The sequence below is a fragment of the Nomascus leucogenys genome, chromosome 17 (genome assembly GCF_006542625.1).
Source record: "Nomascus leucogenys isolate Asia chromosome 17, Asia_NLE_v1, whole genome shotgun sequence".
NCBI lineage: Eukaryota > Metazoa > Chordata > Mammalia > Primates > Hylobatidae > Nomascus > Nomascus leucogenys.
Window position 1 is genome coordinate 82042692 of NC_044397.1, and position 144179 is coordinate 82186870.

The 144179-nt window shown below is 42.2% G+C and overlaps 3 protein-coding genes and 1 pseudogene across 13 annotated transcripts; all 4 read right to left on the reverse strand.

The window, feature by feature from the left end:
• Positions 1 to 1826: 1826 nt before the first annotated feature.
• Positions 1827 to 73409, reverse strand: KLHL7 (kelch like family member 7). Of its 7 annotated transcripts, none has more exons than XM_030795698.1 (12): positions 72996 to 73409; positions 55298 to 55400; positions 54396 to 54489; positions 54003 to 54127; positions 53388 to 53426; positions 37591 to 37766; positions 34509 to 34683; positions 26372 to 26514; positions 12318 to 12558; positions 10217 to 10418; positions 4545 to 4642; positions 1827 to 3238 (listed from the first exon to the last, which is right to left on the reverse strand). In XM_030795698.1, exons 1-12 carry the CDS (start codon positions 73113 to 73115, stop codon positions 2955 to 2957), a joined length of 1800 nt encoding a protein of 599 aa, XP_030651558.1. In that variant the 5' UTR covers positions 73116 to 73409; the 3' UTR covers positions 1827 to 2954. The 7 variants fall into 7 exon arrangements, with proteins under 7 accessions (XP_030651558.1, XP_003270437.1, XP_003270439.1 ...); XM_030795702.1 differs by lacking the exon at positions 72996 to 73409 and adding an exon at positions 72348 to 72671 and having other exon boundaries at positions 2740 to 3238; XM_030795699.1 differs by lacking the exon at positions 72996 to 73409 and adding an exon at positions 61525 to 62100 and having other exon boundaries at positions 2740 to 3238.
• Positions 47733 to 50566, reverse strand: LOC115830844 (annotated as a pseudogene). Its single transcript, XR_004026345.1, has one exon. The product of XR_004026345.1 is annotated as a GTP:AMP phosphotransferase AK3, mitochondrial pseudogene (transcript).
• LOC101176488 (delta(3,5)-Delta(2,4)-dienoyl-CoA isomerase, mitochondrial) lies at positions 73303 to 120137 on the reverse strand. Its single transcript, XM_030795624.1, has 3 exons — positions 120017 to 120137; positions 119472 to 119811; positions 73303 to 73405 (listed from the first exon to the last, which is right to left on the reverse strand). The coding sequence occupies exons 1-3, from the start codon at positions 120066 to 120068 to the stop codon at positions 73303 to 73305; spliced, it is 495 nt and encodes a 164-aa protein (XP_030651484.1). The 5' UTR covers positions 120069 to 120137.
• A 4670-nt stretch (positions 120138 to 124807) lies between these two features.
• HNRNPL (heterogeneous nuclear ribonucleoprotein L) lies at positions 124808 to 141470 on the reverse strand. 4 transcript variants are annotated; one of them, XM_030796222.1, is made up of 13 exons: positions 141419 to 141464; positions 136388 to 136506; positions 134616 to 134853; positions 134416 to 134501; positions 132735 to 132831; positions 132574 to 132646; positions 129229 to 129300; positions 128837 to 129117; positions 127628 to 127749; positions 127129 to 127330; positions 126022 to 126079; positions 125812 to 125907; positions 124808 to 125208 (listed from the first exon to the last, which is right to left on the reverse strand). In XM_030796222.1, exons 3-13 carry the CDS (start codon positions 134838 to 134840, stop codon positions 125150 to 125152), a joined length of 1371 nt encoding a protein of 456 aa, XP_030652082.1. In that variant the 5' UTR covers positions 134841 to 134853; positions 136388 to 136506; positions 141419 to 141464; the 3' UTR covers positions 124808 to 125149. The 4 variants fall into 4 exon arrangements, with proteins under 4 accessions (XP_030652082.1, XP_004093177.1, XP_030652083.1 ...); XM_004093129.3 differs by lacking the exon at positions 141419 to 141464 and adding an exon at positions 138782 to 139051; XM_030796223.1 differs by having other exon boundaries at positions 128837 to 129300; positions 141419 to 141470.
• Between the last annotated feature and the right edge of the window lie 2709 nt (positions 141471 to 144179).

Sequence of the window (144179 nt, forward strand, 5' to 3'; positions counted from 1 at the left end):
ACATTTTTCAATAGAGTGCAAAATTGAAAACCCTACTAAAAATGTTCAGAATAATCAAATCTAGAGACAGAAAGATTAGTGGTTGCCTAGGGCTGTGGTGTTTGGGAGGTTTTCTGTGTTGAACAGCGTCTCCCCAAATTCACATCTACCCAGAAGCTCAGAATGTGACCTCGTTTGGAAATGGGGTCTTTACAGGTGTAATTAAAATAAGGTCATACTGGATTGGGGGCCCTATGTTGTCCTTTTTTTGTTTGTATTTTGCTTTTTTTGAGGAGTCTCGCTCTGTCACCCAGGCTGGAATGAAGTGGCGCAATCTCAGTTCACTGCAACCTCTGCCTCCCAGGTTCAAGCAATTCTCCTGCCGCAGCCTCCTGAGTAGCTGGGACTGCAGGTGCACACCACCATACCTGGCTAATTTTTGTATTTTTAGTAGAGACGGGGTTTTGGCATGTTGTCCAGGCTGGTCTCAAACTCCTGACCTCAGGTAACCCACCCGCCTCGGCCTCCCAAAGTTCTGGGATTACAGGCGTGAGCCACAGTGCCCAGCCTTTTTTTTTTTTTTTTTTTTTTTTTTTTTAATGAGACAGGGTCTCAGTCTGTCACCCAGGCTGGAGTGCAGTGGCGCAATCATAGCTCACTACATCCTTGAACTCCTGGGCTCAAGTGATCCTCCCACATCAGCCTTCTGAGTAGCTAGAACTGCAGGTATATACCACACCTGCTTTTTATTTTTTTGTAGAGACAGGGTCTTGAACTCCTAGCCTCAAGTGATCCTACTGCCTTCACCTCCCAAAGTGTTTAAATTACTGACCTGAGCCGCTGTGTCTGGCTCCTATGTTGTCCTTATAAGAAGACCATGTGAAGATACAGAGACACACAGGGAAAAAGCCCATGCGAAGACAGAGACAGAGATTGAAGTGCTGCAGCTACAAGCCAAAGAATGCTGAGGATTGCTGGCAACCACCAGAAGCTAGGGGAGAGGCACGTGTAGTTTCTGCTGCAGACCCTCCAGAAGGAACTAACCCTGCTGACACCTTGATTTAGGAGTGCTGGCTTCCTGAATTGTGAGAGAATAAATTTCTGTTCTTTAAAGCCACCAAGTTGGCAGTAGTTTGTTATGGTAGCCCTAGGAAATACAGGGGCATTGGGGGAAATAGGGAACCATTGCTAATCAGTACAAGATTTCTTTTTGGGGTGATGAAAATGTTCTAAAATTGTGGTGATGGTTGCATAACTCTGTGGGTATACTAAAAACCACTGAATAATACATTTATTTATTTATTTATTTTTAGTCTTGCTCTGTAGCCCAGGCTGGGGTGCAGTGGCTCGATCTCGGCTCACTGCAACCTCTGCCTGTCAGGTGCAAGCAATCCTCCTGCCTCAGTCTCCTGAATAGCTGGGATTACAAATGCACACCACCAGGCCTGGCTAATTTTTGTACTTTTAGTAGAGATGGGGTCTCATCATGTTGGCCAGGGTGATCTTGAACTGCTGACCTCAAATTATCTACCCACCTTGGCCTCCCAAAGTGCTAGGATTACAGGCTTGAGCCACTGTGCCTTGCTTGAATAGTATACTTTAAGTGGTGAATTGTATGGTACATAGATTATATCTCAATAAAGCTGTACATTAAAAAACCCTACACAAATAGAAATATACCTATCATTATGTTTTTCCTAATTCCTTTTTGATTTAAACATTTTTAGGGTTTAAGACTATTATAACCTCTATATAAAGAAAACCGAAAATTAAGAGACACTGCTTCACAAATTCTAAAAACAACCATTACCTAACATACCTGAAGAACAAATAAACTGAGTTGCCTATTTTAAGTTAAAAAATATTTAATATTATCAGATAAAAACAGTGATGGTGACAGCTTTACATGGTTCATTCCATACACAGTAAAAAAGGCAAAGTATTACTAGGAAGGAAATGAGTAGTTGGGTTTGTAAAAGATTTATTGATCACATAAAAGCAATGAATAGGAGATGACATATATTTAACTCATGATTACAAAACTTTTAGAGACAACTAGGTTAAATATCTCATGTTTTGGCTAAGGGAAAAGAATTCATGATCTCTTTACAGAAGTTCAAAGTCAACACTGATATTGTACAACTACCAGTGCTTTTCTAATGATCTAGAAATTTGCTATAAATAGCTTTACTTTTTGCTAGTTAATCACTTACTATGATTGGATTTTATTTAACAGTGAGGACTAAAGAGGCAGAACCCTTTTCTAACCGCTGGATAAAACAGAGACATAAATTAATGATGGGTGCTAAGCTTTACATTTTATGTTAAAAAGATGGAATACATTTAAGTGGATTGAATATATTTCATGAGGAGTTGGACACATTAAACCCCCAAATCTGTTTAGGAAGTTTTGTGAGAAAGTGTGTATATGCCTTGACTCACTCTGGCTTACTTTTAAAATGGAATACATTTGGCACTAAATAAAATAAATAAAGACAAGCAAACTATGTGAGACTAAGCTGCTCCATCTGAGTTGCCCATCTTGACTTACAATTCATACTATTTCTTAGTTCTTGACTGAGCACAAACAGACCTAACCACATAGCACTTCTGTGATGCATGAAAATAGAATCTAGAGCTAAGATAACTGTGCTTCACTGATGAGCCAATCTTCCATTCTGCCAAAATCATAGTTACAAATATGAAATTCATTCAAGAAATTCATATTTTTAACAAATGCTTATACTTTTTCAAGTTTTCTTGCTAGATATGTTCTTGATCTTGTGGCCAGCTAAAATATGATCTTTGAATTAAGGAAATCCATATAAAAGAAACATCTATTTTATAGGAACCTTATTTCCCTTGAGACTTTCTTTACCAAAACACCAAACCAAAACTTTGTCACCAAACTCCTGGAACAAAGCACTGGTGGCTATATTTTAGAGTCTCTGATGAGTCTGAAGTCCACTTATTTTTCATGTTTCAAGGGTCTCTTCATTTGCTCCACAAGTATCGACAACACAAATTAAACAACTTGTGACTGGAAAAGCACGAACTTTGGAGTTGGCAACCCATTTGTCTGTTTCGGTATTATATTCGAGAATGTGTCCTAATCGACCAACACCCTGAAAACCAGCCAAGACATAAACTATAGAGCCAACTGCTGCACACTTCACTGTTACACCCTTCCATGGCATTGGTGAGACCATCTTCCATTCGTTCAACTTAATATCGTAATACTCCACATTGTCCAGACCACCTTCAAAAGAATAAAACATGAACAACATGAAAAACTATATGGACAATTCTAAGGTTTCTTAAAGTAATAACTTTTTGTATTTTTCCAATATTTTATTGTGAAAAATTTCAAACACACAGAAAAATTGTAATAATTTTACAGTGAATGTCCACATAGCCACCACCTAAATTCTTATTTTAACACAATAGAAATTTAATATTTCTTTTCAAATATTGATTTTTTTCTACAAAATTAAATATGTTTTATTTATTCTGGAAAAATGCAAAATAAACCGATCAGTGATTTCCCCTCTGATTAACTTTGATTATAATTATTCAAATGTCTTTCTTTTTCCTCCTATCTTTTAGCACTTTATGGAAAATAGCAATGGACAGAGACAGAAGAAGGAAAATAAGTTATCTATTACACTTAAGTGATGCTTAAATGTACTGACTAAATTGAAGCTTGTGTCTAGATTCAGTTCCGATTCCCTTTCATTTAAGACAATTATTCAAGATTCTTTAGTACATTATTATTTATGAAAACAAAATGCCAAATTTAGTCATTTAAAAATGCAATATTGATATTTGCATGCAATGTTTCATGCAATGATATTTTCATGCAATATTTAGGAAACTTTACCATTTAGGACCTGGATACAAGCCTTAAAACTTGTATTTAAAAAGTTTTTAAAGGTTTTTTAAAGTTCAAATATTTCTATTGCTCAATAGTTCTTTTTTTTTTTTTTTTTTTGAGACGGAGTCTCGCTGTCGCCCAGGCTGGAGTGCAGTGGTGGGATCTCGGCTCACTGCAGGCTCCGCCCCCCGGGGTTCACGCCATTCTCCTGCCTCAGCCTCCCGAGTAGCTGGGACTACAGGCGCCCGCCACCTCGCCTGGCTAATTTTCTGTATTTTTAGTAGAGACAGGGTTTCACCGTGTTAGCCAGGATGGTCTCGATTTCCTGACCTTGTGATCCGCCCGCCTCGGCCTCCCAAAGTGCTGGGATTACAGGCGTGAGCCACCGCGCCCGGCCTACTCAATAGTTCTTAAGCTGGTGCGACATCATTCCCCAGGAGGTATCTGGGAATGTATAGGAGCCATCTAAAATTGTCACAATGACTGGTGACCACTGCGACATTTCATAAACTAGAATGTTTAACATCCTGAGATATTTTATCAAGTATGTTAATTCCCAGAAACTATAAAAATAGATATAATAATATACATGGTAAATGCTTCTATCTAGATTTTTAAAAATGCTTCAATAACTTAAGGAAGTATCAGCAAACTCATCAGGAAAGTGGAACAGTGAATTAACATCACATACCTAAACCATTCTGACCACCCACAGCAAATATCTTGTCTTTTACAAATACCAGCCCATGATTCTTCCTGGCTTCAATCATTGGACACAGCTCAGTCCATCTGAAAAAATTAAAGTTTTTAGTGTGCTTGTTTACAGGAAGTAAAAGAACTCATACTAATGAGAAAGGTCTATTATTCTAATTAAGTGCTCATTTACTACTCACATATGTGTACATACACACACAAAATGCCTAGAAGGGTAGAAAACAAAAGTTTAACAATGATTATGGGTAATTTATTAATACATGGGGAAAACAGGGATTTTATTCCTTTCAATTCTCATAGGATATAAGAAAATGAGGATATCTATTAAAAAACATGTTTTTAGAGGAAATCCATTTCCTAAGGTTCATAAAAACTTGTAATATGGGAACAAAAAAGAAGAGGAAGATACTTAGAAGATAAAGAAATAATTCTTTTTTCTTTCTTCACACCTCTGCTGGCAGGAAATATGAACTAGTTCTATCACACATAGCTTTAATTATTATTTATATATGCGTAAGTAAAACACAAACTTATAATGGGCCTCAGGCAATCAGGAAATTAATAGTATCTGTTACTATTCACATGTCCATCTTTAAATCTACACTAAGAACTTTATGCTGCTCTGGTAACAAAGAAGTACTATCATTCTGTCAAGTTTAATACCTCATGTTGCTCTGTTCACAGCCACTATTATATAAATAATGAAACTGAGAATATAAATGTGGACCCAAGTGTTAAAGGATATTAATTCACAGGTTGCAGCATTATACATATATACACAGACAATCGAGTTTAGTTATTTTTTTCTGAGATTTAATACCTTCTTCTGCATACACTCCCAAGTCTGACGTTTGTGATTGTGAAGGTGGTACTGGCACACAGGCTTGTGCTTTTAGCAGCTAACTTAAACCAAGAGACGCCAAACAACAGTAAGGACAACAACAAAAGGAAAACTTGGCATAAGTGTAACTCTCTATAATTATTGTTTATATCTCTTCTTTAAAATAATCTGATGGCCGGACGGGCGCGGTGGCTCACGCCTGTAATCCCACTATGTTGGGAGGCCGAGGCGGGCAGATCATGAGGTCAGGCAATCGAGACCACCCTGGCTAACGCGGTGAAACCCCGTCTCTACTAAAAATACAAAAAATTAGCCAGGCCTGGCGGCGGGCGCCTGTAGTCCCAGCTACTCGGGAGGCTGAGGCAGGAGAATGGCGTGAACCCGGGAGGCGGAGCTTACAGTGAGCCGAGATCGCGCCACTGCACTCCAGCCTGGGCGACAGAGGGAGACTCCGTCTCAAGAAACAAACAAACAAAAAACAATTTGATGAATTTAACTTTATAAATTAACTTTATAATTAAGGCACAATGATTAACTCTGAAATATTAACAATTCTTTTGTCTTACATTTATGTATTGTTTTAAAAATGGTTTGACAGTCACCACTCTCATTTTCAAAGGACTCTATTAAGGTGAGGTGGACCGCATGGCTCCTGTTTTTAGGAAAAACACACACGCTCATCCAGGTGAAATGACCGGCATACAGCTTGGAAGTGGGAGAGCAGTAAAAACTAGTTATTCACTGCCCTGCACGTAGTGAGATTCATAGACTCAGCTATCATCATGCATTAAACATAGTATTTGACTTGGAAAAATTCCATTTACACACCACTTTCTTCTCCAAATATAATGTTAATGATATAAAAAGAGAGCATGTCTTTTTTTTTTTTTTTTTTTTTTTTTTGAGATGGAGTCTTGCTCTTTCTCCCAGGCCAGAGTGCAGTGGCGTGATCTAGGCTCACTGCAAGTTCCACCTCCCGGGTTCACGCCATTCTCCTGCCTCAGCCTCCCGAGTAGCTGGGACTACAGGCGCCCGCCACCGCGCCCAGCTAATTTTTTGTGTTTTTAGTAGAGACGGGGTTTCACCGTGTTAGCCAGGATGGTCTCGATCTCCTGACCTCATGATCCGCCCGCCTCGGCCTCCCAAAGTGCTAGGATTACAGGCGTGAGCCACCGCGCCCAGCGAGAGCATGTCTTTATGTATATCTAAATCTCCTGAAGGTTTAGAAAAAAATTTTCACAAATTCCCCTTCCTCCTATAATTCTCATGCAAAGTACATACTAGGTCCCTGCTATCTGCAATCTGAAGTTTAATGTTTAGAAGCGTTTTTTCACCTGTAATCCCAGCACTTTGGGAGGCCGAGGCGGGCAGATCACGAGGTCAAGAGATGGAGACCATCCTGGCCAACGTGGTGAAACCCTGTCTCTACTAAAAATACAAAATTATCCCGTGTGCTGGCATGCGCCTGTAATCCCAGCTACTCAGGAGGCTGAGGCAGGAGAATCGCTTGAACCTGGGAGGCAGAAGTTGCAGTGAGCCGAGATTGTGACACTGCATTCCAGCATGGTGACAGAGCGAGACTCCGTCTCAAAAAGAAAAAAAAAAGAAAAAAGCATTTCTTAAAATTCTGACTGCTCGGCCGGGCGCGGTGGCTCACGCTTGTAATCCCAGCACTTTGGGAGGCCGAGGCGGGCGGATCACGAGGTCAGGAGATCGAGACCACGGTGAAACCCCGTCTCTACTAAAACTACAAAAAAAAAAATTAGCCGGGCGTGGTGGCGGGCGCCTGTAGTCCCAGCTACTCGGAGAGGCTGAGGCAGGAGAATGGCGTGAACCTGGGAGGCGGAGCCTGCAGTGAGCCGAGATCGCGCCACTGCACTCCAGCCTGGGCGACAGCGAGACTCCGTCTCAAAAAAAAAAAAAAAAAAAAAAAAATTCTGACTGCTCAAACTGTGTCACATTGTCTCCACAGACATAATTTATTTCTTTCTTCAGTTTGTTACTTTATTATGAGCTTCTGCTCCTCTCCATCTTTTTAAAAATTGATTTTAAAAATGTGATACATAATACATGTACATATTTTTATGGTACCTGTGATATTTTGACACGTGTATACAATGTGTACTGATCAAGTCAGAGTAACTGGGATATCCAGCACCTGAAACATTTATCTTTCCTTTAGTTTCTTTTTGGGCTAGGGAGGGAACCCAGGCCTCCCATGTGGCTGCAGAGGAATATCTTTTCTTTGTGTTGGAAACATTTCAATTCTTATCTAGCTATTTTGAAATATACAATAAATTATTGTTAACTATAGTCTCCCTACTGTACTACTGAATATTAGAACTTATCCTATCTACTGTATTTCTGTACTTGTTAACCAACCTCTGGTAACCATCATTCTACCCTCTATCTCCATGAGATCAACGTTTTTAGCTCCCACATGAGTGACAACATGTGTTATTTGTGTTTCTATGGTCCATAAGGCTTAGTTTTTCAGCTTCCAATTAAACATATTCTAATTATAAAACACTTAAAATGTCAAAATTGGGAAGAAATTCTTATAAAAAATAACTTGGCTGGCTAGATAACTTTTTGTTTTTGTTTTTGTTTTTGAGACAGAGTTTCGCTCTTGTTGCCCTGGCTGCAGTGCAATGGCGTGATCTCAGCTCACTACAACCTCCACCTCCCAGGTTCACACGATTCTCCTGCCTCAGCCTCCTGAATAGCTGGGATTACAGGCACGCGCCATTCCCGGCTAATTTTTTTTGGTATTTTTAGACGAGACGGAGTTTCACCATGTTGGTCAGGCTGGTCTCGAACTCCTGACCTCAGATGATCCACCAGCCTCGGCCTCCCAAAGTGCTGGGATTACAGGTGTGAACCACCACACCTGGACTAGGTAACATTTTTAAAAGGAAATAATATAACATTTATTTTGAGAGTTGGATAATTATATTCACACTAGCTTCTCATTTGTGAAAATTTAAGGGCATTGAAGGGAACATAGAGAATTCAAATTTAAGCTCAATATATATAAAATGAAAGAAATGCTAGGTCTTGTAAGTTTTTAAATATTCCTGAAACTGAATATTCACCTAGTTTTAAAAAATACAGAAGCTGCAGAACTCCTTTATATTTTTACTTTGAACAAAAGTAAGTAAAAAATCAATATTAATTTACATTGATAGTGCCTGAATAAAGATGTAAAAATTTAGAAACCTGGAGTTTTTATGGTTATGGCTTCTCTTTTAAGAGATTTTTTAGAAATAAAAAATAATTAGACAGCAGAATGAATCAGTTTTCCAACTAGTATGCTGTAACACTTTTTGAGCCTAGGGTTTATGGGAAGTAAGGTAGAGGTTCACATAAAAGGGAGCAAAGTTGATAAACATCTTTAGCAAAAGACAAATTTCAAGACAACTTGCTTTTCTATTATTTGCATTGGAAAGAAGTTATTGATTATGCTTCCTTAAATCTTTTAAAATATGTGGGAATCATAGATAAATGCACATAATTAATCATATTTTATAATTAAGCTCTTATTTCTTAATTATTATTATTTTTTTTGAGATGGAGTCTTGCTCTGTCACCCAGGCTGGAGTGCTGTGGCACAATCTTGCCTCACCGCAACCTCCGCCTCCCAGGTTCAAGCAATTTTCCTGCTTCAGCCTCCCCAGTAGTGGAGTACAGGCACGTGCCACAACACCCAGCTAGTTTTTGTATTTTTAGTAGAGACGGGGTTTTGCCATGTTGGCCAGGCTGATCTCATACTCCCGACCTCAAGTGATCCGCCTGCCTCCGCCTCCCAAAGTGCTGGGATTATAGGCGTGAGCCACCATGCCTGGCCTCTTATTTCTTAATTTTAAAAAAAGCAGTAGCTGGAGTTGAAGGCTTCCATGTTTTCTGGTTTGGCAATATTTCCTAAATATAAAACTTCAAGCACGAGAGTTTTGATGCAACTCTGGCATAACATTTTAGTGAACGTATTTACCCAGTAACTTGTTCTAGTGAGGGAAGAACAATGGGCAATCCAGCCATATGATCAAGTGACTTTTCTTATCAAAGCTCTTTGGATGTTTCCATAAAAGGTACGACTAGGGTATCATCTGTTTTATGTCCTCATCAGCTTTAATGTCACTACTCACAACCCATGCCCTCGTCCCCTCTCCATTATTCAATGATTAGCACATTTCCTTTGGCCTCATTGAATGTGTTCCATCATTAATTACACTGAATGTGTTCCATCATTAACTACAAGAAAAACTGGCTAACCAGTTATTTCTTTAGCATTTTACCTTTTTGACACACTTTGCCTTTTTAAAAGCAGTTGATTTAAGAGTAATTTTATTTAATAAACATGAATCTAAGCATACTTAGGAAGTTTACACCTAAAAAGAACTAGGGAGGCATGATTTATTAATGCCATGAGCCAATATCTAATATTTCTACTTAAGGACAAATTTATTGCTGATCATAAATTCCCCCCTCCTGCTCTACATTTCCTGACCGCTCAAACAAAAACATTTTATGAGTTGATGAATCAATCAGATGTACGTCATTCATAGGCATTTATTGCACGCAGAACCAGAAAGAAAGAGGTTCCCATGGGGTGTAAGTTCAAGCCATTTCTGGTATAAGGAAAGGTCCACGTCATAAACATGCCACTGACCCTCGCACTCTCAAAAGTTTATATACACTCTTCCCTCAAGGACAAAATTCTTCTGTTGGGTTCCTCTGGTCTTTTGACATCTCCTACAGAGCTTATAGGATACAATTAACTATAAAATAAGTTTTAAATAGATACATACGTTTCTGTGGCAGGATCATAAACTTCACAGGAATTAAGCACTCTCCCAGAAACATTGTTTCCTAAACTTCCACCACAAACATAGATCAGGCCATTGGCTTCCACCATCCCATGGCTGCAGCGCTGGGTCAGCATGCTGGGCTTTGTGTGCCAGCTTTCAGTTCTCGTATCATAGCACTCAAATAAATACAGAGCTGAGTTTCCTGTAAAAGAAAAAAGGCCCCATCATGCTTAACTTTAGTGTGTGTGGGGGTTTGGAGAGAACTGACTGTAGATCTTATTAGTTAAGGAAGGAAGAATTTAGAGTCATACGGCCATTTTCATACTCAATCAACAACAACAACGCAGTGTAGGAATAGTTTAAGAAAATGCTAATAATCCTGTTTGTATGGACCCTGGAAAACATCCTTAGAAGGATCTGTTGGAAATACTTATTTATTGGTAATTAAACTCTAGAAAAAGAAATTTGATTTCAAAAGAAAAATTAAAGGAGAAGCCTTATATATGTCTTCAAGCCCCATTATGCATGACGGGAATTATCCATACTTCAAATGTTTATATAAAGTGGAAAAGCATAATAGTTCCTTACAGATGGTAGACCCACACCTTAAAATATGAAAACTACTTTCTGATCATATTCTTATTTAATATTCTGGAATAGCTACAGCACTATTAACAAAACTATACTTACTAACTATTCTCAGTTAGTGTGGTATATCCTGAAATCACACTGGTCCCTGCTTGAGTATATTCTCACAATATTGATGTATATTTCTGATGTATTTTCATTACACAATTTAAAGGCAAAACATACATTCATCATGTTTTGAAACTTCTACACACTGTAGGAGTTCAATAAAAATTTTTAGAAATGATATTATTAAAGATTAAGTGCTTTTTTTTCCTTCCCAAGGACAAAAAATTTTAGAAGTTACCAAACTATTTCTCATCTCCCACCATTCTGGGCTAATATCAAATGATTTAAAAACAACAACACCTTTATAATTCTCCGTTGCAACTAAGGTCTGTGAAAAGTAAAGATTAGAAAATAACAACTAGAAGAAGCAATGGTCATGACCAAAAATAACTTATTTTTAACTTTTTAAACATTCGTGATTTGGTAGGTTCAAGGGTGGACACTATGGGAAAATATATAGTATATAGTAGATTAAAAAAAACTACTATTCAAGCTAAAAACACACTTAGCAAAGTCTGAAGAAATGAAGTTATCTGCAGTACCACGGAACAGTTACCCTCTATCATCTTTAGGATTTATTGTATTTGAAATATTCTACATTATAACAGTCTGTGAAGAATGCTTTTAAAGAGAGGAAATGGTTACATTTAGGAAATAATGATTTTTCTTGTTTTCATTTGACATATAGTTGGGGGTAAAAACATAAGTATGCAGACCAAAAGTATAACCGTTTACTTGGTCTTCCTAGTTTTCTTTATTAGCCCATTATTTAAGCTAAAGAAATTACTTGAAAATGAAAGCATATAAAAGCTATTATGTGTCTAGTCTGCACCTAGAATATTCATTTAGAAAAATTATTCATTTAGAAAAAGAGCACTACTGGACACTAACACACTATCCAATAAGAAAGGTTTTTATATCCACACCCACAACCCATTCTGCTCAATAAGCATAAATACCACTACAGTCATTAAAAACTTAAAGAATAAAACAATGAAGAAGAGCATTTTTTTCTAATAAAAAGCAAAACTAATACAAATTTTAAAAGCCTGAATATAGTAATGAGTTCTTAAAGAGTCTATAAGTTGAACTCTGAAATCTTTAAGACAAATAATATTATGTAGCCCAAATAATTTAGAACTATAATTCAGATAATGTCAATTAATGCTCCATTATGATAAAAAATGGGCCATTAATCTAGGAAGCTAAAGTTCTGTAATTTAATGGTTTGTAAAGCAATGACATAAACCTTCAGAGAGATGAGCTCTAAAATGTGACAAACACATATTTAAATTACCAAGAAAGTATCTGGACAAATAATACCACCTGTTTATTTAAATATGAAAGCCAAGATACTTGGCTTTAAAGCATTTGCCCCAAACCAAAATACTTAAGAAGTCCTTACCTACTTCTGAACCTCCAGATGTATAAATTTTGCCTTCTGCAGCACATGCAGCGAGGCTGTCTCGAGGCGTCGGAGGACCCAGTTTCGAATACCAGCTATCTTTCACTACATTATAGCAGTCCATTCGCTTTATTGGGAAAAGCTGAGAGCCTCCCAAAATGTATACTACATTGTCCCAAAACACGCATGCTGCATCTCTTCGTTTTTCAAAGGGGCAGCGGATGTCTGTCCAGCTATAATCCTGTAGCAGAAAAGGACAGGAAGCTTTCAGTAAGGAAAAAAACATAACTGAAAAGGACAATGCAAAGACATAGTTAAAAAAAATATAAGAATATGTTAATTTATTAGACTACACATACAAATGTTTGGCTTGAGACTATTACCAGTTTAATCTTGTGTGGTTTCTGCAGAATGTTGATTAGATGGGGCGGAGGGCAGAAGGCAGGCACATGACTGCTTTGGGTCCTTTCTGGCTCTAACATAAACTTAAATATATTTGGATATACCATCACCACCCTGTCTTCCATTCCTTCTGTTATTGAAGATAATACAAGAAGATTCTAAAATAAGTTGTTTTACTATTTTTAAAAAGCTTCTTTTCAAATGTAAAGGTCTCCATCCCTTCCCTGCCAGGGATATAAGTGATATAAGTAATCAATGGATAATATAAAGCTCAAATTGCCATTATCCTACTGATAATCTAAAGCCAGAAGGTATTTTGTGGACTTATTAATTTTCTATATTGAGTTGAGCCAATGTAGTCAGCTGGACTTTAAAACTGTTGATGTTTATAAGGAAATACTTGAGTAATCTCTTTTGAGTACTCTAGATACTCACTTTTCACCCCAATAATTTGAAATATACACCTATCAGTACTTGACAGTAAGGGCTGTTCACAGCATCTGTTTCTTCACTATGTTTGATAGCATCAAAGAATGCTTGTGCCGCCCTTCCATGTATGTGCAGGGGGGGATGCCCCTAAAGTTACAGTATCTCGGACCCTCCCCTTTTTTGAGATAGGAAGCTACAGCGTTCCTATTTTCTGAAAATAATCAGAGTCAGATGGAATTCATACCATTCCCAATATCACCAAGGAAAGCAGTATGTGTGATTATTGAGTTTCCTTTGAGAAAATAAGACTCACAACCTGTGATCGTATCTAGTGTTTCAGGCATTCATTAAAGTATCACAGAACATCAGGAATGGTCTCTTAGGAAAGCAAGAGCCCCTAATGTAGAACACTTTGACTCCTGACAAAGATGAACATTCTGCTTTTTAGGTGACCAGGAAAATGGAGCCTTAATAGCTTAGGATTTTATTCTCAAATTAGGATCAATATCCCCCTAGGTTACTCAGTGGTGGGCACACCAAAACAATGTGATAAACATAACATGTTGGTGAAACTTCAATTCCATTCAATAAACACTTGAAAAACTGGGGGAAAATATTTTCACTTGTTCTCTTAGAGAAACTGTATACCACAGAATGAAATAAAGAGATAAAATAATGATCATATTGTACAGGTAACAATCCCTCAAAGATAAACTAAATCATTCTCTTAAATGTTCTTCATATCTATTCATAATTCCTATCTAATCAGGTTTATGTAGCAGAGAAATACAATTTCATGAACTGCATTAACTCAGTGAATCTCAAATCTTGTCACTCTTACCCCTAATTTATTTGACATTTATTACTTGAGAGCTATATGGGAAACTTTTTTTTTTTTTTTTTTGCCGATTATAGTACCTAGATACTGTATGTAGTTGGGGGCGGGGGGTGGTGCGGGAAGAATAGAAGGGAAGTCAGTCTTGTCAGCTCAGTGGGTATGACTGTTGGGCATTACCCTAGTGATGAAACTAGTTCCAACCTGGGCTTGCAGCTGAAGGCAGTGCTATTTCTTGCTCCCTGCAATAGGGAAATCTAGAGGAATATGCAGTTCCCATGTTAGCAAGAAGATGGAAAAATAACATTAGAGTCACAGATGGGAAGGTGTATGTGTGTGGGCAGGGTCAGGGAGCTGTTACCCTAAAAATATGATGTGATTCAGTTAAGTTTTACTGAGTATCTATTCCATGCAAGTTCTTAGGTGCTGAGATGTGAAATTCGGAAAATTGGAAAGCCTGGAAAAGATATGGGTAGAAAGATTTCTTAAATTTTGATATATCTCTCATCATACACATGTATACATGTAGACACATCCATGTATAAAGTCCTGTCTTCCTTGGTCCTAGTCAGCCTTTCTTGCCTCTGCTGTGATATGCCATGCTATACTTTTTTCTAAGATCAGGACTGCTTTCCTTTTTGTAGGTTTTCCTGATTTCTTTCTTCTGAATCCTTACCACTTGAAGTCCAGGCTTGATGACTGAGCACTCCATTGTATCTTGCCCTGTGTGATTTTCTAGCTGTAATACAATAGTTCTCATTGCTCCTACAAGAGTAAAAGCTTTGGGCTGGATGGGGTGGCTCATGGCTGTAATCCCAGCATTTTTGGAGGGAGAGGCGGGCAGATCACCTGAGGTCAGGTGTTCAAGACCAGCCTGGCCAACATGGTGAAACCCTATCTCTACTAAAAATACAAAAAATTAGCCGGGCATGGTGGCAGGCACCTGTAATCCCTGCTACTCGGGAGGCTGAGGCAGGAGAGTTGCTTGAACCTGGAAAGCAGAAGTTGCAGTGAGCCGAGATCATGCCATCACACTCCAGCCTGAGCAACAAGAGCGAAACTCCGTCTCCAAACAAACAAACAAACAAAAAGAGTAAAAGCTTCTTGGGGGTGATAAGTTGTAAATATTTTCTCTAAATGCCTCAAGGCAAAAGATCAGTGTGATGTTTTCCTTCAAAGTAAGGACTGATTTTATATAATGTATTCTGAAAACACACAGATCCTCAAATAATAGAAATGTTGTAGTAAAAAGGCAACCACAATCCAAAATGAAATACTTTTCATTTTTAATACCTGAGAAAGTTATTTTGGGTCATTCTGAGAGAAAATCGAGGGATTTTCTCGATTTTAGGGAAGGCAGGGTCTTAGGGAAAAAAGGAGCAAAATTACCAAAACTTTAAGATTTCTTAGAGAAACCACAGGGAATCAACCCAACTTGAGTTTAAGATGACTAAATTACAAGTACTTTCTCTTAAGCCATTATTTGATATATCTTAGTTTCTAAGGGCTTTAAAAAAGGTCATACACCTATGGTGACAATCTACATGAAAAGCAGGTTTATGCCAGATGCCAGAACATTCCTAGAAGTAATTTCATGAGAAACACATAGAAACAGTTCTGGCTTCATTCATCTTAGGAGGACACAAAGAATGTAGTTCAAAGGAACTGGGAAACTTGGGTATGAAGCCAGGCTCTGTATGGAGGAGCTATGGATCTCAATTAGGGTCACTTAACTTCTAAGGGACTTTATCTGTACAACAAAATGACTGAACTAGATGACCAAAGGTCTCTTCCCTTTCAGTCCTAACATCCAATGATCTTAGAATCCAAATGATTTAGGATGTATCCCTAACCAAATAGCTACTATTAATTTATTAGTTATTAAGTACTTACCTTTCCAGGAACTATGCTGAAATATTTTAAAACATCATCTTGTTTAATTTCCTTAATAACTCTATAAGGTAATATACTCATTTACAGATAAGAAAACTAAGAGATATTAAGTAACTTATCAAAGGTCACATAGAAAATGGTGAACCCAAGATCTTAATCTAAATCCATCTGACTCCAAAGCTGTGTCTTTAGCCCCTGCGCTGCTTCTCTAAAAGTCTTTCATGGCCTACTAGAAAGAACAAAGGACTGGGAGTAGAGTGATCGGGGTTCCTCTTGTCACTGTTGTGTTTCTAGCAAAGTGATTCTGCGCACTTGAATTGTCATTGTTGGATCTCAACAGCCTCATCTATAAAATCAGGAGGTTAGCAGGATGGCTGCTGAGGTCCTGCACAATCTCCATATCTTTTCACTTATAAGCACAATGCTCAACCACCAAAAGCACAGCTGCTGTGAAACTAGTTTTTCTCCATGTGTTTGTATAGTATTTGGCCCAGGGCTCAGCATACTGAGGGAATGTTTTCATTGAGTGATAGTTCACATTTGTAGAAAAGTATATATCATACAGTTGGGCCACCCTCATTTTTGACTTTGCTAATGTCAGAGACTGTAGATGCTGTACTCTGCTCCTGGTTTGTACCAGTTCTTCATTGCAGCACTATCTTTATGTTACACTGGCTCCAGCTGGCATCTTATCACTATGGCTCCTGGTTCTGTGGTGGCTGCACCACTGAAAACCAGAGGGACCTGTAACCAACCAACCGGCAGCTCCTGGGGTGAGGGCCAGGCTTTCATCTCCTGTTTTTGTAAATCCAAATAGTTTCCACTTTCATCCTTTGCTAGAGCAATTTTTCTCCTAGGAATTTATCCTAAAGAAAAAACTGGACAGTGTACAAAGCTGGCAGATATAAAGGTGATTCACTGCAGGAGTATTTTAACAGGAAAAAACTGTAAATCGACCAAATTTGTTTGATGAAGACAGCTATTAAATTATGGTGTATCCTTGTGATGGAATATTCTACAGCCCTTCAAAAGGGTGATAGTCTCACTGATGTGAAAATATCTCCATAATAAAATGGTGAGAGTAAAATACATTTTGTAAAATTGCATGTAGGCATGATCCCATATTTGTAAAATGTAAAGACTGAAATGATGTTCACTAACTACTGATAACTGTCTTTGGACGCTGGGGGCGCTTTGGCTTTCTCCTTTATATCTTGCTATATTTGAATTTTCTACAAAGAATATGTATTTTTTTAAAAAAATAACAAAAATACAATGAATGGTACCAAAAATATGGTACCAAGAAAACAACTACTTTTCTCAGCAGAAGCCTATATTAGTGCTAAATGTTTTAACAGGAATTTAATTCAAACTAATTTAAAGGCTTTAAGAATTGAGAAACACAAATAGCTATTATATTATGAGACTAAATTTCAACTATAGGACAGATTAGAGGCAGTCTTTGCTTTCCTTCCAAATAGCACGTTCTTAAGGGCACTCTGGTTTTCCAGAAGCGAACACTTGATCATGTCAAGTAATTTCACAGGATGTATCCATATTTTGAAATATGCTCATTTTCAGTAGAGTCACACAAATATTACTGGAAACATATTAACCTCCTTAAGTCCAGAAAGAAATTTAGTAATTAGCCATTATGAAAAATACTCTTGTAACTCAAATTCTTCAACAACAGTAACATTGTAGCTCAATAGCTTCCACAGTTGGGGAGGAGGAGGGAGATTTTGCTATTGCAGGCTGCTAGATAAAATCAGGCTTAATTAGCAACAAACAATATACAAATGGGCATTTCTTAGCTGTTAATGATTAGCTAAAATTGGCAAAGAGTCCAAAGTGAGGCCAGTGGCAAGCTGAAAGGGAATTATTGAGAATCACTGCTGCTTTATAAAGTCACAAAATGTCCTTCCCGTCTCCACTCTCAAATTAAAACCACACCACCAAAAACCAAAAATCAAACCTAAGCTACTCAGAAACTCAATCATTAAATAAAACTCAGTCTGAAGGTGAATGAAGCATGACATGGATATTATGCTTGATAACAGTACTTTCCTTTAAGTAGAAATAACATATTAAGAGAAGTATATAGTATCCCTGTGCTAGCACCTTGCGAGTTATCTAAACAGAAGATTGCCTTTAAGTGAACTTTGCCATGCAATTTTTAATCTTGGCGCAGCAAGGTATACTACGCTTTAAATTATCTCAAATCCCAGAAAGCAATCATATACTCATTTATAAAAACGTTCTCACCAATGAAACAAACATCTACTCTTTGTACAGAGTACAGGAGATGTCCCAGGTGTCTAGAAGAGTTCAGAAGATGAAGGGAAAAACAAAGTGGGGAAGATGGTAAGCATTTTTATATTTAAATATGGGAAGATTAGAAAACCCAAGGGTGACAGGGAGAATTTGACAGAGGAGTGAAGGAGAGCAAAGAAATGAAAAAAGAGCCAAATGAACATAATTGACACTCACACAAATCCTGAGAAGATTTAAACTTTTTGGCTTTAGACCAGAAAACTGGCTTAGAAAGGCTAACTGATGGTGGAGTATGGTGGTGCAAGGCTGTAATCCTAGCACTTTGGGAGGTTGAGGGAGGCAGATTGCTTGAGCTCAGTAGTTGAGACCAGACTGGGCAACATGGTAAAACCCTGTCTCTATAAAAAATCTAAAAATTAGCAGGTGTAGTGGCATGTGCCTGTAGTTCCAACTACTCAGGAGGCTGAGGTGAGGACTGCTTGAGTCTGGGAGGTTGAGACTGCAGTGAACCGAGATTATGCCACTGTACTCCAGCCTGGGCAACAGAGTGAGACCTTGTTTCAAAGAAGAAGAAGAAGAAAATCCTAACTGACTTGCCTAAGGTCATATCTAGAAAAAAGAAAAAAGGAAAAAAAGATCTCAGCCAGGCTTGGTGGTTAATGTACTTTTATCCCAGTGCTTTGGGAGGCCAAGGCAGGAGGATGGCTTTAGGCTGGGAGTTCAAGACCAGCCTGGGCAACATAGTGAGACCCTTGTCTCCACACACAAAAAAATTTTTTTAAATGGCCATGCAGATGATGCACGCCTGTAGTCTCTGCTACTTGGGAGGCTGAGGTGGGAGAATCACTCAAGCCCAGGAGGTTGAGGCTGCAGTGATCACCATTATACTCCACCCTATGTGATAGAGGAAGACCCTGCTTTAAAAAAACAACAAAAAGATCTCACAAAAGACAAAAGACCAATGACCTAGTCCTTCAGCTCTTCCGGAACCTATGTCTAATTTCTTTTTATTTTAAAGTGCAGTCCAGTTAGATTCCATTCAGTTATACAATACTTTTGGGGGCTTTTATGAAAAATTTTAATAATCATACTTACCAAGTCAAGATGCATTCATACCCAGGATTCAATATACTTTTAAGTCTTTTCTCTTTCTTCCTACCCAAACCCTACGAGTAAGTCTCCCTCAAGAAAACTTCCATGAAGGTTTCACAGAGGCTTCCTGGTTGACAAATCCAACCCAGGGAGCTCTCTTCTTTCCATGCCACCAACACAGTCATTGTCTATCACATATCAGGACAATTAACTGTTAAGTTCAGCTGAGGTGTTGACAGCCACCTCTGTGCTAACTGCTGTGTGTTTACGTATACACCTCATGCACTCTGTGAGGACAGGGTCCTGTTGTATGTGTCTTTCATATTCCCGGCTGGTGTCCAACCCACAAATTCAAAATCCTATATGAACCATGAATATATGCTAAAATATTACTTATTTAAACATACTTTTACAACCAGCTAGCCATACAACACACTCTGTTGTTAGTAACAGGTAAGGATAATTATCTTTTATACCTGGATCACCAAATTTTCAAAGAAAATAATCCATACCAAATCTAACCGAATATGATTCAATACTTTTGAGATGACGGCTCTTAATGCAGCTCTGGGTCAAAATATGAACAATTACCAAAGGTAACCAATATTAATTATTGGTGACATGGTCTAGTAAAGAGTGTGAATTCCCTGTTAGTTAACCTCAGCTTGACTTATCCCTTCAGCCCTGTGCTCATGGACCCACTGCTCTCTAGCTACCTCCCAAAGGCTACAGTCCCTTAAAACCCCACCCCAGGCCGGCTGTGGTGGCTCACACCTATAATCCCAGAAGTTTGGGAGGCTGAGGCAGGAGGACTGCTTGAGTCCAGAAGTTCAAGACCAGCCCTGGCAACATAGAGAGACCACTGTTGCTACAAAAAATGAAAAAAATTAGTGGGGTGTGGTGGCAAGTGCCCAAAGTCCCAACTACTGGAGAGGCTGAGGTGGGGGATCACTTGAGCCTGGGAGGTCAAGGCTGCAGTGAGTCATGGCCATGCCACTGCACTCCAGCCTGGGTGACACAGCAAGACCCTGTCTCAAAAACACAACACAACACAACTTCACGGAGATAACATTCCCATTTTCCTCATTTCTTCCCATTTACAGCCTTCAATCGAATATATGCAGCTGTTTCCACTCTCCCTGACCCTTTTTAGAGTGATCTGTTAATTTATGATAATTAAGGCCAGCTGTGGCTATGGAGAATGAGTTTGATGTCATGACTCCCAGCACCAGTCATATTTTCACTGGGGGTTTCTTGGAGATGCAGTGACATAACACAAAGAGAAACAAATCTTTGAAGGTGGGAACTTCAGGCACTATACCAAGGTGGGGTGGAAGGGGCTGTGAAGTTGATTTTAGAACAAAACTACCAACCAGTGTATTATGGAGGTACTTGAAAAGAAATTCAGACTCCCAATATTTCTATTTTGGAAGACGTTCTAGGAAACCAGAGCATATAACTTGAGAACTTACCTCAGGATGTGATCTAATCTCTTCTTTACATGAACATGAAGACCACCTGTCTAACAAACTGCCTTCAAAGAATCAGGGAGAATACCTTTCATGCACAAACTGCAGAGAACACTGTTTACCCCTGGCTGCCCATGATGCTGACAACTAAGGAAGCTTAAGGGATACTCACGATGACCCAAACTTGCATCTCAGCAACGTCAGTTGCTGGGGCTTGCCGCTAGAGGTCCACCTCATCTGGGATGATTGTTGCCTATTTTAGATATTTTGTTGCTGTAGGTGCTTCTGATCATCGTAGCAGTGTTCACATTTTTACTTATGTGTAGTACTTCTAGAGCTCTTTGCTGGTGACAAACGCTACTGATATACTGTTATAAAACTCTCAATTTTTTTGATGTAACACTATTTTCCTTTAAGGTTTATACTTCGTTTATGCACATGATGTTTTAAAATCGTACACAATTTATAACTGCTGATTTCCACCATGATCACAGGGTGGGACTGTTTCCTCCTTAGGGAGGGCCTGTTTAAGAGGGAAGGTGGCTGGCCGGGCGCAGTGGATCACGCCTGTAATCCCAGCACTTTGGGAGGCCGAGACGGGCAGATCACGAGGTCAGGAGATCGAGACCATCCTGGCTAACACGGTGAAATCTCGTCTCTACTAAAAATACAAAAAATTAGCCGGGCGCGGTAGCGGGCGCCTGTAGTCCCAGCTACTTGGGAGGCTGAGGCAGGAGAATGGCGTGAACCCGGGAGGCAGAGCTTGCAGTGAGCCAAGGTTGGGCCACTGCACTCCAGCCTGGGCGACAGAGCGAGACTCCATCTCAAAAAAAAAAAAAATAAAAAAAATTAATAAAAGAGGGAAGGTGGCTATGACACAGGCACTGCAATATCTTTAATATAAAATATTTCTGACAGGAAAATGTGTCCCAAATTACAGATAACTTCTTTTTCTCTTATTTAGAGCCTCCTATATTTAGATCCAGTCTTATAAAACCAACTGAGAAAATTATGTAAAGTTATATTGGTTCATTCATCCTTATAAACTTGAGTACTCACCCTGTGCCAGACACTAAGCTCAGTAATGAGTCTACCTTAGAGTTTTGAATATGAAAATGCACCCAGGGTAAACCTTCTGAACCTGGTGGTTCCATGAATAGGGTGCCACATGGTTTTCTGCCTTAGTAATTTACAGGCTCTGGCCCTTGCCCTGCTAGTCTTACTACTAGTTTATTGTTGGTAGGGAATATGCAGAGTCCCCTTTTCTCCAGGGCATAGTCTCCCGTTTCTCCACCGTATGAAGCCAAGATCCTTACAAAGCCCCAGCTCAGCATTTCACTGGGAGGAGGAATCCAAATAAAAACTGATCAGTTAAGTCAACTTTTATTTAGGTATCAATATCGTAAGACATTACCATGTTACAGATTGAGAACACCAATACTAGGATAAATAGAACACTGAATACATAACTCTTTTAGAAATCACTAAGCACTTGATGATTTAAAAACAGATACAAGATGGGAAGAGGCAGCTCAACAGGCTTTATAAAAGCATGATAACAAGAAAAATATCATTTCAATTCAAAATAGCAACCCAAGACTTCTTTTTCTGTCAATATTCAGAAAAAAGATTTTTCTTTGCTATAACTTTTTAGTCATCAATAAATACAAATATTTGCCTCCTGTCATCAATGAAATACAAGAACTATAATTGATGGAATGAAAATGTTTTTATTGGTAGTTCATTCCTCAATTATTTGAATTTTCCCATAAATTTTCAAAGTGCAATTAGGAATGAGTCATTTATAAGAGCAAGGCAAGACAACAAATGAGAATTCTGAAGTTACAGTCTCACTTCCAGGCTTGTGTAGAAGAATATGCATCTCTTTTCAACTGTCCAATAAAAAAAAAAATCAAGGAAAGAATTAGAACTACAGACTAAAAATAAAGTGCTAAGAGTCCTCCCACATTTGCCTTATTCTAGGAACAGTGCTCCCTGCCTCCTAAGTGAACTCAGAATTCTTCTTGCCCATCTGTACACCAAAATAGCCATCTACTTTATTTTAAAATAAAATATTTTCCACCAACACTTGGCTTAATTCCTTTTTAACTGCCAAAATGAACACCATAGTTATGGTTTGGGAAACAAATTGGGTGTAATTATTATTAATCTATGGTTTTTAGAATTACAATTTTTGTTTTGTTTTGTTTTGTTTTGGTTGCTGTTCTCTTGTTGCCCAGGCCGGAGTGCAGGGGCGTGATCTCAGCTCACTGCAACCTCCACCTCTCAGGTTCAAGAGATTCTCCTGCCTCAGCCTCCCCAGTAGCTGGGATTACAGGCACCTGCCATGACGCCTGGCTAATTTTTTGTAGTTTTAGTAGAGATGGGGTTTCACCATGTTGCCCAGGCTGGTCTCAAACTCCTGACCTCAGGTGATCCACCCACCTTGGGCTCCCAAGGTACTGGGATTACAGGTGTGAGCAACCATGCCTGGCCTAGAATTACAATTTAAACTATCATTTCAGTTTTTGTTTGGGGAAAAAAAAGTTTATAATTTTCCTGTTCTTCACTCAAAAGGATCCTGAAAAATTAAAAAACACAAATAGCCATTGCCAGTGTCCTCACAGTGAGGACACTGTGCTTACTGGATAGTACACAGGCCATGAATTCTCACGGCACCTGCTACTCACTCAGTCTTCTATTGAGAAAGCCAGATTTCTGTAGGTAAAAAATCAGCCTATATTCTGGAGATTAAGGAATAGAACAGAAATTGATGTCTAAGCCAAGAGCGGGCCAATAGGGACAGTCCAAATATGATGGTGATTACCAAATCTAACCTGATCCTTCCCTCTTTGGGGAGGTGTTTTTGCTATCTGGTGGCATATTTGCTCTATGGGTTATGGTGTTAAGTGTTATGGTAAGAAAGAGAAGCTGATGGAAGTTTCTTTCTCTACCAAAATATAAGAGGAACTGCTTGCCTTGGAGGAACTGCTGAGACTGGTAACTTTGTTACAAGAGGGCCAGATGTGGTCTTCTTACTGGATCAGATTAATATAACCAGGAAAACTTGCCATATAGCTAACACTTTGGCTAATGCATATTTCTGTTTCTATCTACCCAGATCATTAGATTGAATTCCTTTTCAGCTGGCAGGGAAAATTTTTAAATGTCATGGTCTGACTTCAAGGATCCTTTGACTCTTTAGCTCTATGCCATAATCTAAGCTGCAGGCATCCTGGACCATCTCACCTTCCCAAGGTTACATACTGGTCTCCTGTGTTGATGCGCATAATACTAACCATTTCTGGAGACCAGAAAATGGAAAGGATCCTGTATGTCTTGGTAAGAAATGTTGCTTGACAGGACAGAAGATAAGTTAGCCTAGAATACAGTGCTGATTGCTTCAGAGTCCCTAGATGTTCTTAGGTCTAGAGCAGAGGTTGGCAAACTATGGCCTGAAGGCCAAATCCACCCCCTTAGCTGGTTTTGTAAATAGTCTTTTTTTGTTTGTTTGTTTGTTTTGAGACACAGGCTCACTCTGTTGCCCAGGCTGGAGTGCCGTGGCATGATCTCAGCTCACTGCAACCTTCACCTCCTGGGTTCAAGTGATTCTCCTGCCTCAGCCTCTCGAGTAGCCGAGATTTCAGACATGCACTGCCATGCCCAGCTAATTTTTTGTATTTTTAGTAGAGACGGAGTTTCACCATGTTGGCCAGGCTGGTCTCGAACTCCTGACCTCAGGTGATCCACCCACCTTGGACTCCCAAAGTGCAGGGATTACAGGCATGAGCCACTGCACCTGGCCTGTAAATAAAGTCTTATTGGAACACAGCCATGACCATTTGCTTATGTATTGTTTATGGCTGTTTTCCTGCTACTGGGTCAGAGAATAGATGGCATGCAAAGCTGAAAACACTTACTCTGGCCCTTTATAGAAAAGTCTGTGAAGCCCTGATCTACATCATGTTGGAAGAACCCCTTGAAAATGAAGGGCAGCTTGCTGACCCCTAGCACCTCCTACATATTAGAGATGGCATATGGTTATTACACTTCTGGGTAAACTGCAAAGCTATCAGTTACAAGTAAAATCTAGAGTAGGAGAAATCTCTCTAAGTGGGACAGGCTACAGTAGTATGGCTCAACTGTCTGTGATCCTGGGGCATTAGGATGCTGCATATAGCTTGAGGCATGTCTCTATACAATCAGAGCATGCCCCAAATTCTGGAGCAAGGCCAGCCTCCTTTATGCAGGTATCATTCTTTCAGTAGACAATTCCCAGCTGGCCATGAGGTTCTGACAGATGGCAAATGTCTGACACCAAGGGAAACCAGGTGACCATGTCATTAACCCATCTTGAACAATTTTACCTGACCTTCCCAGCCACAAATACAGCATGCCTTCAACCAATAATGTAGCATGTAAATGCAAGACTGGGCTTACGGAGGTTCCAAAGGCACAAAATACCCAGATAGGCTAATGACAGTCCTTATCCAGTAGCCCTTCACTTAATTCACTATCTTCCTCCCTCACCCAGGACTATGCCTTCACGGAGGGGTGTCACTAATATATCAGCTAACAGATTTGAGAGGCCTGGGCTTGGTTCACTTTTGATAGTAATAGCCAATAATGAGCTGCAAAAGCATTGTAGTCCCCCCTCAGGGATTATTTTGAAGGATAATATGAAGGAAAGTGTTCTGACTTGACAGAATTCCAAGCAGTTCATTTTATTGTCCATTATACCTTTTAGGAGAGAAAGCCTAAGTTCAGTTTTTATCAAGTCTTGGGCAGTTGCTAGTGGTTTATCCAGATGGATGTAGGCTTGAAATAACGCTCTGGTCTCATCAAGTATCTATCCAACCAAAAATGGGTTTGCAAAATGATGAAAGAGATCATTATGTGTTTGGATTCAGCACCACTTATGGATATCACCTTGCAAGTTTGGGGTGTTATCCTTTAGGATTGTGGTATTTGCTCTTCCCCAGCAATACATGTAGTACCAGAAAAATATGGTATTCTTTCTCCCACAGCCAAAACACACAAGTCTATGAAACAAGGAGTAGAAATGTGAGTGGACTGTCTTAAGGTTATAAGTAATGATCCATTAAAATTTTTTTTATTCCTATACCTATACTCAAGCTCTCCTGACCCAGTTGGTTGGTATGATACGTAACGAAAAGTTCACTAAACTTGGTGATCATTTCTAGATGGTTCAAATAAAGGTCATTTAATCTTTTTTCTTTGTGGTTTTCTAGGGTTTCCAAATATTCTAGAATGACTATGTATTATTTCATATTAAAATTACTAAGGGGAAAAAAACAAACAAATTTGGCCCAGAAGCAGATTTTCATTGAAAATGGGACATAAGGAAGAAATTGTAATGAATGCAAGGAGCTGCTGACATAAAGGGGTGAGGAAGAACTAGTTTCCCTTTTTCTTTAACAGTGGTTACCATGCAACATTCCAGAACAATGAAGGAAACATTTGGAATCTAAGCCTGATTTCCTTATCTGTAAAATGATCTATGTATCTCATAACGTATGTGAAAGTACACCATAAACTATCATCTCTAAAGGTATGAGTTATTACTACTTCTGGTTGGTGTCTTATGTGTTCAGTGATTTCAAAGACAACAACAAAAAACAAGAACAAAAATTAGTTACCTTTGGGTTAAAATATCTACAAGACTGTGGTTGAGAGCCTCCAAACAGGGCTATGCGGTAGTCATGTTTCTTTCTTCTAGGTCTTGTGCCATCTACAAGTTCTTCTCGGTCCTCTGGAGACAGTAGATGGTACCTCATTCCACCTGTAGTAAAATACATGGCAACTCTTCAAGAACTTCAGGCACTAACCAGTGCTTTGAAAAGGAAATACCCAGACATAATAGGGCCTTTATTTCAGTAACTTACTTTTATGATATCTCTGTAGCATTTGAGGAAAGTGAGGGGGAAGAGGCAGGAGAAATGCATAAGGATCCGAGTACTAACCAATTCATTATTCTCAGAAATCACCATTATTCTAAGACTGCCCCACCCAGTAAGCAACTACTATGTACCAGTGAATTATCTGGCTCCTCAAGCAACAGCTGCCAAAATAATAATTATGGAAATCCAGATCTCCTAACCCAGTGGTTCTTGATCTTTACATTAGAATCACCTAGAAAAATCTCTGAAACTGTTTATACCTGGGACCTACCACAGACTAATTAAATAAAAATCTCTAGGTAGTGTCTAGAAATTGGTATTTTAAAGGGCTTCTTAAATCTTGCCACTTAAAATGTGGTTCAAAGACCAGCTGCTTCAGCATTTGGGAGTTTGTTAGAAATGCTGAATCCCAGGCCCTATCCCAGACCTACTGAATCAGCATCTGCATATTTAACACCCCACGGTAATTAGGATGTACATAAAACTTTGAGAAGCACTGTCTTAGATGACTCTAAAATGCAATAAGGTCAGAACTACTGTGATCTATCATGATCCTTTTCCTTCAGCAATTCCTTAATTTTGTCAGTGCCACTTAGCAATCAAAAACTGTTAAAGTATCATTTGAAATCAGTGTGGGAAAGAAGAATTGTCTATGTCAGACAACAATATGAAGAAAGAAATTATACCCCTACCCCATATTTCACTCTCAATTTCAAATCAATAAAAATCTGAATATATAAACTCATAAATGCACTAAAATCTTAAAAAAAAAAAAGAACAAAACAAAACAAAACAGGCCCAGAATGGAGAAGCCTAAGAATGACCAAAAACATAGGAGCCAGAAAAAAATGTTCAGACTTAACTATATGAAATTTTGTTTAAAGTTAAAATAGTGCACGGCAAAAAGAAAAGGCAGAATTAAAAGATGACAAACTAGGAAAATATTTACAAATAATAAAAAATACTATTAAAAGACTTTATTAATTTATAAGAATTATCAGCAACTTAACCAAAAATTGGTGAAGTATCTGAATATAGTTCACAGAAAAAGAACTATAACTCTTAAACATATGAAAAGATGCTTGAGTGCTCTAGTTAGAAAAATACAAATTAAAATCATACTTTTTTCACTTATCAGATTGGCCGAAATCAAACTGCCTGGACCACAGGGTATAATATGGTTGTATCAGAGGAAGCAGCACTCTCTTCCATTGATGGTGGGGATGTGGATGGGTATAACCATGGGAAGGGGTGATATAGCTCAGTCTACAAAAATTATAAATATATACACCCTTTAACCCAGGAATTCCCCTTTCTAGGAGTTTATCAATCTAAAGTTCACTGTTAGGGAAGTGGTTAAAAAATTATGCTATGTCTATACAATAGAACATTATATATGGCTGTTAAGATGAGAAAGATTAGTATGTATGCATGGAATGATCTCCAATAAATAATATGGAATGAAAAAAAGCAAGATGTAGAACAGTACACAGAGTGCAATACTGTTTGTGTTAAAAATGTATATTTTAATGCAAATATACACATTTTATACATGTAATTTATACATGGATATATAAGTAAATGACTGTATGCACAATCTCAAGACTACCTCTGGAAGGGTATATACAAGATAATAATGTTAATCTCCAGGGTAAGAGAATGAGAGAGTAGGGAAAAGGGGTATCAGGGAGACTTACTTTTCACTATGCATCCTTTTAATACCTTTTGAATTGGATAATATTATCAATCTAAAAATAAAATAAGGCCATTTTATTTTATTTTTTTCTAGAGCCAAGGCCTTGCTCTGTCACTTGGGCTGGAGTGCAGTAGGGCCATAACAACTCACTATAACCTCGAACTCTTAGGCTCAGCAGTCCTCTCACATCAGCCTCCCAAAGCACTGGGATTGCAGGCCTGAGCCAGCAAGCCTGGCCCAAAAATTCCTAACACATGCAAAACATTTCTATAAATGAGGCTATGTTGGGTCTTTATTAAAAGGATAGAGAAAGGAAACTCATTTGGAGAATAGTTGGTGAATTAATGAACATCTTTATCAATATTTATCATTTCTTCCATTTCAGAGTTTGAGTAGAAGCTCTTTTGCATTCAAACAGCTGGGTATTTCAGAGGCCAAGGCATGCTGATGCAAGCTCTAGATCAGGGGTCTGAAAACTTTTTCTGTAAAGGGACAGATAGACTTTGCAGGCCACATATGGTTTCTGTGGAATATTCTTTATTTTATAATCCTTTACAATTGTAAAAATCACATTAGCTCAAGTCTGCATTTAGCCTGTGGGTAGTTCTTGAAGTGTGCTTCCATAACCAGCAGCATCAGTATCATCTGGAAGTGTGCTGAAAATCCTAATTATTGAACACTAACCCAGACCTTCTGAATCAGAAACGCTAGGGAGGGGTTTGACAGCCACTGCTCTAGGATGGTTCCACACAGGCTGAAAGTGGACTGTGTAGTCTATGAACGCAATATTCCCAGTAAGAGAAAGGTAGGGGGGAAGGAGAGAGACAAGAGGGAACTGTTTCCGCCGATAGGCCATGGGGTAAAAGTGGCTGACCGTGGCCAACTGTGCTGACACACTGGAGGAGGCATACCTTTGGCTCCTTCACTGATGGGCCTTTTTTTTCCTCCCCAAGAATAGGGCTGGGGGACACTTTGGTATCTCTCTCTGAGGAGCTAGTTGTTGCTTAGGCTTATTCCTTTGGGAGTTATTCTTTCCAGATTTAGGTATAATCATTTGTAAATTTTCAGTAAGAAGTTGGCCTGGCCCTTTGTGGTGGCTTTGACTGTGCACTTCATTTGTATTTTGTAATTCATTTTCTTTTAGATGTAAATTTTTTAGCTTAGTTTTATTCTATTTTTCAACCGTCTTTTCTGTTTTTCTTCTACTCTGGAAAGGCAACAAAGTCAGGAGGTAGGAAGACAACTGATGATCTGAAAAAGAGAGGCTGGAAGCCTTTCCCCAATTTAGCTCTGCCCAGGCCCCAAAGCTTGGAAGCATCTCAGCTGCTTGTGCTTAGTCAAGGAGTAATAGAACAATCCACTATTGTTTATTTTAAAAAAGGAAAAGAAAAAAAGGTAATAAGCCTAGTAAGTTAAACTAAACAACAAAGCATCCTGCTCAAGTGTCTAATCCTCACACTTGGTTGAATTTCTGAAATAATGCTGCTATCCTGTTTCTTAATCAGTTCAGAATCCATGTAAGAACTAAACACTAGATTCTGAGACTGGCTGTTTTCAACAGCCCAGACCATGTATGAAGAAATAGAAATTCTAAGGCCACAAAAATAACACACAGTTTGGGAATTGGGCTAGCAAAAAACCTGATACTAGCATGCCCAAAATCTAAGAGACAAAAGTCCTAATGTAAAGGCATCTTCTTGGTCCTGATTTTCTTTCCTCTGCATTTAAAGAGACAAGTGGCCATGTATGTTCTACCTTCTAAACACTCTCTTACACCATGGTTTTCCAAGACACCAGCCTTTGGTTCATGTAGCTTTGGGGTTGCTGTTTTTTGTTGTTTTTTTTTTTTTTAATTTTCTTATACCTCTTAAATATAGGTATTTGTAAGGATGTGTCCTTGACACACACCTCTTCTCCTTTTCCTTTGACAACCTCGACTAGGTTCAAACACACTTAGTCTTTTTCAGTTTTGTTTTCATTTAATTAAAAAATATGTCTTTGGCACTTATGAAAATTTTCATTATTCATGTAAAATATTTTTAGTAACTATAGAACATTACATTGTATGGATATATTTTTTTCCAATCTAGGGACAACATTGGGTCTACTTACCTAAAACCCCATCATACTAGTAAGCAAGCAGTAGCTATGTGATAAGTCTAATGAAAATACTGGAAACCTAGAGATTGTTTTTATTGGCTGTATGAGGCAGAGAAGATAAAGTCTTGGATCTGCTCAAGATAAGGAATTGTAACAGAGATAAAGCTGAATCACTAGGATTGGTGGTTATACTTTTAGTGAAACGATAGGCTAAGAAAAATACCTGCCCAATGGCAGAAGCAGCAGCAATAATTTGTCTGTTTCAACTTCAGCTTCAGGTAGAGGTAAAGTCTCCCTCTTTTGAGAATTTATATCGACAGTCCTACCCTCATGCAGGTTCAAGGTTTGAATTTACCCTACCTGCAAGTCTAGGAAACCATAAGCCAAAGAAAACTCAAAGTAGTCCTGGATTGTTGTGCCCTATAGAACTTGGCAAAAGCAAACACCATTCTCCCATTGAGGAGAAGAGAGAAGACCTGCCAGAGAACAAAGAAGACACAACCTGAGCCTCCCAATATTCCTGGTGATTAAGGTCAATCAAATATAAGCATACCATTCAAAATTACAAAACATATACGGAATTAAGCCACCAGAAATAAGTCAATAGAACCAACAAATAGGAGCACTGTTCCTCAGGGACTTCAGATACTGATATTATCTAACATAGAACATAAAATGACATTTGAAGAGTTTAAGGTAGAGCAAGAACCGAAAACACAAGCAAGGAAAAAAGACCATAAACAATGACCAGGGTAGGCCAGCCTTGGTGGTTCACACCTGTAATCCCAGCACTTTGAGAGGCAGAGGTGGGCGGATCTCTTGAGGCCAGGAGTTTGAGACTAGCCTGACCAACATGGCGAAACCCTGTCTCTGCTAAAAATACAAAAATTATCTGGGTGTGGTGGCGCACGCCCGTAATCCCAGCTACTTGGGAGGCTGAGGCACAAGAATCACTTGAACTCAGGAGGTGGAGGTTGCAGTGAGCCGAGATCGTGCCACTGCACTCCAGCCTGGAAGCCAGCGAGACTCTGTCTAAAAAAAAAGGCCAGGCTAATAAATAATACATAAAAGGAAAAAGATACAATTTACAGTGACAACAGAAATATCTGAAATAAATTAAGAATGCAGAACTCATAAGAAAATTACAAATTCTCCAGAGACACATGGCAATTTAAATGAAATACAACAATAATTAAAAGGTATTAGAATGAAGCAGAAGAGAAACTGTGTGTATGTGTACCTACACTACATACACTTGATCTTAGCCAAAAGACTGAGAAGTGATGTGTGTACATATAGATATATGGAAATTTAGTTTAATGTGTTTCAAATCAGTGGGAAACAATAAATTATTCAATAATGGCATTGAGCCATCTTATCAGATATATTAGGAAAAATATTTATTTCACACCCAATAGATTTCAGTAAGATACAGGCTTCAAATTAAAAAAAAAAAAAGAACTCTATAAGTGATAAATGCACAAGAGGAAAATTTCCTTAATTTTAAAAAATCACCTTGGAACAGGAAAGACCTTTCCAACCACATCACAAAGGAAAAGACTAGTTCAGACTTAACAATATAAAAACAACATGAGATCAGATTTGGCCATTTTAAGATCTTTTTTCTCCTCTTCTCTTGAAAGCTATCCCAAACAACAAAGAAACAAGAAACAAACACAAACTCTATCTTTGATAATACTAAGAGACTTGCAACCCCAAAACACAATTAATGAAGACAGCTAGCAGATGGAGTGTCTGTTAAACCTAAATGGTTGTGCCAGGAGACACCAATGAAAAGCAAGCTAAATTACCCTGCAGAACCCTGAAAAGGCTCATAATTGGAGATACTAAGTACCTAGAAGTGCAGGTAGGGCTGAAAACAAGATAACTCTAAAATACCGAACAAACGACAATTGAACTTCCAGTTCTCCTTCCCCGTTGCACAGTCAGGTACCCACTGTACCTGTACTACGGTAGGAGACAGGATTCGTCTTTGGAAATACTGAATGAGAAATGTTCCAGACTCAGGGAACAGCACAGAAAAGGATGGGAGTCTGAAAACATGGATTAAGGCCAGGCACTGTGGTTCACGCCTATAATCCCAGCATCTTGGGAGGCCTCGGCAGGAGGGTTGCTCAAGCCCAGAAGTTTGAGACCAGCTTGAACAAGATAGTGAGACATCATCTTGACAAAAAAATACAAAATTAGCTGGGCATAGTGGCGTGCACCTGTAGTCCCAGCTACTTGGGAGGCTGAGGTGAAAGGATCACTTGTGCTGGAGAGGTCAAGGCTGCAGTGAGTTGTGATTTTACCACTGTACTCCAGCCTGGGAGACTCTGTCTCAAAAAAATAAAGTAAAATAAAACAAATAAAAATATGGATTAAGTGAAAGTCTGCATAGCAAAATATTACCTTATCCAGTTCCCAAATGCCTACACCCAGCTTACAGTTCCCTGAGACAATATCTACAAATATTGACATCTGGGGGTCCCCAATTTAAAAAATGACCAGCTACTCTGATTATGCTACAGTTTAGCCCAAGAACTGAGATGCCCACTCATACATACAGCCCGATCTATCAGTTTTGTAATAACTCACTCTCATATGATATAAAACCAAGTATTTAAGAAAAGCTTCCAGTAAAAAAAAGGAAAAGAAAATTCAATATAGAAAATACAGACAACATAAGAAAACTTCAAAAGCACTACAAAGACTACTTTAGAGTGATAAGATATTGCAGCCATGAAATAATAGAGAATAAAAACTCCAGAAATTAAAAATTATAGCTGAAATAAGAGGGTTGAAAAAAATCAAGCTGTCTCTCAGAAAAAGGCCAAGACAGAGATGGATAATTAAAAAAAAAAAAAGGAAAGAAAAGGATCAGATTGGCACTAGACTTCTCAAAATAACACTGGAAGCTAGAAGATAAATTCTAACTGAAAACGATTTTCAGCATAATTCTGTCTTCAGTTTAACTATCTTTCTTTCTTTTTTTTTTTTTTTAAATAGACAAGGTCTTACTCTGTTGCCCAGGCTGGAGTAGTGCAGTGGCAGGATCAGAGCTCACTGTAACCTCAAACTCCTGGGCTCAAGCAATCCTCCTGCCTCAGCTACTGGAGTAGTTGGGACCACAGGCACATGCCTCCATGCCCGGCTAGGTTTTTTTTTTTTTTGTAGAGTTGGAATCTCGCTATGTTGCCCAGTTGAATCTCAAACTCCTGACCTCAAGCGATCTTCCTGTCTTGACCTACCAAAGTGCTATGATTACAGTTGTGGGCTACTGTGCCCAGCCTCCTTCAATATTTTATGATAAAATAAACATATGAGATTTGTCAAGCCTCCAAATATTTACTGATAATATACTCTATCAGGAACCTTTTAGAGGATATGTTGCATCAAACAAAAAGAATTAAGATAGAGGACAGCCAGGATCCAAGAAGACAACAGATCTAACAGGAGAGGAGTGAAATGGCTTCCAGGATTGTGCAGAAGGAAACCCTAGGACAAGAACTGTGCCTCAGGCCTAGAGAGCAAACAGTTCATATTGGAATAGGCAGAAGGAAGGTTCTACAAGGCACATTTCCAAGAAAGAAAAGCAACAGATTGTTTAATTGTATAGACAATTTATTAAGTGGCATTTTACAAAGGTGTTGAGGGTTTGGGACTTAGCCAGCAAGCAAGAAAATGGAAGCAAATGAAAACGATGTGGCAATTTTTATCTCTGGGCCAAAAAAGACAAAATACTGTTTAAGAAAGAAAATGTGATCACAGTACACTACTTGGCTGAGTAAAATAAAAAAGGAAACACTAGAAACAAAAGTGCATGAAAGTTATTGTATACAAGAGTAGAAAAAGCATAAGTAATTTGTACCTTCTATCATAGATACCCCTATAAAATAAGGGTTGAGGCCAAGTCCCTTCCAGGTGTACAGTTCAGAAACCCAAGGGATTAATTATCTAGAAGAGCAAAATCTTGAATGTTTCCCCCTGGTTACTGAGTCTAATCCATTCTAAAGAGTTTTAAGCCCATGAGAAACTGGCTACATGATCAGGTTATAAATGGATATTAAGGCAACTTACTTATCACCATCTTAAGGCATTCAGGATTGTCTTGAATAAGTGGTTCAGCTTGTACCGTTTTACTTAAGAAATTCTTTGATATAAGAGGAAACCTGACTTTAGCAAGGATATCAACCATAAATGGCTGGCGATTAGGTTCATCATATTTCAACCACCTGACTGCAGCATCATAAACCTAAGGGGGAAAAACAGCACAGTAAAGTTCTTAGAAGACAGCAACATTTCCAGTTACCTATGTTTACTCTCACATTGAAGGGAGAGAACCTCATAAGGAGATAACCACTTATTCCTAGTATTTTTTATCCCTGGACACTTGCTGGTTCTTCAGAACAGCTTACATACTGCTCTAGTGAGTCTTGTAGGTAATATGTTTTTTAGAACTAACTACTATTATGTAATGTAATGACAGGGAGGATGTTGAATTTATGATTAAAAAAAAGATAGCTTCCTTTTCAGACAAAGACATGATATACATTGCACTGAAAAAAAACTAACAGTCAACAAAAGTTTCAACATATACTCATTTAGTTTAGTACCAGGAAAATAGGTTAGTTTCTCAAGAGGCCGTCCATTCCAGGAGATATGAAGGTCACCCATGATTTTATTTCAATATTATATTCCTGCATTATGAATGGATAGACTTGTCTGCTTTTTAGAAACTTTAAGATATAAAGAATTCTATACTTACAAATAAATTACAGGATATTTAAAAGAATTGTCTTCCAAAATAATACTGTTGCTTCATTTAACTGCATGGAACAAGTCCAAGTTCCTCAACATAATTTAACTTACAAATCACTAAACACACCCCAAAAAATCAATTGCTTCATACACACACACATCTCCCATACCCACTAAATTAATTTTGGGGTGATATTTGTAATTAATTTTCGGGTGATATTAATAAGGCCCAACTTCTGATCTCTGAGTTAATTTTTTTATGGGAATTGGTCTTTTTTTAAACAAATTTTTTTATTTTAGAATAGTTTTAGATTTATAGAAAACTTGCAGAGATACACAAAGAGTTCCCATATACCCTGCCCCAGTTAGGGTGTTGCATTAGTATAGTATATTTGTCACAACTAATGAACCAATATTGACACATTAACTAAATTTCATATTTTTTTGGATTTCTTTAGTTTTTATCTAGTGTTATTTTTCTGTTCCACAATACTGTAAAGAACAGCACATTACATGTAGTCATTCAACCTTAGAATCTTCTAGACTGTGACAATTTTTCAGCCTTTCCTTGTTTTTGACAACCTTGACAGTTTTGAGTTCTGGTCAGGTATTTTGTTGAGAATGTCCTTCAATATGGGTTTATCTGATGCGTTACATATTAGATTGACGTTATGGTTTTTTAGGAGGACGATCATAGAGGTGAACGGCATTTTCATTACATCAAGTGTGCATACTATCAACATGACATCACTGATGATGCTAATGCTGACCATCTGTAGGTAGTGTTTATCCCGTTTCTCCAGTGTAACGTTACTTGTTATTCCTTTTCCATACTGCATATAAGTCAACCAATTTTGATCATGGAAGTAAATTTTTTCTATTTATCTAGTGAGGTCCTCCAGGTCCAACCTGTCAATTTGCAAATTGATACCCTGGGCCACGAAGAAGACTGGGCAAAAGAACATTGCTAAGTGCAAATTTTTGTTTTTTAGAACAAAAGCAACTTAAAACATATGATCTTATAGTACCTATATTAGTTTTCTACTGCTGCTGTAACAAATTACCACAAACTTAGTGGCTTAAAATACAGAGAAGGATGTGGGGCCGAAAACAGAGATTCAGTGAGTCTGCATATTAAAGTGTTCCCACAGCCAGGCATGGTGGCTCACACCTGTAATCCTAGCACTTTGGGAGGCTGAGGTGGGCAGGTCACCTATTTGAGACCAGCCTGGCCAACATGGTGAAACTCCATCTCAATTAACAGGGTGTAGTGGCACATGCCTATAATCCCAGCTACTTGAGAGGCTGAGGCAGGAGAATCGCTTGAACCCAGGGGGTGGAGGTTGCAGTGAGCCGAGATCGCACCACTGCACTCCAGCCTGGGCAACAGAGTGAGACTCCACCTCAAAAAAATAAAAAAGGCTGGGTGCGGTGGCTCACGCCTGTAATCCCAGCACTTTGGGAGGCCAAGGCAGGAGGATCACGAGGTCAGGAGATCTAGACCATCCTGGCTAACACGGTGAAACCCCGTCTCTACTAAAAAATACAAAAAATTAGCCGGGCACGGTGGCGGGCACCAGTAGTCCCAGCTACTAGGGAGGCTGAGGCAGGAGAATGGCGTGAACTCGGGAGAAGGAGCTTGCAGTGAGCAGAGATCACGCCACTGCACTCCAGCCTGGGCGACAGAGCGAGACTCCGTCTCAATAAATGAATGAATGAATGAACGAATGAATGAATGAAATAAAGTGTTCCCCCACTCAGCTCCCAAATGACTGCACCCAGCTTACACTTCTGACAGTTTATCTGACAGTTCTATAGGTCAGAGTCCAAAATGGGTCACAGTGCACTAAAACCAGTGTGTCTGCCTGGAGACTCTATAGGAGAAACCATTTCCTTGCCTTTTCCAGCATCTAGCAGCTGCCTGCATTCCTTGGCTTATGGTCCCCTTCCACCTTCAAAGACAGCAATGACCAGTCAAGTCTTTCTCACATTGCACCACTTGACGCTGGCTGCTTTTGCTTCCCTCTTCCAAATTTAAAGATCTTTATGATTACACTGGACTCATTTGGATAATCTCATCTCAAAATCCTTAACTTAGTCACATATGCAAAGTCCTATCTGTCACATAGGTATATTCCAGATGCTGGGGACTGGGAAGTGGACATCTTTGGGAAGGCATTGTTCTACCTACCATGGTACCCAATGGTTTTATCTCTATGAAGTGGCCTATTTCTCAAAGAGCCAGCCTGGCAAGCACCTAAGATTGCAATACTCTGTTTAGTGTAAAGAACATATTCTTTACTAATATGACTCTTTCCCTTGTCATGTGTCCAAACATGAGTTTTAAGAAACCAATAAAGACATTTTTATTAAGAAAAATGTGAGAAAGCAATTTAGTCACCTGATCCTCTGCTCTCACAGTCAGAGTGTCCTGGTTGAGAAGATGTGTTACTCGCTTGACATCAAGTTGAAGAAATTCATCAGTTTTGTAAACTTCAGTAAAATGCTGATGAATAAAGTCATCTGCAGTTGCTTTCAATTCAGGACAATCTAGACACTCCGCTAGCACACTTATACCTAAACACAGAAAGAAAATAAAAGAATAGAAAATCATTTTTAGAAAAACCAAGTATACGTTCAAGATGAAGCATGACTTCAGGAAAATTGAGTAAATTTCATAAATCTGTATCCGTTTCTGTTTCATTAATTTGTCTATTCTTGTGCCAATACTATACTGTCTTATAAAAGACTGTTTTTTTGTTTGTTTTTGTTTTTTTGTTTTTTGAGACGGAGTCTCGCTCCATCACCCAGGCTGGAGTGCAGTGGTGTGATCTCAGCTCACTGCAAGCTCCGCCTCCCAGGTTCACACCATTCTCCTGCCTCAGCCTCCCGAGTAGTTGGGATTACAGGTGCTCGCCACCACGCCCGGGTAATTTTTTTTGTATTTTTTAGTAGAGACGGGGTTTCACCGTGTTAGCCAGGATGATCTTGATCTCCTGACCTCATGATCCGCCCACCCTGGCCTCCCAAAGTGCTGGGATTACAGGCGTGAGCCGCCCGCCTCGGCCTCCCAAAGTGCTGGGACTACAGGCATGAGCCACCGTGCCCAGCTGGTTTTTATATTCTGTAGGAGAAGCCCCCTTCAATGTGTTTTCAAACTTTTCTTGGCTATTGTTAAACATTTTCTCTTGCAGACAAATTTTAAAATAAGCTTATTACATTCTACTTTACAAAATCTCCATGTGATATTAATCAGAATTGCACTGAACTTTTGGATTACTTTGGGACAACTTCTGCAGCATGGAGGAGCTCCACTTAAAAACATGACATACATCAAATTTATTCAGGTATAAACTTCTATGTCAGGGGTCTGCAAAGTACTGTTTACAGGCAAAATCTAGCCCATAGCCTGTTTTGTAGGGTCACCAACTAAGAATAGCTTTTACATTTTTTTTGAAAGGTTAAGAGAAAAAAAAAAAGAAATAAAGGAGAAAAGGGAGAAGTGAAGACGGAAAGGAAAGGAGGAGGGATAAGGACCACATGTGGTCCATAAAGCCTAAAATATTTACTTTTCTGGTCCTTTACAGGAAAAGTCTGCTCCCTCTTCTATATAAAACTACAAATTATTTTTGTATGTAATCATGCGGCAAGCATCCTTAATCATGTTGACTTTTTTTTCAATTCATTATCTGTTTTTCCATGTTTCAATTTCACATTGTCTTCATTTAACGAATTTTGATGCTTTCATATTTGTGCCGTAAAGGTTCTCAGAGCTGATGCTTGCTAACCAACATAGATTAGCTGGCATTTTCCACCTCCTTTGAAAATGTACTAACCAATGCCATGACATGTTTGATGCTCATGGTGAAAAGTTGGCTGTATCTGTACACTTCTAATAGTTTCACCCAGTAGTATTCCTATTTTAAGGATTATTATTTTTGCTATTTAAACATCAGAAATGGCTATGGAAATCACAAAAGGTGCCTTCAGCATCTGCTGCTATGATTTTATGTACTCAGTTTTCTCCTACAGCTTGTTAGCATAGTAAATTATGTTACTAGATTTCTTTTTTTTTTTTTTTTTTTTTTTTTTTGAGACGGAGTCTCGCTCTGTCGCCCAGGCTGGAGTGCAGTGGCGCAATCTCGGCTCACTGCAAGCTCCGCCTCCCGGGTTCACGCCATTCTCCTGCCTCAGCCTTTCCGAGTAGCTGGGACTACAGGCGCCCGCCACTGCGCCCGGCTAATTTTTTGTATTTTTTAGTAGAGACGGGGTTTCACCGTGGTCTCGATCTCCTGACCTCGTGATCCGCCCGCCTCGGCCTCCCAAAGTGCTGGGATTACAAGCGTGAGCCACCGCGCCCGGCCATGTTACTAGATTTCTTGACATTGAAATGATCGAACCATTGTGTCATTTTTAAAGTAAATCCTAGCTGGTCAAAAAGTATTATTATTTTTAAAATACACTTCATTTTTTCAGAGCAGTTTTAAGTTTATAGCAAAACTGAAGAAACATTACGGAGTTCCCATGTCCCTGTTGTCACCACACATGCATAACCTTTCCCACTATCACCATTCCACATGAGGGGTATTCTTGATGGGTTTTTTTTAGCATTAATAAATCTTTTTCAATGAAACTAAAATATTATGTGTTTGTACACATGCACGTATATACAAGCACACACTTTCTTCATCCATTGTTGGTATTATGGTAACCCTACCCCAAGAGAATGAGCTGGCAAGTCTTCTACCCTTTCTAGAGATTTAGAACAATTTAAATAATGTAAGAATTAATCTATTCTTTGAAAGGTTGACAGAATTAACCCACAAAGCCTTCAAGCCTGGAGCACTAATTAGAAATACATCTTCATGGTGGCTCATGCCTGTAATCCCAGCACTTTGGGAGGCCTAGGCGGGCAGATCACTTGAGGTCAGGAGTTAGAGACCAGCCTGGCCAACATGGTAAAACCCCATCTCTACTAAAAATACAAAAATCAGCTGAGTGTGGTGGCACGCATCTATAATCCCAGCTACTCAGGAGGCTGAGGCAGGAGGATCACTTGAACCCGGGAGGCAGAGGTTGCAGTGAGCTGAGACTGGGCCACTGCACTCCAGCTGGGGCGACAAAATGAGACTGTCTTAAAAACAAAAAAGAAATACATCTTTACTTTTTTTATTGTTTCTGAGGTTACTGGCTTCGTGTTTTATACCTTTTTTCTTTTTTTTTTTTTTTTTTTGAGATGGAGTCTTGCTCTATCGCCCAGGCTGGAGTGCAGTGGCCTGATCTCGGCTCACTGCAACCCCACCTCCTGGGTTTCAAGCAATTCCCTACCTCAGCCTCCCGAGTAGCCGGGAGTACAGGTGCATGCCGCCATGCTTAGCTAATTTTTGTATTTTTAGTAGAGAAAGGGTTTCACCATCTTGGCCAGGCTGGTCTTGAACTCCTGACCTCGTGATCCACCTGCCTTGGCCTCCCAAAGTGCTGGGATTACAGGCGTGAACCACTGTGCCTTTTTCTTTCTTTCTTTCTTTTTTTTTTTTTTTTTTTTGAGATGGAGTCTCAGTCTGTTGCCCAGGCTTGAGTGCAGTGGCACGAACTTGGCTCACTGCAACTTCCACCTCCCAGGTTCAAGCAGTCCTCCTGCCTCAGCCTTCTGAGTAGCTGGGATTACAGGCTCCAACCAGCACGCCAGGCTAATTTTTGTATTTTTGGTAGAGACGGGGTTTCACCATGTTGGCCAGGCTGGTCTCGAACTCCCAACCTCAAGTGGTCCGCCCGCTCGGCCTCCCAAAGTGCTGGGATTACAGGCATGAGCCACCATGCCTGGCCAGGTTTTATGCTTTTTAAGACAATTTTGGGCTGGGCACGGTGGCTTATGCCTGTAATCCCAGCATTTTAGGAGTCACCGTGCCCAGCCCAAAATTGTCTTAAAAAGCATAAAACCTAGCCAGGCGTGGTGGCTCATGCCTGTAACCCCAGCATTTTAGGAAGATGAAGCAGGCAGCTCACTTGAGGTCGGGAGTTCAAGACCAGCCTGGCCAACATGGTGAAACCCTGTCTTTACCAAAAATACAAAAATTAGCCGGGCATGCTGGTGGGCGCTTGTAATCCCAGCTACTCAGGAGGCTGAGGCAGGAGGACTGCTTGAACCTGGGAGGTGGAGGTTGCAGTGAGCCGAGATCACACCACTGCACTCCAGCCTGGGTGACAGAGTGAGACTCTGTCAAAAAAAAAAAAAAAAAAAAAAAAAAGACAATTTTGGTCACTGCCTTTTGCTTTCATAGCTATAGTTCTAATTCTTGATGCTGTTTTTTGATCTTTTCTTCTTGATAAGACTTGTTAAGTCTGAGGCTATTTTGTACCATTCTTTGAAATACTTAGCTTTAGTTTTTCTAAGTCTATAGTCTATTAGTTTTATTTCTCTACTTTATTAATTTGTATTTTTTCTTTTTTTGAGATGGAGTCTCACTCACTCTGTCGCTTAGGCTAGAGTGCAACGGCGCAATCTCAGCTCACTGCAACCTCCACCTCTGGAGTTCAAGTGATTCTCCTGCCCCAGCTTCCTGCGTAGCTGTGATTACAGGCACACACCACCATGCCTGGCTAATTTTTGTATTTTTAGTAGAGATGAGATTTCCCCATGTTGGCCAGACTGGTCTCGAACTCTTGATCTCAGGTGATCCGCCCACCTCGGCCTCCCAAAGTGCTGGGATTACAGGCGTGAGACACTGCGCCTGGCCTAATTTATATTTTAAATCATATTTTTTCTACTTTTGTTAGGTGTTTACAAATTATTTTTCTCTGAGTAGGATACATAAGTCAAGAAAGAATAAAAATAAATACATTTATTTGGAAAAAAATTTAAGACTACAAATTTTCTTCTAAGAAATACTTTGGTTATATTCCAAAGATTTCAGTTTATTGTGTGCTTATTGCCATGTTTCTATACAGCCTATAAGTTTACCTTTAATATCTCTAAAAAATAATTTTGCAAATAATTCTTTGGTTAAATTTTCAAGTGTTCAGAATGGGGTGGGAGAGAAGAGCTGTCCTTCCATAGTTAATTTTTAGTTTTACTTCACTGTAATCAGGGGACGTGGCCTGTGTCTCCTCTTTTTTAGGTGCTCCAGCTTTTCTGTGGCTGATCAGTACTTGTAAATACTCCAAGGGTATCTGAAAACAATCTGTGTTCTCTGATGACTAGGTAAAACATTCTGTGTTATCTAGCTAAACAAATTTGTTATTCAAATCCTTCTTCCTTTTAAAACCTGACTTGAGATTTCTGGGCAATGCTATGAGTTACTCACTAGCCATTCCATAAATTCCCTTTCTGTGTAAACCAGCAACATTTGGTTTATTTTGCTTGCAAGTAAGAAACCTAACCAGTTCATCCTTATCTTGAGCTCTTTACCTCTCTCACTTAGCTAGCTTCAGTACTTCTTCTAATACTTTTCTCAGAAGGGATACATGTGATTGTTTTCTTGCAATATCCAAATGAATGATGCTTTGAAATGCAATTTTCTCTCCCTCTCATTTGCAACGTTGTGATATTATGTTCTAATTTTGTGTTGCAGATAAAAAATTAATGGCATTCTGATTCTCTTTCTTTTCTAAGTAACTCGTTATAGACACCAGCTGGGATAGTTCATCTCTGCCCTATGGTCTCTAGCCTTCTTCTCATGGCAGCAGAAGAGTTCCCAGCAACAATGGAGGGCAAATCCCAAAGCACAAGCATTTTTCTATCCTCTGCTAACTTCACATTTGCTAATGTTCCACAGGCTATAGCAAGTCACACGGCCACAGATTACAAGGGAGATGGGAGGAGCTACCAAGTCACATTGCAAAAGGGTGGACATAAATGGATGGAAAGAATTTATGGTTATTTTTTGTAATATACTATACTGCTTCTCTTTGAAAGCCTGTAAATTCTTTTATATTGATATTCTTTCTTTTTTTACTGTTTTAAGACCAACTTATTTTTACACAGTCACTCATTCAGAAGCCAGTGAGACATCAAGGCAGCAGAAAGGAAGGCGGGACAGAGTAGGCCCTGTGAAGGACCAAAGACAAATAGCCACAGTTATGAAATTTTGTTTTATTCTAATAAAGACTAATGTATGCCTGATAGCCTAGTGATAATACATGTTTAGCAGGTCACAACATTTTTAGAAAGCACATATCATTCAAATAACGGCATTATATAGCTGGAGACCTCAACACCCCACTTTCAGCACTGGAGAGATCTTCCAGACAGAAAATCAACAAACATCAGACTTAATCTGCACTATAGACCAAATGGATCTAACAGATATTTATAGAATATTTCATCCAAGAGCCATAGAATACACATCCTTTTCCTCAGCACATGGATCATTCTCAATGATAGACCATATGCTAGGTCACAAAACAAGTCTTAAAACATTAAAACAAACTTAATAGTATCAAGCATCTCCCCTGACCACAATGGAATAAAACTAGATATTAATAACAAGAGGAATTTTGTGAACTATATGAACACATGGAAATTATACAATATGCTCCTGAGTGACCAGGGGATCACTGAAGACACTAAAAAGGAAACTGAAAAATTTCTTGAAACAAGTAACAAATGATGATAATATCCCTAAACCTATGGGACACAGCAAAAGCAGTACTAAGAGGGAATTTATAGCCATAAGTGCCTACATCAAGAGACGAAAAATCTTAAATTAACAATCTAATGATGTATCTAAAAGAACTAGAAAAGCAAGAGCAAACCAAATCCAAAATTAGTAGGAGAAATAATAAAGATCAGAGAAAAAATAAAACTGAAATGAAAAAAATACAAAAGATCAATGAAACAAAAAGTTGGTTTTTTGAAAAGTTAAAACAAAATGGACAAACCGTTAGACTTAGAAAATGAGAGAGAAGATCCAAATAAATAAAATCAGAAATGAAAAGGAGACACTACAACTGATACTGCAGAAATTCAAAGGATCATTAATGGTTACTATGAGCAACTATTAATATATGCCTATAAATTGGAAAATTTAGAAGAAATGAACAAATTTCTAGATACATACAACCTACCAAGATTGAATCAGGAAGTAATACAAAATGTGAACATATCAATAACAAGTAATGACAATGAAGCTATAATAAAAAGTCTCCCAGTAAAAAAAGCCTGGGACTTGATGGCTTCACTGATTAATCCTACCAAATATTTAAAGAGGAACTAATACCAATCCTACTCAAACTATTCCAAAAAAACAGAAGAGGGGGGAATACTTCCAAACTCATTTGATGAGGCCAGCATTACCCTAATACCAAAACCAGACGAAGACACATAAAAAAACAGAAAACTACAGGCACCAATATCTCTAATGAACATTGATGCAAAAATCCTCAACAAAATATTAGCAAACCAAATTCAACAACACATTAAAAATATAATTCATCATGACCAAGTGGGATTTATCCCTGGAATGCAAATGATGGTTCAGCATACACAAATCAATCAATGTGATACAGCATATCAACAAAATGAAGGATAAAAACCATATGAAAATTTCAGTCAATGCTGAAAAAGCATTTGAAAAAATTCAACATCCTTTCATAATAAAAACCCTAAAACAACTGGGGATAGAAGGAACATACCTCAACATAATAAAAGCCATATACAACAGACCCATAGCTAGTATGATACTGAATGGGGAAAAACTGAAAGCCTGTCCTCTAAGATCTGGAACACAACCAGAATGCTCACTTTCACCACTGTTACTCAATATAGTACTGGAAGTCCTAGCTAGAGCAATCAGACAAGAGAATGATATGAGGGGCAGCCAAACCGGAAAGGAAGAAATAAAATTATCCTTGTTTGCAGACAATATGATCTTATATTTGGAGAAACTAAAAGACTCCACAAGAAAATTATTAGAATGAGGCCGGACGCGGTGGCTCACGCTTGTAATCCCAGCACTTTGGGAGGCCGAGGCAGGCGGATCACGAGGTCAGGAGATCGAGACCACGGTGAAACCCCGTCTCTACTAAAAATACAAAAAATTAGCCGGGCATGGTGGCGGGCACCTGTAGTCCCAGCTACTCGGAGAGGCTGAGGCAGGAGAATGGCGTGAACCTGGGAGGCGGAGCTTGCAGTGAGCCGAGATTGCGCCACTGCACTCCAGCCTGGGCGACAGAGCGAGACTCCGTCTCAAAAAAAAAAAAAAAAAAAAAAAAAGAAAACTACTAGAATGGATAAATTCAGTAAAGTTGCAGGATACAAAATCAACATACAAAAATTAGTAGCATTACTATACACCAACAGTGAACAATGTGAAAAAGAAATAAGAGGGCTGGGTATGGTGGCTCATGCCTGTAATCCCAGCACTTTGGGAGGCTGAGGCAGGCGGATCACCTGAGGTCAGGAGTTTGAGAACAGCCTGGCCAACATGGCAAAAACCAGTTTCTACTAAAAATACAAAAAAATTAGTCAGGTGTGGTGGCATGCACCTGTAGTCCCAGCTACTCGACAGGCTGAGGTGGGAGAATCGCTTGAACCCAACAGGTGGAGACTGAGTGAGCCAAGGTCACACCACTGCATTCCAGCTTGGGTGACAGAGCGAGACTCTGTCTCAAAAATAAATAAATAAATAAATAAAATAAATAAAATAAAATAAGTAGCCCCATTTACAATAACCACACATACAATTAAATAACTAGGAATTAACCAGAGAGTGAAAGATCTCTATAATGAAAACTATAAAACACTGATAAAAGAAATTGAAGAAGACACCAAAAAGTGGGAAAATATTCCATGTTTATGGATTGGAAGATCAATATTGCTAAAATGTCCATACTTCCCATAGCAATCTACAGATTCAATGTAATCCCTATCAAAATACCAATGACATTCTTCACAGAAGTAGAAAAAACAATCCTAAAATTTATATAGAACCACAAAAGACCCAGAATAGCCAAAGCTACCCTAAGCAAAAACAATGAAACTGGAGAAATCACATTACCCAACTTCAAATTATACTACAGAGCTATAGTAATTGAAACAGCATGTACTGGCATAAAAACAGACACACAGACCAATGGAACAGAATAGAGGACCCAGAAACAAATCAACACACCTACAGTGAACTCATTTTCAACAAAGGTGCCAAGAATACACACTGAGGAAAAGACAGGTCTCTTCAATAAGTGGTGCTGGGAAAACTGGATATCCACAGGCAGAAGAATGAAATTAGACCCCTATCTCTCATCATATGCAAAAATCAAATCAAAATGGATTAAAGACTTAAATCTAAGACCTCAAACTACGAAACAACAAGAAAACACTGGGGGGAAATCCCCAGGACATTGGTCTGGGGAAAGATTTCTTGAGCAATACCCCACAAGAACAGGCAACCAAAATAAAGATGGACAAATGGAGTCACATCAAGTTAAAAAGCTTCTGCACAGTAAAGGATACAATCAACAAAATGAAGAGACAACCTATAGAATGGGAGAAAACATCTGCAAACTACTTATCTGACGAAGGATTAATAACCAGAATATATAAGGAGCTCTATAGGAAAAAAATCTAATAAAGTCAATGAAAAAATGGGCAAAAGATTTGAATAGATATTTCTCAAAGACATACAAATGGCAAACAGACTTATGAAAAGGTATTCAACATCCTTGATCATCAGAGAAATGCAAATCAAAACTATAATGAGATATCATCTCACCCCAGTTAAAATGGCTTATATCCAAAAGATAGTTAATAACAAATGCTGGCAAGGATGTGGAGAAAAGGGAACCCTCGTACGCTGTTGGTGGAAATGTAAATTAGTACAACCATTATGGAGAATAGCTTGGAGGTTTCTCAAAAAACTAAAAATTGAGCTAACATGTGATCTAGCAATCCCACTTCTGGGTATATACCCAAAAGAAAGGAAATCAGTATATCAAAGAGACATCTGCATCCTTATGTTTGCTGCAGCACTGTCTACAATAGCTAAGATTTGGAGGCAACGTAAGTGTCCATCAACAGATGAATGGGTAAAGAAACTGTGGTATATATATACACAATGGAGTACTACTCAGCCATAAAAAAGAATGAGATCTAGTCATTTGCAACAGCATAGATGGAACCGGAGATAATTATGTTAAGTGAAATAAGCCAGGTACAGAAAGACAAACATCACATATTCTCATTTATTTGTGGGATCTAAAAATCAAAACAGTTGAACTCATGGACATAGAGAGTAGAAAGATGGTTACCAGCGGCCTGGAATGGTAGTTGGGAGATTGAGGGGAGGATTAACGAGTATCAAAAAAAAAAAAAGAATAAATAAGACCTATTATTTGATAGCACAACAGGGTGACTATAGTCAATACTTAATTGTACACTTTAAAATAAGAGTGTAATTGGGTTGTTTGTTACTCAAAGGATAAATCCTTGAGGGGATGGATACCCCATTCTCCATGATGTGCTTATTTCACATTGCATGCCTGTATCAAAACATTTTGTATACCCCATAAATATACCAACTATGCACCCACAAAAATAAAAACAAATAGGCATTAAGGCAAGTTTTATAAAGAATGCAATATCCACTATAATCCTCTTTAAAGCCTTGATTCATTTTCAAAGATCAACAATAATTTTTTTTCAATCAAAAGAAAAGGAAAGTAAGTTTTTTTCCACCAAAATACACAAGAACCATTTGTTGGCATTTTTATTTCAAGTTCCTGGGAAACAAGGGCCAAATTTTCAAAGGCAGTTAATAACAGCTGTACAAGGGCTTGTTTCATTTGATTTAGCATCAAGTAAACGTAAATATGCCATGGGAGACAGTCGAGTTTTATCTCCACCTCTCATATTGGCCCACTTCTCCTACCAAGTCACAGTACATAAGCATGCATCCTTGTTGCCCCACTAAGGAATCTAAAATGATTCGGATTTTTAAATGGTTGCTCAGATGACACTCACCAGCAGAATTCTTTCCCCTTAAGATAGGGTGGCAGCGAACACTACTAGGTATCAATGTCATCAGGAATAAATAACTCTTTCAGGAAAGTCACTTTCCTGATCCCTGTTAACCATTATGTAAATTCTTTTTGTTGCTATACCTGTTTACTACTTGTGTTTGTTATGCAAAGGGAATACTCCCCAGCCATGCCTGATCTATTATTTCTATTTCGTAACAACAAAATATGTTCACTTTACATAGTGCCATAGGTTTACTCTTAATCTTTTTTCTTTCTTTTTCTTGGTACCAGATGTTGTTATTTATCAAGGCAGATCATATGTTTGGATCAAAAAGAGAAACTGGCAAGTAGATCTTAAAACATACATTTCTGAACCTGAGTAACAGATGAAAAAGTGAGTCTTTAAATTACATTTTCCAATGAAAATTCATTAAACTGTGCTGCGAGAACTTATCCAAGAACTTACAATGTCAATTTCTGACATAAATCTTATCCCTCAGCACATATGTATTTTCAAAAGAAAACAAGTCATCTTAAAGTAATATATTCCCATATGCTAATTGATAATTGTATAGCAAATTGAAAATTCTGAGTAAACCTAAGGTATGTTTAACAACAAAATAAATATAGCATATATGGCTAGCTTATAAATTTCTTAGTGTAAAGGCAGCAGTGAATTTGCATGTTGCAACAGATCTGTAAATCCAGTTGCTGTTTTTCTGGAATTTTATAGATATGATGTCTCACAAAACCATGTTCCACAGGGCTAGAAATATCTCTGTGCAAAAACTTATGAGACATTTTCCCCAAATGACATGTAACTTTTAAAAACTTTTCCAGAAAAATATGAAAATTTTATCAACCACTTATTCTTACTGAAGAAAAAAGACTACTAATCACTCTTTTAATTTTGCTCTAACAGATGTTTTAAAAGTTTAGACACCGATGATGCTTTTGAATTGCACACTGCTAGAAGATAACTGGATAAAACACATTAGATGATTTCAAAAGATGAATCAGTACCTGATTAATTTGGCACATCATTAGTATCCAGAATAAAATCTGTAGAAATAATATAATTTTCAAAGAATTTATACATGCATACATTCTTATACATGCATACATTCTTATTTATACATGCTCCATTCTTAGGAAAAGGAGCCTCTAAATCCAAGGACAAGGAGGTTCTGCTCCTCTTACTAGTTATAATCATTTCTCCTCATGGAGTAACTGGGGCTTTCTGATTTTGTGGAACTTTAGTTTGTAGGAAAGCATAAACATGACGTTAAATCTTGTTGGTTTCTGCTCTGGAGAGTGTTTCCAACATCCCTTTTTTTTCTGGTAAAGTTCTGGGACTGGCTCCATAAGTCTTCACTCTCTTGATAACTGTGTCTCTGGTCTATCATTCTCAGGCCGAATGAGAAGCTTCCCAGTCAGATCAGCAATGCCCACAGTTTGGGGAGGGTTGAATTCAATGTAGTTGACTCGGCCACTGGCCAGATGAACAGCAAGCAGTGAAGTGTTGTTTAAATGACCTCCAAAGGCACATACAAGTTAATCATTGTGTCTATCCGATAAGCTCATCTAGGGCTTCTGCCTATGGCAGTGTCCTTGGAAAACCAGCTATATTAGGTGAGATTTTTCAGTTCATGACGGGCCAGCCAAGTCGTAACATCATTTGGGATGAGTTTCCCTTGGTCAAGAAAAGCCTTGGCTAACATACCAATTTATGTGCCCTGTAGCATGTTGTCCTGGAGCAGTCCCTGCTGGAGAGGTGCCTCAGCCTGAAGTGTTTGGTGATGTACAACAACACAGTGCCCTTGCCTAAGCCCAGGGCTGGGGCCCCCATGATCACTGCATGCAGTAGCTGTGGAGATGCCCCCGCAACCATGGACAGAGGCCCAGGCCATGCCAACTGTAGGGCTTTGGTCTGATCTGTGCACTCACCTGATCCACAGCCAAGGTCCCAGATGGCAGAAAGCACTTTTATTTTTTTTTTGTTCAAGTTAACCAGCGCTTTCCTTTTCCTCTATAAAATGTGCTGGCTTGGAAACAATTCATTCACCCATCAGTAAATGGATAAACACATTTTGGTATATCCATGCAATGGAATATTATTCGGCCATAAAAAGAAATGAAGTACTGATAAATGCTACAATATGGATGAACCCTAAAAACACTGTGCTCAAAGAGGCCAGACACAAAGGGCCACCTTTGGTATGATTCAATTTATATGAAACACTCAGAATAGGCAAATTTATAGGGGCAGAAAGCAGATTCATGGTTGCCAGGGCTGCCGGAGGAAGAATGGGGAGTGACTGCTAATGGGTGTGGGAGTTTCTTTTGGGAGCTGCTAGCTGTAGGGTCACTTTTTTTTTATTGTGGTAAAATACACATAAAGCTTACCGTGACATTTACTACATTCACAATGTTGTACCACAGTCACCACTATCTAGTTCCAGAATATTTTTATCACCCCAAATGTAAGCTCTCTTTTGATCTTTGAAGGTGAAAAATATCACTAGAATATATCTGAGGGAGGAATATCTTAGTTCATTGATCAGGTTTAATACTCAGTATAACTTAGAGCGAAAGTTGAAGTTTTTTTTTTTTTTAAACCCAAAGAAGTCATGGTCTTATTTTATTATTGCTTTCTCCATCTGTTCCTTCTGGAACTTCTACCTCACACTGCAGTTCCTGTATCTTCCTTCCCTTTATCTGCTCACTAGTGACTTCCTTTGCATTTTTGTTTCGTATCATGAGGCAACTTCCCGTTTGATCTTCTTCGGTTTGATTTTTAAGAGTATCCATTCTATTTTTCAATTCAATTGAATGTCAAAAAACTGTAAAACCATATTTTTACATATCGTATTTTTAAGTTCACTTTTTTTTTTTTCTTGAGGCAGAGTCTCACTCTGTAGTCCAGGCTAGAGTGCAGTGGCGCTATCTCGGCTCACTCACTGCAACCTCCGCCTCCCAGTTCAAGCGATTTTCCCGCCTGAGCCTCCGGAGTAGCTTGGACTGCAGGCGGGCACAACCATGCCCGGTTGGTTAATTTGTTCCCTTCTATTTCTTACATTAAATTTGCCTTACAAGAGCCATTCATTTTGGCTGTTTAGTTTGGTTTTCTGTTCCTCAAACTACTGGGTTTCTTTTTTTTTTTTTCTTTCCGAGACAGGGTCTCACTGTCTCATGCAGCTGGAGTGCAGTGGCACGATCTCGGCTCACTGCAACCTCCGCCTCCTGGTTCAAATGATTTTCCCGCCTCAGCCTCCGGAGTAGCTGGGACTACAGGTGTGTGCCACCACGCCTGCGGTCCGCCAATTTTTGTATTTTTTTGGTAGAGATGGGGTTTCACCATGTTGGCCAGGCTGGTACTGGGTTTAATTTTTTACATGATCTTTGCCCGATTCCATCAGCTGCCACCGGTTCCTTTAGCATTTGTGGAAGCCCGATTGTTGGACCCTTTCTGGGCAGCAGAGAATTGACAGGTGGTAAAAACTAAGATAGGAATTCTCCAATCAGCTGACATTGAGAGCCATGCTCAGGGCTAAACAGAAAGCAAGCAGAAGCTGTTTCCCTAGTTATTGGGCTATGGCACCTGGCTCACCTGGCTGGGCCACTGTCTTTGCCACAAGCTTAGCCAGGAATCAGGCTACTTTCTAGGTTGCTAGGCTGTCCTTCCTCCCAGCTTTGTGAACAATAAGGACAGAAGGTATCCAGAAGCAAAACTGCTAAATGGTCTCCTCAGAAGCCCAAAGCCTAAGATGTGCTTAGCACAGACTCACTCCAGGTTCCACACTATGCTTTGCACCACCACATCTACTACCTACCTATATTTCAGCCATTCTTCTTTGTAGTTGAATCACCCCAGGAGGAAATTTAGAGTGCTAGGGAGTTATAGAAACATACATAAGCCATCATCTTCCAAAAACTTAGTTAAGGTAATTCCCCTTTTATAGTACATTGTCTGAAGATAATTATTTATATAATGGAAGTTTAAATCTTACGAATATAAATCTTATTGACGAGTGAAGCCCCAACTATGGCCCAGAGAGATGGAAGGACTCATGCCAGAGTGTCTCTGCTGTACAGGTAGGATTAGAGATTGGCCTTTTATTTCCTAACATAGGGATCTTTTCAATATGTAGACCCATGGCTACCTTTTAAAAATTCCATCAGTATATTCATCTGCATAGCTGTTTCTCTTCCTGCTCCATCTAGTCCAATTCCTTTTCTGGATATTAGGCTAAGTCTCATTTTTATTCCCTTCACCTGACTTTTACTCCCTCCTGAAATTTATTCTGCTTCTTTCCACCTGCCTTCCAAGATCTCTCTCTCTGTGCGCACAGTGAGGGGGTATGCAGGAAGGAGTACTAAAGTGTCCGGAAGGAGGAAAGCCTACAAAAATTAGGGACAGAGGAGGCTTGCCAAAATTCTGAAGCATCTCCAGGAGCCCTTTCCATCAGTCTTTGCGTTCTTGTCATTAGCACCCCTCTTCTTTTCTCCTGGGTCAAATATCTTAGCACTGACTGGATTCTTTGACCCCTCTTTATACTTTCCTTCATTCTACTTTTCTTTCCTCCCTGCTTTCCTAGCACTCCTATCCCAGGGCTTTTCCCTTTCTTTAAAGCCTCTGAATCACAACAAGGGTAGGAAAATGGAATTAGAGTAGTCCCCCTTATCCATGGTTTTGCTTCCTGTGGTTCAAAAACATTAAATGGAAAATTCCAGAAATAAACAATTCATATGTTTGAAATTGTGTGCTGTTCTGAGTTGTGTGATGAAATCTCACATCATCCTGCTCCATCCTGCCCGGGACAGAAACCATCCCTTTGACCAGCATATCCATGCTGTATAACCTACCTGTCCATCTGTCACTTAAGAAACCATCCTGGTTATGAAGTGGACTAGTATTGCAGTGCTCTGTTCAAGTAACCCTTATTTTACTTAATAATGGCCCCAAAATATAAGAGTAGTGATGCTAGCATATTGTTAAAGTTGTTCTATTTTATTATTATTGTTGTTAATCTTTTACTGTCTAATTTAGAAATTAAACTTCATCATAGGCATGTATGTATCATAAAAAACACAGTATATATAGGATTCAGTACTATCTGCAGTTTCAGGCATTCACTGGGGGTCTTGGAACGTATCCTGCAGATAAGGGTGGGCTACTGCACAAACATCTGGAAGTTCATTCATGTGCCACTAAGGATCATCACACAGTGAAAAGCATACCACACTCTGGAAGGCTCTGATCAACTTTTTCTGCTTCTCCTATCACAAAATAGAAAATACTTTATTAATAGTTTCAAAATGGCTATAGCAGTCCCTCAGTCAGTATATTAATTTATAGACTAAGGTTATGTTTTCTAGTATAAAACAGCATTTTGACAATGTGGGGAGGCAGCAAGGTGTAGTAGTTAAGAATTATATTACTTGAGTTCCAATCCCAGCTCCTTCATATACTAGCTATGTGACCTCAGGCAAGTTACCTAACTATAAGTTGCCTCATCTGTGATAGACTTTAGCATATCATAAGTGCTTAAATAAAAGGAAACACTCATAATCATGTTACTGTCACCACATGCAATCCTTATTCCTTGTCCTAGATCCATGAAAAACCATTATGTGTTTTAGAAAATGTTGATATAATATTTAATAAGCTTGCTGCTGCCAAGATTAATATGCATCTCTCTAAGCCCCTCTTAAATTTTATTACTAGAAAATGTTCTAGTGAACAATGTCTTTAAGGTTAAATGAGGATACTTAAAATCAGCCTTTTTAAAAAATTAAATTACAAATTGAGGATAAAACAAAATAAACACACAACAGGAATCTGATATTTCTTACCAAGACAATTTGAAGCATCAACTTGTTCTTTCAAAAAATCAACACACATTTTCTTCACAGGTTCAATCTGATATTGGTTTGCTGCATCCAACAAAGACTGAACATTGTTGCTATTCACGGAAATTCTGCAAATTTAAGTTAGAGGGAATATTAGTTACCCATGATTTTTTATTATTTAAATGTTACTGTGGAATGTATCCTAATAGCCCCTGAAATTAAACACAAAATTAAACTTTCAGTCCTTGAATTAGTATGGCATAGGATACTCAAACTCTTTCATCCTTGTGGTTTTTCATTCTGAAGAATTTGTAGTGCAACCATTTGTTACAACAATGCTTTGCCATGGTAGATACCAACATGACTTCTCTAAAACAAAAATAATCCTTAACTCACCTGGCAGTATAAGCAAATTCCACCAGTTGTTCAATAATGTCAGGTTCAGCATCTTTGAGTTCTACTTCAAAGGACTTTGATTCAAGCATGTTCGCTAAAATGAAGAGAAGAAACATAAATGGCATCTGTACTACCACAAGTTTGACTGAGGAACCACGGCATTCCAGGCCATGTTAAATATGGAGAAAAATAACGGGACAGTTCTCTCTGGAAGAAAACACCCCAGCAAGCCCAACATTCCTATAGTAAATGTAAATTAATTCTCCACACAAGATGTGCCTTAAATTAAGCTGAGAAAAGAGTGAATTAGTTTACTACTTTTTTTTTTAAAGACCATATTAACAGAAACATAAAACTAGATTTTGTTTTTTTCCCAAGCTCATAAAATAGTACTTAGTAGAGGAAGTAGGACTTGGACCCAGTTCTGAACACTAAATCCAGGGTTCTTTCTAGCACAATATGCTACAGCTATTTTTTTTTTTTTTTTTTTAAGTTTAACTTGCCGGCTAAAATATTATGAAATTTATCTGCTTCTTTGTCTTTCCACCTAAGGTTAAAAAGAAAACCCTGGGCTTTCTTTTTTTTTTTTTTGAGACAGAGTCTCGCTCTGATGCCCAGGTTGGAGTGCAGTGGCGCGATCTTGGCTCACTGCAACCTCCACCTCAACCCTGGGCTTTTAAGTAGGAGCTGTACCTCCATCAGTAAAGGCATCAGGCCTTTAGGTCTAATGAAAGGACATTTTTTCCTTTGGTTATCAGACGACTACTTTTTCAATCTCTTCATTGTTCTGTGGCCTTAAGTTCTTAACTGCTTTAAAAATTAGAAAAATGACATATTCTCTTTTAGATTTTACTTCATTCTCATAGAAGAAATAATGGCATGTTTTACCTTAAGATACTTACTTGTGAACATTAAGTTAAAAAAATGACTGGCTGCAGCAAGAACAACACGATGAGCAGGTATCTTTCTTTCCTGGACCATGAGGATCACGTCACACAACGTTTTCTAATCAAAGGAAAAATATATAAAATAAAAAGAGGCTCACTAGCCTGGCTTGGCAATACATATTAAAAAGGTGCTTGCCAAATGCTTTATCTCTATTTTCTATTTAAAGCCAATCTTTTTCCAGCACAGAATTTCTTTTGAAGACATATTTAGGAAGGACTTACAGAGTTGCTGCCATGTAGTATAAAAATTTTGCATTGAGTTTTCCAACAGTCAAGAGGAAAGAAAAAGTTCCTCATAATCAGAAACAAACAAGTCTACTAACCCTTCAGAGAAGTCTTTTTTTTTTTTTCTGACACAGATTCTAAGACATTTCTCATGGTAAGCTTTTCCGGGGGGAAATTCAATGATATCATGGCAGTGCCCCTGACATCCTGACAGTTTTTCAAACACAGCAATTAGTTTTTATATGATTTATTTTCCATTATTTATCCTTGATGAAATTGAGAACATATACTGCATTTCCTAAGAAAGTAGCATTCACAGATCTAACTTGAAACAGAAACAGCTCAGAATACAGACGAGATGAACTAAATGTCCTTTCAGCAATCTTTTCTTAAATAACACTTCTCTCAAATGCACTTCTGATAGAAGCTGGATAGCAGCCAGTTTTAAATTCTGATTTCTGACCAAAGTCAAAATAGTATCACCATAAGCTGCTTAAAGAAGGCAGCTCTGAGTAAATAATTAAAATGTGGGGAAAACGGAATAATAAAAAAATTTAAGGCTTACTAGAACACTTATAAATGAATATCAAGAAAAATAAATGTCCTTTTTGCCAAATAAAATCTTAATTTCTTAATGAAGTTGAAGACAAAATATAGAGGTTAGGCTTACAGAAAACTTGGTGTATACAATGTGTTAAACACTGTCTTAGGCACTGGGAATATGAGGCAAATAGTATATTCAGAGTAAAAAAATATCGCTTACAAATCTAAGATTGGCTTCATGGCTCAAAGGATTTGCATTTTGCAAATTTTAAGTATTTTACTAAAACTGTTAATATAGTTTCTGATAGATAAATCTCCGTTATTTCTTATTGTATTATTTTGTGAAGATAAATCAAAATAAAATAATAATGTTTAGAATGAGAGAGAAAATAAGCCTCAAATAGCAGGTTAGGAAATGAACAAAATTTCACTTTTACAGCTTATTTGAAGATTTTCAAATAAGGCCTAGTACTGACTATTGCTTAAAACTTATATGCAGGTTTATAACTAAAGCTATTTTTATTCTCATAGTGTCCTGAATTTTTAAATTTTATTTCATTTGGGGAGGGGGTACAGAGGCAGATCTTTCAGGTGATTTTGCTACATACTACACCAAAAAATACCAAGTAGCAGAACCAAGTTAACTATTTGGTTACCACCAAAAAACAAGTGATCAAGTTGCCTTGGACGTCAAAGGAGGGAGAGAAGGAGAGGGAGAAAGGGGTGGGGAGTGAAGAATAAAGATGATGAAGCATCAAGCAAATCAGATTATATCAGATTATGGGGAGAAATCTATGGCTAGTGATGGAACTTCCATGAAACATAGGGCTAAACCAAAATACAGCAAAAACATCTCCAAGGCATATTCAACAACAGAGTTTATAAGTAGAATGACTTTATAGGCACTGAAGGAGGTTGAAGAAATGTAGATCTGGCCAGGCGCTGTGGCTCAAGCCTGTAATCCTAGCACTTTGGGAGGCCGAGGTGGGCGGATCACAAGGTCAGGAGTTCGAGACCGTCCTGGCCAACATAGTGAAACCCTGTCTCTACTAAAAGTACAAAAAAATTAGCAGGGCGTGATGGCGGGCGCCTGTAGTCCCAGCTACTCCGGAGGCTGAGGCAGGAGAATGGCTGAACCCGGGAGGCGGAGCTTGCAGTGAGCCGAGATGGTGCCACTGCACTCCAGCCTGGGCGACAGAGCCAGACTCTGTCTCAAAAAAAAAAAAAAAAAGAAAAAGAAATGTAGATATTTGTACAGCAACTGAGTTTTAGTCTAAGATTAATGTCCAGCTGGATATTAATGGTTGGAGGGGTGGGGAAAATAAGTCGGAAGAGTCTTTTGTATCCAAATGGTACATTTATTTGCCTGTACTACAATAGACTGATAATTTCCAATAAGAGATGGGACTGCCGGGTGCGGAGGCTCACGCCTGTAATCCCAGCATCTTGGGAGGCTGAGGCGGGCGGATCACGAGGTCAGGAGATCGAGACCATCCTGGCTAACACAGTGAAACCTCGCCTCTACTAAAAATACAAAAAATTAGCCAGGCATGGTAGTGCGCACCTGTAGTCCCAGCTACTCAGGAGACTGAGGCAGGAGAATGGTGTGAACCCAGGAGGAGGAGCTTGCAGTGAGCTGAGATCGAGCCACTGCACTCCAGCCTGGGCAACAGAGCAAGACTCCATCTCAAAAAAAAAAAGAAAAAAAAAAAAAAAAAGATGGGACTGACCTATAGTGAAAGGTTCCTCCTGTTACCAATAAGCTAAAGAAAGGTATATCCACAGACAAGAAATGGGGCCTGGGTGTGGTCGCTCACACCTGCAATCCTAGCATTTTGGGAGGCCAAGGCAGGTGGATTGCTTGAGCCTAGGAATTTGAGACCAGCCTGGGCAACATGATGAAACTCTGTCTCCACAAAAAAAATACAAAAATTAGCCAGGGATGGTGGTGTGTGACTGGGGGTGGGGGTGGTGCTGAGGTAAGAGGATCACTTGATCCCCAGAGGTGGAGGTTGCACTGAGTTGTGATTGCATCACTGTACTCCAGTGATATCATTATAACAAAGAGACATCTGCACCCCCATGTTTACTGCAGCACTAAGCACAACAGCCAAGATACAGAGTCAACCTAGGTGTCCAATGATAGATGAATTGATAAAGAAAATGTGGTATATATACACCATGGAATACTATTCAGCCATAGCAAAGAATGAAATCCTGTCTTTCATGGCAATGTGGATGGAACTGGAAGACATTATGTTAGTTGAAATAAACTAGGAACAGAAAGTTAAATGCTACATGTTCTCACTCATATGTGTAAGCTAAAAAGGTTGATCTTATCCAAGTAAAAAGCAGAACAGAAGATATTAGAGGCTGGAAAGGGTAGAGGGAAGGGGAGAGGGAAGGAGGGATAGAGAGAGGTTTGTTAAAGGACATAAAATTACAGCAAGATGGGAGGAAAAAGTTCTAGTATTCTATATCACTGTAGGATGACTATAGTTAACAGTAAAAGATTCAGGCTGGGAGCAGTGGGTTACACCTGTAATCCCAGCACTTTGGTAGGCTAAGGCAGAATTGCTTGAAGCCAGGAGTTCAAGGCCAGCCTAAGCAACATAGTGAGACCCTGACTCTACTAAAAATAAAAAATTAGCCAGGTGTGGTGGCACATGCCTGTAGTCCCAGCTACTTGGTAGGTTGAAACGGGAGGATCACTTGAGCCCAGGAGTTTGAGGTTGCACTGAACTATGATCATGCCACTGCACTCCAGCCTGGGTGACAGAGCAAGACCCTGTCTCTAATAAAATAATAATAATAAATATTAGATTCTAGAAACAAGATATTGAATGTTCCCAACAAAAAGAAATAATAAGTGTTTGAGAGAATGGATATGCTAATTAGCCTGATTTGTTCACTACGCATTATATGCATTGAAACATCACCACATTCCCTATAAGTACAACTATTATTTGTCAGTTAAAACAAAATTTTTTTTAAGAAATCAACAGCAGACATCACATGTAATAGTGAAACATCAGACATGTTCTCATTTCAATCTTGAAACAAGGTATATGGGGCTGGGTGTGGTGACTCATGCCTGTAATCCCAAGCACTTTGGGAGGCCGAGGTGGGCAGATGGCTTGATCTCAGGAGTTCAAGGTCAGCCTGGGCAACATGGTAAAACCCATCTCTACCAAAAATACAAAAACATAGCCAGGTGTGGTGGCACGCATTTGTGGTCTCAGCTACTTGGGGGGCTGAGGTGGGAGGATCGCTTGAGCCCAGGGGCGAAAGGTTGCAGTGAGCTGAGATTGTGCCACAGCACTCCAGCCTGGGTGAGAGAGTGAGACTCAGTCAAAAATAAAATAAAATAAATAAAATAATGATAAAATAAAACAAACCAGGTATACAAATCCTTGTCATTACTGTTATTCAACCTTGCTCTGGAAATCTTAGCCAAATTAGTAAGAAGATAAAGATAAATCAACTTACACTTATAGAAATAACAAGGAAAGTCAGTAAAATGGCCAGACACAAATAGCTATCTTGTATGAGAAATAAGCCATAAAGAAACACAAGTGAGAAAAAAATCCCAAGTCATAGAAGCAACAAAATAATATTGAGAAACAAAAAAAAGGTGAGGGATCTTCATTAAGTGGCAATTTGATATATGATAAAGATACCATTTCAAAAATGTAGTGATAAGGTGAACAGGACATGTTTAGGGCAGTGAATATTATTCTGTAGGCTATTGTAATGGTGGATACATGTCATTATACATTTGTCAAAACCTGTAACGTATACAACACAGAGTCAACCCTAATGTAAACTATGAATGTTAATAATATGTAACAATACTGGGGGCTAGGCACAGTGGCTTACCCCTGTAATCCCAGCACTTTGGGAGGCTGAGATGTGTGGATCACTTGAGGAGTTCGAGACCAGCCTAGCCAACATGGCGAAACCCTGTCTCCACTAAAAATACAAAAATTAGCTGGATGTGGTGGCTCACGCCTGTAATCCCAGCTACTCAGGAGGCTGAGGCATGAGAATCGCTTGAACCCAGGAGGCAGAGGTTGCAGTGAGCAGAGATTGTACCACTACATTCCAGCCTAGACAACACAGCGAGATTCTGTCTCGAAAAAAAAAAAAAAAAAAGTAACAATATTGACTCATCAATTGTAACAAACATACCACACTAATGCAATATGTTAATGATAGGGGTAACTGTGTGTAGAGAAAGAGGTGAGGGAATAAACGTAAATACTATACTGTCTGCTCAATTTTTCTTTTTATTTTTTGAGACAGGGTCTTGCTCTATCATCCAGGCTGGAGTGCAGTGGTGCAATCTCAGCTTACTGCAGCCTCAAACTGGGGTGGGTGGGCTCAAGTGACCCTCCCATCCCTCCTCCCAAGTAGCTGGGACCACAGGCATGTGCCACCATGCCTGGCTAATTTTTTTATCTTTTGTAGAGATGAGGTCTCACTGTGTTGCCCAGGCTAGTCTCCAACGACCAGATTAAGGCAATCTTACTACCTTGGTCTCTCAAAGTATAGGGATTACAGGCACGAGCTACCACACCTGGCTCAAATTTTCTATGAAATTAAAACTGTTCTTAAAAAAAAAAAAAGTCTAGGAAATAATGTGGTAAGAGATCAGATAATCAAAAATGATATTGAGATAACTTAATCATTTAGGGAACCATTAGATTCCTCACCCATAATGTACTCCCTCTTCCCCTGGGAAGGTAAGTACTGAGAAGGAAGTTTCAGTCTCCATCCATCACATGTGGAAGAGTGAATACAGGATGCACAAGAGTGTGGCAGAGGTCACCGACAACACATAGCCAGGCATTCCGGCTCATTCTTCTTTCCTAGGTCTGCCCCAAAAGTGGGACATCAATCATCGGGGCAGGCTTGCTCCTCTGGCAGGAGAGAACTGTTCCTGCTCATCAGCTACTCTGCCTCAGACTGGGTGGGTAAGTTTAGTTTAGGGAAGGAAGAACAGAAAGCCCAATTTAATGCTCAGGTCAATGTCCTACAGTAAGAACTAGTAGTGACGGGTCCTCAAATATGTATGCATAGATACTCAACACGTCATAGAGAAAGAAACTTTGGTGCTGCTTTAGGGCCTGTAAGATTTGGGGACTTTTACAGGAAGAATCCTTTGGTTCTAGTAAAGGCTCACCTCAGAAGAAGCAGACATTTCAGGCATCTGTTGGTATCATGACCTTTTGCTCTCTATCAAGCTTACCTGACAGGATTACAAAAGGCAGCTGGGTCCATGTAAGCGCTAAAACACTGTATGAGGATTAGCTTTTAATCGCATGTGCTGTCATTAGTAAGAGGCATGCAGTCAACTGCCCCACGTTCTATCCTTTGTTATATTCCAAAATGGAGACTGAGGAATGACTAACCTTTAGATTTATGTGGCTTGTCAAGAAGGTTCTGCAATCAGTCCCTCCCAGCATGATATCAAATTGGCATTGAGTATAAATCCCTGAGCAGATTGTAGATTCAACTATAGCTGGGTGGTAGATTTAAATCACTGAAAATATAAAGGGAAATGAGGCCCTTATTAGACGGGGTAAATAATTTTCTTGGATTACTTACTAGAAAAGCCTCAATAAAGCAATAATAAACGCAAATCCTAAGAAACATTAAAAAGACTTCTCTAGAAATCACATTTGTCAGAAAAGCAAAGAAAAACAGGATTGAACTTAAACACATACACGATTAGAATAAGGCAAGTGGGATAGTGAAGGAAAAACAAAGGACGATACCTAGACTAAGCAGAAGGAAAAGAGGAACTGCCTTCCTTAAGGGAGACATATGCCAGGTCAGGCCAAACAGCTTTGCAAAGGAAAGAAGACTTTGGCATAATTGCCCTTTAAGAGCTGGGACCAAGAAAAAAAAAGCTATTTTTGTTGTTACTTATTCAAGGAAGGTGTTATGGACCAAACAGGAATAGAAGAAGAGAAGTAAGAATTCGGGAGTAGATTAAAACAGTTCTCTCAGAAAGGCCTGGATCAGCACTTTGGGAGCCAAGGCATGTCGATCACCTGAGGTCAGGAGTTCAAGACCAGCCTGGCCAACATGGCAAAACCCTGACTCTACTAAAAATACAAAAATTAGCCAGGCGTGGTGGCGCGTGTCTGTAATAGCAGCTACTTGGGAGGCTGAGGCAGGAGAATCATTAGGGAGGCAGAGGTTGCAGTGAGCTGAGATCATGCCACTGCACTCCAGCCTGGGTGACAGAGCAAGACTTGATCTCGAAAAAAAAAAAAAGGCCTGGATCTAGGAAAATTTTATGATTCCTCTTAATGCTAAAGATATTACGAGAAAATTAGAGGATTTCTCTTAAAGAATAGGACAACTATAATAGGCCATTACAATTAAGTTCAGACAGATTTGAAAAGGAGAAAGATCAGCAAGAGTATTTCTTGCGTTATTAAGTAATTTTCAAGGTGATATTGCTGGGAAGACAGGTGTGGTATTTGCTATACGGCATATGGTATATAGTAGAACTGAGAAGTTTGTGGAACTAAGACTCTAAGGGAGAGTACTAGATCACATTAAAGTAAGTCAAATAACCCAAAAGTAGTCCAGCTCTAAGTTATATGCTGGACATCCCCACAATTAGAATTACCTTTCTGAGAGTAGTGAAGGCTGGCAGTAACTGAACTAATTCTCAACACATCTGCTCTCTTATTTCCCACTAGGGGAAGCTCTGTAGGAAAAGCATTAGAGGAATAAGTATGCAAGCAAAACAAACACCAAAATCATAAGGAAAAGAAAAAGAAAGGTACTCTAATCTAAAAAGGTCAGATACCTGATGTAGAAAGAAAAAGATCCAACTTAAGCAGGTTAACAAGTCAGCTGAGGCTGCCTGAAAGAACAGATGTACCATAGAGGAAAACGCAACACTAGAGACATAGCCCATTTTGACACAAATAGGTAACAGAAAGGAACATGTCTGCACTGCTGCTGAGTTTGCAAGGCCTAGAAATTTCAAATACTGAGGAGCATGCTGTAAGGGACATATTGGTCCCTGTGGGACCACGGGCCTTAAAGGAATGTTAAAGGCCATTCTCCAGCTGAGACAAATGGAGAGGAAAGGAGGACAAACCCCTCCAAGAGACAGGATTCATACATACAAGGAATTTCACAGCATGACAGGATCTTAATGGGCACAGAAAGGTGCAGAACAATCAGGAAGCTCAGAATTGCAAGGAATGCAAGGCCACAAACTGCTCTGCAGAACTGCTGGCTACAAATGTAAATCACTCTCCTTTCAAAAATGAGAGAAGTCTTTGTCATTAGATAGAACTCAATCCTTTCAGCATTATGTTGCCAGGAACAGAGGATTCAAAAAAGATATCAAAATTAAGCTTTAAATGTGCAGGATGGATAATAGGGAAAGAAGGGAAACTCTATGATACCTGGTAGCTGAGTATTATCACCCTGGCAAATTTCTAACAATTGTCTAAGAGAAAGAATGAGTCCTGGCCGGGTGCGGTGGCTCACTCCTGTAATCCCAGCACTTTGGGAGGCCGAGGCGGGCAGATCACGAGGTCAGGAGATCGAGGACATCCTGGCTAACGTGGTAAATCCCCATCTCTACTAAAATACAAAAAATTGGCCAGATGTGGTGGTGGACGCCGGTAATCCCAGCTGCTCGGGAGGCTGAGGCAGGAGAATTGCTTGAACCTGGGAGGCAGAGGTTGCAGGGAGCCGAGATCGCGCCACTGCACTCCAGCCTGGGCGACAGAGCAAGACTCCATCTCAAAAAAAAAAAAAAAAAAAAGAACGAGAACGAGTCCTATGCCAGAGAAGCATCAATATACATTGAAGAAATCTCTTCTATAGATGGTAAATAGTGCCCCTATAAGCATGGAGGATTCCTCCCAACTGAGTTTAGCCCTAGAGTCTGTAGATTATAGAAAGCTGATTCAGACTGGCAAGCCAAAAGCCAAGATTGTTATGTTTTCTTTGAAAACCCTCTGTTCCCCAGAAACCAAAGTTTATATTCTGTTTTTGGCTGCAAAAAATAATGTGGGTTAGGATTGTATAAATAATATGTCAACATCTGGGCTGTTTGTTATAGAGATGAGAGATCTTCTTATATCAATCCTAGGGATGTTCTGACATACTGGAAAAGTGTGGCATCGACTACCTTGAAATTGGAGAAATTCAGCTTTGGAGGTGCTAAGCTAACTAAATCCATTCCAATGGAAGCCAGCCCACATTGCAGCTGCTGAAGAAGCTACCCTGACTGTACCCAAACACTCAAGCAAATGTTTTCTGGCTGACTAAACTGAACAGTATAAGAAACCAGGGTGAGCACATATTTGGAATTCAATTGCCTTTCATGTTAATTCAGAGGAAGAGCATAGATGTTGGAATTTAATCATGAGAGGGCTCATAACAGTCAGATTTGGGAGGTTCTGTGTTGCTAATACAGAATTATATGGAGTGCTTTAGGCTGTCATTTGGTTCACCACAGAACATCTGGAGAGCTAAGAATGACACCTTGGCTTAGAAAAATTTGAGATGGGAAATAGAAGTGAATTGCCAGCCTGTAGTATCTCAAGGCCTGGTGTTAATAGTTATCCACCCATTTCAAAGCTTTCTTGGGTAAAAATTTAAATAACCTCTTAAGCTGGTCTTCAGACGATACAAAAAAGAACAGTTATTGGTAGAGGAAAGCAGCCACATAAGCATTTAAGATAGAACAAGGCATTCCCTGAGCTAGTAAGAAAATAGCCCAAAAGACAAGGCAAACTTGGAAAAAAGAACTTACAGCTACTTGGTCCAGCTACTTTGTGCTGGAGGTTTGGGGTGGGGCTTTGGTGCCTGAATTCTATCATTCAGCCCACTGAGATTCTCAACTCAGGTTGTTTATATAAGGAAGGATCAATAACCAAACGAGACATAACAAGATGCACTTTTGACTGAAGGGCAAGTACTTGTTAATCTGCCATATGCAGTGCTTCTCTCATAAAACAAAGTTGGAAAATGAGGCTTTGCTTGATAAGCCAACCTTTAAATTACCCCTACATATCCCAATAATCTAAATTTTGGAAGCTGCACAGTCATATGTCCTACATGGGAAAAATGAGAGAGATGGCTTGGCCCAAACCCAGCTTATGGAGTCCATCATAACACATACCTTACCTGTCCTACTCAGCAGATGGAGTCCTTAAATACAACAAGGTAGCTCTCAACAGAGTAACTTTACCATTAATAAAACAGCAGTGTCTTCAGTCCTAACTTAATTAGATTAGCAACTCCTCTCTCATTTGACAAAGTGAGGAAGTGGGATAGATATGAGCTCAAGATGCCTGATTTCCTTTCAGCTTCTTACATTCGTGCTTTTCAAGGTTCTTTTTTAGTAGCAGAATTCATTCTCAAATAAGCTAATCTGATATAATTTATATAGACAGAATGGTCTCTCTGTAGCAGGAATTAACAGGCTGGCAACCAAAAAATGGAAGAGGCTCCCTTCAATATTTGGGGTTTTTTTTGAGACAGAGTTTCGCTCTTGCTGCCCAGGCTGGAGTGCAATGGCATGATCTTGGCTCACAACAACTTCCGCCTCCTGGGTTCAAGCTATTCTCATGCCTCAGCCCCCTGAGTAGCTGGGATTACAGGCATGCGTCACCCGGCTAATTTTTGTATTTTTAGTAGAGATGGGGTTTCACCATGTTGGCCAGGCTAGTCGTGAGCTCCTGGCCTCAAGTGATCCGCCCGCCCCAGCTTCCCAAAGTGCTGGGATTACAGGCGTGAGCCACTGTGCCTGGCCTGGCTCCCTTCAATATTACACTTAATGATTCACTTACAAAAATTTTGCTTCTAATCTCAGCAATTAGTCTTTCTGCTAGTGGGTTCTGTTAGTTTAGAGATTTGGAGGCCCAAAAGAAAAGTGATTCCACCAAGTGATAGAAAAATGTTTCCATGGGATTGAAAGTTAAGACCGTGACCTGCCTATATTAGCCTCCTCATTTTTGCCTCCTCTTCAGGTAAAAAGAACAAAAGATAGGGCTTTGAAGGATAGCTTAATATTCAACCTAAGTTCATGACAACCTCAAAAGAATCTTCAAAAATACTGACAGCCATAATTCCATTTCTATTCTTCGCAAAGACTACTTTCCTCAACCTCCAGCTTTGCCTTCTTCCTCCTTCATTTTAGCAGATGATCTCATTCTATTTTTTTTTTTAGAGAAAATAGAAATCACTGGATAGAAACTCCTTCATTGTTCTGATTCCAAACATACCTACTATCAATCCCCTCCTTCCCACTTCTTATGGAAGAGGAACTGCCCCACCCCCACCCCTGTCTGAGATTAATCACATTTGCTTTGGATCTCATATCAGGAATTATCTATTAATTACCCACTCTGTCTTATATATATCCAACCTCTATATCTCTTTTTCCCGCTAGTTTTTAAAGACACCTATATCTTTCCCATTTAAACAAATAAAACCCAGCAACCTTCGTTTGACTCCCTCTCCCTTCAAGGCCAAATTTCTCAAAACAGCTGCCTGAATTTCCTCATATTCTACTCCAGCTTACATTAATCTGACTCCCATTTGTCTCCCCATCAAAGTAAGTCTTACTACAGTCAACAAACCACTCTGTGTTGCTATGTCCCACTATAAGTATTTTTAGTTTTAATCTTATTCTGACCTTTTATCAGCTTCAAAAGTTGCAGTCCTCCTCTGAACACAGTGCTTTAGACCATTTGGCCATCCTGACTTCCTGGGAAGGAGAAACAATTTCTTTCCAATTTTCAAAACTCTCATTTTTCTCCTATTCTTCTGGTGATTCCTTTGTTATCTCCTCCATAGGCCCATTTCCTATCCTTTATTCTGGACTCTTGACTCTTCACAGCTTCAATGAAGAAGTTATCTTCTACAGGAAGATAATTCACAAATGTATACATCTAACCCACAACTTTCCAGACCTGTCAATTTGTCATATATACTTCAGTGTCCCAATGATATCACAAACTAAACACATCTAAAACACAAATTATAATCCTTTCCCCAATGCTTTGATCCTTTTCCAATACCTCCTTTCTCAGTGAATAGTGTCATCATCCATTTAGTTATGCATTCCAGAACCCTAGAGATCGTAAGTGACACCTTATGCTGAATCCCTCAACATCCAATCACCTACCAGCATCACAACACAAATAGCTAACACTTACTGAGATATTACTTGCTATCAGGTCGTATTTTAAGTTATCTTAATTTGGTTACCTAATTTAGTTATCACAACTACATATGGCAGTTATCATCACCAAGTCCTGCTGATTTTATTGTCTTTTTAATCTATCACCTTTCCTTCATTGATGTTGCTTGTGGCTGCCACTGTTATCACCTCAGTCCAAGGGACCATCATGTCTCACTGGACTACTACAGCTTCCTATTTGGTCTGCCAGCAAGCACTCTGAAAACTCTTTAATTCATTTACCACAGAGCAGTAAGTCTTTTTTTTTTTTTTTTTTTTTTTTTTGAGACGGAGTCTCACTCTGTCTCCAGGCTGGAGTACAGTGGCGCAATCTTGGCTCACTGCAACCTCTGCCTCCCGGGTTCAAGCAATTCTCCTGCCTCAGTCTTCTGAGTAGCTTGGACTACAGGCACGTGTGACTATGCCCGGCTAATTTTTTGTATTTTTAGTAAAGATGGAGTTTCACCATGTTAGCCAGACTGGTCTCAAACTCCTCAGGTGATCCACCTGTGTCAGCCTCCCAAAGTGCTGGGATTACAGGTGTGAGCCATTGTGCCAGGCCAAGTTATCTTTTTTAAAGAGGAAAACACCCCACCTCACAAACATGCATGCACATGCACACAAACATGCACACACAGATTTTAGAATAAGGGCAAATCGCCTAACTTGACTTATGAAGCTATGCATGGGCAGGTCCCTAGCTACTTCGCCAGTTTCATCTAGAACCATCGTCCCCCTTATGTTCTGTGCTCCAATTACACTGACCTTTAATCAGTCTCAAACTTGCCATTCTATAATAAAGTGGGTGTCCAACTCAGAGCCTCTGAATATGTTGTTCCCTCTACTTGAGTCACTCTTCCCTTTTCTCTTTATCTAGTTAACACCTACTCTTATTTCAGCTCTCAATGACCATTTCCTTAGAGAAAACTTCCTGATGGTCAAATTACCTACCCATATGCCCTCGTTGTACCATGTTATTTTCCTGTGTAATACCTACCACTGTTGCAATATTACGTTTATTTGTGTGATTACTTGACTAATGTCTTGCTTTTCTACTAGCCTACAAACCACATGAGGATTGGGACTATCAGGGTTTGCTTATCATTGTAACCCCAGAATCTAGCAAAATGTTTAGCATACAGTGGGTTGTCAATAAGTATTCATTTCAATGAATGAACTTGGAAGCCAAATTGAACTAGAGTGATAAATAAATAGTGAGTAAGAAAACGTAGTGAATTTACCCAACTTTTCATCTTAATGGGGGGAGAGAAGTATTTAGAGGGGTATGTTGAGATTAAGAATGGGTTTGCTGGTTGGTTGGTTCAAAAGCTGGAGAGGTTAAAACAAGCTTAAGTGCCAATAGCAAGAATACAGCAAAGAAGAAAAGTTAAAGATGCTCAACAAAGATGGAATAACCAAGAGTATAATACTTCTGAGAAGCCCAGCATCCAGGAAGCCAAAGCCTAGGTAGAAGTACTGGCCTTAGAAAAAGAAGCAGCATCTCCATTGTAGCAGGATAAGAAGAGAAAAGGGAAAGTGTCAAAATAGGTTTATAGATCTGGTGGTACAAAGTGAAAAGGTAGATAGTTCCAGACTAATGACTTCTATTTATCTATGATGTCAAAAGAGGGTGATCTGCTGAAAGTGAGGATCTAGAGAAGGGACTCAGATTGGAGGAAAATAGTAAAACAAAAAGATCGCTCACTGGCACTGATAGTCTAGTGGAAATTAGTGGCCAAGCACTTACTTGGCAGAAGTTGCCCAATGAGATATTTTCCAGCTGTGCTTGGAGCCTTGCAAAAGAAGGTAATCAGTCATCAATACTGAAGTTTGCCAGATGGACATGAAAAAGGGACAGAGGGTCAAGAAAGCTGGGGCACTGGAGAGACAGTGGAGTGACAATAGCTTCTAAGCTGGACAGACAGAAAAAGAAAACAGAAAACAGTAAAATACAGGAAAAAGAATAAGAAGGTCTGGATGACTGGAGTTGTCAATGAAAGTTAAGAGAATTAAATGAGACAAAGCATGTAAAACACTCTTCAGAATGGCTGGAACAGAGTTATAAGTGCTCAAGAAGTCTATTATCAAGGGTTTAACACTGAAGGTTTAGATTATTCACAAGAGAACCTAAAGATAATGACATGTAGTAATTTACAGTCAGACAGATGAGAATACAGAAGCAAAGTCATTTTAGCCAGAAGGTGAGCACAGTTAACTGCCCAGTATCTAATTGTGAAATCAGCTTTGTAGTTCTCTCACATAACTCTCAATAAGGACTTTAACATAAGCTTTCAAGTTCCAATTATGCTTTAATCCATTTAATGTGGAGAAACTACAAACTATGGTGGTACTCAGGAAGGTCTTAAAACATCTTCCTCCAATGTTAAGAGACTCCTAGACTTCATTAACACAAAAGAAGAGTATGGCAACAGCAATGTGCATGTGCAATAGTGGTTGTGACCCAGACCTGCCTTGTAAAGCCTCTATTTTACATATCAGGTAATAACATTAATCTAAGCAAAAAGTTAAAGAAATAAATGAAAAGGCATTCAATCCAATTAAATAAGATGCTCCTATACACCCAGTTAGAATGGCTAAAGTGGTAAGACTGACAACATCAAGTGATGGCAAGGATGCGAAGCAAAAGCCTCTCTCACACAAAACTGGCAGAAGCGTAACATGGTACAATCACTTTGGAAAACTACATAATAATATCTTTTAAAGATGAAGGTGGTATAGCTTATGACTCAAAAATTCCTGTTTGGCATTTCCCAACACAAATATTAATACATACATATGCATACCAAAAGGTATGTACAAAGTGTACAAAAATATTCAAAGTAGTACTAGTCTTAATAGTTCCAAACTAGAAATAACCCAAATGTCTATAATGATAGAATGGATAAATTGTGCTATATTCATTCAACGGGATACTATATACCACAAGGATGAAGTAGTGCTACACACAGCACAGATGAATCCCACAAACAATGTTGGCTTAAGAAATCAAAACACAAGAGTTTATATGATTACATTTATATAAGTTCAAAAACAGGAAAAACCCACTTTTTGCTGATGTGCTGCAGATTTTCATGAATGCACCACACACCAAAGACAGAACAAAGAGCTCCTCTTAATAACAGGGGCACACAGTGCCCTTAGAAGATGGCATGGCATGGTATTTATCAATGGCTGCTTCTGCTCTAACTTTGATGGTTACAGAATTAGAATAGTTGTTACTACTGTGGGGTTGGTGACTGAGAAGGGCATAAGGGGGGACCTCTGGTGTACTGGTCATGTTCTAGTCTTGTTGGTGGGATGTGCACTTTGTAATAATTGAGCTGTACATTTATGATTTGTGCCCTCTTATATGTATCCCATACTTCACTGGAGAGTTTACTTAGAAACAAAAGGCTAGAAATGACAAAAATAATGTAGGAAAAGGCTTTAGAAGCCGAGGCTGCTGGCTCTGCAGAATCCCCTTTTGCCTCTATGTATAGAATCGGCCACTATGCTACAGAGAGATGGAATGACCTAAATCATGTTATCTAAAACAACAAAATGAAATAATGAGAGAGCAGGGATTGGAACTGAGGTATGCTAATCTCACAATGTTCTCAAATTCTTGAAGGAATGTTTCTGGATGTTTACAGAGGGGTCCTTGTCATCTAGGCACTCATTATCCTGATCCTTAAAGCAATGAGATTGTAAAGGGATGCAAAAGTAGTCATAACACAAAAATATTTACTAAAGAACAAGAGCACTTATAAAGTTGGTCCTCACTCAGACATTCCTCCTCTGGCTCAGATCAGCTACTGTGTCTGCCAATTCCCATCAACTGCCCTTGTCAGTCATTCTTGGTGAATTGTTTCCTGTGTTATGATGTTAAACAGTACAATACAATATAACCATAATGTAAATCAATTGCGAAGTGAAACTGCACATCTTGCAAAAGATGCATGATTCCATGAAGTTGATAAAAGTGCTATTGGAGAACTGTTTGAATCACATGCCAAACCACTGACAAAAGGAGAACCTGGCAGATTAAGGTCAGTTAATCATTGTGGAGGGGATCCCTGGTTGTTCACCAAGTAACCATTTTTTCTTTCCTACTCAGTAACAGAACCCTGATTTTTCAGTAATTGTATTTCTATTGTAATGGTAAATAAGTGATGTTAATATACTCCAAAGCTAAGAAATATGAGTCAATTTTTAAATCCGAAGAGCTAAATGGACAGTCTCAGATAATCCTCTCCTCCTCAAGTAAATATTTGCTGCTGCAATCCAGTTGCACCCTATTTAGGGATTGAGGCAATGCTTTACAATGCTATGATCCACAAATGAAAACATATATTCGAGGGAGTGGGAGGGAAGCTAATGAGTCTTCAACAAGTTTAAGCACTGGTAAACTATGTTCAACTACCATTACAGGCAGGCAATAGCTAAATGTACCAGCAATTTGAAGTCTGTGGTATTGTAGACACAAAAAGGTTTACATGAAAGGAACATGAATTTGAAAATAGATACATGAAAGTAAGTTACATAAATTAAAGAATTCAGGCATTCACAGTACTTCAGCATAAAGGCCAGGAAAGATTTAAAAGTATTCCCACAGACTGCACTGGTGCACTGTAGCAGGAGCTGGTGAACAAAGACAAAATCCCTGCAGTCAGCGTTTGCTTATAGAAACCAGAAGTTAATATCTTCATAGAAATCTTAAATTCCTCTACTGTTCCCCATATTCCCAGCAGAACCACTAGACAAAGCAAACTAGGTTTTGCAGTTACACATCCTGCTTTGTCCTCTTGAAACAGGATCCCAGTCAACAAAACCCAAACATTCCCACAAATCTCCTTAGATGTGTATTATCTATAAACAAAGCTTACAGAAAGGAAAAAGTGACTTTCTATGCTTATCAGTATAGATGTTATGGAATTAAAAAAATAATAAAGCCTCTTTGTTTCACCTTCGCCAGCGTTAAAATCCGTTCTTTTCATAACCCACCTTTCGCCGATGTGCTGCAGACTTTCACGAACGCACCACACACCAAGGACAGAACAAAGAGCTCCTCTTATTAACAGGGGCGCACAGTGCCCTTAGAAGATGGCATGGTATTTATCGATGGCTGCTTCTGCTCTAAATTAACACGAATAGGAGGACTCGTCTTCAACTAGCTCCACCGGGGAACACAGGAGGGGGCGGGGATCCTTATTTAAGAGCAGCTGATTTCAGGCCAGCAACTCTCCTCCCTTTGGGGGCTTCAGTTTGGGCTATGCCAATGGGTTTCTTCACACAAGATCTCACGACACCTTAAAACGGCTCGCCAATGGAAGGATCCTCGCCTCACAAAGAGATAACTAGGGCAGAGCTGTTACACAACCGATACCCGACGGCGAAAGCCAGCCCGAGGAGTCCCCCAGGAGTCTGACTTGGGAGCTACATCCTCGGCAGACGAGAAGCACTTTTGCTCGAGAATTGTTTTACGCACCCTTCTACCAACTGCGGAATCGCTCGCCTGCGAAAACGGAAGGAGGGGCGAGGACAGAGAAAGAGGGGCTTGATCCACAGGGCGCGGGGTTCGACCCCGGGAACCAGGGGCCCGAGTCCCGGACCACCTCCCACCGTCGTCCGTCACTCCCACAGAGGCGGTACCTGTTTCCGCATGTTATTCATGACGCCCATGAAACCCGCCAACAATTTAGCTTCTTCCCGAGCAGCAAGTTTCTTCTCGGTCTTCTTCTTGCTGCTCTTCTCCACCCCAGAGGCTGCCATCCTCCCTCAGCTCGGTTCACGCCCGGGACTCGCCGGGCCGGGCAAGGGGTCGCACTCTCTGGGGCACACTGGGGATTCTATCGACCAAACACGGCGATCGGCACTGCGGCTGCAGCGCTCAGCTCTGGAACGGGCGGCAGGCGGCAGTGGCTCGGCCACTGCCGAAAGACAAGGCCGGGTGGCCCCCTTAGAAGCGCTCAGGGAGCGACGCTGCCAACTGGGCTGCGTCCCCGGGCAGAACCCGAGCCCGGCCCAGGAGCCTGCGCACTTCGCGCAAGGAGGCGGGGGCACTATGAAGAGAATCAGGGGCGGGGCCTGGACGTCACAGTGGCGCGCCGTTCTGAGCAATGAGACTGCAGGCACAGGTGCGGCCGGTTTCCTTGTCGCTGTCCCGCGCTGAGTGAATTTTGCCTCGGAGCTGGTCCGAGGTCCCGCCTGCTCTTTTGTGTGCCCAAGGCAGATTTCCAGGTTTCGGTTACGTGATTATCTTTTTTTTTTTTTTTTGATAATTGGGCGGTGGAACGTGCAAAGGTGTCTCCCATCAGTGTAAGGCTTCATGGGACAGGGTCGGTGTTCAGTGCAGTATCTGAGCCTGGTGTATGGTAGGCGCACAATAAATATTAAATGATGAAAGGATGTTACTGCAAGTTAAAGTCTTGTTACACAGAGCACAAGATTAATTTTCGTGGGATTCATAACGCAAGAGCACACAGTCCCGTTGGTGTCTCCTTGGCGTGCAATGAATGTCTGCCTAACTAGGCTGGCTTACTATGTGTTTACAACTGAAATCAGTTGTCAGTCGGTTCTAGAAATCTTTAGTTAGGCTTCTCTAAGTGTTTTTACGGGAACACGGAACTCAATCACAGCCCTCATGGAAATGCTTTTTGTAACCATATTCTTTCTAGTGTATAGTAATATACAGGATTATTTGAAATTGTACATTATTTAACATTATGAAAACTTTATATCTCATTGGTTTTCCTCCCCGGTCTATATAGAACTATACAGAGACATTTTATGTAAAATAATTTACACCATTGAGGCTTTTTTTTTTTTTTTTTTTGAGGCAGGGTCTCGGCCCCGTCGCCCAGGCTGAGGGTGCAGTGCAGTGGCTAATCATAGCTCACTGAAGCCTCAGCACTCCTGGGCTCAAGCAATCCTCCCGTCTCAGCCTCCCAAGTAGCTGGAACTACAGACATGCAACACCACTCTGGGCTAATTTTTAATTTTTTAATTTTTTTTTTTGTTGGCGGTAGTGGTGGTGGGGGAGAAAAGGTCACACTATGTTGCCCAGGCTTGTCTCGAACTCCTGGCGTTATGCAGTCCCCCGCCTAGGCCTCCCAAAGTGCTGGGATTACAGGAATGAGCTGCCAGGCCTGGCCCACAGTATACTTTTCTTGTTGAGGACAAACAATATAGCATAATCCAGATGAAAGAGCAAGCTGTATATACGCCTCAATTTTTACAAAAGAGTAAGATACTTATGTCTCTGTACTCTTTATCTTTCTTCTATTAATCTAGAGGTTCTCAGATGTGCCTCTATTTTAACTAGTTGATTTGGGGATTTAAGGTGAACCCTGGCAGCAGGAATAATTTATTGTTAATAAAATTAGAAATGAGAAAATTTTTCATTCACTTTATTAAATGACCCAGGACACTGAAGAAAAACAATATATTTTTTTCTTTTTTTTAATTGAAAAGAAGTAGAAATCTGTCTTCTAACTCTAAGGCCTTGGGAGATGAAGGATCCGTGATTCAAAGGCAGAAATGTAAGTGATGAAAAAGAATGCTGTCCTGTAATAAGGCAAAAAAGAAACGAGGAACAGCATCCTTAATGCTTGATGTTAGAACAGTCTTTTTACATATTGCTGAATATAAAACATCAAGGTTCATGGAAGAGCCATAGGATTCAGAGCTCGAAGAGACCACAGAGATTATATAGTACAGGGATTAAGCATGAGACTTTGCCTGGATGCAAAGTCAAGCATCTCAACTTTCTAGTTGTGCAACTTTGGACAAATTGCTTAACTTCTGTTATGCCTCAGTCTCCTTATCTGTGAAAGTAGAACCTACCACATGGAACTGGTGTAAGGATTATAAAAATGCTTAGAGGGGTGCCAGCACAAGACACTTAAAATTACTTTACTCAGTTAATAATACACACATACCTCAGAGATATTTCGGGTTCTGTTCCAGACCACAGCCTAAAGTAAATATCGCAGTAAAGTGAGTCACACAAATTTTTTGGTTTCCCAAAACATATGCAAGTTATGTTTACACTATACTGTGTTCTATTAAGTGTGCAATAATATTATGTCTGCAAAAGCAATGCACATACCTTAACTAAAAAGTGCTTTGTTGCTAAAAATTGCTAATGATCATCTAAGCCTTTGCAAGTTGCAAGTTTTAAATTTATTTTTATTTCTATTTTTTTAAGAGATGGAGTCTTGCTGTGTTCTCCAGGATTGAGTACAGTGGCTATTCACAGATGTGATCATAGTACACTACAGCCGCAAACTCCCGGGGTCAAGCAGTCCTCCTGCTTCGGCTTCCTGAGGAGCTGGGACTACAGGCCCACATCACCATGCCCACTAGATTCACAATCATTTTGCTTGTGGAAGGTCTTGCCTCAGTGTTGATAGGTGCTGACTGATCAGAATGGTAGTTTCTGAATGTCAGGAATGGCTATGGCAATTTCTTAAAATAAGACAACAATGAAGTTTGCTGCATTGATTGACTTCCTTTCTCAAAGGATTTCTCCATATCATGCAATGCTGTTTGATAGCATTTTACCCATAGTAGAACTTCTTTCAAAATTGGAGTCAGTTCTCTCAAACCTTTTCTCTGCTTGGTCAACTAACTTTATGCACTATTCTGTGTCCTTTGTTGTCATTTCAACAATATTTACAGAGTCTTCACCATGAGTAGATTACTTTTCAAACAACCACTTTCTTTGCTCAGCCATAAGAAGCAACTCTTCACCCATTCAAGTTTTATCATGAGATTGCAGCAATTCAGTCACATCAAATTCTGCTTCTAATTCTAGTTGTTTTTCTGTTTCCACCACATCTGCAGGTACTTTCTCCACAGAAATTTCAAACCTCTCAAAGTCATCCATGAGGGTTGGAATCAACTTCTTCCAAATTTCTGTGAATGTTGATATTTTGACCTCCTCCCAATCACAAATGTTCTTAATGGCATCTAGAATGGTGAATCTTTTCCAGAATGTTTTCAATGTGCTTTGCCCAGTTCCATCAGAAGAATCACTGTCTGTGGTAGCTCTAGCCTTATTAAATGTATATTTTAAGTAATAACACCTAAAAATCAAAATGACTCCTTGATCCATGGGCTGTAGACATTGTGTTAGCAGTCATGAAAACAAGATTAATCTCCTTGTACACCACCATTATAGCTCTTGGGTGACCACATGCATTGTCAGTGACCAGTAATATTTTGAAAGGACACTTTTTTTTTTGAGCAGTAGATCTCAACAGTGGACTTAAAGTATTCAGTAAACCGTGTTGTAAACAGATGTGCTGCCAGCTAGGCATTGTTGTTCCATTTATAGAACACAGGTAGAGCAGATTTAGCATAATTTGTCAGGACCCTAGGATTTTTGGAATGGTAAATGGGCACTGGCTTCAACTTCAAGTCACCAACTGCATTAACTCCTAACAAGAAGAGTCAGCCTGTCCTTGAAAGTTTGAAAACAGGCATGGACTTCTCCTCTCTAGCTATGAAAGTCTTAGATGGCATCTTCTTCCAATAGAAGTTGTTTCATGCACATTGAAAATCTGTTGTTTGGTGTAGCCACCCTCATTGATGATCTTAGCTAGATCTTCTGGATAACTTGCTACAGTTTCTACATCAGCACTTGTTACCTTACCTTACACTTTCATGTTATGGAGATAGCTTCTTTCCTTAAACCACAGGAATGAACCTCTGCTATCTTCTAGCTTTTCTTGGGCAACTTCCTTATTTCTTTCAGCTTTCGTAGAACTGAATAGTGTTAGGATCTTGCTCTGGGTTAGGTTTTGGCTTAAGGGAATGTGGTAGCTGGTTTGAGTTATTTAGACCACTAAAACTTTCTTCATATCAGCATTAAGGCTGGTTTGCTTTATTATGATTTATGTGTTCACTGGAGTAGCACTTTAAATTTCCTCCAAGCTTGTTTGCTTTTCATTCACAACGTGGCTGTTTGGTGCCAAGAGACCTAGCTTCCCAGTCTTGGCTTTCAACATGCCTTCCTCACTAAGCATAGTCATTCTAGCTATTTATTTAAAGTTAGAGATGTGCAAGTCTTCTTTCACTTGAACACTTAGAGGCCATTGTAGGGTTATTACTTGGCTTAATTTCAATATTGTTGTGTCTGGAGGAATAGAGAGGCCTGGGGAGACAAAGAGAAATGGGGAACAGCTGGTCATTGGAGCAGCGAGAACACATGCAACATTTATTGATTAAATTCGCTGTTTTATGGGCTCGGTTCATGGTGCTCCAAAACAATTATAATAGTAACATCAAACATCACTGGTCACAGGTCACCATAACAGATATAATGATAATGATAATGATAATGATAATAATAATAATAATGTTTGAAATATTGCAAGAATTACCAAAATGTGACTCAGAGAAACAACAAAGTGAGCACATGCTGTTGGAAAAATGGTACCGATAGACTTGATCCATGCAGGGTTGCCACAAACGATTAATTTGCAAAAAAACAAAACAAAAGAACATGCAGTATCTGTGAAGCACAATAAAGCATACTGCAAATAAAATGTGTGCCTGTTCTGTATTAACTTTGTTACTATTTAATCTAGCATTTCCCAAAATGTGTTTCTTGGAATGCCACTAGTCTTATGATTCCCCTAACCCGAACTGGTTCTCTGGTAATGCACCCACAGGAGGATAGGTCCTTGGGTGATCTTGGCCAATCCAGCTCTCCCTGCAACTTGTAGTTCTCAGAATAACCGTAGAATGCAAGTTTCTGAGATAGAGAGGTAATGTCCAGAATAATCCATGTTGTGTCCTTGTTCTTCCCAGAACAGGGTGTACTGCAGCGCTTGTTCTCAGTGATCCTAGTGCCACCTAGAGTATAAAACCCAGAGCACAGTGCTTTCAGTGTCCCTCAGCTGCAGTGGGATGTGGAGCACACACAGATAAGACCCTTTCCACACTCAGCAGCTTTCTTGAGCCTTAGAGGACTGGCTTGCTATGGATCCTAGGCTTCTATTTATTCCTGCTGCTCATCTATCTGTGCATAATAAATCTGTTTGCCTAGGCTGTGTGAGTGTTCTGTCTCTCTCACCAGACTCATGCGATTGGTAGAGAACCTTTGCAACAATTTCGGGAGACATGTAAAATATATCCTTGGTGAAAAAAACCCAAAATATATTCGCATATTAAGTGTTCAGAGAAGGTTTTCTGTACCTATTACTTAAACCTATTGAACTTTTCTATAGTCCAGTACTTTTTGAAGTGTCAACTTAGCCAGTTCCCATTTTCTGTGAATTACTTACTCCTCTATTCACCCACAGGAAGGATTCCTAAAGCTGTACCTATTCTGTGGGACTTTACCTCTACCTGGTCTCAGTTTATTGGATTAAGGTTGAACACCTAAACCAAAGAGACCCAATTAATAAGCTGAAGTAAAGAGCATCATGTTCTCTTTGGACACTGGACAGATGGATGTTGATGAGCTTGTGTGCAGCAGTTCTACCGGAAGTAGGTACAAGGGGCTCAGCTAGCCAATTTGGATGGTGTATGTGATAAGCAGAGAAAGGCAGCAGTCTGCAGAGACTGCAGAATGAAACAACAAAAAAAAAAGCAGAAACCCAGAGAGAAATCAGACAAAAGACCAGGTGGTAGGCAGGGGTCTGGGGGTTATCCAAGCTTAAAATTCAGGGTCTCTAAACTTGAACAGGCTGATTTCAAAGCTGTGGGCCTAGCAATGTGTTCACATAGCAATTTGGCTTTGTAAAATTTATAAAAGTAAGATATTTTAACCACAATAGCTTGAGTCTATTGTCTCATTTCACCCTGATTTTCCCTCTGTCATACTTTTTTTTTTTTTTCTCTCTGGTGGTGTTGAAATGGCCATATATATCTTTGGGAAGAAATCACAAATTGAGCTGGGGATATATTTTTTGGCATCTAGCAGGATATATATTTGTAGATCACAGTTACTTCCATATAGTTAAGCTATTGCCAGCCCTTCTAATGTAAGAATGGCATCTGGGAATAGTCCCTAGTCCCACTGTGCCAACCCTATCTTGTGATGCCAAAGATGCAGGGCCTGAGATCTTCTCCTAATATGTCTTACAGTAACCAGCACTGAAAGTATTTAAGTAGTGGAGGAGAAGCAAGTTTTAAACAGGTTTCATCAGCTAAGCCACAAGCTGGTCTATGGAAAATTCTTCAGTCATCAAATATGTAAAATTGTAAGCAGAAGGTTGGTACTCACTTCCAGTCAGAAGTGGAAGGAATATGTATGTCATGCATTTTTTTTTTTTTTTTTGATACAGAGTCTCACTCTGTTTCCGAGCATGGAGTACAGTTGTGCAATCTTGGCTCACTGCAACCCCCACCTCCTGGGTTCAAGTCATTCTTCTGCCTCAGCCTCCCAGGTAGCTGGGATTACAGGTGCCTGCCATTATGCCTGGCTAATTTTTTTTTTTTTGTATTTTTAGCAGAGACGGGGTTTCACTATGTTGGACAAGCTGGTCTCCAATTCCTGACCTCCGGTGATCTGCCCACCTTGGCCTCCCGAAGTGCTGAGATTACAAGTGTGAGCTACCATGCCCAGCCAGTCGTGTGTATATTTTACAATATGATGTGTGAATGGTAAGTGTGACCTCAACTTCCAGAATGGTAAAGTAAGGGCCTCTGAAAATCTACTCCTCCATAAAAGCAACAAGAACACTGGGAAATTGTCAAAATTAACTTTTTCAGAATGCTGGAAACTAACTAAAAGCTTATAACAATCCAAGAAGTAGTTATTTAAGACAAATGGCTGAATCTCATAAAAATGAGACTTGTGGTGTTTTAACTCTTCCTAATCCCTTCTCACTTTCCCTAGCTTTACAGTAGCCTTAAAAACCAACAGCTTCACAACTATGGTAGCTGTGAAACCCACCAGCCCACTGTCATTGGAGAAGGCAGAACAGGTTAAGAGGTCCTCAAAAGCCTCATCCCTAGGGTATTTTTAGTATTCAGCCTGTCTGGCACCTTACTGAAAAGCTTCATTCTCAGGGCTTGTATTTATTTGACATGACTCAGAGCTCACTTTGTGTAAACAGCTCCACCAGCAGGGAATTTGACAAAGACAATAAGCAACAGTTCTTTAATATTGCAGCTGCCTAAGGCAGTATTGCCATTTAGGGCTAGCAAAATGCTGACCTAAACACTTAAATGGAAAAACTGAGTATATTAGTCAGGATTCTCCAGAGAAACAGAACCAATAAGATGAATGGATGGATGGAAAGAAAGAAAGAAAGAAAGAAAGAAAGAAAGAAAGAAAGAAAGAAAGAAAGAAAGAAAGAAAGAAAGAAAGATAGATAGAGGATACATACATACACACATGTATACATACATATGTCACAGGATCCTTAGGGTGATGCTTCACCAGCCAGAAACCTCTGTGGCTAATGGTACCTTCTGCCTGAATATTGCTTGCACCTGCTGGACTCATTCTGCCTACTCAGCCTGGCAAGCTGTGCCCAGCTCGGGCTACCAGCCGGGATCCCACACCTGCCAACAGCAAACGAGGTTCAGAGTGGTGAGGAGTGTGTGGGCCAGTTAATGTGGGGTCCGGCCACTGTGCACAGCCAGGCAGGCCGGCTACTGTGGCAAGGCAGGCAGCTCCAGGCGCCAGCACAGGTGCTGGCTCCATGCGAGGCTGTGGCTGGTCCAAATGTACTGTGTGCAGATTCTGTTGCAGACATCCACATCTGGATGAGGGAAACGCAGTGGCACCCAGAAGCTTGGAGATGCCAGGAACCACAGAGCCCTAAAGTGGGTGTCACAGCCCTGGCTGGGGAGCCCCTAGGTCTGGGCTTCCCGAAGGGCCACAGCTCTTCTCTCCTTCTTGTTGTCCGTAACATGGCAAGCAGGGGGACGTGTTTCATCCCTGTTTGTGTTATAGCTCTTTCAGTCCTGCCATTTGATGGGACTTGAGCTCTTATCCTGCATCCAGGAAGAATGAGGTATGCAAGCAAGCAAGGTGGAGAGGGCAAGCAAGGTGGAGAGGAGCTCATTGAGCAACAGAACAGCTCTCAGGAGACCTGAAGTGGGTAGCGCCTTTCCGCAGGTAGATCATCCTGATAAGTGTCCAGCTCTCAGTGGAGAGGAGACCCATAGTGGGTAGATCGTTTCTGCAGGCAGGTCATCCTGATGAGTCAAGGAGACTTGAAGCGGATAGCTCCTTCCCACAGCTGGTAGTCTTGACATCTGTGTGAGTCTGGCTGAGTCTTCAGAAAGGAGGAAGTGTGTGCTCATTGGTCCATGGGCTGCCATGGGTGGGCCCAGGAAAAGCACCATAAGTTCTCACTCTGGGCCGCAGATTCTACCCAGAACTGGCAGCCTGGCTCCCAGGCTTCAGGCCATTCTTGGCTCGAAGGAGGGGCTTTACTGGGGACCCACCCCTTCCCATCCAGGAACCTGTCTGCCTCCTGCCCTCATCAACATGTCATTCATGGCACCTTGGCGGTCCACACTGAGGGGTGTCTGCAGGCCCATGCCAAGCTGCCCTCAGTCACTGCCCCTCCCACCTCCCTCCCATGCTCTTTGGCGCCCAAAGTCTGGAGGGGGCTGAGGCGGCTGGGGGCTATTGTGTCAATACCACCCTGAGCACATGTACAGCTGGCCAGGTTGTGACAATGCCCAGGATCAACCACAACTTTGCTCTGCCCCAGAGCAGGTGCTGGGAGCAGGGAGAGGCCAGGGAGCAGGAGCAGGGCACTTCCAAGCCTGCAGGAGCAGGGGAGTTTCCCAGTCCCTGAGAGCACAGGGATGCCCAGGTCTGGAGCCATGGCTGGGTGGCTACAGCTGTGCCCCAGAGCGTGGTGCTCCTAGCCTACCAACTTGGTAGGGCAAGGAGCTCCCACCTATTCCTGGCCCCTGCTAGCTCTGGGGAGTACACAGCCCCAGCTGCACCTCCCCCACTGCAGCCTGTGTCTTCACAGTGTGGCCACTCCAGATGGTCTGCTGCTGCTATCACATATACATACATAAATGCATACATACATACATACATACATAAATATACACATATTTGTTATGGGAATTGGCTCATACAATTATGGAGGCTAAGATGTCCCAAGATAGGTTGTCTGCAAGCTACAAAACCAGGGAAGCTGTTGGTGCAATTGTCTGAGTACAAAAGCATAAGAACCAGGGGAGCAGATGGTTTAACTCTCAGTCCTAGGCTGAAGGCCTAAAAAACTGGAGGGACTGCTTGTGTAAGTCTGAGTCCAGTTGCCTAAGAATCTGGAGTTCTTTTTTTTTTTTTTTTTTTTTTGAAACGGAATCTCACTCTGTTGCCCAGGCTGGAGTGCAGTGGCTCAATCTTGGCTCATTGCAACGTCCACCTCCCTGGTTCAAGTGATTCTCCTGCCTCAGCCTCCTGAGTAGCTGGGACTACAGGCATGTGCCACCATGCCTAGCTAATTTTTGTATTTTTAGAAGAGATGGGGTTTCACCATGTTGGCCAGGCTGGTCTTGAACTCCTGACCTCAGGTAAGGTTCCTAAGGTCCCTCCCAAAGTGCTAAGATTATAGGCGTGAGCCACCACAGCCAGCTGAGAATCTGGAGTTCTGATGTCTGAGGGTACGAAAAGATGGCTGTCTCAGCTCCAGAAGAGAGCAAATTCAAACTTTTTCTGCTGCTTTGTTCTATCTGTCGTCAATGGTTTGAATGACACCTTCCTACATTGGTGACCACGGGTCTTCTTTACTCAGTCTACTGATTCAAATGCTTATGTCTTCTGGAAACATCCTCACAGTATTCCTAGAAATAATATTTTACCAGTTACCTGGGTATCTTTAACCTAGTCAAATTGACACCTTAAATTAATCACCACATTAGGTAATGAGATGTCCATAGTTGGCTTTGAAAACTATGGCATATACTTGGGAATCTAGAAGGCCACGAGAAACCTGAGAAGGCCTGAAACTCTTACCTCTGGTTGACTTTTGTGGCTCTATGCAAGCAACAAGTGACAGGTAAGGCAGAATTATAAGCTGCCTGCTGGAGCATTAAAGGTGCAACCAACACACACATAGAACCCTTTGGCAGAGTAAAAGAATTATTGTTTTAAGTGATTTTTTATATAAAAAGGATTATACGCCATGACCAAGAGGGATTTATCCCAGGAATGCAAGGTTGGTTTAACATATGAAAAATCAATCAACGTGATAAATATTATATTAATAGCATAAAAAACAAAAATAACATGATTATAGATGTGGAAAAGGAAATTGAAAAAATCTGGCACCCTTTCATGACAAGAACATTCAGTAAATTATGAATAGAAGGGAACTTCCGCAACCCATTAAAGGGCATCTATGAAGAACCCACAGCTAACATCATACTTAATGTTGAAAGACTGAAAGTTTTCCCTCTAATATTAGGAAGACAAAGATGTCTCATGTCTCCACTTCTATTCAACATTGTACTGTAGGTTCTAACCAGGGCAATTATGTAAGAAAAAGAATTAAAAGACATTAAGCTTGGAAAGCAGGAAGGAAAACTATCTTTATTCACAGTTGACATTAACTTATATATAAAAAATACTAAGGAACACACGCACACACATGCACACGCGCACACACACACAGCATTAGAGCTAATACAAATTCAGCAGTGTTTCAGGATACAAGATCAAGATACAAAAATCAGTTGTTTTTCTATATACTAACTTAAAAGATAATAAATATGAAAACGGAATTAAGAAAAGATTCTATTTATCATAGCATAAACAAGAATAAAATAGGAATAAATTTAACAAAGGAAGTATAAGGCTTATACACTGGAAAATATAAAACATCATAGAAAAAAATTAAAGAAGACCTAAATAAATGAAAAATATCCCATGATAATGGAGTGAAAGACTTAACGTTGTTAAAATAATAGTACTCTCCAAGTTGATCTACAGATTCAATGTAATTATTATCAAAATCCCAACTGCTATTTTTTTCTTTACAGAAATCAACAAGATAATTCTAAAATTCATATGGAAACACCAAGAGGCCAGGCATGGTGGCTCATGCCTGTAATCCCAGTACTCTGGGAGGTCGAGGCTAGTGGATCACTTGAGGTCAGGAGTTCAAGACCAACCTGCCAACATGGTGAAACACTGTCTCTACTAAAAATACAAAAATTAGCCAGGAGTGGTGGCATGCACCTGTAGTTCCAGCTACTGGGGAGGCTGAGGCAGGAGAATTGCTTGAACTTGGGAGGCAGAGGTTGCAGTGAGCTGAAATTGCACCACTGCACTCCAGCCTGGGTGATAGAGCGAAACTCAGTCTAAAAGAAATGCCAGGAACTCAGAATAGTCAAAACATTTTGAAAGAAAAAGGCAAAGTTGAAAAATTTTAAACTTCCATATTTTAAAACTTACTACAAAGTTAATATGTAGTACTAACATAAGAATGCAAGTATAGATCAACAGAATAGAATTGAAAGGCCAGAAATAAATTCTTGTAGTTATGGTCAATTGATTTTCAAGAAGAGTGTCAAGACTATTTAATGAGAGAAGGAATATTTTATTTTTCAACAAATTATGTTAATATAACTGGATAGCCACATGCAAAAGAATGAATTGAGATCCCTATCTCACATCATATACAAAAATTAACTCAAATGGGAGCTAAATATAAGAGGAAAAACTGTAAAACTCTTAGAAGAAAAAATATGCTTAAATCTTTGTGACATTGGATTGGGCAGTGGCTTCGGATTGGGCAGTGGCTTCCTAGACACCAAAAGCACAAGCAACAAAAGAAAAAAATAGATAATTTGGACTTCATAAAAATGAAAAACTTTTGTTCTTCAAAGAATATCATCAAGAAAGTGAAAATACAGCCCATAGAATCACAGGAAATAGTTGAAGATCATGTATTGGAAAAGGAACTTGTGTCCAGAATATGTAAAAACACCAATAACCCAATTTAAAAATGGGTAAAGGATCTTAACAGACTTTTCTCCCCAGAAGACAGACAAATGGCCAATAAACACATGAAAGATGCTCAGCTCCATTAGTCATCTGAGACTAAATAAAAAAAAAAATCAGAACTACAAGATACCACTTCACGCCCACTAGGGTGACTGTAATTTAAAAAATGTATAACAAGTGTTGGCAGGATGTGGAGAATGTGGAATGCCCATACATTACTCATGGGATTGTAAAATGATGCAGCCACTTTGGAAAACAGTTCAGCGGTTCCTCAAAATGTTTAAAAAAAAAAAAGGAATTATCATATGACCCAGCAATTCCACAAGGAATTGCCACAAGGCAATTGAAAACATGTCCACACAAAAATGTGGGCACAGATGTTTGTAACACTGTTACTCATAATAGCCAGAAAGTGAAAACAACTCAAATGTTTATCAGTTAATGGCTGGATAAACAAAATGTGGTATATTCCATATAATGGTAATGTTCCATGTTATGGAACATTAGTCATTACTGAATCATAAAAAGAAATGAGATTCTGGTACATGTTATAATGGGAATGAACCTTTAAAACATTATACTAAGTCTAAGAAGTCAGACACAGAAGATCACAACTTACGTGTTTTCATTCATATGAAATCCCCAGAATAGACAAATCCAAAGAGATGGAAAGTAGAATATTGTTTGCCAGGGATTGGGGGGTGGTAAGGAGGCAATGAGAATTGGCTACTTATATGTATGCTTTTTTTTTTTGGAGTGATAAAAACGTTCTGGAATTAGATGGTGGTGATAAATGCACAACTTTGTGAGTATACTAAAAACCATTGAATTGTATATTGTAAAGGGGTAAACTTTATGGTATGCAAATTATATTTACTATATCTGTTTTAATTTTTTTAGACGGGATCTCACTGTTACCCAGGCTGGAGTGCAGTAATGTAATCTCAGCTCACTGCAGAGTTCGCCTCCTAGACTCAATTGATCCTCCTGCCTTAGCCTCTAAGTAGCTGGGATTACAGGTGTGCGCCACCACACCCAGCTAATTGTTGTATTTTTTGTAGATATGGAGTTTTGTAATGTTGCCCAAGCTGGTCTCAAACTCCTAAGTTCAAGTGATCCACCCGCCTTGGCCTCCCAAAGTGCTGGGATTACAGGAGTGAGTCACTGTGCCTGGCATATTTTTAAAAATTATAAATGCAAATTTTTCTTCATTTTTGAGGGGAAATGCATGAAATAGAATTTATCAGAATTACTATGTTTTTATAACAGTACTACCAACAGTGAGTTTGTCTATGTATGAAGTTTCATATTTTATGCATCCTGGCATATTGGACCACATCTTGACAACATAATGCATCATGTCCTGATAAAGTCTTGTGATCCTAGAAGCACATGTGACTGAGAATGAATTAGTATCTAGGATATATAAAAAATGCTTACAAATCCATAAGAAAAACATCTTTAAAAAAGGACAAAATAAATAATTAGAAAATGTACCCAAAAGGAAATTGGAATGACCAATGTATAAAAATGTGTTCAACATCACTAGTAACCTGACAAGTGCATGTTAAATCCAAAATGAGATAGGCTGAGGTGGGTAGATCACTTGAGGTCAGGAGTTCGAGACCAGCCCAGTCAACATGGTAAAACCTTGTCACTACGAGAAATACAAAAAAAATTTAGCTGAATGTGGTGGTGGGTGACTGTAATCCCAGCTACTTGGGAGGCTGAGGCACAAGAATCACTTGAACCTGGGAGCAGAGGTTGCAGTGAGCCAAGATCGCGCCACTGCACTCCAGCCTGGGCAACAGAGTGAGACCTCAACTCAAAATAAATAAATAAATATAAAAAAACATAATGAGATAGGTTTTGGCATCCATCCATCCATCTGATTGACCAAAATTCTGCAGGGTTACAATACCAAATATTACTAAGGATATTTAGCATTTATCCATTGCTGGCAATATTATAATTTGGTACAGTCACTTTGGACAACAATTTGACGAAATCTAGTAAAGCTGACAATGCATACTCCCTAAGCGATTTCACACCTAGACTGGACATATCTACAAGGAATAGCACATTCATGGCAGTATTTTTTGGTTGTAAACAATTTACATGTCCACTTATAGGAAAATAATAAAGAAGGCACACTGTACCATAATTATATTGCAGTAAAAAATGAGTTAGAGCCACAGGAATAAACATAGATTCAGTAGTATAATATAGAGGAAAGAAAGTAAGATGCATAAAGATCCACACATTATGAAACCATTAAAATGGTGTTGAAGTGTAAGAAATAGTAAACCAATGTATTGTTTAGAAATTGATGCATAGGTAGTAAAAGTATAATTTTTAAAAAAGTATGTGAATGATAAACACCAAATTAGTGTAATGGTTAGCCATGTGAGGAAGGGAGATGGGTGAATTTTAGGATGAGTTCACTTGAAGCTTCGACACTTTGGGTAATGTGTGTTTTATTTTTGTGCTAGGTACATGGCTATTTGTTATGCATTTTGCATATCTAATCATCTAATTATATAATATTACGTTTATTTATGTTAAGTTTAATTTATATACAAAAACCAAAACGAATGATTAGCAAAAAAAAAAAGGGCAATAAACATGGAAACTAGGAATATCATTCAAAGTGTTACCACTCTAAAAACGAACATCACTATCCTTATGTCACTTTAGGCTTATGATTCTGACATTGTTTATAGTCCAGAATGTAAATTATTTCCCAGTTATTTCCTTTTTAAAAATTTCTGCTTGGGAATATCCCAGTTTTATCAGTCTCAAACTGCATGGTCCAGTAGTTGCTTATTTCTTGTCTCTTCTTTTTTCTCAGATCACAAATTAACATTTTCTCCTACCTATTATATATCTGCTCCATCAGAAACAATCTTCCTTATATTTTTATATTATTTTATTGTTCATAGGATATTTGCATATTTATTATTTCTTATGATATTTTACATGTATTTCTCTTTTTAAGGATGGGAATATAATCATAGAAAGGCTAAGCCATTTTTCCAAAGTCACTTTGCATGCAGTTGAAGCAGGATTAAATTTCAGGTTCTAATTTTTAGTCCACTGGGACATTAACTACTCTTTTCTCCACCAAGTGTCACAGCTTCAATATTTCTGCTCAGGTCAAAAGGTGCTCCTTATGGGGGAGGGGATGGGGAACGTGGCTAGGGGGAAAAAGGAGCATGTCTGCCTACTCTCACTTAACCAGCCAAAACATTTTGCTTCTTTCCCAGACATCCACTCCTTTTACCTCTTGAAATAGCTCTGCCCCAAGGAAGGAGTAGTTGCTAAGCTAATTGGTCAGAACCTAATAGTCATTGGGTACCATTTTACTAGTGGGTAGGGTCACTATGCATTTAAAGAACGGCACCCACACTCATCACTCATTATCTAATTCTATGAAGTTGTAAAAATGCCCAGGTAGGGCCTGTATCTGTTGGGCAGGTCTATTTATTTGAGCTTCTTCCAGCCTGCAATTTGATGTGTAAGTCAGGCTGAGCTCTGCCCCTCTGACATGGCCATTTCTGATTTAGGGGGTGCTGGCCAGGGAGGGAGGCTCTCTGCCGACTTCCATTCTCCATTCTGGCTCTGACAGACTTCTGCCTTGAGGGGCTGTGAGTCCTTCTTTAGCTGTTCGTAAAATGATATTTTCTCCCTTCTAACTCTTGCTTCTCATGTCTACCGGTGGCTTTTATACTTGGGTACCCTGCCTGGTAGGGCAGTGGGTTAGTGGTAGGATTTTCATGGGCGCCCGCCACCACGCCCAGCTAATTCTTTTGTATTTTTGGTAGAGACCGTTTCATGGTGTTAACCAGGATGGTCTCGATCTCCTGACCTCGTGATCCGCCCACCTCAGCCTCCCAAAGTGCTGGGATTACAGGCGTGAGCCACTGTGCCCAGCCCATTTTACTACCTTTTTGTTTTATTTTATCTATTTCACCAGCTACCATAGCTTTATCACATATAACTATCAGAAAATGACTGTGATAAAAGATAAAAGGAGTTTGATGTGACATAAAAGAAAAACTTGAATAGGAGTGAATGTTTCTTGATAAATACATTTGACACTCAGTGATTTCCCTCCTAGAAATAATTCATTTACATTCATCATAACACCCAATAATGGAAAACACAAGTTTGGTCTGCTTTTTTATTTCAATATTATTTAGATTAATCTTAAATAGTTGTCACTATTTCTATTAGATTATATCTCTTAAAATAAAATGCTTTGAAATTATTTAGTATATGCTTTTGTCTAGCAAATAGAATTTTATCATTGCCAACCAAAGAGAGTTACCCATGGCTATGAATGTTCACGTATGGAAAGAGCCCCAGAAAATTGCCTTGATCCCCAATTCCTGCCCACAAGGCTCACAATCATATAGAGTAAGAAAATGAGGGATTTAAGCTGATGAGTAGTTTTAAGTATTTAAGCCATGTTTTCCTTCAGTAAAATAGACAAAAACTACCATTTAGTGAGCACTTACTATGTGCCAATCACTGTGTTACATATTTTCTCTATATGGTCTCCCTTTACCTTTACATGCCCCTGTGAGCTTGGTGCTGATAATTTGGGATTTATGAAAGTTAAGGACATCTGCTCTTCAAAGGCACTGTTAAGAGGACGAAAGGACAAACTACAGTGTGGAAGAAAATATTTCCAAATCACATACTGATAAAAGACTTGTATCTAGAACATATAATGAACTCTCAACTCAGTAGGAAAAAAACAAACCATTTGGGGAAAATATGGGCAAAAGATTTGAAGAGATAATTCACCAAAGGAGAATTAGGAAAAGAGCACATGAAAAGATGCTCAACATTTTTATTTATCGGGGGAATACAAATTAAAACCACAGTAAGATGCCACTTTACACCTAAAAGAATGTCTAAACTTAAAACACTTGACCATATCAAGTGTTGATGAAAATATGGAAGCACTGGAGTTCTCATACACCGCCAAGTGGGAATGCAAATGTACAACTACTTTGGAAAACAGTTTGGCAGTTTCCTAAAGTTATACAATATGCCTCCTATATGAATTAGCTATTCCACTCCTAGGTATTGACCCAAAAAAAAATGAAAGCATACGTCTTTACAAAGACCTGTATATAAATGTTCAAACAGATTTATTTATAATAGCCAAAAACTGAAAACAACCCACTATCCATTAGTAGGCAAACGGATTTAAAAAAGGACTGTATCCATATAATGGAATATTCTGCAGCAATAAGAAGGAATGAACTATTGATACATGCAAAAATGCATAAATATCAAGATAATTCTGCTGAGTAGAATAATAAAGACAAAAAGAGTACACATTGTATCATTCTACAAATGTACACATTTATAGAAAGTTCTAGAAGATGCAAACTAATGTTTAGTGACAGAAAGCAATCAGTGGTTGCCTGGGACATGGGTTTAAGAAAAGGAGGAATAAGAAGATAGAATTAAAAAGAAGTGTGAAGTCAGGTGCAGTGGCTCACACCTGTAATCCGAGCACTTTAGGAGGCTGAGGCAGGTGGATCACTTGAGGCCAGGAGTTAGAGACCAGCCTAGCCAACATGGTGAAAACCCATTTCTACTAAATGTACAAAAATTAGCCAGGTGTGGTGGTGCTTGCCTGTAATCCTAGCTACTTGGGAGTCTGAAGCATGAGAATTACTTGGACTTGGGAGGCAGAGGTTGCAGTGAGCCGAGATTGCACCACTGCACTTCAGCCTAGGCAATAGAGTGAGACTTTCTCAAAAAAAAAAAAAAGGATAGAGAAAGCATTTTGGGATACGGATATGTTCATGATCTTCATGATCTTGATTGTGGTGATGATTTAATGGGCACAAAAATTATCTAATTGTACATTTTAAATATATGCATTTTATTGTATGTCCATTATACCTCAATAAAATTGTTTTTTTAAAAAAACAACTATGAAGCCATGGAGGCTTTTATACATTTGAGCAATAAATGTTATTTGGACTGCCTTAGTACTTTTAAAAGCACCTAAAGATTTAACAGATTTAGGCTGGTAACAAGCTTGGAGATATTGGGATCACTTTTTTTTTTTTTTTTTTTTTTTGAGACAGAGTCTCACTCTGTTGCCAGGCTGGAGTGCAGTGGAACAACATCGGCTTACTGCAACTTCCACCTCCTGAGTTTAAGCAATTCTGCCTCAGCCTCCCGAGTAGCTGGGACTACAGATGCGTGCCAGCATGCCCAGCTAATTTTTGTATTTTTAGTAGTGACGGGGTTTCACCATGTTGGCCAGGCTGGTCTCGAACTCCTGACCTCGTGATCCACCTGCCTTGGGCTCCCAAAGTGCTGGGATTACAGGCATGAGCCACCGCGTCCGGCTGGGATCACTTTTTAAAAGGAGCTTTATATATATATATATTTATTGTATTTATTGTATATATATATATATATATATAATGACAGTGGAATCCTAGGTTTTGGAAATGTTTATCAATATGACATACAAAAAAAAAAGACTTTTCAGTGTTATTATTTTTGAGACAGGGTCTCACTATGTCACCTGGAGTACAGTGCCACAATTATAGCTAACTATCTTCTGGGCTCGAGAAATCCTCCTGCCTCAGCCTCCTGAGTAGCTAGGACTAGAGGTGTGCACTGCCATGCCCAGCTAATTTTTCTTTTTTTGTTGTTTTTGTAGAGACAGGGTCTCACTATATTGCCCAGGCTGGTCTCGAACTCCTGGTCTCAAACAATCCTCCCACCTCGTTATTTTTAAAATTCTTAATGAGATTAGGCATGTTTTCATACATTTATTGACTATTTGTATTTTTTCTTTTGTGAATTGCCTGTTTATATTTTTGTTCATTTTTCTTTTGGATTTTTTTTTCTTGTTGACTTGTAAGGATTTTTTGTTGAGGTGGATTTCAGACAAACTGAGTTGGAGATAATGTACATATAAAAATGTCCAGTAAGTCATTGAAGATGCAGGATGAGGTCTCCAAGGAAAATAAAACAAATGAGCAAAAGCAGATTATGAAATCAGAGCCCAAGGAAGAAACAGATCCAGTGGAGGCAAAGAAGTATTCAGAGTGACCTGGAAAAACATGTCCTTATATGACCGTTACCAGTCACATGTCCTTTTACTATCCAATTTAGCGTGCGTGCTTGACTGCAGGAAGTCCATCTTTTTTTTTTTTTTAGTTTGCCTCCCCAAGTATTTCCAAAAAGCCCCAGGGGTGCTGAAACATGTCCAAGTGTCTGTTCTTCTAGCTATTTTCCTCTTGGCAAACACCAAACTCAGTGCGCCCCCTTGAGGCTAAAGGCTTCCACAGAGCCACTCCCATGCTGTAACTCCAGAACGTGCTGCTCATGCAGTGTTGAGTAAGACACCCAGTGACCTTCTGAAGCCCTGGCGTCAGAGGCGTTTGAACCAGAGCACTGTGAGAGTACGTTTCCTTTTCTATGTCTGATTTGGCTGTATGTAAAGAGAAGTTTGGTCATTTCTCTGAAGATCCAGGAAAATTCATAGATAAGTTTGAGAAATTACCTATAGTTTAACTTGGCAGAATCAGCATGTTTTGTTGTTTCTGTGTTGTACAGTGGAAGAAAAACAACACTTTTTTTTTTTTGAGACAGAGTCTTGCTCTGTCATCAGGTTGGAGTGCAGTGGTGTGATCTTGGCTCACCGCAACCTCTGCCTCCTCGGTTCAAGCGATTCTCCTGGCTCAGCCTCCCAAGTAGCTGGGATTACAGGTGCCCGCCACTGCACCCAGCTAATTTTTGTATTTTTAGTAGAGACAAAGTTTCACCATGTTGGCCACGATGGTCTCGGTCTCTTGACCTGGTGATCTGCCTGCCTTGGCCTCCCAAAGTGCTGGGATTACAGATGTGAGCCGCTGTGCCCAGCCAAAACAACACATTTTGGGGACAGCTAGGACCCATGCAGATGAGGTATTGGCTTGTAACCCTAACCATAATATATATCAGGCAGGAGGTATAGCAGTTGCAGATCAAGATCCAGGGTGGAACTATCAAAGGTGCAGCGAGGACTTGGGGAGTAGAGATCATATGGTCTCTTGTTTGTTGGAAGGGATAAAGAAATGTATGAAAAAGCCTGTTAACTATGAAAAGGTTAAGGAAGTTTCACAGGGCAAAGACGAGAATCTACCTTTGTTTCAAGGGGGTTTAGTTGAGGCAATCAGGAAATATACTAACACTGATCCTGTCTCAAGGGAAGGACAAACCCTTTGGGAGTACATTTTATATTCCAGTTTGCCCCTGATATCCACAGGAAACTGCAAAAAGCAGCTATGGGTCCCCAAACTCCTATGGAACAGCTTTTTTTTTTTTTTTTTTCAAAGATGGATTTTCACTCTTGTTGCCCAGGCTGGAGTGCAATGGCATGATCTCGGCTCACTGCAACCTCTGCCGGCTGGGTTCAAATGATTCTCCTGCCTCAGCCTCCCAAGTAGCTGGAATTACAGGTATGCACCACCATGCCCAGCTAATTTTTTTGTATTTTTAGTAGAGATGGGGTTTCACCATGTTGGTCAGGCTGGTCTCGAACTCCTGACCTCAGGTGATCCACCCACCTTGGCCTCCCAAAGTGCTGGGATTACAGGCATGAGCCACCGTGCCTAGCCTAGAACAGCTTTTGGATATGGCATTTTAACTTTCTAATAACAAGGACAAAGTAGAGGAAGCAGAAAGAGCAAGAAGGACCTCCCAGAAGGTGCAGCTCTTGGCTGCAGCTTTAAGCTCACCTCCCACATGGGGTTGCCCTCCTGGCTCTTGGCCTGAACAAGGGAAGCTGAAAGGTAGGAAACCCAAAGCTGGGTGTCCAAGTCACTGTGCCTTGGGCATGAATCAGTGTGCACACTGTAAGAAAACTGGCCACTGGAAGAAGGATTGCCCAGCGTTCTGAAGGGAGCCATTGGCACCTGAACCAATGATGGCAGAAATAGCCAGGCAAGCCCAAGAGTGATGAGGCCTCAGACCTTCTGCCACAGCTTCTGTCGGACAACTAGCCATATCTCTGGAGGAGCCTCGGTAACCCTTGATGTGGCAGGTAAGAATATTAACTTCCTTCTGGAATGCATACTCTGTTTTGACCCATTATAATGGGCCTCTGTCACCCCAAAACTGTATGGTCATGGGGATAGATGGACAAGCTCATAGATGACATTTACCTATCCTGTAAGCTCCTCTTCAGGGACTGTGGTTTTCTCCTGAATGCCCCACCCCTGGTTGGGGAGGTATTTGTTAACTCAGCTGAAAATAGTAGTATCTTTTGGAAATCATAAAGCAGACAAGAAATTTCTCCTTCTCCTTTCCTGTGAATAAATATCAGGCTTTGTTGCTAAACATCCTGATATAATTCTTTTTTTTTTTTTTTTTTTGAGACGGAGTCTCTCTCTGTCGCCCAGGCTGGAGTGCAGTGGTGCAATCTCGGCTCACTGCAAGCTCCGCCTCCCGGGTTCACGCCATTCTCCTGCCTCAGCCTCTCCGAGTAGCTGGGACTACAGGCGCCCGCCACCACGCCCGGCTAATTTTTTTGTATTTTTTAGTAGAGACAGGGTTTCACCGTGGTCTCGATCTCCTGACCTCGTGATCCGCCCGCCTCGGCCTCCCAAAGTGCTGGGATTACAAGTGTGAGCCACCGCGCCCGGCCCTGATATAATTCTTTAAGTAAGCCAAAGTTTGAATCCAGCTACCTATTTGCCTGAACCCACAGGTACCCTAGATCATTCTTGCATACAAGTTATGGAGAAAGTTTACTCCAGCTGTCCGGATTTAAAAGATGATCCTCTGGATAATCCTGAGGTAGAATGGTTTACAGATGGAAGTAGCTTTGTGCACCAGGGAAACAGAATAAAAAACTGCTAATACAAGGTGCTAATCAGTGGAAAATAGTTAAACATTTGCATGACTCTACTTATTTGGGAAGAGATTCCCTGTTTCAATCAATGTCTTGGTATTTAATAGGAAAGGCTTACTTAAAAGTGTAAAGCAGGTAACTAAATCAGGCCTGTGAACTGTGTGCTCGGAATAACCCCAGAAACCAGTCTTTACCTCCTCCTCTAGTAAGGCCTGTTCAGCATAGGGGAACGTACCCTGGTGAAGATTGGCAAATAGACTATACTCAGATGTCCCCATGTAAGGTGTTTATTTATTAGTATTTGTTGACACCTTTACTGGTTGGATCGAGGCTTTTCCTACCTGGTCTGAAAAGGCAATTGAGGTTTCTAAACTCCTACTAAAGGAAATAATTTCTAGATTTTGGCTGCCTAAGAGCTTACAGAGCAATAATGGCCTATGTTTCACAGTGACAATTACCCCAAACACATCTTCAGCCCTAGGAATTCAGTACCGCCCTCATTCGCATGGAGGCCACAGTCTTCGGGGAAAGTAGAAAGAACTAATCAAACTCTATAAAGGACTCTTGCTAAACTACGACATCAGAAACCTGGCTGTCTTTATTACCTGTAGCTTTATTATGGGTTCAAGTGGCCCCTAAGGGAAATCTGCAGCTTAGCCCTTTTGAAATAATGTATGGAAGGCCTTTCTTAACTACACACCTCCTAATAGACATAGATACTTTCAAGCTACAGAATTATGTGATCAACTTAGGACAAGTGCAAAGCATACTCCTTGATTATGGAAACTGAAGACTGCCTTCCCCCACTAAGGAAGAGAATCTTGTTACAACCCAGCCGGGAGACTGGGTCCTATTAAAAACTTGGAAGGAAGGGTCCTCAGCAGATCAACTTCCCCCAAAATGGAAGGGACCCTCTTAAGTTCCCATTAGTACCCCAACTGCAGTTAAACTTCTGAGAAAAAACAGCTGGGTCCACTTATCTTGAATTAAACCTATCTCTTAGGTAGTCCCACAGGCCTATGGAACACAAGAGAGTGATCGCGTTTATTCCTGTGAGCCAATCAGTGACCTCTGACTCCTCTTCAGAAGAAATGAAAGGGATGGATAACATAAAGATATAGATTGGCATTCTACTTTTGGGTATAAGTTGGAATCATGCAGAGAGTAACTTATTTACTGAGTGGGCATAGACTTTAGCCTCTCTACCTAATCAGACAAACTGTTGGGTATGTGGAGATTTTAACAGCGGCCCAAGGGGGAACTTGTGTTCCGATCAAAACCCAATGAGTATATGTTTCAGACTATTCACATAATATTATCCGGGATATGAAAGCTTTAGACACTCATATCTCTGCCATTGGTGCACTATCAGTGGACCCTATATCGGCTTGGTTCCAACAACTGCCCGGCTCTTGGAGAGCCTTCCTGTTTCGTTTACTTGGAACAATTTTACTTATTTTACTTTGCTGTTGTGGAATATATTGTGGTTGTACTCTTTCTGTAGGAATACAAGACAAGTTTACTCAATGCTTTCTTAAATTGGACACTTATTAATCTTCCAGATATCACCTTTTGTCAGAACTTGGAGTTATGAATGACCTTCACCATACCAATGCTCTCTGACTGAGCTTCTCTCTACCCCGAATGCAAGAGACCCCAATAGTTAGGCAGGAATATAATCACCCCTATCCAGCCTGAAGAAGTTGCAGAAGACGGATCTTCATCCTTCTGCAACCCTTAGGATTAAGGGTCCTCTTGTAAAGGGCGGGGGGAGATATGTCAGAGGAAGTCAGAGTTTGAACCAGAGCAACTCCATCTTGAGTGAGGGCTAGGAAAATAAGGCTGGGACTTTCTGGGCTGCATTCTCAAAAAGTTAGGCATTCCTAGCCCCTAGATATTTATGGTTAAGGGAACAGATTAATATTGTTTACAAAACAGACCCAGACTTGGGAGTGTCTGGTATCCTGATATCTGGAGAACAAAGGCATTCCTAATTTTGCTTTAAAGATAATAGTATCCACCGGCACTTTGGGAGGCCGAGGCAGGCAGATCATGAGGTCAGGATTTCAAGACCAGCCTGACCAACATGGTGAAACCTCGTCTCTACTAAAAATACAAAAATTAGCTGGGTGTGGTGGCACGTGCCTGTAATCCCAGCTACTCAGGAGGCTGAGGCAAGAGAATCACTTGAACCCAGGAGGCAGAGGTTGCAGTGAGCTGAGATCACACCACTGCACTCCAGCCTGGGCAACAGAGTGTGACTCCGTCTCAAATAATAATAATAATAATGTCGATCCTTGCAAAATATAGTAATTAAGAAAATCAATCCTTTATCACAAACCCTTGTAGCAGAGCACATCTCCCCACATATACAAGCCTTGTGCCTAGGGTGGCTGTGTTCCTTCTCTTACTTTCAGGAACGTCCTACTCTATCTATGGAATAGCTGTCCTTTCACCACTTTCTTAATAAACTTGCTTTTTTGCACTGCAGACTCACCCTGAATCCTTTCTTGCATGAGATCCAAGAACCCTCTCTTGGGATCTGGATCAGGACCCCTTTCCTATGATACTGGCAGTCTGGAGATGTGTGCCCTAACCAGGCCATACTCCCGTTGCCCCGTGACCATCCATGCTGTGGCTAGTGTTGCTGAAGCTGAACCTCAAGGTTACTGTTAAATAGGGTAAGCCAAATAACTGTGGCTCAAGCTGGGCCACCTGCTCTAATTATTACCACCAGGGTTATTGCAGATCCCAGCACAGGCTATGGTCATTCCTTATGATGTCCTCTTTGGAGAGATGTACAGTTTGTTGGCTAATGGGTCAACAGCAAAAATGGCCCAGCCTTACCACCTTCAAACTCTTACGGTTCATGTAGGTGTTTCCTTGGGCCCCAAACCTGCCTTCAGGATGGCTGCGTTGAGAGCAGATTGACTGATGCAAGGTTCACTTTTCCCAGCTGACCTCCTAGCCTGCCTTTTTCCTGTTTTCATGGTAAAGATTTCCCAGGATCTTGCTGCTCTTCCCTGTTGCCTAATTTGGGTTAGGCCACCAAAGTCCATCAAACAAATTTGACTCATTTGGACTTGGGATGCAAAAAGACAAGTTCTCACTTCCATTCCCCTCAAGACAAGTTCTCACTTCCATTCCCCTCAAGACAAGTTCTCACTTCCATTCCCCTCAACCCTCATGTGTTGAAGGCTCTGATCAACATACATACTAATTCCCAGCAGCATCTAAGTTTCCTCAGCAATGGATACGTTTGGGGGTGGGAGGAGATGTCTAAAGCTATCAAAATGTCCTGTTGCATCACAAAAGCACCTTCTCTCACTCTCTCAGCCAAGCAAAGGTAACTTGAAGGGTTGAGTCCCCAGCAGAGGCGGATTTTCTATGATGTTAATGAAGCTTAGGTGTCACTTGCCCTGGCTCCTTCCAAGTGACAGGGGAAGGATCTTACAATGTGTTCGCAAGCTTATATATTTTTGTAAAATTTGTGAAAGTAAGATATCTTGTGGCCAGGTGCCGTGGCTCACGCCTGTAATCCCAGCACTTTGGGAAACCGAGGTGGGTGGATCACGAGGTCAGGAGATCGAGACCATCCTGGCTAACACGGTGAAACCCCACCTCTACTAAAAATACAAAAAATTAGCCGGGCATGGTGGTGGGCGCCTGTAGTCCCAGCTACTCGGGAGGCTGAGGCAGGAGAATGGCGTGAACCTGTGAGGCAGAGCTTGCAGTGAGTCGAGATTGCGCCACTGCACTCCAGCCTGGGTGACGGAATGATACTCCGCCTCAAAAAAAAAAAAAAGGTATCTTGTATTCTTAAAGAAGTTCTCTCCCCCCAATTATATAAACTTTATGCTCCTCAAAATCTGCATCCATCCCTGATTTCTGGCAAAACTTTGTGAAAAGTTGTTTGTTTTTTTAACTAAGGGGAAAAATGCCATGAAGAATCCAGCTGACCTAATAACATTTCTCCTTCTATTTCTTACTAGCTGTTATGATGCAAGGAGTGTTACTTAACCTCTCTGAACCTGAGGTTCCCAGCTAGAAAATTGAGATAATAGTGTATGTCATGGAGTATTACTGTAGGAATCTATTATTACCACCAGGGATATTGCAGATGGGATCATATAGTACCTAATATGGTGTTTGTCACATAATAGATAATCAAAAGTATTATGTGTTACTGTGGTAATTATTACTTTGTTAACTGTATAAACATCTACTTTGGAGGGCTGGAAACTTATTTCGCATGTTTCCCACATTCCTGTTTATTCTCATGTTGTACCTAGACCTGATTAAACAAAGCCTTGAACATGAAGGAAGAAGCCAGGGGAACTGGGCTCAGCCTTGAACTCTTAACTGAGTAATTAAATTGCCAAGCACCATTATCTCCTCGCTGATCTCAAATTTGAGGTGTTCTGGGTAATTACATTGCCTTGCCTTTATATATATATATATACATACACACACACATATATGTATATATGTACATATGTGTTATATATGTACATATATGTTTATATATATGTATGAAATCTCTAGATAGTTAGATTTTTTTTCAGACATTGTCTTGCTCTGTCACCCAGGATGAAGTACAGTGGTGTGACCACAGTTTACTGCAGCCTTGACCTCCCAGGCTCAAGGGGTCCCCCAACCTCAGCCTCCTGAGTAGCTGGGACTATAGGCATGTGCCACCACACTTGGCTAATTTTTTGGTTTTTTTTTTGTAGATATGGGGTTTTGCAGGCTGAACTCAAACTCCTGGGCTCAAGTGATCCACCCACCTTTGCCTCTCAACTTGCTGGGATTACAGGTGTGAGTCACCCTGCCCAGCCCAATATTATATTTTTAAAAATTCATATGTAGGCAAGAAGTCTAGAAAATGTCCTTCATAACCATGCACTTTTGGGCTAAACCTTAAAGGGAAAATCTGACACTGAAAGTTGTTGTTCTTCAGCTCGTGTCGATATGTCAATTCAAATGCCGGTGCCCAGAAATGGAGCAGTTCTTTTTTTTTTTTTCCACTTAAAGTGCCAAACATTTTAAGTCTTCCAAATTCATCTAGTTCTTAAGTTGAGAAAAAAAAGTATTATTTAGTCATATCCTCAATTTAAAAGATGTAAATTATATATTAATACATAGATGCTCTAATGAAAATGGCTCAAGAATGAAAGGCAATACTATATCTTAAGGACCTTCAAGGAATTATTTAGGTTGATACATTTCTTATAATTACTTAGTTGGCTGTTTGCCTGTGGGTCATACACTAATTCACTGTAACCACAGCTTGTAATTGAAATGCTGTTTTAGTTAAAGAAGATAACATGACTGTGAATCCTTCTATGAAAGGATTTCAGTCCAAGGCATTTAATTCTGCTTCAGATTTGCTAGATGAATGTAAGTGTTGTATCTCCTGAGTATTTAAAATAGGTGCAGAGTATCTCACAGCCATCTTGATTCAAGTGTATAAATATTTATGCAAAGCACTAAGCTAGGCTGGGTGCTGTAATTGATTGCAAATAGAAACTTTTCTCATTATGTAAATTAGCAAACTATTTGCTTCCTTCTATTAGCTTTGCTGTTTGAAGTCATTTTCTAGTAATTTATTTAATAAAAAGAATTAGTGTCTATTGCCATAGACTTCCTAACAGAGTAGACACATAAATGCTGATTATATCAAATTATTAAGTGCTAAGGGGAGTTTTGGATGTAAAAGATATGGTCTCTGTCCCTGAGTACTTTCCAAAGTTGATGCTCAAATCCCAGTTGAGTGAACTGGGCAGTGATGGTCCCCAGAAGGGTGCAGCACCTAAGGCAGACTAAAAGTTGAGGCCAGAGTGATGATACAGGTGCCAGGTATTGAGTTTGCACTAAACAATCCACATTCATTATTTCATTCAATGGGAACAAAAAAATATGCTATAGAGAATACTACCACCCCTGTTTTACAGATGAGGAAACTGAGGCTTCAACAGATTCAGCAATTTGCCTTGGGACACAGAGGTAGAAAGTGGCAGGCAGTCTGACTCTGGAAGCCCACACTGTTTCCTGTTATACTAACCCTGAATAGAGAGGTAAGTATTTCTCCAAAAGTATCAGGCACCCATCCACTGAGTGGACCTGGGTCCCTTGGGGTAATTGGACCTTATATGACTACCCTGTGCTGTGGCTTCTCTGGTTCCCTGTTGCAGCCATTCCTGCCTGTCTGCCCTCTCAGCGCTGACTTGGCTCCATAGTTGTGACTTCCTCTCTCGCCTAACCCTGGTTGACAAGTCAGGACCCCAGCTTAGCTCTCAGCTCTTGCCTACTTGGTTGCTCTCCTTGCCTGCCTAAGCCAGTGCTTTATAAATCACTCAGTCTCACGTATTTTTTTTTTATAACAATGCAAGAATGGCCTAATACACCTCTGTAACAACTTCTGCCATCCTATGCCCTGGGATCTTCAGGAACAGACAGTGAGGCTCCTTTCTGCCAGCTCTTTCTCCCACATGCTTATAGAGCAAGTCTGTGAGCCTGTTGCCTGGCTTCTCAAGTCACGAATGAGTGAGCTGTAAATAAAATTAACAATTAGCCTTAACCTTAGCCTTTCTATTATCCAAAGGCAAATCTACTTGAAATATAAATATGGAGAATCTGCTTTCTTCTCCTGCCTTGTCTCTCACAAACTTCCTATGCCCCTGGCTCTTGCCCTTGATGCTCCAGCCAACTGGATTATCATCATCAGCCCCCTAACCCACGGTACTATTTTTGGCTTCTGGGTCTCAGTATCTGCTGCCTGCTTGGCTGGTGCTAGCTCTACTTGTTTGTCAGGTCTAATCTGTTTCCCCTTTCAGGAAATCTTCCCAGATTCTACCGGAATGCTAAAACAAACAAACAAACCCTGAGTTAACTTTCCCCTCCTTTGTGCTTCCCTATCTGAACACCTAAGTAGTGTTTTACTTCTCTGTTCACACATCAGTCTTCTCCATTGGGATAGTCTTATTAGCTGTGATAGCTGTAATTCTAACAACTAGTACAGTGCCTGGCATAAACCAGATGCTTGATCAATAGCTGTTGAAGGAATGAATTAGTTTGTTAATCTTATTTCACTTCATAGGTCAAGTTGGCTGGAGGAAGTACGCACTTTTTCTAAATTTATTCCCATTGAGCATCAGCATTCTTGTCCAGTTCATCTTAAGTATCCATCTGCTGCCCCTCCACCCCACTCCACTTTTTAAAGGATAATTGTGTTCTCCTGAGCTTATAGAGTATTTCTTTCATCCTTCCTCATTGTCCTTCCCCTACCTGCAAACACACACACAGGAGAGTGGCCCTGAAAAGTCAGTGGAAACTCTTCTCCCCCACTCCTTACTCACTGGGGACTTGTGGACTAGGCATTCCTGGTAATTCCTTACAGCTTCTTTAGACTTATTTTCTACCCTCTTCCCCTCCGTATTTCTACCTACCTTTCCCCACTCTCTGTATTCCGTGAGCATTTCCAACTATAGACAAAACAAACAGACAAATTATGAAACAATGAATTTCTGAATCTCCAAATAGGTTAAGCACAATTCCCAAGTATTCCATTGCTGGAATTCATTCTATGCCATTCCCCAACATTTAAAATCTGTTGGGAAATGGTTCAAAAAGACATCCTTTTGATCTGGAAAGATAGCAGAACATATTGAAAATACATATAGAATATATTGAAAATACATAGAAAAATTGCCTGCAAACCAAATTATAAACCAGATCGCTAACATTGGTTATATAGGGGATGGGAAACATTTAAACAGAAATAAAAAGGTTAAAAATATTCTCATAACCCTTCAACATAAGCTTTTCTTATTTTCAGTCTTACTACTTGTTTTAGGGAAACAAATAAGGGGTAACAGATGTAGCAAAAATAAAGAAGTTATAAATATTGCAAAGTTCCTTCAGAAAAGGCTCCTGGGTCCATTTCTCTTGGCACAGAGCTTTGGCATTTTACTATATTAAGACTTTGGTATTTTGTTATCTAAATAGGCCAGGGCAGGTCATTTTCTGTGTCTCTCCTTTCTGGTGACAGTTAGCTGATGAGAGGCTGGAGAGGAGAGGCCTGGGGTGCTGCCATCAACAGAAATCTCTCTCGGTCCCAACCATGAAAGTATCAAAATAATCAAGGAAGTGGTACTCCAGGGGTAAATGTTATGATGGCTCCCTCCTTCTGCAGACAGCCTAGGAGCTAAAAAGAAAGTGACCGAGATGAAGTACCTGCGAACTTGTTAGTCTTTATGGACTGAAGGTAGTTATCTCAGATAATGTGTGGGAAAAAAATACAAAACTTTAAAAGCAAAATCTCTGAACAAAGTTATTCATTATAGTGTGTCAAAGTTTTCTTTAAGCCACTAGTGAGGGAACTGGAAATTAGACAACTAGACAAAAGAATTGGCTTTTCCAAATGATTACACACACACACACACACACACACACACACACACGTGTATACAGTAAGCAAAATTTGCTAGTTTACATATAAAATTGGCTAACATTCTACAGGGCAATAAAACTATAACATCTTCAGTGTTAATTTATCTAAAGCTTATAAAACATACCACCTGATCAAATCCTTCAGGGTAACCTCTAACTTTACAGCACTGTAACACTGTTGGCCCTTTTATCAGTTGTGGGTTGTTAGTCAAATATACTTTGTAAACAAAGTTACAATGCACACTAGAATCAGAAAGAATGAACCAGAACTACATGGTTTGACTCCACTTCTGGGCTAGAGAGTCTCCTTTCAGTATTAACTTTGGAAGTTTTCCAAGTTTACCTTTGAAAGGGAGCCAATATTCTTTTATACCACAATTGCTAGAATTGTACATAAAGTAGGAAAAAGGCTCGAGGAGTCATGTCTAGGGATTCAACCCATAACTTTAGTATTTGGAATGTGTGGAATCTGTTTTTGGCTGCCTAGAAACCTTCTTTACTCACCAGCTAGTTCCTCACTGAGTTCTATTTAGGCAAAATGATCATTCCCTTTCTATAACAGCTGCCTTCATAACCAAAGCTGCTTCTCTTAAATGCAAGAGTCAGAGAACTGTTTGTAAAACAGGACCAAGAGAAATCTTAGTGGCAGAGATTATTTTTTCCCCTCTTTACCTTTGTATTCACATTCCTAACATAGAACCTGGCATAGCAGGCATTTAGTAAATGAAGTAAGCATATACAAACTTAGCTAGACTATAAATGGTTCTTGCTAGAAGAAGTTTACCTAGTGCTGGAATGTAATGAGATTGGATAAATGGAGTTTGTTAATTGCCTATTTGAATTTCAGTATCTTTTCAGAAAGTAGGACAACTGATATTGTGTTAAACTTCACCTTTATGTCTTTGATTATGTAAAATGTTTTCTAAATTTTTTCATTCATCTCTGTCTCTCCATAGATAGATAGATAGATAGATAGATAGAGACAGAGCGAGACTCTGCCTAAAATTAAAAAAAATTTTTTAGACAGAGTCTTGCCCTGTCACCCAGGCTAGAGTGCAGGGGTGCAGCCTCGGCTCACTGCAACCTCCGCCTCCCGGGTTCGAGCGATTCTTGTGCCTCAGCCTCCCGAGTAGCTGGGGCTACAGGCACGTGCCACCAAGCCCAGCTAATTTTTTGTATTTTTAGTAGAGAGAGGGTTTTGCCACATTGGCCAAGCTGGTTCCAAACTACTGGTCTCAAGCAATCCACCCACCTCGGCCTCCCAAAGTGCTGGAATTAAGGCATAAGCCACCATGTCCGGCCCATTTCTCTATATTTGTGATGATGAGTTTCCAAAACTGGTCTCATAAGTGCTTCAAGAGAGACAGTAATTTAAATGTGTTCCCAAATTTGGCTGGTTTGTGATTTTTTTTGAGACCGAATCTCGCTCTGTCGCCCAGGCTGGAGTGCAGTGGCGTAATATTGGCTCACTGCAAGTTCCGCCTCCCAGGTTCATGCCATTCTCCTGCCTCAGCCTCCTGAGTAGCTGGGACTACAGGCGCCTGCCACCATGCCCGGCTAATTTTTTGTATTTTAAGTAGAGATGGGGTTTCACCGTGTTAGCCAGGATGGTCTCGATCTCCTGACCTCATGATCCGCCCACCTCGGCCTCCCAAAGTGCTGGGATTACAGGCGTGAGCCACCACACCCGGCCTGGTTTGTGATTTTTAAAAAATTATTAATTTATCTCCTTTGGGGCAACATTAACTTCTCAGTTAACAGAAATAAATGTAGCACTTTTTTGCTTCATAGTCAGTTGGCATTAACTGCTACTTTCTTCAGACTAGTAAGGAAGAAGCTGTTTTCAAGACTGGCATATAACAATCTCAGTTAATAGACACTTTAGTATTTCCACAAAATATATAAAAGCATTCAAGTATATTCTTTTCCTAGTGACAGTCCTGGGAAGAATCTTATCATCACACAACAGCATTTAACTGTTTTGTGTGTGCATTCGTGTGCGTTTGTGTGTGTGTGCATGTGTTAGAGAGAGAGAGAGAGAGATGAGATTTTAAATGTTTGATTGCCTTTGAGAAACAATCTAGATTTGATACCAGGTCACATGAGCTCTGTGCTAAGGCACAACCAATCCCCTTTTTCCCCTCTGGCTGCCTTACAAGAAGACTGGGAGGGTTCGTGAGCCTTCGAACTCAGATTCGGCTGTATTTCACACTGACAGGCAGGTTTTAGATCCCGCATCATTCCAGGTCTCTAGGTGGGGCAGGATGCAATTTTGTTCTCACAAAACATGCAACTTAAAGGAAACACTCTAAAATCAAGCGATACCTTCAATTCCGTCAGGACTTGGAGGAAAAAAAAAAGAATCAAGTGATATCAGACCTTCACAGGCAAAGAAACAAATTCCACAGTGGAAGTAGTTGTATTTCCTGCATTACAGAAAGCTCCAGGAAATTGTGAGCCACAATTCCAGTGTCCTTTGAGACCACTGACATCTCTCTGTCCCTGCCAAGTGGGAGGTTAAAATGAATATTTTACTTCTCCCAGTGGACTGGGGTCCATTTGAACCCAGAGGAATGGAGATTGATTGAGATGGAATGCTTGATTTTTCTTGTTCATGGTTCATATCTTCTGTCTCTAAAGAGATATCACCGAATCCTTGTGGTTTTCTACCCTCTTCTCTTCTCTGGTTATATGTAAATAACTATACACACGAGATGAAAGCAAGGAAACAGGTTAAGGTAAAATACAACCTCCCAAACCCTTCCTCATTGCATCTGGAAACCTGTATCTGTGTTTTTTTAAATGAGTCTAGCATCTTTTCTTGAGCAGAAACATAGTAAAAAGTCTTAGAGGTCAGTGAAACCCTGGACTATAAGAAAAGTAGGGCATAGCAACTTAATATGCTTTGAAAAATCAGTATGAACTCAGGACTTTAAAATGACATATTTTCCAGCCCTGTGACTTCTCAAATGAACCAGCAGCCACAGCAGGGGCACTCACTCACCACCAACTCTCATGTAGATTTACAGGGCCCAAATTTGGGTCTTTGATAATTTTCTCCACTAGAAGGAGCTTGAACTCCTTGGATTGTGGCCATTTCCAAGATATGAGACAGAAAAAAACAAAACAAAACAGAACAAAAATCCCTAAATCGGTCAGGAAATATTATTCTTCCATTGGGAGAAAACAAGGATTCTTAAAAACAAACAAACAAACAAACAAAAAACACATTAGAGGCTGGGCATGGTGGCTTATGTAATCCCAGCACTTCAGGGGACTGAGGTGGGAGGATTTCTTGAGCCCAGGAATTCAAGACCAGCCTGGGCAACATTGTGAGATCTTGTCTCCACAAAAAATACCAAAAAATTAGCTGGGTGTGGCAGTGCATGCCTGTAGTCCCAGCAACTTGGGAGGCTGAGGTGGGAGGATCACTTGAGCCTGGGAAGTTGAGCTGTTATTGGGCCACTGCGTTCCAGCCTGGATGACAGAGCAAGACCGTGTCTCAGTACGTATATATATAGTTTGTCTGCTTTGCCTTTCAGTGCTCGCTTGCTCTCTCTCGCGCTCTCTCTCGCACTCTCTCTCTCTGTCTCTCTCTATATATATGTATTAGAATGAGTGCTGAAAGGGCAAAGGAGACAAATTAAAAGTGTTCTCATTGGCTAAGTTTTGAAAAATTAAGAATCAAAAATGATTATTTGTATTAAGTTCAAAATGACACTCAAAAAAATTAAAATAAAGTGTAAGTAGAAAGGTGGATATAAAACAAGAGAATAATGAAGACAAACAGATTTGTTCAAGTCTTATTAATGAAAGTAATTAGTAAATTAGTAAATAAGTAATTTTTAAAAGTGGGTAGCTTTTTTCAATTAATTATCTGTCTTGCTAAAAGACTATTTTTAAAAGAGAGCATTATATCTATATGACTCTCTTAGGTAGATATAAAATAAATCCATGTGAAAGATTTTACTTAACTCATAATTTTTTTTTTTTTTGCTTGAGACAGAGTCTCACTTTGCCACCCAGGCTGGAGTGCAGTAATGTGATCTTGACTCACTGCAACCTCTGCCTCCCAGGCTCAAGCAATTCTGATGTCTCAGCCTCCTGAATAGTTGGGACTACAGGCGCCGGGCTAATTTTTTTGTATTTTTGGTAGTGACGGGGTTTCACCATGTTGGCCAGGCTGGTCTCGAACTCCTGGCTTCAAGAGATCCACCCTCCTCGGCTGCCCAAAGTGCTGGGATTACAGGAGTGCGCCACCACACCCAGCTAGATTTTACTTAACTCATTGATTAATCAGGGAACCAGTGCTATGTTACTACTTGGTCAAAGGAGAATTTAAAGAATCACCTATATATAAGCAATAAGGAATGCCAAGATAAATTTACAAATAAATGCAAAATGAAATGAATCCATCCACAAGGCAAAAATCAAGTGCATTCCACTTTGGTTTCTTTTCTATGGACAAGAATCCGTTGTACTACTGTCAGTTCACTACAACTTACAGAATTATAAAATAGTTCAAAGACAATTAAACCTAGAAAAGTGTGCTAGACAGGGCAGCCAATTATTTTTTGTTGTCTTTCAAAATCTTTTACAATTTTTCCTGACAGCCTGTTTATGAAGTATAGAAAGGTCTTTATTTCCATGTCTATGTATGGGAAAGAATAAACACAGGGAACATCAAAGAAGTAGATATTGTTTCAAGAAAGAGAACAATTGATCAACACTAGCAGTCAAATGAAATAGCCGGGAAAATGAAGGTTTGACAGTTAATCAGCAGACGTTAATAACCATGCAGGAACATAATGTGTTCCAACAAAATTAAGGAGCCAGATATCCCAGAGGAATAGCTACATAGAGTCAATCCCTTACCACCCAGGAGAAGATATTCCTACATCTTTGCTCTGCAAAGTACTTGCATGATTCAACAGCCAGTAGCATTGGCATCTCTTAATCCAGGCCCTACTCCAGCTTTACTAAACCAGAATATATACGTTAACAAGATTCTCAGGTGATTTGCATGCACCGTGAAGTTTGCAAAACCCTGAACTAGATATGCTACTTATTATTATGAGATATTCATGAGACAGAAGTCTCCCTTTATACCTTCAGGCCAGACCATCATATTAGAGTGGCAGGACTATTGGTTAGGTACAGGCAGACATAGAAAACATGAGATAATTTATCATTTTGTAGAGAGAAACCATGCATTGGAAAATTAAAATCTATAGGAAAGGCAATTGATTAGAAGTAAAAGTGAATTTTAGTTGTAATAGAGGTTTAATTTAAGTTCCAGTAATTTGAAGATGAATTATTTTTGGCTGTGTGATCAGATTCCAAATCTAATGGAGAAACAATCATTTAACCACCCAAATCCTGCAGTGCTGGTGATCAGTATAATATTGCATGAGTGCTTTGTTTCTAGTTTAAGTTGTTTAAAACATTTACAAGAACCTGATATATTAAATTTGTGATTTTAAGTAATTATTTAGCATATAATTAAAGAAGTTTATAATCAGTGTTTGAATGGCTGGGAAATTTTTTTTTTTTTTGGAGATGGAGCTTCACTCTGTTGCCCAGGCTAGAGTGCAGTGGCGTGATCTTGGCTCACTGCAAGCTCCGCCTCCCAGGTTCACACCATCCTCCTGCCTCAGCCTCCCAAGTAGCTGGGACTACAGGCACCCACCACCATGCCTGGCTAATTTTTTTTTTTTTTGTATTTTTAGTAGAGATAGGGTTTCACCGTGTTAGCCAGGATGGTCTCGATCTCCTGACCTTGTGATCCTCCCGCCTTGGCCTCCCAAAGTGCTGGAATTACGGGTGTGAGCCACCGTGCCCGGCCATAGCTGGGAAATTTTAAGTTGTTAGATCTGTTATTTGGCTTATCAGTTGTATGAATAGTATATGAATGTTTACAGTAACCATTTAATATTTAAAGAAATATTAATTGCTTAATGTATCAGTCAGGTTTTTGCTGCAATATTGACATGAAAAACTCCCAAATTACTTATTTTATATTCCTGACCTGCAGGTGGGCTGGGGAGGTTCTCCTTCAGTCTGTGAGTTTAGTATGTTTTACGTGTTTCTATTCTGGGACCAATGGTTACCTAGGGTTATTCTCATGGCAGATGGCAGAAGAGTAAGGGAGGAGAATGGAAATGTGATGGCTAAAAATGGACATGTTCTCTTTTCCACCCACATTCCATTGTCTAAAGCGAGAGATGTGGCCAAGCCCAACATCAAAGGAGTAGAATGACTGGGCATGGTGGCTCCTGCCTGTAATCCCAGCACTTTGGAAGGCCAAGGTGGGAGGATTGCTGGAGCCCAGGAGCTTGAGATCAGCCTGGGCAACATAGGAAGGCTCCATATCTAAAATAAATAAATAAATAAATAATTAGCCAGGCACGACAGCATATGTGTGTACTCCCACTTACTTGGGAGGCTGAGGTGGGAGGATCACTTGAGTTTGGGAGGCTGAGGCTGCAGTGAACTATAATTGAGCCACGCACTCCAGCCTGGGTGACAGAGCAAGACCTTGTCTCAAAAACAAAAACAAAATAATCCAAAGGAATAGAATGCTTTACCTACAGTGAACCATGCAAAGATGGGGAGGGAAAGAATTGTGAGTAAATAATGTAATCTCCCACTCTTAATAAATCTATGAGATTAAAATAGTAGATATATAAGTGCAAATAGTTGTGATCATTCTTCATGCACAAAAGCCTCACATAAATGACTTTATAGCAAAGTTCTGAGTTATGAAAGAATCTTTTGTTTTTGGGGTCAAATGCAATGTAATGTGAACTTATTATTTATTTGAGTGTTTTTGCAGCAGGGTTGCAAAATTACTTGTGACACAGAAATTTAGAAGTGTTTTAATTTCTTTATTTTGTTTAGAGCTTATTTAGTCTCGTGACCTGGTAGGTGGTGGGAAAGAAAAACAAAACCAAAAAACACAAATTAATCTGGTTTAAAATGTATTCTGATCCAGTCATTTAAACCACCCCTTATGTAATTCTCAGGTTCTCAGACTTCTCCCATTCTCACCCCTTCATTGCCTTCCTACCTGGAAGTACGTGGGGGAGGGGTATAGTTTATTGTATTCTTATGATATAGGGGGGGAAGAGGAGTCTCTATGGCCTTAATCTTGGTTCTTGAGTGTGCATTGATTAGTGCCTATTGAAGTTCACCCAAGTTTTGGCATTAGACTTCAATGGCTGCTAAAGTTGTCTATTTTTTTCCTGGTTTAGTCAAGGCCTAGTCACCCTTCCTTGTTGGCTTGGACTACCCTCAGCTCTCTCTGGCTTCAGACCTTTCTGAATCTCTCCCTTATCCAGCCCCCAGTCAGGCTGTTCATCCTGAAGACTTGTACTGTGGGATCATCTATCCCGGTGCCACAGCAGGCCCCATGGCAGGCTTGTGGCTTTCAACTCCGTGTCCATGTCACATAGGTACCAATGGAGGCTTTGGAGTGCACATTAGGATCTCTCTCTCTGTTTCTCTCTCTCAAGGACCTTAGCACTCCAGTCTCCTAATCATGCCAGGAAATCTCGAGGTGAAGACACTTGGCAGAACTGACCTGGAATCTCAAAAGGCAAAATGATCACCTTGGAGCACAAGTTTCTCACCATCCACCTTTCCCTTCCCCTGTTTCCTGTTTTCCTTCTTGCCATTCCCTGGACAACAAGAGGAAGGTTTTCTTTTGCTTCTCTTCTATCACATCCTGTTTCTGTCACAGAGTGGGAAGTTTCTTGGCAAAATGTCACAGGCAAAAGAGAAAATCTGTATGATTTGGATTGCCAAGTCTGGCTCCTAACATGCGAAGTAGGAGTCAAAGAGATGTGGAAAAATCTTTTCTTTCACCATAACAGTTGTCTCATTACAAAATCCTACTTTACATGCCAGAAGCTGACTATTGCCTCTTTCATTCCTAATTGCTACCCTCCCCCCGAATCACACAGACAGATGCTTTGAACTCTTTAAAGGGAAGATCGTGACTAGGAAAAACAAAAGAGAAAAGCATGTGATTTTTTCAAAACACTGCTGCTGTTACACCGACACTTTACATTTGTCAGGGCACGAGTTGAATAGCATTTCAGAAAATCAGATTTGTTTCCATCTTTAGATCAATAACCTTCTTAACGCAACATGGTGGAGAGTAATCTGAGACATACCTGACAGCCATGGAGTTTATGTTTTTGTGTATTTTGGGGGGTTGTTGGGCAGCCAGGGGTGATGAGAATTATCCAAGAATAGGAAAGAGAAATAAATTTGTCATCATCAAATTACCTATCATTACGGGCTAAGCAATAGGAATCCTTGTCCTGTTTATCATCCACCCTTCGTTGCTGATCAAAAGATTTGCGTTGTCATGATCCCCGTGTCATCTGTGGTGAGACCATAGGATATACAGCTTTAGGACAATAAGTTGCCACTCTGGCATTCAGCCTCTCAGAAGGAAATACATCTCTTCTACCAGTCATCTGGGAAGATTAGGATCTTGATTAAGAGTACTGTTCTAATCAGAGCCGTAATTCACAGTGTTAATGCTACTCGCTCTTCAGTGCTTTCACGAAATGGAAACCATGTCATACACATCATTCAGCTTATAAAATCCTACCCAGAGTAGAGTTTTGTAGAGTTTTCTATAGGAGGTTTCAAACCAATCTCTACCTCCATCAGGACTTGCCAAAATCTGGAAGATCAGCTGATTTGTCCAATGAGAGGGAAAGGTCATACGTACTGCTTCTATTGTTACTGTCCTGGCACCTGGGGTTGGCAGATATACCTTGATAACAAAACACTTTGATAGCATCATGCCTTGTGGAGTGATACTCTGAGAGTTACAGCCTTTTTCGTGGAAGATAGTGTTTTTTCATCTCTCTCCCTGGACCTTTAAAGTCTTTTTAAAACTCAGAATCACATTGATATAAACTTTATGCGACAATTCAGACTCAGATTAATTATCCAGTCAAGAGGAGAGCTGCAGATATTTTAGAACCATTCTAGGCAAAGACAGAAACAGCATTTTAGAGACTGCTTCTGTATTACTCACTACTCTCAGCAATATTAGCCTAATTGGCATGAACATGAGGCCAGTGAGACTAAGGTTGTGTGTTCACACCTCCAGAACGCAGTCATCTCGATGCCGTTTCTTGACCTTATATGAGTATCTCAACCCTAATGAGCTGCCCTTGGTCACAAGGGAAGCAAACAAGTGACTGAAGTGATGTCTCACGCTCAGGTCTTACTGATCTCTTAGATCCTTAATCATCCTATGAACCTAGGAGACCCTAATTGTATCATGGCTTCAGGGTCTCAAGATTTTCCATTTTTGCTGCAAAACTTGTCAGATTCAGTCACTGATTACAGGTCTCCAAGGTTAAATATGTTGTTATATCTTTTTTTTTTTTTTTTTTGATGGAGTCTCACTCCGTCGCCCAGGCTTGAGTGCAGTGGTGCGATCTCGCTCACTGCAACCTCTGCCTCCCAGGTTCAAGCGATTCTCCTGCCTCAGCCTCCCAAGTAGTTGGGACTACAGGTGCGTGCCACTACGCCTGGCTAATTTTTTTGTATTTTTAGTAGAGACGGGGTTTCACCTTGTTAGCCAGGATTGTCTGAATCTCCTGACCTCGTGATCTGCCACCCTCGGCCTCCCAAAGTGCTGGGATTACAGGCATGAGCCACCGCGCCCAGCCAATATTTTGTTATATCTGAACTGAGGTCCCTACTGGTTCTTGATTCCAGGCACCACATTTAGATGGATTCCAAGATTCCTCAGGCCCCAGGAGGAGCCTCAAGAAAATTTAATATTTTTAATATATAAAACAGTGATCTTCCTCAACTGGATGGGGGGTGGGCACTGTTTTTGAAAGAGCCATTTAAGAATCTGTGAGAGAAAGCCAGCCACAGTGGCTCATGTCTGTAATCCCAGCACTTTGGGAGGCTGAGGCAGGAGGATCGCAAGGGCCCAGGAGTTGGAGGTTGCAGTGAGCCATAATTGTGCCACTGTACTCCAGCCTGGGCAGCAGAGTGAGACCCTGTCTCTAAAAAAAAGAAAGAAAAATCTCCAAAAGGAGGCATTAATTTTAAAACATTACTTAATACTATAATGTACTTTGGGAATAGGATATTAAATGAACTTTTCCTGTTATCTCAGAGTTTTGGCAGAGGCTTCAAAGGGCAAAAATAATACAATAGATATCAGCTATTCTCACATCCTAAAGAAAAGGCTGGCCTCCTTGGGCTGGCCACATTTTTCTGCTGTCATCTGCCCATGACCCACTCCCAGGTTATCTCAGAGGATGGGGAACATTCAAGTTTCAAGAGATTTGGAAAGAGGGGCAGTGTATTAGTCCATTCTCGCATTGCTATAAATAACTACCTGAGACTGGGTAATTTATTAAAAAAAGAGGTTTAATTGACTCAAAGTTCCACAGGCTGTACAGGAAGCATAGTGGGGGTCGGGGGTGGGTGCTCAGGAAACTCAAAATCATGACAGAAGACGAAGGGGAAGCAAGCATGTCTTACATGACGAGAAAAGGAAAAAGAAGGCACAGAGGAAGGTGCCACACACTTGTGAACAACCAGGTCTCATGAGAACTCACTCACTATCATAAGAACAGCAAGGGGGAAAATCTGCCCCCATGATCCAATCACTTCCCACCAGGCCCCTCCTCCAACACTGGAAATCACAAATGGAAGTGAGATTTGGGTTGGGACACAAACCCAAACCATATTAGGCAGGTTGCTGTGCATTTCTTCTCCTTCCCTCCAAGGAAGCAGAATTCAGAGGGGAGAGACTTCACTTACTTAAAATTTATCTAAAGCCAGTGAAATAGGCTGCAATGGAGCCATTTGGAGAACTTGAGTTGGAGGGACACAAAGACTGACACTTGACACACACCCAGGAAGTCTGAAATTGAGAGGTTGTGTCCAGGTCTGACTGAGTAGAAAGCACTTCAGCAGGTCAAGAACACAGGCATATTTCCCCTAGGCCAGGGTCAATCTGACTAAACCTGGGCATGGGTTGTATCATTGTCTTGAAATGGGCCATGCCCAGGACGGCCTCCTGATAAAGATGAGGCAACTGCAGCAGGAAGAAGCTGCAGGTGCACCTTCAGACACAGAGTGGAGGCAGGGCAGCCTGAGGGGTCAGAGACAGGAAGGTGGACAGGCAAGGGGTAGGGCTTCACCCATGATCCCAAAAGTGGTATCCCAGAGAGAAGGAATACATATTTGGGAACTAGCACACCAAGGCAACTGTAGTGGTCAAGTGGGATTGCTCTGTCCTTATGCTGCTTCTCTCTTGCCCCAAACCTGTAAGGGGTTCTGACTGTGGCCAGCAGATGCGGGAAAGGATTGCTGGAGACAGAGAGAAGAAACTGATGCAGCACCCCTCTAAATCCACCTAAGCAGAAAGGAGGGGAGATGTTTTCAACTGCATCAGAGTTTAGAATTTTGATATTTCACTGAACTAAATTATTTGAGACCTGACAAAAGAAAATATTCCTCTATTACCACAGAATGGCACCTACTTTTCCCTTTTTCATCCTAATGCATGAGTGAGTTTTGGATATATGACAACATAATGTTAACATGAGCCCAGTTAAATTATGTATTTCTTATTTCTCCATACTCTTTTCATAGAGAGCTTTAAAAACTCTCCTAACTCCAATCATCAATGATTTTTATTATAAAACCTAATGGATGGTGCTTTAATTAGGAAGATTTTGGTTGCAAGTAACAGAATACCCGACTAAATTTGGCTTAAACAGTAGAGGTCTATTATCTTACATTAAAAAGAAGTATAGGTGTGGGAGGTTCCAGAAGAGTTAATGATGCTTGAGCTGCTGGCCAGCTATGCTGAAATTCTCCTGACTTCTCCTCATGGCAACAAGATAGTTGCCACCACTGTAAACATTATACCTTCAATCTGACAACACCAGCAAAAGGAAAGGATTTTCTTTTCATATGACTCTCTATTTAATCAGGGGAAAAAAAATCTGGCTGGGTGCGGTGGCTCATGCCTATAATCCCAGCACTTTGGGAGGCTGAGGCGGGCAGATCACAAGGTCAGGAGTTCGAGACCAATCTGGCCAACATAGCGAAATCCCATCTCTACTAAAAATACAAAAAATTAGCTGGGTGTGGTGGTGTGCTCCTGTAGTCCCAGCTATTCAGGAGGCTGAGGCAGGAGAATTGCATGAACCTGGGAGGTGGAGGTTGCAGTGAACTGAGACGCACCATTGCACTCCAGCCCAGGCGACAGTGTGAGACTCCATTAAAAAAAAACAAAACAAACAACAACAACAAAAAAACAAAAAACTATTTCACTGCCTTCAGCAGATTTTGCCTTGTAATTAATTCACCTTCATTCAGTCACATTCTCATCCTTAAATCAATGACTAGTAAAGGGAAATGAGAATACGGTGATTGGCTTAGACCAATTATGATTCATTCCCAGAGGCAGAATCTACCTTTCTCAGCATATTGCTGCCTGGTACTTGAACAAATTTGACAGTCTAATAGCCATGGAGAAGGGAGGAATGGCAGTTGCACTCACAATGTCTGCTACAGAAGTCTGTGCCAAAGGCTCCTAACAGTGGAACTGTGTGGGCTGGGCTGCAGTGCTGAGTCACTGTGCTTATGTGTTGAAGATCCTCCTTGATAACAAATGCCTCTGTCATCCCTGCCCCAAGGCCTAATGTGAAAAGTTGGGTTAGAGTTTTTGACTTTTTTTTGTTTGAGACGGAGTTTTGCTCTTGTTACCCAGGCTGGCGTGCAATGGCGTTATCTCTGCTCACTGCAACCTCCGCCTCCCGGGTTCAAGCGATTCTCCTGCCTCAGCCTCCCGAGTAGCTGGGATTACAGGCATGAGCCACTACACCTGGCTAATTTTGTATTTTTAGTAGAGGTGGGGTTTCTCCATGTTGGTCAGGCTGGTCTCGAACTCCCAACCTCAGGTGATCCATCCACCTCAGCCTCCCAAAGTGCTGGGATTACAGCCGTGAGCCACCATGCCCAGCCCGAGTTTTTGACTTTTTAATTGTGAAAAATAACTACCATTCTTTGGTACACGGTGTTTTAATATAAAGCATATTATTGTTCCATATTATTTCTACTTTGCTTCAAGTATATTTGAAGAAAGAATAATATGTTATCTTTCATAGGACTAGAAATGTGAGTACCTCCCTTTGAAAATAGTGCACAAATACATAACCAAAAATGGTAAGCACTCTTATCATCATGTTTTATGTTCTTGGTGTAATAGTAACACAGTTATATATAATAATAATAATAATGATGATGATGATGATAGTGATATCCACCACTTGTTGAATGGTGCCAGCCACTGGGCTGAGAATATTTATACACACACACACACACACACATTTTTTTTCCAGTTCTCATAATGCTTTTTATTTTTTTAACTTTTATTTTAGGTTTGTGGGTATGTATGAAAGTTTGTTACATAGATAAATGTGTGTCGTGGGGGTTTGTTATACTTATTATTTTGTCACCCAGGTATTAAGCTTAGTACCCAATAGTTACCTTTTCTGCTGCTCTCCCTCCTCCCACCCTCCACCCTCAAGTTGTTTCCTTCTTTGTGTTCACAAGATATTATCATTTAGCTCCTACTTACAAATGAGAGCAGGTGGTATTTGGTTTTCTGTTCCTGTGTTAGTTTGCTAAGAATGATAGCCTACAGTTCTGTCCATGGTCCTGCAAAAGACATGCTCTCATTCTTTTTTTATGGCTCTGTAGTATTCCATGGTATATATGTACCACATTTTCTCTATCTAATCTGTCATTGATGGGCATTTAGGTTGATTCTTTGCTATTGTGAATAGTGCTGCAATTCACATGCATGTGCCTTTATGGTAGAATAATTTATATTCCTCTGGGATATACCCAGTAGTGGGATTGCTGGGTTGAGTATACTTATATATTTTTAAACCTGCATGCATAATGAATGAGATAGGATTGACTCTCACCATTTTACAGATGGGAGAATTAAGAAAGAGCTGGCAAGAGCATTGGCTTATGCTGGTAATCCCAGCACTTTAGGAGACTGAGGCTGAAGGATTGCTTGAGGCCAGGAGTTTGAGACCAGCCTGGACAACATAGTAAGACCCCGCCTCTCTATATAAAAAAAATAGCTAGAGAGCTAATAGAAGTTGCCCAGTGTTACACAGCTGGGAGCTGTACTTTGAATCCTGCTGATGCCAGGCGAGCCAACTGAATGACTGTGGTGTCCTGTTCTCACTGGGCTTATGATCTCACCTGCTACAGATGAAGAGCCACAAGAGAAAGGGGAATGGGAAGAGAGATGTTTGCTAATGGCTGAAATTGATAACCATGGGGGCAGAGTTCAAAATTCATTTCTCAGAAGACAAATCTTGAGTTGTAGTTTTAGAGAAGCATAACTGTATTGGCAAGGCTGCCTGAGGTCAAATCCCAGCTTGACCACTTACTAGCTGCATGACCTTGGCCAAATTATTTCAGCTGTCCCTGCCTTAGTATCTTCATGTGTAAACCGGGAATAATAATAGTACCTCTATCACAGAGCTACTGTAAAGATGGAGTTAATGGATAAAGCACCTAAAACAATTGCTGACACTTAATGGGTCATTGAGAGGATGTGGAAATAATGTGAGCTTCAAGTCAGATGGGGTTGGGTTTGAATGCTGACTCTGCTACTTGCTGTGTGACCTGGGTGAAAATGCCAGGCTCCATATGAACTTTAAAGTAGTTTTTTCCAATTCTGTGAAGAAAGTCATTGGTAGCTTGATGGGGATGGCATTGAATCTATAAATTACCTTGGGCAGTATGGCCATTTTCACGATATTGATTCTTCCAACCCATGAGCATGGAATGTTCTTCCATTTGTTTGTATCCTCTTTTATTTCATTGAGCAGTGTTGTGTAGTTCTCCTTGAAGAGGTCCTTCACATCCCTTGTAAGTTGGATTCCTAGGTATTTTATTCTCTTTGAAGCAATTGTGAATGGGAGTTCACTCATGATTTGGCTCTCTGCTTGTCTGTGATTGGTGTACAAGAATGCTTGTGATTTTTGTACATTGATTTTGTATCCTGAGACTTTGCTGAAGTTGCTAATCAGCTTAAGGAGATTTTGGGCTGAGATGATGGGGTTTTCTAGATATACAATCATGTCATCTGCAAACAGGGACAATTTGACTTCCTCTTTTCCTAATTGAATACCCTTTATTTCCTTCTCCTGCCTGATTGCTCTGGCCAGAACTTCCAGCACTATGTTGAATAGGAGTGGTGAGAGAGGGCATCCCTGTCTTGTGCCAGTTTTCAAAGGGAATGCTTCCAGTTTTTGCCCATTCAGTATGATATTGGCTGTGGGTTTGTCATAGATAGCTCTTATATGGAACCAAAAAAGAGCCCGCATCACCAAGTCAATCCTAAGCCAAAAGAACAAAGCTGGAGGCATCACGCTACCTGACTTCAAACTATACTACAAGGCTACAGTAACCAAAACAGCATAGTACTGGTACCACAACAGAGACATAGATCAATAGAACAGAACAGAGTCCTCAGAAATGATGCCGCATATCTACAACTATCTGATCTTTGACAAACCTGACAAAAACAAGAAATGGGGAAAGGATTCCCTATTTAATAAATGGTGCTGGGAAAACTGGCTAGCCATATGGAGAAAGCTGAAACTGGATCCCTTCCGTATACCTTATACAAAAATTAATTCAAGATGGATTAAAGACTTAAATGTTAGACCTAAAACTATTAAAATCCTACAAGAAAACCTAGGCAATACTATTCAGGACATAGGCGTGGGCAAGGACTCCATGTCTAAAACACCAAAAGCAATGGCAACAAAAGGGTGGGAATATCCTGCCCTCATGTTCATCTTCCCACAACGTTCCACTTTCACCCAGTCTCGCAAGCCCCGCCTCCCCCCGCAGGCAGGCCTCCAGGATCTGCAGGTCAGACCTCCAGAAGACCTTGTTCATGGCATTCCTCTTGTTGGGCCGGTTGAGCTGGACATGCAGAACATGTTTCTGCGCCGACGTCACACGAAGGGACTCATAGCTGTGATCTGGGGCTTCACCGAGGGCTACTCCGGAAGCCTCCTCCTGTGCAGAGGAGCCAGTGAGGCGAAGGGTAATACTGAGTCCCGGGTAGTTGGAGGCTGTCAGTCCCGGGGAGAAAGGAAGAGCCTTTGATGACCCCAGACTGCAAGACCCAGGCCTATAGAATTAGGGAGTCCTTCAAAAGGGAGCACACGTACCCCTGAATTTAGGGGACTCGGGCCCTTCGTAACCCCGGATAGGCCTCCCCGTCCTACATCTGCTATAACAGCACGACAGCGCGACGCACCCCCCATAAGTCAAGAGGTGACTCACGTCGGGTCAGTAGGTCGCGGAGTCCGCGAGAAGCCACTATCCCCGCCGCCATCACCGCCGCCTTCGCCTACTGCGTTGGGACGGAGTAACCTGCCAGTTAGCGGAGGGGGCGGGCACAAAAGGTCGCCATGTTGAGCGAGGGCACCGATGCCGCAACCTGACAGGCAATGACGCCGTTCTCTCCGCCATCTTTCCTAAGGGCAGCCGAGTTCCGGTTGCCTTACCTAGTTAGAGCCAGGCTCAGAAATGGACCCTTTGCCCCAGTGGGAACCTGGCCAAAAAAAAATAGCTCCTGCAATAGCGTGAACCCGGGAGGCGGAGCTTGCAGTGAGCCGAGATCGCGCGGTTGCTCTCCAGCCTGGCGACGGAGCGAGACTCCGTCTTAAAAAAAAAAAAAACAGGAAAGAAAACAGCTCGCGCTAAAGTTTATCACACAGCTGTTTCATAATGGTGGAATAATTGGCAACAGCTGAAATGTCCAAGGACATAATGGCAGCGGAGCTTGTAATCATGCATGTATATGTCATGTTAACTAAAAATAAAAGAAAACTTGCAGTACTGTGAGTTTACTCACGTAAAGGAATGAGTACAGACGGGTCAACATTAAGCGCTGACTGTATAATATGAACTCCCACCAGGAGGTCGTACTATTTCCTACTATATGCAGAGGAAACTGGCCCAGGCACGGGAAGACACTAGGTTCAAGGTCGGTGGGCTTCAGAAGGGCTAAAGCAGGATTACCTGGCTCCAGAGTTCCAGTTCTTAGCCCGGCGCGGTGGCTCACGCCTGTCATACAAGCACTTTGGGAGGCCGAGGCAGGCGGATCACCTGAGGTCAGTTCAAGACCAGCTTGGTCAACATGGCGAAACCCCATCTCTACTAAAAATACAAAAATTAGCCGGGTGCGGTGTCCGGCACCTGTAATCCTAGCGTGAAGAGAATGGCTTGAGCCCAGGAGGCGGAGGTTGGAATGAGCAGAGATGGCGCCACTGCACCCCAGCCTGGGCGACAGAGCAAGATCTCAAAAAAAAAAAAAGAAAAAAATGTTCGTGTTCTAAAAAAAAACAAAAACAAAAACAAAAAACACACAACGAAATTCCCTTGGGAAAAGCCAGCTACCAAAAGGCATAAAAAGTACTGTAAAACTGCTGGCCGGGCGCGGTGGCTCACGCCTGTAATCCCAGCACTTTGGGAGGCCGTGGCGGGCAGATCACGAGGTCAGGAGATCGAGACCATCCTAGCTAACACAGTGAAACCCCGTCTCTACTAAAAAAAAAAAAATACAAAAAATTAGCGGGGCATGGTGGCGGGCGCCTGTAGTCCCAGCTACTCGGGAGGCTGAGGCTGGAGAATGGCGTGAACCCGGGAGGCAGAGTTCGCAGGGAGCCGAGATGGCGCCACTGCACTCCAGCCTGGGGACAGAGCGAAACTCCATCTCAAAAAAAAAAAAAAAAGTACTGTAAAACTGCTTAAGTATGCTCTTTGGGGAGACATTGAGCAAAGCGGTGAACAGATGTCTCTGGGCCAGTGGGATTGAAGGAAGTATCTTTCCTTAATGAACCTGTCTCCTGTGTGGTTTCACAGACTAGAAAAGCAGGCTCTTTTGGAAGACAGAAACATTAACTACCCATCAACAGTAGACTGTTTATACCATAGAAAACTCTGAAACCTCTATGCAAAGATAAAAACGTGTGAGAAAAAAATGTGAAGATGTAATAGAACATTTAGTATGATCCTTTGTTCCTTTGGTGTAAGAAAGTATAGCTGGGCTGGGTGCGGTGGCTCACGTCTGTAATCCCAGCACTTTAGGAGGCCCAGGCAGGCAGATCACCTCAGGTCAGGAGTTTGAGACCAGCCTGGCTAACATGGTGAAACCCCATCTCTATTAAAAATATAAAAATTAGCTGGGCATGCTGGCTCATGCCTGTAATCCCAGCACTTTGGGAGGCTGAGGCGGGCGGATCACAAGGTGAGAAGATTGACACCATCCTGGCTGACAAGGTGAAACCCTGTCTCTACTAAAAATACAAAAAATTAGCCGGGCGTGGCGGCAGGCGCCTGTAGTCCTAGGTATTCGGGAGGCTGAGGCAGGAGAATGGCGTGAACCCAGGAGGCGGAGCTTGCACTGATCCGAGATCACACCACTGCACTCCAGCCTGGGCCACAGAGCAAGACTCTGTCTAAAAAAAAAAAAAAAAAATTAGCGGGGCGTGGTGTCAGGCGCCTGTAATCCCAGCTACTTGGGAGGCTGAGGCAGGAGAATTGCTTCAACCCAGGAGGCAGAGGTTGCAGTGAGCCGACATCATGCCACTGCACTCCAGCACTTCAGCCTGGGTGACAGAGTGAGACAATGTCTCAAAAAAAAAAAAAAAAAAAAAAGTGTAGTTGGACCTGCACAGAATATGGCGTATGTATATAATATCTCTGGAAGGGGACTCAAACTGGTAACAGGAAAGGAAATTGGATGCTAAGAGACAAACTGGTAAAATTCACTTTTTATCAGCTTGACTGGCTTAAAAACAATAAACCCTAGTTGATTTTATTTATGGCTGCAAGATGACTGTAGTTTTTCCTTGTCTAGAGATTGTTTGAAACTTCCCATAGTGAAGCAAAACTTGTTCATCTGCTAAATGATGCTTTTGTGACGTTATTAAATGTTAACAATGTAAGCCCGGGCGCAGTGGCTCATGCCTGTATCGTAGCACTTTGGGAGGCCAAGGCCAGTGGATCTCAGGAGTTCGAGACCAGCCTAGCCAATATGGTGAAACCCCATCTCTACTAAAAATACAAAAATCAGCCAGGCATGGTGGCATGAGCCTGTAATCCCAGCTACTTGGGAGGCTGAGGCAGGAAAATTGCTTGAACCGGGAGGCAGAGGTTGCAGTGAGCCAAGATCGTGCCACTGCACTCCAGCCTGGACGACAGAGCAAGACTCCTGGGAAAAAAAAATCTGAGCTACTTGGGAGGCTGAGACAGGAGAATCACTTGAACCCGGGTGGCAGAGGTTGCAGTGAGCAGAGATTGTGCCATTGCACTCCAGCCTGGGTGACAGGGCAAGACTCCATCTCAAAAAAGAAAATTTTATTCACAGTAAATTCCCAGAGTGGGCTATTCTCAAGCACACATACATAAACTTCAAGGTTTGTGACCTGCTCCTCTGCAGGTCACCTCTTCCCTCCAGTAGGAGTCAAAATCCTTAAACCAGGATCCTTCTGGGTGGTACCCCCCACTGCAAGGCATCTTCACAGATTTGCATCTACAAGTGGGAAGCTATCTACCATATGTTGCAATTATATAGTTCCTTTATGTTTTGAGACATGATCTCGCCCTTTTGCCCAGGATGGAGTGTAGTGGTGCCATCACAGCTTACAGCTCAAGCGATCCTCCTGCCTCAGCCCCCACGAGAAGCTGGGACTATAGGCACAGTGTGTGCCACCATGCCCACATCATTTTTATATTTTTTTGTTTTCTCGAGACGGAGTTTCTCTCTCATCACCCAGGCTGGAGTGCAGTGGCACAACCTCGGCTCACTGCAACCTCTGCCTCCTGGGTTCGAGTGATTCTCCTGCCTCAGCCTCCTGAGTAGCTGGGACTACAGGAACGTGCCACCATGCCTGGCTATTTTATTTTTAGTAGAGACAGGGTTTCACCATGTTGGCCAGGCTGGTCTTGAACTCCTGACCTTAAGTGATCCGCCCACCTCAGCCTCCCAAAGTGCTGGGATTACAGGCGTGAGCTACTGTGCCCGGCCCACTTTTTCTTCCTGTAGACAGGGTTTTGCCATGTTGCCCAGGCTGGTCTCAAACTCCTGGCCTTAAGTGATCTGCCTGCCTTGGCTTCCCAAAGTGCTGGGATTACAGGCATGGGCCACTACATCCAGCTATATGTATCCTTTAACTCAGCAATTCCACTGGCAGGAATTTACCTCCTGATCAGTATCAGGGAAGTTGGCCAAGATATTTCTGTAAAGACACGTGTTACAGTGCTGTTTGCAATAGCAAAAATAGACCTGGAAATTACCCTTTGGGACCAGGTTAAATCATGACACATCCACACAATGATACTGCAAGGGTAAAGACAAGTCACTCTGAAATGATACAGAACACAAAAGTTTTGGGATTTTTTGACACCCTGTTGCCCAGGCTGGGGTGCAATGACCCCATCACAGCTCACTGCAGCCTCACCCTCCAGGGTTGGGGTGATCCACCTCAGCCTGCTAGGTAGCTGGGAGTACTGGTATGCGCCATGCCGGCTAATTTTTGTATTTTTAGTAAAGACGGGGTTTCACCATGATGGCAAGGCTGGAAACCTTTTTTTTTTGAGATAGGGTCTCACTCTGTCACCCAGGTTGGAGGGCAGTGATGTGATCACTGCAGTGTTAACCTCCCAGGCTCAACTGACCCACCTGCCTCAGCCTCCCGAGTAGCTGAGACTACAGGTGTTCCGCCAAACCCACCTCAACTTTTTTTGTAGTGACGTTTCACCATGCTGCCCAGGCTGGTCTTCAACTCCTGAGCTCAAAGTATCTGCCCCACCTTGGCCTCCCCAAAGTGCTGGAATTATAGGTGTGATGACCCACTGCACCCAAAAGAGCTTGCTTGGGCAGGGCCCAGTAAGAATGCCACTAAGCCTGCTGGATGGTCCTCAAAGACTCAATTGCTAGCACCATTCTCAGTCTGCAGCCTACCTTGGCTCCTCTTGGGTCTCTGTAGGCCTCCAGAGGGCCTGTGACTGTGCTCAGGCCTGCCTGTGTCTTCAGGATAGAGAGGGAGGAAAGCAGACATCCTGGAATCCCAGCAAGTGCTGTGTTTATTTTCCAAACAATTTTATTGAAATGTGCCAAGAGTACATGGGCAGCACAAATGTATGAACAGGAAAAAAAAAAAATCACATGTACAATAATTTTTTAAAAGTGAAGGTTAATTGTGGGAGATATCAGTTCCCCTCTCCCTCCCCCTGCAGACTTCCAGCGTTTCCATTAAGGTTAAGCCTCTACGAACCTAGCATTTAAAAAAAAAAAAAAAGAAAAGAATACAAGATCTTTTGCAAATAACAAAAACAAAAAAACAAAAAATGGCATAAAGGAAAGAGAAATGTCTTCCTGCTCAGATGGGACTCTTCCTAGGCACCTAATTAGGAGGCGTGCTGAGCGGTGGAGAAACACAACTTCAGAGTGTAAGGGTATGGACCATCTGCAAAGGAGAGAGAAGTTTGGTTGGGTCCTGTCTTTGGAGGCTCCCCAAACCGAGGTCCCCTCAATTTTGCACCCATCTCCCATTTTCTGCAGGTCAACTGCTAGGGTCTAAGGAGTGACTGCGCAATGTGAGGCTTCAAGATGAGCCAATTATCAATTATGCACGGCGTTTCTCCTTCTCTTCCTTCATTCCCACAGAGAATCCCATTCCTATCTCCTTCGCCAGCCCAAGGCAATGGGCCTCTCCCAGCAACTGGGTGGGGAAGTTTTACCTGCTGGATAGTGTTGCCTCTTTCCTAGGTAACAGAGTAGCTTTCCTACCTAAAACAGTCTCTGATGCAAAGAGAGAATGCCACCTCCCTGGAGGACAAGCCTGAGCAACTCCCAAGCTGGTAGAGTGAGTGGCAGCAGGTAGTCAGGCTGGCTCTCCCATGAGGAGCACAGGCTGCTCTCCTCGTGAGCAGGTCCCACCTGCCTGTGTCACCAACAGTGTGAAGATCCCCGGGGTCCTATCTCAAGGGCAGGAAGGACATCCCTGGCCTGAAGCCAGCCAACCCATTAGGTCACCAGGTTGATGCCTGCAGGACACACAGATACTCACTTGGGTTTTTCATCTGGTAATGGTTCAGGAAGCCCAGAGTCTCCAGGGCATCGCTCTTGGATTCCCACTCCAGCAGTCCAGAGGAGCTGCGCTCACCTGATTGCAAAGCAAGGGGAAAAGCAAAAGTTTTAGACTGACCCAATAGGAACTAGGCAACTGCCCACCAACCACCAAGCAACTAGGGGAAGGAGATGGGCACACTCCACTCACTTTTGCCTGAGAATACTTTCACAGAAGATGGCCGCTTCACTCCCAGCTCATCGCAGATCTGCAAAAGAAATAGGTAGTAAATGAACTCTGAAACAAAAGGGCCGCCACACAGGATTCAAGCAGACCAGGCCCTGCATGACTCAGTACTTGAAGTTTTCAGGAGAAAAGGCTTGTAGATTTTATCACATACCCTAAGGCATCCCTGTGTCATAAAAAGGCCAGCAACAATGCTCTTTAATTATTAAGTTGCCTGAGACTGGGAAGCTGCTTTTTTGTTCCCAACTTCAACTTCAACAGCTATCTAGATACCCGCACCCAGCTGTTTGCTGAATGCAAGGTCAACATTTCAGACCACACCCAGATCCACTTGAGTTCCTCCTCCCTTCCGCTGCCTCAGTTCCCCGACTGAGCTTTACAGGGCCCCACCTTCTGATGGTACCAGGGTGATGGCACCCGAAGCTTATGCCAGTGCGGTTCTTGTGAAATTGGGCCCTCATCACTGGGCCTGTGAAGCAGCTTTCCCAGCAAACGAGCAGTTGCCCTGCTTGCCAAAAATGTAAAAGGAAGGCCGGGCGCAGTGGCTCACGCCTGTAATCTCAGCACTTTGGGAGGCCGAGGTGGGCGGATCACGAGGTGAGGAGATCAAGACCATCCTGGCTAACACAGTGAAACCCTGTCTCTACTAAAAATACAAAAAATTAGCCGGGCGAGGTGGTGGGCGCCTGTAGTCCCAGCTACGCGGGAGGCCAAGGCAGGAGAACAGTGTGAACCCGAGGGCGGAGCCTGCAGTGAGCCGAGATCGTGCCACTGCACTCCAGCCTGGGTGACAGCGAGACTCTGTCTCAAAAAAAAAAAAAAGAAAGAAAGAAAAAAAGTGAAAGGAACGCAGCAAATGGTGTTGCTAGAAACTTGGTGCCATTCTCACCCCGTCCAGTTTGAGAGCACGGATCCCTATCTGTCCTGGCCTCTGCTGTGTCCCTAGCACTCAACCCAGGGCCAGGCAGGACAGAAGTTCAAACAGCTATTTGCAGAAAAGACTGAAATGAATGGCCTACTCAGACGGCCGTGGCAAGGACCTGACTGCCTGCACAGCTCCACGGCACACACCTCAAAGAAGTTCTCCTCAGTCACCTCCAGCGGGGCGTTGAAGAAGTGCAGCACATTGCTGGGGTGCTGGATGCGGTTCTTGGCTGCCTGCTCTGGGGTGGAGAACCGATTGTTCCGGGATTCACTGAAGTCTTTGTAACTGCAAGACCCGTCTTCCAATCCGTATGACTGACCGGGCATGATGGCTGGCTGCTTGGAGACACTGCAGCAGGAAAGAAAGGGGAGCCTTTGTCATACCCAAAGTTGTCCCCCAAGCTTTCCCCTGTGGCCTCCAGAGGCTCAGTTTGCCCTGTGTGCCTTGAGGCATCGCTCTACAGCTGAGGCAAGGCTGACCCACTTTCTCCTGTGGTGTCAGAGACACGTCTGGGAACACACCTGCCACATCCCATTTCTGTGTGAGTCAACACCTCGGCCTCACTGTGCTCCTCTGCTGGGCCCCGTTCCCTCCCCTCCTTCTCTCCCTTGTACCTCTGCCACCCTCCCTAGCTTGAGCACTTACCAGACATTCAGCTTCTGTCCAAACATAAAGTTGTTGTTGAGGTGGGTAATGGCCCGGTCCACAGCGTAGCCATCAGCCATCTCCACCATGGCGGCCCCCGGCTTGCTTTTCATGAATTTCACCTTGGGGAGAGTAGCTGCAGTCAGCACCTCTGTCCAGCTGCCAGGGTCCCCTCTCCTGCCCCTCCCAAGTTAGTGATAATAACCCCTGCTCTGGCCTCCCATGTCCTCACAGTGAATCGGGACCACTAGAAAAACATGCCTGGCCCACACCAAGTGCTCAACCCAAGGTGAGAAGCAGAGTCTGGACAATGTTTTTAACTGTGGGACATAACATACCAGTAAGTCATTTAGTGAAGCATGACAGAAAACTGTGCAGGAATCCGAAATCAAATCAGCCATTTTCACCATTTTGTCAGTTACACACAGACATGTGTGATCTATGGATGGCTATGTCTATGGTCACAAGGTAAAATGCTCCTTCAGCTGGGTTACAACAGAGCAGTGCCAGCTCTGGAGCCAGGAGGTCTGGCTCTGAGTCCTGCTTCACATAAAGGCTATGTGAACCCGGGCAGCTTATTTAAGCCCCCTGTCCTCCACTTCCCCCGTCCATCTCATTAAGGATTAATGTGAGAAATTACACAGGTCACTACATGTAAAGCATCTTTAACAGTGCCTGGTAACTAACAACACTTCACCTGTGTTACGAACTACTCTAAGTAACGGGCCAAGTCCGGAGCTGCACAAAGGCCGCCAAGACCCAGACAGGTTTAATGTTAAGCAAAACGCCACCTGGTCTCAGGTAGACACTCAGCCACCACCAGTCCCAGTCAACCGTCCCATGGGAAGGCAGAAGGCCCAGTGTTGCCAGGTCTCAAGTTTTCAGGAGGAAATCCTTAAACAATGGTGTTTCACTATAATGGATTCATTTTTATGTGTTATAAATCTCTATATTCATGTACTGGTAAGTATTAGTAGTTTTATGTGATAAAGTCTTTTTTTTAAACATTGGTAATTCAAAAACAAAACAACCACATACAGTGAGGACCAAACAAAGCCTGTCTGCAAGCAGGATGCCTGAGCTCACTGAGTCACTCACTTGGGGCCTGCCCGCCCAGTGCCACACCAGGCTCCCCCCTGGTTCTTCCCCGTGCTGACTGGCAAGATACGAGGCTCAGTGAGGAACCCAGTGGGCACGGTGGCAGCTCACCTTCTCCACATTGCCATACAAGCAGAAGACATTGAAGACTCGGTCACAGTTCATCTTAGATTGATCCAAGCCATAGACCATGAGCACAGGGCTGTCGGCGTGAGGGCCATACTCGGGTGGTGGGGGAGGGGGTGGGGGGTGCCCATACTGGGGGCCGTAGCGACTTGGGCCCCGACGGTGACCCCCCACTGGTGGACCCATCCTTCTCCCTTCGTAGTGAGGTGGGGGGGGCCCGTAGCCCTCATCATGGTAATGGCTGTGGTACCCACCGTGGGGCCCTCCTGGGGGGTGGGAAGGAAAGAGAGGGAGGACGGGTGAGAATTTGCACGGCGGGCGGCGGGCAGGGGCACATGAGCCACGGGAGTCCACGGAGGGGAACCCCCTGCCCTCACCATATTCTGCGGGGTGATCTCCCAGGAGAGGGGGCTGCCTCTGGCGTTTGTTGGGGTTGCTGCCAGGGTCACCTGTGGACAGAGAAAACAGTTAGGAGTCTCACTCAGAAATTGGGGTTTCTCCCTCCCTCCTGACTGCACAGGCTGATCTGAGCCCCCAGCTCCTGCAAACTGTAAGACCTCCCTTCCTCAAGGGCTGTGGGGCCTCCTTTTGTGATCTGACCTACGGCGGGCATGAAGCCCGAGCCTCAAAGCTGGTGCCCACTCTCCTTCCCCTGCTCACACCAAAGGGCTGGTCTTGTTCTGTGAAGGACAAGGCCAGGTTCTGTGCTCTCACCTGCCCTGGCCCTGGGAGAAAGCCCAGCTCCCAGGCCCTCTGGGGAATGTGCAGCTGCTACAGAAGCTGATATATTATGGGGGGCCAAAACCAGCTTTCTAAACTGACTCCCAATGAAGGGAGAGTAGATTAAGAACAGGAAAATAACCCAGGAGGGAAGCAAGCAAGCCTGACCCCCAAAGCCCCCAAGGTTCTAGGAGCTCCAGACTGTCTCTGTTAGATCCCTTCTTTCTAAATCCCAGTCCCCCCTCCCTCCCAGTCCCGCCAGCCCAAGAGGGACTGACTGTAGGAGCTGACAAGCAGGGCAACAGCAGAATCAGTTCAAAGAAGCAACCATGTACAAGGCATCGACATTCCCACACCCAGCAATGGCGCAGATCCACCCCGACCCCAGCAGTTCGTAATCACTGCCGTTAACTTAGCGCTTAAGTGGCAGGCACTGGGCTAAGCGCTTTACAGACATCACAGCTTCTCAAATTCCTCACAACAACCCTATGAGGTAGGTTCTGATATTTCAGCCCCATTTTACAGATAAGAAGACTGAGTCGTTAACTTTTAACTGAGCAGTTAAAAGACACTTTGGCCCAAAGTCACAAAGCAAGTCAGTGGCTGAGCCATATTTGAACCCAGGTCTGGCTGACTCCAAAACCCAGGGCTCGAAACCACTGCCCTTTCCTGCCACCCGGCCTGGGTTTTGTTACCAGTCATTACAAAGATGGAAAAGGACTACTTACAGCAGAAGTACAGAGTACAATGTCCATTTGTCACAAAAAACAAATCTGTATTTTCTCTTACCATTGGACGCTTCAACAGTGAGTTAGCACAGTTCTGAAAGATGGCGTCCCATCAAACATACACTGCGACCCTGCATCACATGGTTTTACAGTCATAAATACAAGTCACGGTACACATCCGCTACAATTTTTTTAAAGAATTGTTTTAAAAGTCAATATTTTGATTAAATCAAAAATGGCTCACAGATGTTCTGTCCTCAGAAGATATCAGAAAAGTGGAAATAAAGGTGTATGAAGTGGGTAGTGTCCCTCCATGTTGTCACCTCCTCACATATGTGCTGCAGTGCGGTGGTGCGGTGCTTCTGGCTGTGTAGCGCTCCGTGTGCGTGTCTCCTGGTATGAGGTGTGCCAGTGGCCCCACTACGCTCGCGCTTTTGGCCTTGGGAGCGCGCCTGGTTACCCAGCAGCAGGTAACTGTGTGCCTCTGAGCTGTTTGGCTGTCTGGTTTTAGGTCTGTTTTGGTTTTTTTGATTTTTTTTGTTGTGGTTAAAATTTTTTTTTTTGGTTTCTGATCTCCAGTTGGTGCAGATTATGTTGGCAGCCGGTGACTGCAGAAAAAATAAAAATATCAAAACAGAAAAAAAGAAGGCCCTCCCCAAACCAAATGACTTAAAAAACAAAACCCATATGGCGAGGAATGGAGAGAGGATCCTATTGTCTTGGAGGCCCATGGAATCTACTTCCGTCTATGAAACGTTCTCCGAAAAGAGCACCGCTCGCTGGCTGGCTGGGACAGCTCTGTTCTCTGTGTTTCCTACTTCTGTGTACATTCTCGGGTTCAAGTTTGCTTGGATTTTGACCTTTTTTTTAATGTTTAATAAAAAAAGCAATGTCTGCTGCCATGTTGCGTCTCTTTCTTTGTCTCTGTATGCCTCTGTCTCTGTGCTTGTAGCTGTTCCTTGGAGCGCGGTGTGGTGTTCTTGATGTAGTGAGCTCAAGTCTGCGGCTGTTTCTGGGGACGTGGTGGAGGCTGCATGTTCTGTTTTCTCCAGGAAGAGCTAGTGGTTTTCTACCCTGTGTGTTGGTGAGCAATGTGCAGAGGCAGAGCCGCTGAAGTATGGTTCCTGAGGGGTGGCGAAGCACCGCCCTCACTCCAGGTCACCTCATCAGCCCTCGTTTTTTTTTTGGGCCCCAGCCTTGGGGCTGCCAAAGCTGAGAGGCATCAAAACCAATGCACAGCCAGCCCCCTGCTACTAGCCCCTGCCGGTCTGCACATCTTCTATTTATGTTCCTTGGAGAAGAAATGGTTGTTGCCATGTTTCTGTTAGCAGTCATGTAATGCCATTGCCCGCTCTGGTACATTCACTTGGTCACCAATTTGCCTCTGACCTTTGGAGGGAGCAGCCAGGCCCACAGGGCCCACTGTGAGGATCCTGGGGAGAGTCTAGCCCACCCTGCCCACTGCTTCCCAGATGCAAGGGCGAGCAAGACAGGCCTGCCTAGGAATGGGGGCTCTGGCCTCTCAGGGCCTGTGCGATGTCAGCATCGAGCCTCCTCCCTCAGCCCATGGCCTGGTCCGACGTATCAGACCAAGACAGACACAGAGATGGATGGTCTTGTTGGGGGGCTGCCGCTGTTTCTCATAGGCAATCCTCCACCTCTCCCTGCTACCAAAGGCAAACCATTCTTGACAGACACTAGGAAGGGAGTTGTCCATTTGGGCCACCTGCAGAGATGTTGCGTCCCCTCTACAAATGATGTGAGGCGTGTCCGCCCTGGTCCAATCCAGAGTGTCTCACCTCCACAGGGTCAGCTTGCTCAAAGGCTCACTGCAAGAGCCCGGGAGACCTCATCGCCCCCCACACTGTAACTTCCCCAAATCAGACCCTCTCAACAGCGCAGAACAAGAGGACAATTCCTGGCCCAGCAAGAATGGAGTCAGTGACCCTAACCAGACTCTCAAAGGAGCCACTGCTGGTTTCTAAGGCCGCCCCCATGCCTCATCCTCAGTGAGGCTCTGCTCCCCACCCATCCAGGCTTCTGCCTTGCCTCTGTATCCTGAGCAGCATCGGAGGGCCCCAAGCAGCAGTGAAGACCTGTGGAGGCCTCTCACTCCCCCATCCCACTAGGGTGTCCAAGAGCTGACCCCAAGGCCCTCCCATGTCCATGGGGAGCCCAATGGCATTACATAACCCTGAGCCCAGGCCTATGAAGTGCACTAGTCGAGTGAAGGCAAGGCGGGTATGTTTAGAACAAAGTGGCCGTCAAGATTACCTTGTCCACTGAGATTGGGGTTTGTGTAGTCCCAAGTATCCTGATCATTCTTGAACACATTCAAGCGTGTAGGCTGCAAGGACAAGACAAGACTTGAGGTCAGCCATGCCCCAGCTCACCTGGAAGCTGACAAGGGGCAGTCAATCACCTCCCAGACGTACCTTTGCGTATTCGATCTTCAGAGTGCAACAGCCAGAATAGATATCAGCCCCATTGAGAGAGGCCTTGGCCCGCTGGGCACTTTGAACAGAGTCAAATGTGAGTCAAGTTAAGGAAAGTCCCATCACAGGAGATCTTTGAGAAGGGCGTCAAGTTACCCCAGAGAGGGATAAGGACAAGGTAGTACCCCAAGACTGTGGTACAGGCGGAGGCTTTGGGATTAACTCACTGCCCAGCCACTAGCCTCAGGTTAAGAGGCCAAAATGGTGTTGGACTCAACGCTGCCCTGGGTGAGCAGTTATTGGCCAGAGTTCTCTCATAATCTGCACCCCGACCCATGGCCACCAGCAACCTCTTCTGCTACACCACTTTCTCCGTCTCAGCCCTCCCACGCCCTTCGACTAAATCTGAAACATCAACTCGATTACAGCTCTGCCCTGAAAGTCCATCAGTGGCTTTTTCCTGCCCCTGCCCCAAGCATCACATCGCTGTCTAGGATGCCCTAAAAGCTTCTTCCAATGTCTATTCCAAACCCGTCTGCTTGCCAGCTACCCTGCAATCCTCAGGTCTTTCAATTTCTCCATCCAACACAAGCTCCCTCTGACTTTACAACCTTTGTAGAGGCTGTTTCCTCCACCTTGAGTATAAGCTCCTATTTGCTCAGAGAAATACAACGTCACCTCCTCAGAAACCTTCACACATGCCCCGCCTTTTTTTTTTTTGGATATGGAGTCTCGCTGTGTTGCCCGGGATGCAGTGCAGTGGCACAGTCTTGGCTCACTGCAATCTCCGCCTCCCAGGCTCAAGCGATTCTCCTGCCTCAACCTCCAGAGCAGCTGGGATTACAGGCGTTCACCACCATGCCTAGCTAATTTCTGTATTATTTAGAGACAGGGTTTCACCACGTTGGCCAGGCTGGTCTCAAACTCCTGACCTCAGGTGATCCACCCGCCTCGGCCTCTGAAAGTGCTGGGATTGCAGGCATGAGCCACTGTGCCCGGCCCCACATCCCCTTTTAAATAAATTCCTTTTCCCAGGGGCACATTTTCTCAGGACCTCTTGAGACTATGTTCCCCAAACCTTTGTCACTCATATTTGGCTTAGAATAAACATCTTTAAAAATAAATTCCTACCCGGGGCGGTGGCTCACGCCTGTAATTTGGGAGGCTCAGGCAGGTGGATTGCCTGAGGTCAGGAGCTCGAAACAGCCTGGCCAACAAGGTGAAACCACATCTCCACTAAAAATACAAAAAATTAGCTAGGCGTGGTGGCGGGCGCCTATAATCCTACTAGGGAGGCTGAGGCAGAATTGCTTGAACCCAGGAGGCAGAGGTTGCAGTGAGCTGAGATCGCACCACTGCACTCCAGCCCAGGCAACAAGGGCTAAACTCCATCTCAATAAATAAATAAATAAATAAATAAATAACAAAAATAAAACAAAAAGAAACATAAATTCCTTTGTATCTCCTAACACACTGCTCTCTCCCCTAAGATCTGCACGTCCACATGATATCCCTGGCCCTTTAAATGCCTCCCCACTCAGACACTGGGCTCTGTGAAGGCATCTGGCACATGGCAGCCACTCCCGTGGTCAGTAGACACATGCTGGCTCAAAGAATGGCCGCTGTCAAGCCCTGTAAGAGTCCCTACCCTAAGGAACACCTGTTTTCCAGCAAAGGATATTCCACCATCGCCTGAACTCCATTCTTCCTGAAAATGACAATTCTCTGGACAGGGCCACAAGGATTACAGATAGTGTAAAGAACATCCTACAAAAACAAACACAGGCAAGATGAAGGAGCACTGGCAGGTCAGGGCTTGGGGGAGGGAATAGGGGGAGAAAAGGAAGGGAGACCTCACAAGAAATGCCTGCTGGCACGCACCGTGGTGATCGAATAAATGGGGTTCAGGATGGTAAAGAGAAGCACACTGTTCACGCTCCGGGAATCATCCGAGTCCCCGGGGCGAGAGATCTTCTGGCTGGTAGAGTAGTTGACAAAAGCTGGGTGACCAGCAATGTATATTTGGTTGTCGGCTGCGTAGTTCACTGCGTTGCAAGCCCCCAACACATCTTCAAACTCCACCAGTGCTTGTCTCTTTTTAGGCATTACCACCACATAGCTGGCAGAGAGAACACAGATTTCAATCCTCTCAGGAAAATGGAGACAGGAGGAGGGTATCATTTGATTTTTTGAGAACTGACTCCTCCATGGCCTCTGGACTCCTCTGCAACCATATCATGGTTCCCCGACCTGAACACCCCAGGCCACAAGTAGTACCAAAGGCCAAAGAGGTCTAGCTGAGCCATCACGTCCTCTGAGAAGCCTTCCTGACCTCTCCTCACCAGACTGTCAGATGCCGCCCACAGACGGCTTCTTGAGCTTATGCTATCACAGTGCAAATCACTCTAGGAGGGCAACTTTCTAAGAGAAGGAATTCAGATACAGCTCACTACTGTATTTGCAGTATATAGCATGCACCAAATATTCAGTAACTACATGCTGAATGAAAGAACACTGGCCACAAGCAGTAGCTCATGCCTGTAACCCTAAAACTTGGGAGGGCTAGGTGGGCAGATTGCTTGGGCCCAGGAGTTTGCGACCAGCCTGGCCAACATGGCAAAACCTCACCTCTACAGAAAAATATAAAAATTAGGCCGGGCGTGGTGGCGCGCGCCTGTAATCCTAGCACTTTGGGAGGTCGAGGCGGGCAGATCACGAGGTCAGGAGATCAAGACCATCCTGGCTAACACAGCGAAACCCTGTCTCTACTACAAATACAAAAAATTGGCTGGGCGCGGTGGCTCACGCCTGTAATCCCAGCACTTTGGGAAGCTGAGGCGGGAGGATCACGAGGTCAGGAGTTCAAGACCAGCCTAACCAACATGGTGAAACCTTGTCCCTACTAAAAATACAAAAATTAGCCGGGCGTGGTGGCGGGTGCCTGTAGTCCCAGCTACTCAGGAGGCTGAGGCAGGAGAATCGCTTGAACCTGAGACATGGAGGTTGCAGTGAGCTGAGATCGTGCCACTGCAGTCCAGCCTGGGCGACAGAGCAAGACACTGTCTCAAAAAACAACAAAACAACAACAACAACAACAAAAATTAGCCGGGTGGGGTGGCCGGCGCCTGTGGTCCCAGCTACTCGGAAGGCTGAGGCGGGAGAATGGCGTGAACCCAGGAGACAGAGTTTGCAGTGAGCTGAGATTGCCACTGCACTCCAGCCTGGGCGACAGAGCGAGACTCTGTCTCAAAAAAATATATATATATACACACACATATATAAATTAGCCGGGCATAGTGGCTCATGCCTATAGTCCCAGCTACTCAGCAGGCTGAGGCAGAAAGACTGCCTGAGCCTGGGTGACACTGCACCACTACACTCCAGCCTGGGCCACAGAGCAAGACCTTGCTGTGTCTGAAAAAGAGAACACAAATAGAAACTACAAGGCAGAGAAAAAATGAAGGAAGGAAAAAGGGTCGTGGAACTTGCTGTAATCTGACACAAAGTACAATGGCCAACCCAAAAGCAGAGGGGCCACAGAACCTAGACCAGGATGGCAACAAAATCACTATTTCCAACCAGAAATCGTGGACACACAAGGACACCAAGGAGTCAACTTTGGAAGCCCAACACCTGGCCTCTGAGCACAGTACCTGATGGGTCCAAACTCCTGCAAGGCCTCCACAAGGTCAGCTTCCACCACACCGTCAATCAGGCCCCTGATGTGGACAACTGGGGAGGCAGGGGTTTTGTGCGGGTCATCGTAGTTCTCCTGAGAAAGGAAGCAAAAACAAGAATTCTTTTCTTGCTGTACAAGATGATGGCCCACTGGCCTCTGTGCTGTTGCAGACCCAGTCAGATAAAACAGTTGGATGTCATCCATGAAGGATGCACAGGAAAGACTAGGGGCAGCAATCGAAGCTAATCAGCCCAGAAGGATTCTGGGTCAGCAGAACAGTGGTCCTGAGTGGGTGGTCACTTGCCCACTGGCTCTTGCTGTAGCTTCTGAGGAAGGCAGAATGGAGGAAGACCACACAAGTCCCAAATCTTACGTTCTTCCAGGGACCCCCCCCTCTCTTCCCACTGGTCCACTCGACCAAGGAAACATGGGAAAAGAGTAGCTGGAAAAGGAGACACACTGGCAGCAAGGGCTCTAACAGCTATCTGCTAGTTTGAATGTGGACATCCCCTTTGCATGTGCCCCAAATTCCTTGCCCTTTAACTGGCTGAGCCACCATCACCTAGCTAAGCACACCTGTTCCCCACCACTCACAACCAGGTTCAGTCAGGGCAAAAAACAACACATGCCCCAGAAACTGGGGCAGCCAGGCCAGTCTTGACCCCTTCTAGTCTTGAATCACCCTCCCACTAAAATCTGCTTTGGAAATTACTGCCTAGGTCAGACTAAGAAAAACCAGACAAGAAAGGTCTTTTATTTATTTTTTGAGATGGAGTCTCACTCTGTCACCCAGGCTGGAGTGCTATGGCGTGATCTTAGTCCACTGCAACCTCTGCCTCCCAGGTTCAAGCGATTCTCCTGCCTCAGCCTCCCGAGTAGCTGGAATTACAGGCCCTCGCCACCACACCCGGCTAATTTTTTTGTATTTTTAGTAGAGATGGAGTTTTGCCATTTTGGCCAGGCTGTTCTCGAGCTCCTGACCTCAGGTGATCTGCCTGCCTCAGCCTCCCAAAGTGCTGGGATTACAGGCATGAGCCCCCACTCCCGGATGGAAGGTCTTTTAGAAAGACCAGAAACTCCAACCCATACCATTAAGAACTAACTGCTCCTTCCTAAGAGAAGCATCTTCACCCACCGACAAAAGCCTCTGGTCATCAGGAGAAAGATTAACTCTCTTCCACCTCTCCTGGGCTCTGGGGCCGGCCCCCTGTCTGAGAATCACTGGGCAGAAGTGCGTGGAACGGGGGTAGAATTGGATTCTATTTCAGGAACGATCTACCCGAACCACAGGGGGAGGCACTCCCGCCAGGTTAGCAGCTCCCACAAATGGGAGTTCTAACTCCAGCCCTGCCCCTCAATAGCTGTGCCACCTACAGTAATTCACCCCATCTCTCTCCTGGCCCATTTCTTCCTTTGTAAATCGGGAATCCCAGTATCTCCTCCAACCTCACAGAAGAGCGTTAAGGATTTTCAATTAAGATGTTTTTAAAATGTGTGGGACAAGGCCAAGATTAAAACGCTAGCAACTCGTAATCCCTAAACCCTGGAGAACCCTGCAAATAGGCGGCCCTGTAAGATTACTTCAAGATTTTGGAAAGAGTGGGGACTGGGCCCCACTCCAAAATCAACGACTGGTGTTTTCGGAGGGAATGATTACAAGGGGTCGAAACGCTTCCAAGCATGGCCAGGGATAATAGTTTGGTTTATCAAATCCTCGGTACCCAGTGCATCCCCGGAAAGTGTAAGCAAACTTGTGACGGTTTCAAAGCTTCGCTCAACTCCTAAAAGGCTAAAAGTGCATTTCACAAGTCCTCTTCCCATTTCCAATGTCTACAAAAACGAAGGAGATACTCTGTTCTAGCATTTCGGCTCAAACACATCCACTTCTGTATAGAGACGAGGCTGGGCCTTAGAGATTAAGCTGCCATCGGACGGAATTCCCCACTCCAGAGGACAAGGGCGCCGCCCACCCGTTCCCGCTCACGAGGCGCTCCCCCAACCGCCCACGAGGCCGGGCGGGAACACTGCGCCTGCGCATGGGGCCAGCGAAGAAAATGATAAAGGGGAAAAAAAACGGCCGGGCCGCGTGCCCGGCCCCCACACGCCAGCCCGCGGCGCCTGCGCCACTGAGCCGTTCGCCTCACGAGCTACTTCCTCTGCGCTCCCCCACACCCCGCTCCGGACCCCGCGCACGCGCAGGCGCCTGTCCTCGCGCAAACCCCGCCGTTTGCCCAACGGCCGCCCCTCCCCCACATCGTCAACGGCGCGATGGCCTGGGCGCGTGCGCAGAGGCCTCCCTCAAAAAATAAAATGCTCTCAAGCTGGGAAATTGTCCCCGTCTTCCCGGAACCTAGGGCCCTGGCCTCACCCCGCCGCCGCCGCCGCCGCCCGCCGCCCCGGCTCCTCCACCGCCACCGCCGCCGCCTCCGTGCTGGTCGCCGGCGTTGTCAGTCTTGAGCCGCTTAGGGGCCCGGCCGCCCTCACTGCCGCCGCCGTAGTAGCGGCCACCGCCGCCTCCGCCGCCCGCCGCCGCCATCTTCACCATCGCTCCCGACCGCCTCCGCTGCTCGTCCGGCTGCTGCCTCTGCTCCAGCCGCCGACGCCGCTTCTCCGCCCGGGGCAGCAGCCTCCGCGACATGGCGGCGCAGAACCCGCCTCCCCCCGCCTCTCATTGGGGGAGGGACACGCCCGTCACCCGCCGCCCCCACCCGATAGGGGGAGCCACTGGTCCCGCCGCGGGGGGAGGGTAGGCCGCCACATGCCTTGCGCGCTTATTGGACATTGCCCACGCCGTTCTGCAGGAGGGCCCGCCCTTGTTTGTCTGAGACACTCCTTATAGGTGGTTGCTTTCTGCCAGTCATTCCGTCGACCCCGCCGCCTTAAAATAAAATCCAATTTGATAGGTCGGATTTCTGGCGCTGCTGGCCTCCCTAAAAGCACCTGATAGGAGCGGCGCTCTAAACCTCCCAAGAATCCCCGCCTCCCTCCCACTGTCATTGGTCTCCTCGCTAATCCGTCAGTACAAGTCACGATGGCTACCTTCTCGCGCCACTTCGCAAGGAGAGAAGGAAGCCCCGCCCTTTTTTGGTCTCTCTCCAGTGGTTACTACAGATGCCCATTCTTCTACGTCTCCACTGATTGGTCAATGGAGAGTGGAGCGCACCCTCTCACCAGATGGTAGGACTATTGATACGCTCTGATTGGATGAAATGGGGAGCCCCACCCCAGGGTAGGCGTTCTTTGGTGCAGTATACGAAACGAGCGAAGGCGAGAACGCATGCGCAACTACGCTTTCAGGCACCTCCCAGAGGCGGCCCCCCCCCCAAAGGGAGTGACAGCCTGGAATACCCGGAGCATTTATGGAGCGACCGCTGTGTGTGCGCCGGAAGGCTAGACCAAGATTGACAGGAACTCCCAGGGTATCTGTGTCGCCATCACTATACCCTGTTCATCTCTGCCTCTAGGAGGAATTCTTAAAATCCCAAATCTGAGCCTTTTCCTCAGTAGAAAACCACTCGCTGCTGCCGACTGTCTTCGGACCCTGTCCAGTTCTAAATTCAGCCGCAACCCCTTTCAGTTTCCCTTGGGAGAAGGCTCTTCCGCGCACTCTGGATCTGTGCCCGTGCAGTCCCTTCCACCTGGAATAGTCCCTCCACTACCCCTCCTGCAGGAGCTGAGGGCCAAGTCACCTTGTCCGTGCGATCTAAATTCACAGGTCCCTGCCATCCCAGACCTCCAGGATACCCCTCAAAGCCATAACTCGGGCCAGTGGTTTTCACCTGACAGCTCGACCCCTCTGAGCACCACAGGAGGTCCTGGCCCCGACCTTGGAGAGGGTGGCCACCTACCAAGCGCCCAGTACAGCACCTGGCACAGTGCAAGCCCCCTGCACAGGGGAGGCGTTCTTGTGATCTGTGTTTGCATTGGGCCTTTCTGCCCCAAGGGCGGGGTAAGACCACCCGCAGTGCCCCCAAGAGAATGTCGGAGGGTATCTCCAGACTCCAGCGAAGCCCAACTGGCCGAGCCTGGGGGGTGGGAGAGAGGAGGGCGCCCCAGTTATCACGCGCAGGCGGGGGGGTCAAACGGGGATTAACCCGGTATCCCGTCCTACGGAATTTAACGTTATGCGGCTGCCCGCGCAGGGTGTGGGAGGGAACACCTTAGCGAAGCTATTGGCAAGTGACGATGTCGCCAAAGGGGGGGAATAAAGCGAAGCTAGCGTCGTGAGAAACGCGGCGGACGCCCCAAAAGTGCTCCAGGACCTTTCTGCCCGGCTGATGGGGGCTTTCGAGTTGAGGTCCGGGTGGAAACTAAGTTTGAAATGGAGGCCGTGTGTGGTGGCTCACACCTGTAATCCCAGCACTTGGGGAGGCCGAGGCGGAAGGCTCGCTTGAGCCCCGGAGTTCGAGGTTGCAGTGAGCCGTGATCGCGCCCCTGCACTCCAGCCTGGGCGACGGAGCGAGACCCTGTCAGAAAAAATGGGGTCTATGGCAATACAAGAGGGGGACAGGCTTGGTGGCTCTGCCGGTGAGGGGAAATAAAGTTGGGGGAGCGGGCCTTGCTGGGGACCTCAATCAGCTCCCCGGACACCGGGAAGATCCGAACACGCCGACGGAACGGAAACGGGGGCGGGGCCGCGTCTGAAGCACGTGACCCGCGTGACGGGAGGAGGCGGGGCCGGTCGCGACGAAGGGCGGGGTCGCTCGGTCCCAACGTCAGAGGAATGCGGTGGGGGGAGGGGGAGAGAGGGGGCCCCTCCCCTCCCCGCCCCCGCGCCCGGCCCGGACGCCCCTCGCGCCGGCGCGCACGGCCGGAGCGCGGCGGAACGGTCTCCCCGGCGCCGCACGTTCCAGGCCGCCGGCCCGGCCCGGTGACCCGCAGCCCCCGCGCTCCCGGCCACCGCCCCGCCCCCACCCCGCTGCTCGGACCCCGGCCCCTGGCCGCGCGCGGCGCCGCCCGCCAGTGCCCCGGTCACCCTCCCGCACCCCTCGCCCCCAGCCCCTACCAGCTCGGCGGCGAGCCTGACCGGCCGTCCCGGATCGAAAAGAGCAGACACTGGGAAGTTTTGGGAGAGGGAGGGGCGGGCCTTAAAGGGACCACGACCTTTTTTCAGCCCCGTGGGGGGAAGAAAAATTGGGGGCAGGGGGCGCGGGAGCGGGGACACGGCAGGAGACCGAGGGTCGCCCCGCGGAGGAATAGAGGAAACCAGGCGAGAAGGAGCGGGAATACCTTGGAGCCGCGGTGTTCGGGCTCCGCGTCCCTTTTCCCCAAAAATCCACCCCGCCCCCCGCAGACGGAAAGTCACGCAGTTGTTTGAGACTCGCGCATCTTTCCTCCTGGTCAGGCAAGTGTTGTCTTGGTTGAGGCAAGTGTTTGGGGTGTACATTGCTCACATAAGGAAATGGGCTTAAGGGACGCAAGTGACTAACCCAGGATGCCACAGCTTGCAAGTAGCATGGCGGGGCTGGCCTGATGCCTGAGCAGACGCATCACCACTGCACTGCAGGGCCTTTTAGGGTGATGGGGTAGGCTGTAGAGATGGGGGGTTCAGAGCAGGGGACTGGAGCCACCCTACCGGGGTACCAACGTGGAAGCTGCATTTACTGTCTCTGGCCTTAGGAAAGTAACTTAGCCTTCCTCATCCGTTAGGGGGATGGCAGTAGCAGCTTCGTCTAGGTAGTCATGAGGAACGCAGAGAATGGAAACGGGGGACGTTAGAGGCCTACCCCCATTTCACAGTTGAAGTAAAACTGTCCCAGAGAGTGGAAGAACAGCAAAAAATAACCACAGCTGGGCAGCCTCTGAAAGAGCAGGTCGCTCCCGTTCTTAATCCACACAAAGCTTAATCTGACCCTTGCAGATCCTTGTAAACCCATGCCAGCCGGGCACGATGGCTTCCCCTGTAATCCCAGCACTTTGGGAGGCCGAGGTGGGCAGATTGTTTAAGTCCAGGAGCTCATGACCAGCCTGGGCAACATGGTGAAAACTTATACAAAAAATTAGCTGGGCATGGTGGCATGCAACTCTAGTTCCAGCTACTGAGGCGGCTGAGGCGGAAGGATCACTTGAGCCCAAGAGGTGGAGGCTGACAAAGCGAGACCCTGTCTCAAAAACAAACAACACCCCCCAAAAATATGGCTGGGCACTGTGGCTCACGCCTGTAATCGTAGCACTTTGGGAGGCCGAGGCAGGAGAATCGCTTGAGGTCAGGGGTTCAAGACCAGCCTGGCTAACATCGCGAAACCCGGTCTCTACTTAAAATACAAAAATTAGGCTGGCGTGGTGGCAGGCACCTGTAATCCCAGCTGCTCAGAAGGCTGAGGCAGGAGAATTGCTTGAACCCAGGAGGTGGAGTTTGCGGTCAGCCGAGATTGTGCCACTGCACTCCAACCTGGGCAACAGAGTGAGACTGTCTCAAAAAACTGAAATAAAATAGGCTGGGCGCGGTGGCTCACGCTTGTAATACTAGCACTTTGAGAGGCCGAGGCGGCTGGATCACGAGGTCAGGAGATCGAGACCATCCTGGCTAACACGGTGAAACCCCGTCTCTACTAAAAATACAAAAAAAAAAAATAGCTGGGCGTGGTGGTGGGCGCCTGTAGTCCCAGCTACTCGGGAGGCTGAGGCAGGAGAATGACGTGAACCCAGGAGGCGGAGCTTGCAGTGAGCCGAGATCGCGCCACTGTACTCCAGCCTGGGCGACTGAGCGAGACTCCATCTCAAAAAAAATAAATAAAAATAAAAAATAAACAAATAAAAATAAAGAAAAAATAATAATGCTGCTGTGACCATTCCTAGTGATATCTTCTTGTGTCCATGTGTGAGAGTTTTAAGGGCATGTACGTAGGAGTGGGATTGCTGGGTCATGTAACATATTTTAACATTATTGGGTAGTAACAAATTGTTTTTCAATGTATCTGTACCATGTATTCCCACCAGCAGTATATGAGAAGGTCTCATTCTTTTTTTTTTTTTCTTTTGAGACAAGAGTCAGTTTGTCCCCCAAGCTGGAGTGCAGTGATGCATACACAGCTCACTGCAGCCTCGACCTCCTGGGCTCAAGTGATCCTCCCACTTCAGCCTCTTGAGTAGCTGAGACCACAAGCACATGCCATCATGCCCTAATTTTTTTTTTTTTTTTTGAGATGGAGTCTCACGTTGTTGCCCAGGCTGGAGTGCAGGGGTGTGATCTCCACTCACTGCAACCTCTGCCTCCCAGGTTCAAGCGATTCTCCTGCCTCAACCTCCTGAGTAGCTGGAATTACAGGCACACGCCAGGCTAATTTTTATATTTTTAGTAGGGACGGAGTTTCACCATGTTGTCCCAGCTGGTCTCAACTCCTGGCCTCAAGTGATCTGCCCACCTCGGCCTCCTAAAGTGCTGGCATTACAGGCATGAGCCACAGCACCCAGCCACCCTAATTTTTTTTAATCTTTATTTTTTATTTTTTTATTGTTTTGTAGAGGCAGGAGTCTCACTATGTTGCCCAGGGTGATCTTGAACTCCTGGGCTCAAGCAATCCTCCCACCCCAGCCTCCCAAAGTGTTAGGATTATAGGTGTGAGCCACGGCACCAAGCCTAGGTTTCTTCTGCTGTTTCTTTTCCAAAACTTCTTAAATTTTGATACATCTTTCTCCTTTTCCAATATAAGCATCGAGGCTCTGAATTTCCCTCTCCATTTTAATTTGGCTGCATTTTACAGAAAGGTGTTTTGGAACTTCCATTCTAATTTCTCTCAGACAGATGGCGTTTTTAACTTATTTTG

Coding starts and splice junctions, on each gene's coding strand:
- LOC101176488 (XM_030795624.1), bottom strand. CDS start 120,068: ATGGCGGCGGGGATAGTGGCTTCTCGCGGACTCCGCGACCTACTGACC. Junction 119,812..120,016: donor CCGCGACCTACTGACCCGAC/GTGAGTCACCTC, acceptor CTTTCTCCCCGG/GACTGACAGCCTCCAACTAC. Junction 73,406..119,471: donor TTTTGTTGCCATTGCTTTTG/GTGTTTTAGACA, acceptor TTCTCTTCATAG/TGCCCCCGCCTCCTTGCGCG.
- HNRNPL (XM_030796221.1), bottom strand. CDS start 139,051: ATGTCGCGGAGGCTGCTGCCCCGGGCGGAGAAGCGGCGTCGGCGGCTG. Junction 129,301..132,573: donor CCCCAATCTCAGTGGACAAG/GTAATCTTGACG, acceptor CTCTGTCCACAG/GTGACCCTGGCAGCAACCCC. Junction 127,331..127,627: donor GGACAGAAGCTGAATGTCTG/GTAAGTGCTCAA, acceptor TTCCTGCTGCAG/TGTCTCCAAGCAGCCAGCCA.
- KLHL7 (XM_030795698.1), bottom strand. CDS start 73,115: ATGGCAGCCTCTGGGGTGGAGAAGAGCAGCAAGAAGAAGACCGAGAAG. Junction 55,401..72,995: donor TGAATAACATGCGGAAACAG/GTACCGCCTCTG, acceptor TCCTTTGATTAG/AAAACGTTGTGTGACGTGAT. Junction 54,490..55,297: donor TTTTAACTTAATGTTCACAA/GTAAGTATCTTA, acceptor TCTTCATTTTAG/CGAACATGCTTGAATCAAAG.